This window comes from Cervus canadensis, chromosome 7 (genome assembly GCF_019320065.1).
Source record: "Cervus canadensis isolate Bull #8, Minnesota chromosome 7, ASM1932006v1, whole genome shotgun sequence".
Classification (NCBI taxonomy): Eukaryota; Metazoa; Chordata; class Mammalia; order Artiodactyla; family Cervidae; genus Cervus; species Cervus canadensis.
In genome coordinates this window covers 5,387,797-5,531,564 of record NC_057392.1, presented here as the reverse complement: position 1 = coordinate 5,531,564, position 143,768 = coordinate 5,387,797, and the positions used below count along the sequence as shown (strand labels likewise).

The 143,768-nt window shown below is 46.2% G+C and overlaps 1 protein-coding gene across 3 annotated transcripts; it reads left to right on the top strand.

Moving 5' to 3' along the window:
* The first annotated feature begins 40,092 nt into the window (after positions 1–40,092).
* Positions 40,093–118,054, top strand: PXYLP1 (2-phosphoxylose phosphatase 1). 3 transcript variants are annotated; one of them, XM_043474255.1, is made up of 7 exons: positions 40,093–40,233; positions 40,635–40,786; positions 76,552–76,683; positions 100,744–100,902; positions 101,724–101,850; positions 110,775–110,914; positions 115,703–118,054. In XM_043474255.1, exons 3-7 carry the CDS (start codon positions 76,605–76,607, stop codon positions 116,638–116,640), a joined length of 1,443 nt encoding a protein of 480 aa, XP_043330190.1. In that variant the 5' UTR covers positions 40,093–40,233; positions 40,635–40,786; positions 76,552–76,604; the 3' UTR covers positions 116,641–118,054. The 3 variants fall into 3 exon arrangements, with proteins under 3 accessions (XP_043330190.1, XP_043330191.1, XP_043330192.1); XM_043474256.1 differs by lacking the exon at positions 40,635–40,786 and having other exon boundaries at positions 40,102–40,233; XM_043474257.1 differs by lacking the exons at positions 40,093–40,233; positions 40,635–40,786; positions 76,552–76,683 and adding an exon at positions 79,263–79,412.
* The last annotated feature ends 25,714 nt before the right edge of the window (positions 118,055–143,768 follow it).

The following is a 143,768-nucleotide window of genomic DNA, read 5'->3' as shown; positions in this document are numbered from 1 at the left end:
CAACCACTGGGTCATCAGGGAAGTCCCTTTTTAGTGTCTTATTAAAGAAATTTTTGCTTTACCCCAGCTCACAAGATTTTCTCCTTTGTTTTCTTCAAGAAGTTTTGTAGTTTTAGGTTTTGTGTTTAGATTTTGGTTCACCTTGAGTTAATTTTTGTGTATTCTGTAAGATGTTGATCAAAGTTTTCCTGTATAGCGCTTGGTGCTTAGTTGCTCAGGCATGTCTGACCCTTTGCAACCTGTTGGACTGTAGCCTGCCAGGCTCTTCTGTCCATGGGATTTTTCAGGCAAAAATACTGGAGTGGGTTACCATTTCCTGCTCCAGGGGATCTTCCTGACCCAGGGATTGAATCTGCTTCTCCTGTGTCTCCTGCATTGCAGGAGAATTCTTTACCCACTGAGCCACTGGGGAAACCTAAAGGTCCCAGCACCATTTGTTAAAAAGGCTACTCTTCACCTAATTGCCTTTGCATGTTCGTAAAAATTTAGTTGTTTCTATATGTGTGAACTTTTTCTGTTCTACTGATCTACCTATTTTGATGCCAATACTACACTGTCTTGACTACTGCAGCTTTATAATGTCATGAAACCAGTTAGTACTAGTCCTCCAACTTTGTCCTTTATGAAATTTATTTTGACTATCCTAGGTCTTCTGTATTTACACACAAGTTTTAGAATCAGCTTGTCAATTTCTCCCAAAAGGAAAATTTGCTTGGATTTCAATAGGGATTGCATTGAATCTATAGATCAATGTGGGAAGAATGGCTTTCTTAACAACATTGAGCTTTCCAATTCATGAAAAACATATATCTCTCTTTTCAAGTTTTCTTTAATTTCTCTCAAAAGTGATTAGTAGTTTTAGCAGATAAGTCTTGCATAGATTCTGTCAGACTCACCTCTTTTGTTGTTGTTCATTTGCTTAGTCGTGTCCAACTCAGAGATTCACCTCTAAGTATTTAATATGTATTTAATATTTGTTGATGCTGTTAATACATTTTTTAGAAGAGTGGATATATTCATAACAGGTTCACTTTGCTGTAACCTGAAACTAATACACACTGTAAATCAACTGTATTGCAATAAACATTTTTTTAAATATTTCCTACTTGGGTCATTGGTTGTTAGTATATAGCAATACAACTGGTTTGTGTTTGTTTGTGTTCTTGTATCCTGCAACACCGCTGCACTCACTTATTAGTTCCAGTGTCTTTTTTGTAAATTTCATCAGATTTTCTACATGCAGCCAGATATGTGGCCTGCAAATAAGGACAGCGCTACTTCATTATCAGTCTGAATGCCTTTATTTCTTTTCCTTGCCTATTTCATTGGCTAACCCACCAGCACAATGTTGAATAGAGATAGTGAGAGCAGACATTCTGGTTTTGTTCCTGATTTTATGTATTCAGTCTTCCTCTTTAGCTAAGATGTTATCTCTAGGCTTTTCATAAAAGTCCTTTAACAATTTGAAGACGTTTCCATTAGAAGAAACTGCTATTTGCTGTGAGTTTTTATCTGGAGTGGATGTTGGATTTTATCAAGTGTTTTTCTCCATATTTGAGATGATTATATGGGTTTTTTTTTAGTTCATTAATTTCATTGATCAGGTGACACACATTAAACTGACCTTGCTCCTGGGATAAACTCACAAGTGATGTATAACCCCTTTTACACATTATTGGATTTGATTTGCTAACATTTTATTTTAAATTTTTGCCTCAATTTAGTGACATAGTCGGTAGCTTTCTTTCCTTGTAATGTATTTTGTCTGTTTTTGGTGTCAGGGTAATACTGACTTCTTAGAATAAGTTAGAAAGGATTCTCTCATTTTCTAGAAAAATTTGTGTAAAGTTGATATAATTTCTTACTTAAATGTTACATAGAACTCATCAGTGAAGTCATGTATCCCAGGATTTTTCTACTTGGCTAAAAACTTTATACTGCCTAAAAGAAATACTTTTTTTTTTAATGGTAGCTCTTGTCCCATCTGTTCTGTGCTCCTTTTATTCATTTTCTGTCTCCTCTTGAATGACCCGAGTATTGTTTAGGGCTTCCCACATGGCTCAGTGGGTCAAGAATCCGCTACAGTGCGGGAGACACAGGAGATGTGAGTTTGATCCTTGGGTCAAGAAGATCCCCTGGAACAGTGCGTGGCAACCCACTCCATTATTCTTACATGGAGAATCCCATGGGTGGAGGAGCCTGGCGGGCTACAGCCCATGGGATCACAAAGAGTTGGACATGACAGAAGCAACTGAGCACACATGAGTATTATTTATGCTTCATTTTATCTCCTTTGTTGACTTATAAACTATAGCTCTTTGTTTTGTTAATGGTTGCTGCTTTACCTTCTCATGTTGTACCTTCAAGTGATGTTTTACCACTATTCATATTGTATAAGGACCTTACAGCCTATGCTTTCATATCACCCATCATAGCCTTTTGTTTTTGCTGTCATATATTTCACTTGTATGTATAACCCCTACAAGCCACTGTGGGTTGTTGCTGTTGTTATTGTTATTTAAACAGTCAATAATCCTTTCAATGAAATTTAAAGAAGTAGAAAAAACTCTTATATACTTACCCTTTTAGTTACCATTTCCAGTTTTCTTCATAAAGGTACATATCTGCATGTCTGAATTAGGATTGCAGATTTTCATACTGACCATCAGTAGCAATACCTCTTCTATCTTCCTTCTTTCCATTGTTCATTACTTTGGAAACTTTGACCTCTTGAGGCTTCTTTCATCTGTGGTGTGCCATATCTCTCTCTGATTGTTATAAGATCATCATCTTCCAACTATGCTTTGGAATGTTCCAGAAAGACAGCCCATTCTCCCCTCCGTATGAAGAAAACTGTCCCATGAGCCTGCTGGTGAAATAAATAAGTGGAGTTTAATAATTTGGTGCAAATGAATTGAAATCCAAACAGAAGTTCAAGGGAATCATGAATGCCAAGGAAACTTCTCTTTCTTGAAGATAGACCGTTCTGTGATTTCCGCAGGTCAGAGAGAAGTCAGAAGCCTAAAGAAACTTGCAGGGATATTTGCAACCTAGTTCCTGACAAAATGGAAAGATGAATACAGGATCCTTCCCCTTCATTGCTTCGCTCATAGTAGACACTCAGTAAATACTCACTCACTTCTTTAATTAGACAGAGGAACAAAAAATTATTATTGGCCCTCATACACTTGAGTTTATGTGTTCTTCCTTCCAGATTTCAGTTCTTTAAACCTTATTAGGGGACTTTCCTGGTGGTCTAGTTGTTAAGAATCCACCTGCCAATACAGGAGACAGGTTTGATCTCTGGTCCAGGAAGATCCCACATGCCTCAGAGCAACCACACTGCAGGCCACAACCACTGAGCTTGCGTGCTCTAGAGCCCACGCTCCACAACAAGAGAAACCACTGAAATGAGAAGCCCACAAACCGCAACAAGAAAGTAGCCCCTGCTTGCCGCAAGTAGAGAAAGCCGGCAAGATGCAACAAAGACAAGAGCAGCCAAAAATAAAAATAAATAATTTTTTTAAATAATAATTTTTTAAAAATCTCATTGGCTGTTGAGAGATTGTAGACTTTGATCATAAATGAGAGATGTAATGGACAGCAAACAATTTTCTGTCTGTTTAGCTTCCCAGGTGGTGCTAGTGGTAGAGAACCCACTTGCAATGCAGGAGACGGAGGAGATGAGGGTCAGCAAGCCCTGGAGGAGGGCATGGCAGCCCACTCCCGTGTTCGTGCCTGGAGAATCCCATGGACCGAGGAGCCTGGCGGGCTACAGTCCATGGGGTCACAAAGAGTCAGACATGACTGAAATGACTTAACACACACGCAACCCTTTGGAACTGAGTTTGGGGACCCCCTACGAGGAGGGTTAGGCAGGTTGGGCTAGGGGATTTTCCTTTCCCAGCTTCTTTTGAAGCCAGAGACCATCCTAAACCCCACTCTGTTGGTCAGACACCCCGGGCCATCCTGTAGTTCTGAAGTTCATGATGTGAAGAAACAGGTCCTCAGGGGATCAACTCAGCAAGGGTGGCAGTAGTGGGTGGGGAGGTGGGGGAGCTCAGCCCGCAGCACATAGGGCCCCACAGTTCTGCTTCTCACAGGGATCCAGGCATTATTCCTGCCCTGAAGCTGCCTTGACTTGTTTTCTGACTCACCTGGAAATCCTGTGAGTTATATAAATATATGTTTATTTATTTGACTATGTCGGATCTTAGTTACGGCACTCAGGATTAACTTTAGTTGCAGGATGCAAACTCTTAGTTGCAGCATGTGGGATCTATTTCCTTGACCAGGAATTAAACCCAGACCCCCTGTCTTGGGAGCTCAGAGTCTCAGCCACTGGACCACCTGCCAAGTCCCTTCTGTGAGCTATTTAATGTTCTCTAAACTTTGCTACATGGACAGCAGCACAGGTATCACCTGAGAAATTATCAAAAATGCAGACTCTCAGGCCCCACCGCAGACCTAACAAGATTCCCACTGGCCTGAATTTGCATTAAAGTTATGAAACTAACAAATCTCTCAACTCCTCCATTAAAGGTTTCCATGATTTGTGATTAAGAATCTGCTGATGGGGGTGCTCATTATTAGTGCCCTCCCCGCCCCGTGTCTTCATCCATATATTGAGAAGATTGGTCTAGATGATTCCTAAGGCTCTTTCCATCATGACCTTCTGGATTCCTTGAATTTTAAAAGCCTCTCCCTAAGGGGCTCACTCACTTTCAGCCCTGCCAATCCCTTTTCTACCTAAATCTCAATCTTGTTGCTTCCCAATAAGTACAGCTATTTATCTTGATATGTGTACAGTGGAGCAGGCATCCTTGCACCAGGCACCACAGTTGTGGTTCAGTCTTGTTTTTCCTGTTTGCTCTCAAAGTGCTTCATTTGGATCTAAGGCGACAAGTTCTTAGAATTGACACAAAAAGCATGATCCATAAAAGGAAAAAATGATAACTTGGATTTCCATAAAATTTAAAACCTTTGGAAGACTCTGTAGGGAAGATAAAAAGACAAGCTATAGGATGAGAGAAATATTTGCAAACTACATATTCAACAAGACTAGTAGTATTTATAATAGATTATATAAAGAACCCTCAAAGCTCAACAGTTAAAAGAAAAAAATATATAATTCAGTTAGAGAATGGGCAAAAGACATGAACAAACATTTCATTCATATACAAATGGCAAATAAGCATACGAAAAGGTGTTCAACATCACTAGCCACTAGGGAAGTACAAATGAAAATCAAAATAAAATATCACTGCACACCTATCAGAATGGGTAAAATAAAAATTAGGGGCAACACCACTGGTGAGGGTGTGGAGAAAAGGGAACCCTTGGGCACTGTTGCTTGCATGCTAAGTCGCTTCAGTAGAGTCCAACTCTTTGCAACACTATGGACTGTAGCCCGCCAGGCTCCTCTGTCCATGGGATTCTCCAGGCCAGAATACTGGAGTGGATTGCCATTTCCTTCTCCAGGGAATCTTCCCAGCCCAGAGATCAAACCTGTGTCTCTTAAATCTCCTGCGTTGGCAAGCAGGTTCTTTACCACTAGCAGCACCGCGTGCAGTTAGTAGAATGTAAATTGCTATAGCCATCGTGGAATACAGTGTGAAGGTTCCTCAAAAAATTAAAATCTGGAAACAATCCAGATGTCCTTCAACAAATGAGGGGTTAAACAATCCGTGTCACATCCACACCATGGAATACTACTCAGCCATAAAAAGGGATAACTATTGATCCATGTGACAACCTGGATGAATCTCCAGAGAATGTTGCTGAGTGAAAAAACCTATTCCAAAGGTAACACACTGTTTGATTTCACTTGTATAGCACTCTTGAGAGGACAAAATTATAGAAATAGAGAACAGATGAATGGTTTCTAGGATTAAAGAGACAGGTGGTGGAAGGGAATTAGTAGAGCTAAAAGTCACAGCCGCACAGGTCCTGGGAATGGTATTCGGTATCTTCTCTATAGCAATGTCAGTCTCCTGTTTGTGACCTTGTATTATCATTCTACAAAATATTACCACTGGGGGGAACTGGGTAAAGGGTACTCAGGACCCCTCTGTATTATTTCTTACAACTGCATGTGAATCTATAATTATCTCAAAATAAAGTGTTTCTTCAAAGTGTCCAATTTAAAGAGTAATATATGATCATAATACTTACAGGGAACCACAGTGACCCGACCTTTGTTTATGTCTCCAACTCCTGTCCTGAACCTTCCAACCTGCCCTTCCTGCTACACAGAAATGCTTGTGCTCCCTGCCCTCCCCAGCTGACTCTACTGTTTCACACTTCATCCCTGCAGCTGAGGCCCCACTTGCTTCTGGAAGTTTCCTCCATACCCCCCATGCTTCTGGTGGAATCATGGATGCATTTCAGACCCTGATTTCTTAAAGACACCTCCTCCATCACCCAAGGCTTAGAATTATTATCTTAGGGCTGGCCTGAGGCATGTGTGTGTAAATAAATGTGGGGGTTCCTTCGATAGTTTAACAATATCTGTTTCATGTGTTTTAGGTGGATGCACTCTGGATGTTCGGGGTTTTTTTTTTTTTAAGAATTTTTAAAAGATATTTTATTTGGCTATCTCTTTATTGGGCTGTGCCAGCCAGGTCTTAGTTGTGGCATGCAGGGTGTTTTAGTTGCAGTATGTGGGATCTAGTTCCCTGACCAGGGATGGAACCCAGGTGTCCTGCACTGGGAGCGTGGAGTCTTGGTCACTGGACCAGCAAGGAAGTCCCCACTCTGGGTGTTTTTAATTTTCCTTCCAGTTTGCCATGTGCCTCCATCTAAGTGAGATCACAGTGCATTCTGTCAGCTGTGGACATCTGAGTTACTGGTACCATGTTTTCAACATATTCACTGAGATCTTCATGGTAGATATAGATAGATAGCTCAGTGGCTTGCCACCCCACACACACACTGGCCTGCCCTTCCCAATGGCTTTGCCAGCTCTGGTGTTTGGGGGAAGGTCAGGAGACAACTTCCATCAGGCACAGTTGCCCCAAACTTTGAAATCCCCAAGTGCCACACCTGCTTGTGTCAGATGTGACTTCCTCCTGGCCTTTCTTGAACCTGTCTTCACTTGTGCTCTCTCTCAAAGCAACAGGCTGCCTTTGGGGAACAGGATGTCCTACTCAGTTTTAAAGTTCTCATGAGCATCTAGACTTTGTCATAAGATCCAAGTCCAGGGACTTCCCTGGTAGTCCAGTGGTTAAGAATCCACCATCCAGTATGGGGGATGAAGGTTCGATCCCTGGTCAGGGAACTAAGATCCCACATGCTGAAGACGCAACTAAGCCCATGCATCACAGCAAAAGAGCCCATATGCCCAATGAAGACCCAATGCAGCCAAAAATAAATATTAAAAAATCCAAGTCCTATTCTTCTTCTTCTCCATGACTTGACACACTTTGTTAGTCTTTAAAGATGAAGAGGCAGTTTGGGGGAGTCTCTGTCATTTAAAAATCACTCTCTGCTCTGTGTTCCAGCCTCTTGATGCTATTCACTTGCTGCAAAAAAGACTTTCCATTGTGTCCCTGCTGGACACACAGGATTTTAGTACAAGGGCTCACCCTTCAGGCTTCCCCTCCTTATTGATTTCAAAACTTTATTCACTCCAACCACTGAAATTTACATCTGTTCCACAACACTCAAGGGCAACAAAGCCTCCATGACAGCCCTTGATAGCATGGATCTGAAGATTCAACTGAGAATAGCAAACATTCAGGAAAAAATACATTCCAGAAAGTTTCTAAAGCAATACTTGGACTTGTCACATGCTAGCAACTATTTACATTCTATTTATAAGTATTTTCATAGCTTTTATATTGAACTTGAAACTATTTACATAGCATTTATGTTGTATTAGATAGTATAAGTAATCTAGAGATGAGTTATGTACACGGAAGAATGTGCAGTAGGTTATATGCAAATATTACACCGTTTTATCAATATATAAAGGACTTGAGCATCCCCAGATATTGGTATCTGTAGAGGGCCCTGGAAAAAATCACCTCTGCCACCCACTGCCTCAACTCGGACACTGAGAGACAACTGTACTTTCTTTTCTTTTAACTTAAGTTTAATCTGGCTTTCAGCCCCCACTTAGTAGGACAGTGAGATGCCCAACATAACTCATGTTTGGGGATACCCTCCCTTTTCCAGGGTCATGCAAGAAGCCAAGGGGATTTACACAGTCCTAAAAACTTGAGGAAACATCTCTGGTCTTCAGGTCATCACAGCCACCACTGAGATTCTCATGGTCTACGTTATCCGTTTAAAATGGGTGAGGTCAGCTCCTCCTGCCTGGCTTGGGCACAGCATTTGCTCACTGCTGCTCCCCAGAGTCACATATACTAAGGCCCCCTCCCTGACATCTGTGTGCCTTCCCTCGGGGCTGCTGACCTGAAAGTGAGGTGTCATCCTCACCTTGCATGCACTCACCACCACTGGCTTCCCCCCATCTCCTGAAGTCACCCACACCCAGACTCCAGCCTTTCCTCATGGACAGCCAAGCTTAACCTCCTCCACGTGGCTCTGTCCATCTGGTTCTGGGTCACTGGAGGTGTTCTGCTCCTCACCCTAGCACTCACCTTTCTGGGGAGGCCAAGAGCATCTTCTTACAAAGCCCCTGAGACTCTGCTCAAGGGCTTCTCAAGGTGCAGGCGAGTGTGGGGTGCAGGACAGTGTGGGGTGCAGGAGAGTGTGGGGTCCAGGGTGCAGGCCAGAAGTGCCCAGATGCTAAGGCCCTGGGAGCAACTTCAACCAATGACAAATATCCCTTGGTGGATAAAAGCCCACCAGCCCCTGGCGAAACAGTGCTGTATCTCCCACCATCTCCCAGGTGTCTGGGGGCGGGAGTAAGTGATTTCCCTCCAGCTCCTGCTTCACTCCCCAACCTGTGACTCTGGGGATTGCCTTCCAGACTGTCCCAAATCCTTATTCTTGGGACCTGCTTCTGGGGACCCCGACTGAAGACTCCTGGAAGTTTCTGTTCTGGGGTCTGAAACCCCAAAATATTGACATCTCCAGAGGTAAGAAGCCCTGGCCCTGTCTGCCGTTATCTGTTCAGAGAAGCAAGATAAGGGAGAAAAATGACCTTCTCCTTCAGAGGGTCTCCTGCTGCAGAAAGGATACGAGAAATGAACAACCAATCCATTTTCCTGCCGTAGAACACTCACTCACTGAACGTCCAGCCTGACCCCCCGCCACCACGGGGGGATAAAGAAGAAAAGTGAGACAATGTGGATAAGTCAGACCTCAGAAGAGTATTAACATGTGTGGGACGGGAATGGATACTCGGGGAGCACTTCATGTGCTATGTGTCATATACTCACCACCCCTGGTATTTATTGTGACTCACAGGAATGCCATGATGTGCTCAAGCTGAAGGACCCCCTGTCCCAATGCCTTGGGAGGATCAGGCATTGGCCAGCAGAGCCTACTGTGCCAATACAGGGTCTCTGGGCTGCTAGGAGGGGAGATTGACCACAGCGGGACTTAATTTGACAGGACCAAAGCTGGCTTCTCTGCCTTGGCTGAGTTTGTTTGTTTTTTTAATATTCATTTATTTATTTTTATTTGGCTGCACTGGATCTTAGTTGCTACAGGCCAGATCTTTGATCTTCCTTGTGGCATGCGGAATCTTTAGTTGCGGCATGTGAACTCTTAGTTGCAGCTTGTGGGATCTAGTTCCCTGATTGGGGATCAAACTTGGGCCCCCTGCACTGGAAGCGCAGAGTCTTAGCCACTAGACCACCACTGAAGTCCATTGGCTGAGCTTTATAAAACCATATACTCTAGCCCCACTTAGCCTTTCTAAGGAAGGTGTGGTTCAGAGAAGATAAAAATGACCACTCACAGGACGAGTCAATAACAGTGCAGGGAACATCTGATTCCCTGCCCACCTGAGTGACCTGGGAGTTATAGGGGTCACACACAGCAGAATTGGTAGATACCACTCTGTAATCTCTGGTGGCTCAGAAGATAAAGAATCCACCTGCAATGTGGGAGACCTGGGTTCCATCCCTGAGTTGGGAAGGTCCCCTGGAGGATGAAATGGCAACCCACTCCAGTATTCTTGCCTGGAGAATTCCATGGACAGAGGAGCCTGGTGGGCTACAGTCCATGGCGGGTCGCAAAGAGTCAGACATGACTGAATGACTTTCACTTTCATTCTGTAATCAGGTCAGCAAGGGTCAAAGTCACTGAGTTTGGGGACTCAGAGTCTTCTCAGTACCACTATTGGTGGCTGTCCCTTATCCTGGACTCCCCTCCTGTTTCTTGTATAAGAGAGCCTGGCAGGGCTGGCAGTCTCTGCTGAGACAAAGTGTAGGCTGTGTTTGGTTGAGCAACTTCTCAAACACACAGTCTGTGTGGAGTGTGCCTTCCCTGGCTTTCCCCTTCTAAGGACCAAGAGCTTGCAAATACTGCAATGTGAACCATGCATTAAAATTTTATACACCAATATATATTTTACTGAACTTTTTAATAACCCAGGGAGAAATGGTTTTAAATAATTCAATATGGTGTTGGCCCCCAGCTGAACTATGCTACAAGTAACCATGTATAAAATATGACACTCATATTGCATACCTTAATAGAATAAATGTTTATCTTGATAATAAGCCATTTGAATTCGAGTAATGTGGGAGTTATGGTTGCCATGGCAGGGGCTTGTTAAGGTTTTACACGAGACCTCAATGGCAACGGCAACATAAATGCATGCGTTCACCTTTTGCTGTTTATAAATGAACCGAGTGGACAGTGAATGGCTTATTCATCAATAAAAGTTTTAAATACCATTTATGAAGCAATTGAATGACTGAAGAAGTGTGTCGCCAGTGATGTATGTTCTTTCTTGGAGCCAGCTTCAGGATTTTACAGAAAGTGCAGTGTGAGGATGGAGGGTCCCCTCCCCACCCAACAGGAAGGCCATTGTCAGAAGAAGGTGACTCGGCACATAGTAGGTGCTCAGGAAATTCTCATCAGATGACTCTTTAAACAACTGCCTTAAGAAGAGGAATTTAAGAATCTGAGTGGTTTCCAAACCTGGCGACGTATCAGAACCACCTGGACTTTGCATTAGAAATACAGATTTCTAAGCCCCACCCAGACACCGAGTCAGACTCTCCAGATCTGCAGCCCAGAAATCCCATCCCAAGACCACGGTAAATTTGCCTTTCATTACATTTCTGTAAGATTTTTAGGCAGAAGATCTTAGAGTTGGAAGAAACCCTGGAGATGACCTAATCCAACCCTTAAAATCACAGAGCAAGTTTGTGGGAAAGCTGGGACCCAAATCCAGTCTTCTGGCTCCTATGCCAAAGTTCTGAAATTCTTTCCAGTCAGACTGGGCCTCCTAACTGGGGCATGTGTCCACGGGTTGAATTAGTTAGAGCTCTGTGGGTTACAAGTGAAAGAAACCTAATGCAAGCCAGTTTAACCCCCAGATTATACAGCTTCAGGTATAGCTAGATCCAGGGACTTACACGGCCCATTGGGACTTTTCCTCTTTCTGTTTGAATTCTGCTGTGCTTTGGATTGATTCATTCCCTAGTTTTTCTCTACTAGGCCCCAAGGTTTCCAGGCTGTCTCCCAGCAGTTTAGCCATTCTAGCATGAATAGGCCTTCTCATCCTAAGACAGGAGATAGATGAGTCTCATGTTGAACAATTTCAGAATTATTATGGACAGAAACTCCATAATAGCAGAAACACCATAAAAGCAGGATGATGGAGACTGGGTCCTGCTCAGATGAGATAAAAGACCACATATTCCTCATTCTCAAAGTCAAGGAGACTTCCTCATTACACATGCACAGAAAGGCTTCTTAGGGGTCAAAAAGGGAGCGGGCATCACCTCACAGTAAGTCAACTACCCCTAAGCCTCTTTGCTAGAATTCATCTTGGCTAAGAAATACACACACACACACACACACACGTGGTGGGAGGATCTTGAGATAAACCAAACACAGACTCAGAACCAGGCAAATCAAAATGACTGGCCAAAGGGGATCTGGAAGAAATGCCCCATTAAAGTGATTCAAGCTACCATGAGAATCGCACCCTCAGTCTGAGGGTGTCTAATCCCATGTACTGTATTTTTTCCTCCTAATAAACACATTACTTGTTTCTCTACTTTCTGTCTTTGTCAGAATTCTCTTCTGCAAACCCAAGAAGCCAGGGCCTTGTCACTGACCACTGGTCTAGTGGCTAGGCTTCAGTGTTCTCACTGCAACAACCCAACCTCAGTCTCTGGCCTGGTAGTAACATCATGCTTTACGCTGCTGCAGGCCGAGGCCACTAGACATCCACCCCAGTAGTGGAAGCAGAAGTCCTAAAACTGATGCAGATTGGCTCAGCATGGGTCATGTGTTCACTCCTGAGTAACCACTAGGCTCAGAGGAAGGACATTTGATTTAGGAGGTCTCGCCCCCAGGACAGAGGGCAGAGTCTGACTATGGACAGAGAATGGGGGAGGATGGTTCTCTCGGAGAGAAACTGAGTCATCAGCACCAGAAAGGGAGGGAGACAGAAAAATAGCAGAATGGTTGTCTCCACACGGAGACTGCGCTGGCAGGATGTGGAGTCATAGGGAAATTCAGGCCTCTCTGTGCAGCTTCTGTTTTACTCACGGAAAGAAGTTTAACACACAATGTTAGGTTACAACAAGCCCAGAAGTAGAGTGCAAAATTCTCATGAATTTTTAAGGCGTAACAGGTAATTTCAAAGAGCCCTGGAGCTGGTAGCAGGCAGTACAGGCTCACCCCAGACTCCCGGGAGCCCCAGGCAGGGCTCAGTGGATCCGCTCACTGGTGGAGTCTGGGTGGGGCGGGGGAGGCGGAACTACAGGGTTTGGTCCTGATATGTGACTTTGAATTATTCATTATTTGTTCTCATGATAAATCTAGTATCTCTGATTGCTATGGCCAAAACTTCCAACACTATGTTGAATAGTAGTGGTGAGAGTGGGCACCCTTGTCTTGTTCCTGATTTCAGGGGAAATGCTTTCAATTTTTCACCATTGAGGGTGATGCTTGCTGTGGGTTTGTCATATATAGCTTTTATTATGTTGAGGTATGTTCCTTCTATTCCTGCTTTCTGGAGAGTTTTAATCATAAATGAGTGTTGAATTTTGTCAAAGGCTTTCTCTGCATCTATTGAGATAATCATATGGTTTTTATCTTTCAATTTGTTAATGTGGTGTATTACATTGATTGATTTGTGGATATTAAAGAATCCTTGCATTCCTGGGATAAAGCCCACTTGGTCATGGTGTATGATTTTGCAAAACAGAAAAAGAGACACAGAAGTACAGAACAGACTTTTGAACTCTGTGGGAGAAGGTGAGGGTGGGATGCTTCAAAAGAACAGCATGTGTATTATCTATGGTGAAACAGATCACCAGCCCAGGTGGGATGCATGAGACAAGTGCTCGGGCCTGGTGCACTGGGAAGACCCAGAGGAATCGGGTGGAGAGGGAGGTGGGAGGGGGGATCGGGATGGGGAATACGTGTAAATCTATGGCTGATTCATATCAATGTATGACAAAACCCACTGAAATGTTGTGAAGTAATTAGCCTCCAACTAATAAAAAAAAAAAATCTAGTATCTCCCCATCCTGGTTATAACGACTCCATGGCGGTGCCTGTTCCTTCTCTCCCCTTGGCTGTGAGGAACAGATCTCCCTTTGGGTAAAAGAATTTCACAGGGACTTCCCTGGTTGTCCAGTGGTCAAGAATCTGCCTCCCAATGCAGGGGACACAAGTTCAACCCCTGGTTAGGGAACTAAGATCCTACATGCGTGGGGCAACGAAGACCCAACACAGCCAAATAAATAAATAATTAAAAAAGCAACATTTAGAAACCACTCCCACCTCTAGCTTCAGATACTTTGCCTAGACTGAGTCCCACAAGGGCAGAAATGGGGTGCCCCAAGCCTGAGCTGAGGAGAACTAGAGGTTGAAGGTGTAGCCCTGGCCCCACCAAGCAGGATGTGCAGTGCAGCTGTGCAATGAGGCTCCTGGCTTCCCTTGCTCTTATTTTGGCATCTGAGCTGGTGAACATGGATGTGAGGCCATCTACTCAAGCCACAAAGTGCCAGACCCTGTTCTTGGACACTGAGCTATTAAAGATGAATACAACAGTACCTTTGTTCTCAAGCTGACCCCTTCTAAACTCCCACTAGTCTGAGAGCTGTTTTGTTTCATTTTGTCAGAAAGCTGTGCAGGTTCTTAAGTGTCAGGCTCTCCATGTACAGTTGTGCAGGTTGAGCACTGCACCAAGGCCCCAACTGAAAGGCAGTGGGACTGAAGTCCAGTCAATACTCCTCTTGCTTATTTATGAATCCTGACCCAAGCAGTGTTTGCTTGGAGGAAAAGGCACAAAACCACCCCATGGGCTAGTGGCAGCCCTCAGGGGACCATGTTCCCAAGACCTGAGTCAGAGCTGAGGAGGAAGCTGGACAGCAGAACCATGGGGAGCCTTGAGATGCTAGCCCAAAAAACAGGATCTCCAAACCCAGCAGCAGGGAGAGGAGAGAGCAATTTTGTGTCGGCTAAAAAGGCAGAAGCCTTAGTCAGAAGCCAGAAAGAGCCTGGAAACCAAGACACATGAAGTCAAAGGAGGTGGGTGGGAGGGCAGGGCATGCGGCAATCTACCCAGGAGGGGCAGGGAAACTGCCCGCTGGCTCTCTGCCTGATCCTGGGCCCTCTCCTGCACTGCTCAGTCCTCCAAGGGCTGCCTTGCCAGCCCCTCCTGCCCTCTGGCTGCTGGGCAGTGCTCTGTGCAAACTCCAGCCCTGGCCGCATGCCCTTCCCTTCATCTCCACCAGCCCCACTGTTTCAGAACTCAATCCAGGGGGCATCTGGCCGAGGGCAGCGTTTTTAGCTCAGAGCAGATAGGACATCGCTCCCCTGGTCCCCATAGTCCCCCGTGCTTCCTATAGCAACAGACAGGCAGTGTTGTTGTAAATTGTAAACGGACTGATCTGTCAGTCCCCTCCCCACCACCCAGCAGGGAAGAGAGGCCCAGTTTCTTTGAGAAGAGTCTGAATGGCAAGATTTCTCAGCAAAGCTGTCTGTCAATAAATTTTAGATTTCAGAAACTGCCATGGAATGCAGAATTGTCACAGTCCCCACCTCAAACATTTTAATCACACAAAACCCTCCATTTACTGCTTTGGAGTTTTTAGCACATGCACCATCAAGAAGCACAGAGGAACTTGTAAGGAAAGATGCCAGCCATCCTCCCGGGCTCCTAATGGGGTCACTCTGAATTCTTCCAGCTGCTCTGCTGGTGGTTCACTCTATATCTTAAGACAGTATGACTTTAACATGCTTTCTAGAATGATCAATTTTAGGTATGGTCTATTAATCAGCTTCCTGATTAATCTGAGTTCAGATATTCATATGCATTCCTTGCTTGGATGACTATAAAAGTATAAATACTACCTTTATATTTCTACTTCTAAACCCATCATCCTTCTCCACTGCCTTTTGACTTTCCCTTGGTGAGATGAAAAATATTATTAATTTCCCTCTCTATTCCTTCCTCCCAGCCCTGCTAAGCTTTACTTTATTTTTTCAAGATTGATGTTCTGTTCCACAACTATAAATAACATTTCTGCTCTTTGTTTACAGGCCAAGTTTAAAAATTGAAAATGGAGGAGCAGTTTTTGCATGACTATGGTTAGGCCAATATTGATGGTGGTTCGGCCAGTCACTGTAACAACATACTATGAGCACATTGTCTTTCCTGTAAGCCTTTTGTTTGTCCTGGAATTTCTGCTTGCCTTTCTTTTCTTTGTACTATTGTCTATTTCATCGCCTCACTTTTATTTAAAAACTTTCATTTATAACAGATACTCTAATGAGCAGAGAATTATGCTGAAAAGATTTAATCACTAACCAACCCAATTTAATTCAGTATATGGGGATAATTCATAGCAGATAGTGACCAGAATGGACAAAGCGCTTGCCCCCAAAGCCAGGGGCAGATGGTAGAAGCCCCTCTGTTGTGCCAGGTATTAACTCCTGGAGTCTGGATCTGCATCATGGTAAGGTCCAGCTGCCAGGAAGAGGCTAGGCTGGGAAAGAGGGTGTCTCACATTAGCTGCTATTCAACAACCAATTCAGAAGTACTTAAACTGGCATATCCTGGCTAAACATCAGGCCTTCCAACGAGTCATTTTCCCCTAAGTCCTCCAGCATCAGCTCCATCTGCACTGGCTACCTTTTGGGCTTGCTGCCCAGCAGACATTCTGACATCCCCTGCCCAGCTGTGCTACAGGGAATCCCCTGTGACCCAAATCCCACGTCTCCTTTCTTGGTTGACCCCCATATTTTGCTAAATATAAAGCCCAGTGTTGTCATACAATACTCAGTTCAGGGGATGATATTAAACATATTTAACCACCAACTAATTCAGAAATTTTGGTTACTCAGTATCTTGTTACAAAGTCACACAAAGATTTTGCTGCTTGAAAATCTCACTTATATAAATTGACATCAGTGACAAACCACAGTTGAAGAATTACTGTATTTTCAATAGCTTGAAAGCCAGCAAACAAGAGAGGGGTTCTCAGGACTTCCCTGGGAAGTCCAGGGGTTAAGTCACCCCACTTCCACTGCAGGGGGCGCAGGTTTGATCCCTGATCAGGGAACTAACCAGGGATCTGCATGCTGTGTGGCATAGCCAAAAAAAAAAAAGAGAGAGAGAGAGAAAGGGTTCTCAGCAGTCTATCCATAGGTGAAGACTCTCATCCTTCTCTCAGGATGCCTCACCTACTAGGAGTGAGGCAGGACTATCCGTCAGCAATACCATTTTCAATCTGGATATCAAATACCAGGAGATGATTAACTATGTTCTTGCTATTGAACTAAAAACTAAAGTGCAAACAGAAGTTCTAAAGTGGTCTTTCTGCATTCCAGTGGATTGTCTTAGACCATCCCTGAATGCCCAGCTCCTATTTTAGGCACCAATGCTTTATTAACAAGCATTTACTGAATGTCTTACATGGTCCAATTTCCCATCCTCCAGGAACTCGCTATTTAGAAGAGAATATAGGCCAGCGAACAAACCATTATAACATAGCGATCAGTGAGGTGACAAAGGGAACACAAATGACTGTGGGAGCACTACAGAGGAACTTCACCCAAAAAACAAAAGCATAAACAGTTGTTTAGATGGATGTACAGATAAGTGGTTGGATGGGTAGATGGATGAATGGATGAACTGATAGACAGGTAGGTTGATAGTAGGCAAATAGGTGGATGGATGGAGGAGTGAGTAGATGAATGGGTTAATTGGTAGGTGGGTCTATGAATGCCAGCATGGGTGAGGTGACATCACAGAGTTGAGTGGGGGTGAAAATGCAGTCCTGCTTCTTCTCGAGTGTGAATACCTGAAAGTCAAGGCAGCACCTTCAACCTAGTCAGCTCTGTATTCCAGGGCCTAGCACAGGCCTGATACATGATAAGTATTCAAGAAACGTTTGGCAAGTACGTGACTCCATGAGAATTAACGAACACCAGCCAGTTCAAAGAGTTCAGCTAAATCTCATCCCCTTTTTGGCCTCAGTTTCTTGTGTAAATCAGATATGAAGAGACCTGCCACAGGAATTTCTATTGTTATTGGTGCTAGAGAAGGGAGAATAGGATTGGGGACCTGTTTTAGATTCACCATGTGACAGACCTCAGGCCACCAGCATCTTTTACATCACCCACTTTAATCCCCCACATCTTTGCCCTCTCTGAAGCATTTCACACATATTATCTTATTCGACACTGAGACAAGTGTTATTATAATTATGCCTCTTGAACAGATGAGGTGACTGAGGCTTCAAGAGGGTAAGAAACTTTGAAGTTGGATCCACTGGTGTTGAAATCCTGGCTCTACTATGTAAACTTAGGCAAGTCACTTCACCTCTTGGAACCCCTCAACAATGTAAAGATGAAATGGGATAAAGCATTTAAAGTGTTCAGTCTACACGAGATAATTAAAAGTCGTTTTCTTTGTTGGCCAAGCCAGGAAGGTGCAGAAATGAGATTCTGCTCTTTTTACCAACCATGCGGATAACCTGAAGTCAACAAGAAAGATTAAAGTTCTGCTTAGACTTTGGTGCCAACAAAGGTCCGTCTAGTCAAGGCCATGGTTTTTCCAGTGGTCATGTATGGATGTGAGTTGGACTCTGAAGAAAGCTGAGCGCTGAAGAATTGATGCTTTTGAATTGTGGTGTTGGAGAAGACTCTTGAGAGTCCCTTGGACTGCAAGGCGATCCAACCAGTCCATCCTAAAGGAGATCAGTCCTGGGTGTTCATTGGAAGGACTGGTGCTGAAGCTGAAACTCCAATACTTTGGCCACCTCATGTAAAGAGTTGACTCATTGGAAAAGACCCTGATGCTGGGAGCGATTGGGGGCAAGAGGAGAAGGGGACGACAAAGGATGAGATGGCTGGATGGCATTACCGACTTGATAGATGTGAGTTTGGGTAAACTGCGGGAGATGGTGATGGACAGGGAGGCCTGGCGTGCTGCGATTCATGGGGTCGCAAAGAGTCGGACACGACTGAGCGACTGAACTGATGGTGCTTCAATTATACGTGAGGAAGATTTCAGTAACACATTTCGAAACTTGTAATGTTTAGAATAACTAAAATAATCAATGAGCTTCTGTGCCTACCCCAGCCCTAAGGTAATGGGTTCACCAGTCATTTGAAAACAAGTTTCTCAAATCTAGTGGCTAAGCCACCTCTTAGGCGACCCTTTTGTGCTATTTCTTTCCGCCGCTTGCCCCCTGGTGGTGAATGTAGGCACAACAGGTTCAGTATGTCACCAGCGTTCCATTTAAGCCTGTCCCCGACTCGCGGCTGCTGCCAGACGCCGCCTAGCGGCTATTGTTAACACTGCAGCTCACTTCCGGATTTGGTCCCTCACTGGCTGCGGGACCTTGGGCATATGGTTTAACTTTCCCGAACGTTTCCACATCAACAGAATGGATACTACACCTACCTCAGGGAGTTTTCCTGATGAATAAGATAACGGAGGCACAACCCCTAACAAAAGGTAGATGTGCCATAAAATTTAGCTCTTCTTCTAATAAAATGAAAAAGTTAAATAGCATGATTGAATTATCACAAACTCGCTTACTGATTTCATGGCAGAATAATGGGTCACTGGGCAAGGCCGTTTTGAGAACAGGGGAAGGAGGGGAAAGGAAATTGTTAGGAAAATCCAGGGCTTCAAGCCCTAGGAAATGTAGGTGCAGAGTGGGGAAGACATTCAAGACCCAGCCAGTGACCTTGAGACATGACCTCTACTTGTGTTCTTAGAACACAGACATGTGAAAATCACAGGACACAGCAGAATCCAAGACATGAATGGCAGCGTGTTCTAAGAAGGAATATGGGCCAGGCCAATCATGGAGGGCTCCCTGGAGACGGGGATATTTAAGCTGGGATGGGATTTGGAGAATAAAGAAGGGCTCTAGGGGTATTCCAAATCAGGGAGGGGAGGAGGGATGAAACAGAGCAAAGCGTCCAGCATCTTCATGAAGGAGACCAGCAAGAGAGAAGGCAGGAGCAGGAGGTCAGATCAGACCACCTTGGGGCCAGGAGCTTCACCTGAGCCCTCTGGATGGGGAGAAGCCAGAGCAAATGTTCAAACAGGAGCTGACATTCGCCGACACTGTGCCCAGCTGCTTAACTTGGCATCTCTGTATGGGATGGATGGAAAGAAGAAAGACTAGATTCGGTCAAATGCACAAAGAATTCAATGTTACAATCCCTGAACCTGGTGTTAGGGAGGAAAAACAAAGGGACACAGCTGTCTCCTGGCACTTCCACTTTACAGCAGGCTCTCCTGGGCCTACTGCTGAGTGTAATTCTTTCATACTTGGCCAGACCCCTGTGCAAGGCTGCAGCTGCCTCATCAGGGGCAGGCAAGCAGCAACCCCTCCTTGCAGCCCTGAGGCAGCAGCTTCTATCACCTTGAGGCAGTGGGACCTGATGCAGGGCCAGTCCTAGCCCAGCTGAGCATCAGGGTCATCTGGGAGACCTGGGGCCCTCGTGGAAACAGACTCCCAGCTCCAGCTCCAAGCAACTGAAGCAGAATCTCTGGGGTTTGTCCCTAGACTCAGAATTCTGTCTCTTTTTTCGGCCCAGTCATGTGGCATGTGGGATTTTAGTTCCCAACCAGGAGTTGAACCCATGCCCCTTGCATTGAAAGCATGACTCTTAACCACTAGACTGCTAGGAAAGTCCCTGGACTTAGAATTCTCTTTAAGTATCCTGAAATACAAAGTTGGTGCTATTTTTTAAAACTTATTTTTGGCTATGCTGGGTCTTTGTTGCTGCATGGGCTACTCTCTGGTTGCAGTGTGAGGGCTTCTCATCATGGTGGTTTCTCTTGTTGATCACAGGTTCTAGGGCCCAAGGTCTTCAGCAGTTGTGATTCCCAGGCTCTAGAGCACAGGCTCAGTAGTTGTGGCACTCAGACTTACTCACTCTGTGGTATGTGAGATCTTCCCAGATCAGGGATCGAACCCATGTCTTCTGCATTGGCAAGCAGATTCTTTACCGCTGAGCCATGACAGAAGCCTGTAGACTCAGAATTCTTAATAGCTCTGCAGGTGATGGACATCCTTATCCAGGCTCAGGATACCTGGTGAGCAGGGAATGAGCAGTGATTTGGCGTCAGACAGACTCAGGTCAGTCCCAGGCCCATTCCTTTCAAGCTGCACTGCCCTGGTTGCTCTGGGCAAGTCATTTCACCACTCCAAGTGCCAGTGTCCCACCCACAAAATTGGCATGAAAAACTCTCCCAGAGGATGATGGAGGCTGTCAGCAGGGAGTCAGGCACACAGCAGGTAGTTAGTAGATGGAAGATTAAACCTGAGCATGCCCAGGGGCCCTGACTGTCCTTCCTTACTCTCCATACAGACAGCCTATGAATTGATAATTAAGTCTCCCCAAGAAGCAGTGGCTGGAAATGACTTTGGGGGGAAAGAGGGAAGTCCCGAGGAAAGGCCTGCTGCAGCAGATCTCAAAAGCAAATGTTGAGATCTGGCCTGGCTTTTCTATTGGGTGTGACACCATCCCATCTGGCTGGACCTGGAGGAAATGGTGGGGCAGCCAGGGCTTGTCCTTCGTCCTCACGTCCCTTCAGGGGCTCCTCTTCCCTTTGCTCAAGCAGGCTCCCAGGCTCCCTCACCAATGCAAGCATGTGCATTCATTCTTTTTTGGTTTTTTTAAATGTGGTTCAATTATCACTGCTGACACACCTCATTAGCATGAAATTCTTCACCATACATACTAATCGCAGTAAAGTTACCCCCTCCCTTCCTTGGGGGTGGGAAGAACAAGAACTACTCTGGAAGATAATTTTCACTGAAATCTAACCAAACTTTGTTAAAGGGACCGTGACAAGATTATAAATGGTATGAAAAATGACATTTTAACATTTAGCCATCAACTTAAGGAAATGATTTGCTTGTATAAATTTTTGTAGTTTTTGTTTCATTTTTGGCTGTACTGGGTCTTCATCGCTGTGCATGGACTTTCTTCAGTTGTGGAGACTGGGAGCTACTCATCCTTGCTTCTCCTTGCAGTGGCTCCTCTTGTTGTGGAGCAGAGGCTATAGGCACACAGTCTTCAGTGGTTGTGGTGCATGGGCTTAGTTGCTCCATGGTGTGTGGGATCTTCCCAGACCAGGGCTCAAACCCGTGTACCCTTCACTGGCAGGCAGATTCTTAACCACGGGACCACCAGGCAAGTCCCAATTTTTGTAATTTGTAATAATTCTACCATCACAGCTCCCGGTCACCTTCACCTCTCCGTCTCTCCTTTCACTTCAGGCCTAGCTCCCAGGATCACTGCCTGTATTCAGCAGTTTCCCAGCTCCCCAGGACCCCAAGAGCTATGGGTGGTTGTGGAGTGACAGTTTACAGTGGCCCGAACCAGGGGCTAGAGGCAGTGTGCATCCTGAGATACAGTGAGGACCTGATCACTGGCTAGGTGTAAGAAGACAGGAGGGAATTGAACACGATCAACCCTAAATATTCATTAGAAGGACTGATGCTGAAGCTGAAGCTCTAATACCTTGGCTACCTGATGCAAAGAACTGACTCATTAGATACTAACACATATATATGGAATTTAGAAAGATGGTAACGATAACCCTATATGCAAAACGGAAAAAGAGACACAGAAATACAGAACAGACTTTTGAACTCTGTGGGAGAATGTGAGGGTGGGATATTTCAAAAGAACAGCATGTATACTATTTATGGTGAAACAGATCACCAGCCCAGGTGGGATGCATGAGACAAGTGCTCGGGCCTGGTGCACTGGGAAGACCCAGAGGAATCGGGTGGAGAGGGAGGTGGGAGGGGGGATCAGGATGGGGAATACGTGTAAATCTATGGCTGATTCATATCAGTGTATGACCAAAAAAAATAAATTAAAAAAATAAATAAATAAATAAAAACCAAAAAAAAAAAGAAAAGACCCTGATGCTGGGAAAGATTGAAGGCAGGAGGAGAAGGGGACGACAGAGGATGATGTGGTTGAATGGCATCACCAGCTCGATGGACATGAGTTTGAGCAAGCTCCTGGGGATACTGAAGGACAGTGAAGGCTGGTGTGCTGCAGTCCATGGGTTGCAAAGAGTCAGACATGACAGAGCAGCTCAACAACTACCACTTCTGGTATGGACAAGGGGAAGGCCAAGAAGGGAATGGGGTGGGAGGGGGCGTTAAGACACACGGGAGAAGGACCAGGTTTGGGATGGGAGAAGATCATTAACTTCTCAATGGGCAAGAGGAGGAGAGATATATCAGGATTCTTGTTGACTCCCAAACTCAACAGATTCAACAGGGACTTAAACACACGGTGCAGTGTTCTGTACTGTATGTATGTCTTCTCCTCCCATAAGAGAAGTCCAAATGAGCATGCAGGGCAGGTGTTGAGGCGCTGCCAAGTTGTCCAGGATCCAGACCGCTCCCAACATTTGCGATCTACCACTCGGAACCTATCCCTGAAGTCAGCTCATGATCCAAGTTGGTAGTGGAGTAAAACATGACATCTCCCTCCAGTCAGTGAAAAGGAGGAAGGGGAAACGATAGACGGGAGGTGACCCCAAGTGAAGTCTTCCCCACCCCCAGCTCTGCCGCGTGACGAGTTCACCTCAGCTGGACCAAGTCATGGGGCCACAACCACAGGTAGGGGAGGCTGGGAAATACCATCTTTTTTTTTGTGAACAATAACGTAACCCGGTAATTATCAGTGATCCGTTACTAGGCAAAAAGAGGAGAGTAAATGCAACCCGCAGTCCCTGTTATAATCATCTTCCCCAAGATGCCAGAACTTTCCAAGGAGAGGCGTGGCGTCAGAAATGATGGTTATGACATCAGCGTTGCTCAACGAGAGCACCCAGAGTGGGAAGATGCCTGGAGAGTCCAGTAGAACTGCTCTTTCAGGGGCGGGCCGGGAGGAGCTGAGACGCGGGAGGAATGAGGTCATGAAGCCCTAGGACCCGGGTCTGGAGCGCAGGGCGAGTTTCCGGCTTGGACTCAGCGGAGAGGGGAGTGGCTGCGGGGTGGCCGCTAGATGTCGCCGCAGAGGGGTCGCCCGCGGTGTGAACGCAGCGGGTTTCGGTGGAGCGGAGACCGCGGCGGGGACCAGCTGGAAAGGCTGGGGATCTGGTGCCTGGACCATGAGCAGAGACGACTTTTCCAGATCTTGGCTGGGGACAAGAGGAGAAAGATAGGACAGCAGGTGGAAATGGATCACGAGATTTAAAGCGGGTTTGTGTTTGTTTTTGTTTTTCTTCCCCTCTCCCAAAGACTGAAAGAGAACTGAGTCTTTAAATCCAGATCCGAAGAAGTCAGTGGAGATAGCAGTTGAGACCCAGAGAAAGAGGAGAAAAGTAGAGGAGTGAGGAGACAGAAGAGGTGAGAATTGCAGACACGGGAGGTTTGATTCTAGGAAAAGGAGGCATCTCTTCCACTGAGGGAGACGGACTGCCGAAGGGGCTGGGCGTGGCGGAGGGGGCATGTGAGGCAGGTGTCCCAGGTTAAAGAGTGGTTTCTAAAATCAAAACGGGAACTTCAAGTGGCGGTCCAGTGGTTGGGATTCCGCGCTTCCAATGCCGAGGACGCGGGTTCCATCCCTGATAAGGGAACTAAAATCCCACATGCCGCACTACAATAAAAATCATATAAATAAGTAAAATCAAAACTGGCTGTAGTTCCTTCCCCACCACTACCGTCCCGCCTCATCCCAGAGGGTCAGAGGCGGGAGGAGTTTCCCTTCTTCCCCTCCTCCTGGCAGAGGCTGGGGCACCACAGGGACTCACAGGAGGTGCCCCGTTGCATAGCCGGAACATGTGGTCTTTGGCCACGAGGTAAAAGGAAGACTGGATGTGGGTGTAGAGTCTGGGGAGGGCTACGCTGCTCTGAAAACGAGGTGGGGAGGGGTGCTGCCACTGCTGGGCTGTGAACAAAAGCAAAGCAGAAGGGAAGGGGAGGACTTCCCTGGCGGTCCAGTGGTTAAGACCCTGCACTTCCAATGCAGGGGGCGCAGGTTCCATCCCTGGTTGGGAAACTAAAGATCCTGCATGCCCCGCAGTGCAGCCAAAACAAACAAATCCCCAAAAACAGAGGGCAGAGAAGAATGGTGCCCTGGAGAGGTGGTCTAACTGGCAAAAGTGGCTCAGGGGATTTTTTTTTTTTTTAGGAAAAGGTTTTTATTTTTTATTTTTATTTTTTTATTAGTTGGAGGCTAATTACTTCACAACATTTCAGTGGGTTTTGTCATACATTGACATGAATCAGCCATAGAGTTACACGTATTCCCCATCCCGATGCCCCCTCCCACCTCCCTCAGGGAATTTTATGAACAGGAAATTCTAAGGCTCCACTTTGGGTCAGACACTGCTGAAGTGACAGCACCGCACAATAGTTGATTTACAATGTTAGGTTAGTTTCAGGAGTACAGCAAAGTGATTCAGTTATGAAGTGTTAGTCATTCAGTTGTGTCTGACTCTCTGTGACCCCACAGACTGTAGCCCGCCATGCTCCTCCATCCATGGAATTCTCGGCAAGAATACTGGAGTGGGTAGCCATGCCCTTCTCCAGGAAATCTTCCCAACCCAAGGATCGAACCCACATCTCCTGCATTGCAGGCAGATTCTTTATCATCTGAACCACCAGGGAAGGCCCTGATTCAGTTGTACAGATACCTATATTCATTCTTTTGACAGACATAACTAATGGATCATTGCACTCTTCTCTGGTGAACCTTGAAGTTCTCAACCTTGAAGCAGTCTCAACCATTTTCCTGGGAAGTCACCAACAATGGATTAGATCAGAGGTCAAAAAGTATGGTCTGCAGGCAAATCTGATGCTCTGCCTGTTTCTCTAAGTAAAGTATTATTGGTGCACAAACACACCTGCTCATTTACTTACTGTCTGTGACTGTTCTCCTGCTACAAGGGCAGACGTGCATAATTGTGACAGAGCTGGTATAGCACAGAAAAATTTTTACTCAAATATTTACTCTCTACCTCTGAAGAAAAATGTAGCTTGGTCAGAGTCTGTATGAGAGATTAAATACAATTGATCTCCTTGGATTCAAGGAATACTCTGCTCAAGACCAACTGAATTTTTAAAAATTTTTCCAATTTTTGTTCTCTTTTTCAACATTGGAAAAGCGTGCCTGTGTGCTAAGTCACTTCAGTTGTGTCTGACTCTTTGCAGCCCTATGGACTACAGGCCACCAGGCTCCTCTGTCCATGGAATTCTCCATGCAAGAATACTGGAGTGGGTTGCCATGCCCTAATCCAGGGGATCTTCCCCACCCAGGGATTGAACCCACCTCTCTATGTCTCCTGAATTGGCAGGTGGGTTCTTTACCAGCTGAGTCACCTGGGAAGTCTGAAAAAGTGTGACAAAGTAAATTGTCAAAAGTGCACTGTTTTTCAATGTATAACCAATAAATTTTCACATATGAATATATTCACGTAGCCACCACCCAGGTCATGACAAATATTGAGTTGACCAAAAAGTTCTGTTGGGTTTTCTCGACAGAGGTTTTGAAAATCCTGAATGAACTTTTTAGCTAACTCAATACATGTCCAGCTCCCAAAAGTTTCCTTTCCACCCCGTCACAGTCAGTATTCCCCATCTGGAAGTCACCTCGACTCTGACCTCTATGACTTGTTATTTTGCCTCTTCTTGGACTTGATGTGGATGGAATGATACAGTATGAGCCTTTTGTGTCTCTTTTCATTCATTGTATGTCCATAAGATTCATCTGTGTTGCTGCATGTATCACTACTTGATTCTTCTTTCTTGCTATGTAATATTTTATTGTATGGATATCCACAGTGTTTTATCCATTGTTCTGTTGATGGACATTTGGGGTTTTGGCTATAATGGAAAGGGTTAGGATGAACATTCTTTTGTGCGATGTATGCATTCATTTCTCTTTATTATAGACCTAGAAATGGAATTTCTGGATCATGGGGTGTTTTTCTTTAGCAAATACTCCCCAAATTGAATCATTTTATTAAAGAAAGTGTTAGTCACTCAGTCGTGTTCGACTCTTTGTGACCCCCATGGGCCGTAGCCCGCCAGGTCCCTCCATCCATGGAATTCTCAATTTATGCTTATGTGCAAAACTGCACTTGAACAGCATGGAAACCTTAGTTGCTGGAGAGATGGCTCCTAAGGAAGAACACTCAGGTGTTTGAATAAATAAAGGAAATGGCAGAACCAGTGGTCCTGAGATCACAGCAAGAAGGTGGTCATGCTCCCTGGTGCAAATGTGGATCAACTGGATGTCATTAATGCAGTACAAAATAGACCATGCCTTCTTAGGCCACCGGAACCTGAGGAGTCCAGGTTCCAAGTGGTCTGGGATTCTCGGGCCACTCAGGATTGGCTCACATAACCATACTCACAGGAGACTGATGTACCCCTCTTCCCCTGGAAGGGAGTATATTCACAGAGTGGGCTTCTGATCTGGAGTCAGGAAGGTTCTGAAGGAGTCAGTGGGCTTAGAAGGTAACATTGTAATCATTCAGCTGCTTAGGAAGCATGAGCCCTTAACCAGAGAAATCTAAAATAACCTCCCACCCCATGGCTAAGTTTCCTCTCTATGGCAGGTCTGTCCAGGACCCTCTCTCCAGGTCTCCCTTCCTTGGATAATAGCATAGTTTTCTGCCTGAGGGCCTGATTTTCTCTGCCACTTAGAATCCCTCTGCTGCTCCTTCTTGAGCTGGGTTCATGTCCCTGAATTAGCTATAGTCTCTCTGTGCTACTCTGGAGAGCCCACAAGACATCCCCTGTGGATTTCATTCATCAGATCTTAGAGTTTGGGGACTTGATTTTGTACTTGCCATGAGCTTGGTTTAGGATGCACTGAATTTCTGTCCCTTTTGGGACATGGGAGTCCAGCAGGAAAATAGACACACAAGTCAAGGGCTTAAGAAGTCTAGTCGGACCAGGATTCAGATTTGGTAAAAGAAGCAGCTGAGATCACTCAGGGTACAGAATTTAACCTTGGGGAACACATCAGAATTTTAGGGCAGAACCAGAAGAGGAATAGAACCTAAAAAGAACCATACACTTTTAAAAAATAAGAACATACTCATCAATTTTGCCGATATGTCATAATTATTCAATGCACTTGAATATTTGCTCAGAAGGCTTTGTGTGTTATTAGTATTGGTACCTAGAAGAGTAGGTATTAGGCATCAGAAGGACTTTGGATCTGATGATCAGTCTGAGACCTCTGATGGTCCACTCTGACTACAACCATCTCCCAGAGTGATTTGAGGAAATCTCTTGGATTCTGGTCCCCAAGGCTGGAGAGCAAAGTTTACTTGGACATCCCCCAGCAAGGCTGAGATGTGTGATTGCATAAATGAGAGCTCCAGAGCAGTGAGGACTTGCTGCTTGAGGGAAAGTACCCTGCTTTGTGTGAAGAGCAAAGATTTACTATGTGAAGACGCACGCCATGTCTGCCTAATCTCCATGTTTCCATTACAACATCTGACTCTGGTGCTCCTTAAATACTTGTTGGATGGATGGATGAACAAACGAATGGATGGGTGGATAAGTGGATGGATGTTGGAGTGGATGGATGGATTGGGTGGACTAAGGGATGGATGAGGGGATAGATGGAGGGCAGGGTGAGGTTTTAGTCACCTGTTTTCCAATTTGGTTAGGTTTCCTGCCTTACTCCTCTCCCGTGGTCCAAACAAGCAGGACCCACCAAGAAAACATAGAGGCCCTTTACTTAATATGTTTAACTTCAGGGATGATACAGACTTTGTTTTCAAATTTGAGGTTTATGTTTACTCAACAAAAACAATGCATGTGTGGAACTCAAACCTTACAAAAAATAAGGTTGAGGGATTAATAATAAATGTGAGTATAAAAACTTTCTAATACATTTATTAATATATAACCTCTAAAAGAACAATAGAGTATCAATTAAAAAAAAACACCCAACATCTTAATAGCATTTGAAACATTTTAGGTTAGAAATAACCTAATATATAATTAATTCACAAGAAATGCTTTCAGAATCTAGTTCTCTGACATTTCAAAAAGATTCTTGTATATCTGCTTGCCTTACTGAAATTATTGTGCATGAAAAGCACTGTTTTTCATCCACATCATTCCCCATGCAAATAATCACATCTTTCTGACATTATAAGCAGGGTCCCCAAGTCATGTCTGGAATGACACACCATTTGTCCTGGCTCCATTCTAATGGGGCTCCTGAGTGTGGGGAGGGGACTCAGGAGTCCAGCCACATGGATAAGCCTTTTGAACTAGAGGGATGCAACTGGGGAAGAATTCCTGTACCTGTCACACCTATTCCACAGGGCTTCTGGGAAAAACAGATGAGAGACTCTTAGTCACTTTCCAGGCCCTATGTAGCTTCTGTGCAGTTCATGTTATGGGTATTAGAAGAGGATCATCCTTCCAGACTGACTCTTACTCTCAGGTCAGATGATGTCACTCACCTGCTCAAAGGGCTCAGGCCTGTCCGCTCACATGGCCAATGTAAAAAAGCCCTCCCCACAGTCTGCAGGGCGATCTGTGATCTGACCCCGCTAACTGTCTGAGCTCAGCTCTTATAATACTTCCTGTACTAACTGGGCTACAACCTGCCAAACTTGATCCCACCCCAGGACCTCTGGACTTGCGATTCCCTCTGCCTGGAATACTCCTCCTTCTAATACGCTCACTTCTTCAATTCTCTGCTCAAAGCTCCATCCTCACAGACAACCTCTCTTCGGTCCTATCTAAAATACCATCCACCTCCTTCTCTATTCTCTTGCCTTAATTTCTTTTTCTTCACAGCAATAATTTATTAATATTCTTATTTCTGTCTCCTCCACCAGAAAGGAATGTCCATGAAGGCAGCAAACTGTCCGTCTTGTGTCCATGGCACTAAGAACATGCAGAGGTGCTTGTAATAGTTTTCTATTGCTGTGCAACAACTCATCACAAAGCTAGTGGCTTAACATTTATTATCTCAGTGTTTGTGTGGGTCAAGAATCCAGGTGTGGTTTAGCTGAGTCTTCCTCTCCCGGATTTCTCATGAAGCTGCAGTCAAGGAGTTGGCCAGGGCTGGAGTCTCATCTGAAGATATGACTGGGGAAGAAGCTACTTCCAAGCTCACATGGTTGTTGGTAGGATTCAGTTCCTTGTGGATTGTTGGAATGAGACCCTCACTTCATTTCTAGCTGTTAGTGAAGTGTGCCCTCAGTTGTCAGAGGGTCTCTCCATAGTATAGTTCACTACATGGCATCTTGCTTCATCAAAATCATCAGTTAACAAGACAGAAGTTATATTTTATGTAAAATAATCACAAAAGTGTCACCTCCTTTGCCATTTTCTACTGGTTAGAAGCAAGCCACAGATCATACCCTTATTCATACAAGGGTGTGACTATCAGGAGGTGGGGATCACCGGGGGATATTTTAGAGTCTATCTGCCACATTACTTCAGTTCAGTGCAGTCGCTCAGTTGTGTCCAACTCTTGGCAACCCCATGGACTGCAGCATGCCAGGCTTCCCTGTCCATCACCAACTCCTGAAGCTTGCTCAAACTCATGTCCATTGAGTTGGTGATGCCATCCAACCATCTCATCCTCTGTCGTCCCCTTCTCCTCCTATCTTCAATCTTTTCCAGCATCAGGGTCTTTCCCAATGAGTCAGCTGTTTGCATCAGGTGGCCAAAGTATTGGCATTGCAGTTTCAACATCAGTCCTTCCAATGAATATTCAGGACTGATTACCTTTAGGATTTGCTGGTTTGATTTCCTTGCTATCCAAGGGACTCGCAGGAGTCTTCTCCAACACCACAGTTCAGAAGCAATCCATTCTTTGGCACTCACCTTCCTTATGATCCAGCTCTCATGTTGCTTCCTTAGTAAGTACCAAACATCACCAAATCCAGTGCTGAAAGGCTGTACTGGGCAGGTGAGCTGTGACATTGAAGCTTCTTGCAATCCCTCTTTTGTACAATATGGAACTTCTATGGAATTGAGTGGTTTGTTTTCTTTCCCCTCAGCCTCCTTCTAATGCTTTGTGATTAGCCTGGTCTGTTAGCTTGTGTGGACTGCCCCAGGTTTTGAGGACTCACTCAAAAGAAGTGACCCACACACACCCAGGCCCTTCAAGAACCTACAACCCGAAGATCACTATTCACAGAACTTGTTCTTTATCTGCCAGGATCTCTGGAATTAATGACTTGTATCTTATTTATTCCATGCTGGAAGTGGTGGTCTTCTTGAATGGGCACTTTGCATTTATGGGGTCTTGCAGCTAGCTAAGTTAATAATGCATCTAATGAAAAAGAAAGAAAGAAAGAAGCATGGTTCAGTTGGATAGATCTTATTAATATGATTCAATTTTAAAAGGGCCATTACTTCAGAGTCTTCATGTCTGGGATGCCATTAAAGAAATTTTTTTTTCAGAGTCACCATGACAACAGAGCGATCCACCCCCACCCCACCCCCCATCCCCCCCACACACGTACTCCCCTGAATCAATTACAGATTTGTCCATGTAAGGTACTGGAACACATCCAGCTTATTGGGAATTCTTTTTTGCCTCCTTTGGCAAAAGCTCCAACTTGTCCAAAGTGAGCAGGAGTCTCAAATCCATCAATATTTACTGATGAAGTCATCGCCATTCATTAACAGGGACTTGATTAGCAGACATTTATTGATTGCCAGGCATGTGCAAGGCACTCTGGGGAATTCAGAGCCATCACTATCCGAGAAGCTCACAGGCCCACTGCAGTGACAAGCCACAACCACATGAAGCAGCAGGAGCTGAGTGGGGTCCACCTCTGGGTGGTGCAGACCCTGCTCAGGCACTTGGGATCTGCACAAATGACCTTGCTGGAGAATCATGATGTCACAGTGTGCATGCTGAACACATCTGCCCTGCAAGAAGCGGGCGGGCGTCTTGATCTGGGAGGGAGGGCTGCCCTGACGCAAAGCATGAGACAGGGTCGCAGAAACCTGCCCTGGGCCTTGATTTTATACTAACTCAAGCACTAAGTTGCTGGGTCATCCAAGCATGTCATTTAATCTCTCTAGCTATTGCTTTTATCCCTTACATGAAATGGGATTATGTTTTTTCCTGCTGAGCCCACAGGGATCACTTGCTATCTGCTGCTTGTTTGGCCAGATATCCCCCCAGACAGGCCTAGCAGGCTGCTCAGGCAGCCACAATTCACTGCTGTCTTCAAGGCCCCCGTGTTACTGAGTCCAAGCCTGCTCTGCTGGCCGTGTGTGTGTTAGTCATTCAGTCTTCCTACTCTTTGCAACCCCATGGACTATAGCTTGCCAGGTTCCTCAGTCCATGGAATTCTCCAGGCAAGAATACCATAGTGAGTTGTCATTCCCTTCTCCAGCAGGCCTTCCTGACCCAGGGATCAAACGGGTCTCCTGCATTGCAGGCAGATGTTTTACTCTCTGAGCCACCAGGGAAGCCACATGAGAGGCCAAAAAGTTGGGTGACAAGGTGTTGAGGTAAGGAATAACAACTTTATTCAGAAAGCCAGCAGACCAAGAAGATGGCAGACTAGTGTCTCAAAATAACCATCTTACTGGAGGTCTGGCCAGTTTTATAGAACACAGATGGAGAAGAGGTGAGGGATTAAAGTAAAAAGCCAATTAATCTTGCAAATATTTCCTGGAATGACCATTCTCAGGACAAGGATGTGTTAATTTCCTTTTTCTTGCAGCCATTCACAAGTGGACAGGGTCAGGGTGTTTCCCTAAACAAAGGCACTTTGGTTTAACCCTCAAGCAGAGGGACAGAGTTCCCCACAGCAGGCTGTTATATATAGCATGATGAGTCTCTTAAGTCAGGTCCAACTCTTCGCAACCCCATGGACTATAGCCTGCCAGGCTCCTCTGCCCATGGGATTTTTTAGGCAAGAATACTGGAGTGGGTTGCCATGCTCTGCTCCAGGGGATCTTCCCAATCCAGAGATTGAACCCACATTTCTTAAATCTCCTGCATTGGCAGGCAGGTTCTTTACCACTAGCACCACCTGGGAAGCCCATTATATATAGACAGTATTCTTTTAGTGAACAAAGCAAACACACAAACAAAAAACCCCAATATGTAGTCAGACTTTATTCTTCCCAGTAACACCAACACAGTGCAGGCATGTCCTAGGTACTCAGTGGGGAGTGGAGGCTTTTTGCAAGCTCTCCATTCTCTACCTACTCCTCCATACTGCCCTTATGCTAGCCTGTCACTCTTTCAAAGGCACTTGGGTCCATCCTATCTTTGGTTCTCCAAGACAGCAGGAAGAACCCCAGTGTTCCCAGGCCTGCTTTCCACCCCACCCCAGACTATGGCTCAACGACCATTTTGTAACCCACAGAGGATCCAAGGGAGTAGGATAGGGTGTTGGAGCCAGGCATGATGGATAGAGAGAAGGGCGCAGAGGAGGAAGGGGTGAGGGATATTTAGCACTTTGGTCCCATAAGATGTGTGAGAATATACTGGGTGCTCTGGGCATTGAGGGAGCAGCTAGATCTAAATGCTTTAGTTTCTTGGGTGGAAGGACTCTTTTGAGCCCCTTCCCTCAAGGGGAAGTGAACAGGTTTCTCATTAAGCCTCAAGCAGAAGAAACAACAGGAAAATGACATCAAAGCAAATCATCATCTAATTACTTAAAACCATTGACAAGAGAAAATTATAACAGCAAGCAGGGGGGAAAAGACACATTATGTAAAGAGGAAGAAAGAGAAAAATAACAGCCAATTCCTTGTCAGAAACAATGGAAATCAGTGTTTGTGCATGCGTGCTCACTCAGTCATGTCTGACTATTCTGTAGCTCCAAGGACTATTGCCCACCAGGCTTCTCTGTCCATGGGATTTTCCAGGCAAGAATATTGGAGTGGGTTGCCGTTTTCTCCTCCAGGGCATCTTTCCAACCCAGGGATTGAACCCGTGTCTCCTGTGTCTCCTATATTGGCAAGTGGATTCTTTACCACTGAGCCACCTGGGAAGCCAGAAATCAGTGATGCAACATCTTTAAAGAACTGAAAGACATAGGCTATCAACCTAGGATTCTATACCCAGTGAAAATATCTTTCAGAAACAAAGGTGAAACCAAGATATTTTTCAGATATACAAAAGCTGGAAGAGTTTATCACCACAAGACATATAGGGTGAGAAATGTTAAAGAGAATCCTTTAGGCAAAAAGAAATGATACTAGATGGAAATATGAGTCCACACAAAGAAATGGAGAGCACCAGAAATGGTAAATATGTAATAATAAAATGACTCTTTCTTATTTTAAAAATCACCTTAAAAGAGAAGTTGATGGTTTAAAGCAAAAGTGATAACAATGTATCATGGAGTTTGTAACATTTGTAAATACAGGGACTTCTCTGGTAGGCCAGTGGCTAAGATTCTATGTGCTCCCAATCCAGGGGACCCAGGTTTGATCTGTGGTAAGGGAACTAGATCCTACATGCCACAACTATGAGTTCATATATCACAATCAAAAGATCCCGCATGCTGAAACTAAGACTCAGCACAGCCAAATAAATAAATAAAGCTTTAAAAATAAATAAAATGAGTTTTTAAAATGTAGCCATAAAGTGTATAAAAACATTTCAGTGGGTAGGAGGACTAATCAAAGTATATTTTAATATGTTTCTTATACTATTAATCAAGTGGTAAAATAAAATTAGCATGACTGTGATAAGCTAAAAAATGTATACTAGAACCCTAATACAACCACTGACAATAAAAAAAAAACAACAAAGAGACATAACAAATAAGCAAAGGAGTTAAAAAGAAAACATAAAAAATACTCAGCTAACAAAAAAGAAATAAAAAATGTGTAGAATGGGACAAATAGAAAATAGAAAAATGATACTATTAAACCCAATATTAATCTCATTAAATAAAAATAGTTGAAACACCTCAAATAAAAAGCAGAGATTGTCAGGTTGAATAAAAAAGCAACATACAACTTTTCTATACTCACCAAAAACCACTTTAAATATAAAGATAAATAGATTAAAGGAGAAGGGATGGAAAAGATTGTACCACATATCCTAAAGAAAACTGGACTGGCTATGTTAACATCAGATGAAGATTTCACATCAAAGATATTAAAAGAGATAAAGAGATAAAGGAGCAATTTATCAAGTGTACATAAAATCCCAATCATCTCTGTACCTAATAAAAACTTAAAAACACATGAAGCAAAAATTAGTAGGTCTGAAAGGAGAAATAAATTAATTATAATAATTATAGTAGATGTCAACCACTCATTCAATAATTGACAGAAAAGTAGAAAAAAATTTAGTAAGGATCTGAAAGAGTCGAAAAACACTATTGACTTAATTTGCATCTATATGAGACGCCACCCAATAATAGCAAAATGTCACATTCTTTTCCATTACTGTGATTAATTTGGGGCAGATTGATTACCCTTCTGTCCCTCATTTCTCTGAGCATAGACTTCTACATTGGCAATGGTGTCTTTCAGAATTCCAAGACTATTTCCTAGCTTCCATCTTTTCTATTTTCAGTCCTGACTGAAGTTTAGGGTGTTAGCTGGGCCCCACATCTCTCATGGGCACTAATCTCCCATTTTTTTCTTCCAAGGAGTCACAAGATTGCAGAAAGTTCCACCAGATCCCCACTCTCCTCCTGTCTCCTTTCTGCTTGACTTCTAATTGTAAAACAAAGGGGATGGGCTCCAGGTCCATTCATCCATTCATCCAACTTAAATACATATGTTCCTGGCACTGTTGTAGATGAAATAGACAGCTGAAATCCTTGTTGTCCTTTTGTGATTTCCAAATAAGATTTGTGTGAGTTCATCCAGTGCTTATCTGTTTCTTTTTTGCCTAGAAACATCTTTTGGTTGGGCTCAGAGTTTAGAGGACAAAATGAATATTTAGACTTATGATTCAGTAAATTACTTCAGTTCTCTGTGATTTTTTTTGGCTCAAGGTCAGGTTTGAAGCCATCTCTTATTTTTTATTTAACGTGGTTATTTTGTGTTCTGTTCTTCCAGATTTGCCTTTCTAATTAGATTTCACCCAGCTAGATGGTAAAATGAGTTTGCCCTCCCTGATTGCTCTTCGGAGGGGCAGGGACTTGTATAATAAGCCTGTTGGCTTGGGGAGATGAGGTCGCAGCTGGTATCGGGTATGATGAATCATGCATATACGTAAACAATGGAGCACGGACCACCCTGGATCGGGGAGGCCCTGACAACAGTTTTGAAAATTATACATATGTTAGGGAGAATGCAGGAGATTTGAAAGGACCTAAGAAATGACTTTTAACCTTTTGCAAGATATTTATCTCCCTGAGGTCCTGGGGTGGCCAGTGGTGGAATGGAAGCATGTATGGGTTAGTCATCCCACTTTAAATCTTGGTTGGATGTTTACCTTATTATTTGACATACACTTATCATGGGTCATTTAAATTTTCATCTTTGTGTGTACTTCATCTTTTCCCAAGTTTTTACAATGAGTGGGTACTTTTATACCAGGGAAACCCATGGTAAATGGAACTTTGAAAAAATATCAGTAATCTAGATATTGTGGTGGGCACAAAAGAAATGTTTTGCATTGATGTGTAATTCTGTCTTAAGGCAGGTTGTGGGCTGCACAGACCTTTGGAACTTAGAACCTGATGACAATCGACCACCTCACCCGGGTGCCTAGGGGCCTCCCTGGTATCGTTCTTATCTCATACCCTGTCTTAGACTTCTTGTTTTCCCCTAGTCAATCCTTTCAGGCTAGGGGCAGTAGCCCACTGTTTCTCTAAGTCTACAGAGCAGGACAAAGGAGGTTGTACAAATATTTGCTCAGCTTTTTTATGCTCAACGGATTGAAACTGAATTGAAGATGGGCACCTGCTCCCAGCTGCTCCAGGCGGGGGCTGCTTGCACAGAATGACAGTAAGTACTGCCTGGCAGAATATTCATGACTTGGCTGAGTCTGAGACTATTTTTATAAGATGGGAGGGTTCAACTTTCAATGAATTTTGAGTTTCCCTGGGGGCCAAAATGTGTATGTGGGAAGGACAAAGTCTGGGAATAGAAGGGGAAACCAAGGTTACGAGCAAATGGTCACTTGCGCTGTTTCCTTTCTCCTCTGTTTTACAGTCATTGATGGGCATGGTTTGTCCCCATCACATGAATGATGATGATGAAAGATTATTCTTTTTCAGGGGCCAATGTGCCAGGTGCTGTGCTGTGGGCTTGTGCTACTCAGAACTCTTTCAGTTGCACTTTATGAAAAAAACAATTCTAGCTTGCTTGGGGGAGAAGCAGAGATTCATTGGACATGTACTTGAAAAATCCAGGTCCTGGTTTTAGGCATGACAGGAAGCTGCCTCTCGACTGTTTTCCTCTGGGTGGTCAGCATTGGCACAGCCACCCCAGGTGCTGGCCAGGAGGTCACCAGCTGCTTCAGGCCACATCTTACCTCCTCACCAACCACAGAGGAAAGAGACTGAATGGCAGTAATGGTTTTGAGATGCTTCCTCACATATATTTCCCCTGTAGAAATTTTTTTTTCTCTTTGTAGCCCCTTCCTCCTTTAAATTTCAGCCAATGAGTGTTACTACGCCAGGGGCCAGGATGGGTGGGTACTACTCAGAACCCAAGTCCACAGGGAGGAGGGAGAGGACACCTCCTCCAAGAAAAAAGGGGGATTGAAGCCATCAGAGAATCGGGGAAGCGAGGAAAGAGACAGAAGGAGAATCTAGGGAGAATATGATGCCTGGTTCCCAGAGAGGCCTGAGACCACCTCTGTACCAAGTCTTGACTTAAGGAGGGCGTATGGTAGACAGGAAGCTGTAAGCAGAGGGTCTTGTTTCCCTCTCCCTTTTTGGAACTCTGCCCCTGTTTGGAACCCTTTTCTGTTTGGAAAATGCCCTGGGCCAACGCAGGCAGCTTGCAGCCAGGTGAACTGTAGTGAGGTGTGTTTTGTGGGGAAATGGTTAGCAGTGGTGCCCCTGGGTCCCCTTCGGTCCTGTTGTGACAGAGAAGGGATGCAGGGGCAGGCACTTGTTGGGGCTGAGCAGGTAGCAGGGAGAGACAGAACCACCATGGGGTCACAGTGGCTGGGAGGACAGGTTGGACAGGTGACCCAACCAGAGTCAGGCCCAAGGCTCGCAGGAATGGTGGGCAAGGAGAAGCACTTTTTCTGCTGGCCTTGTGGCTGTGACGTTGTGAGCCTGGATCTGCTGGGGTCTTGCAGAGAGCCTGAGAGTACAGCTCACATGGAAGGAAGCAAAGCTGGGAGGTGGAGCATCCCTGAAGGCTTTAGTTTCCGGAGCTAAATCCAGGCCTGAAGCAGATGTGCCCTGAGCTTTTAATTTACGTAAGTCAATCAGTTCCTTCTTGTTTAAGTAAGTGTGAATTGGGCTGTCTGTCATTTAGAGCAGCGGTCCTTAGCAGCCTTTTTAAAACTTAATTCAATTCATTTGGCTGTCCCAGGTCTTAGTTGCATCCAGGATCTTTGATCCTTGGTTGTGGCATGTGGGATCTAGTTCCCTGACCAGGGAATAAAACCCGGGCCCCCTGCATTGGGAGGTCAGAGTTTGAACCACTGGACCACCAGGGAAGTCCCCCTAGCAACCTTTTTGGCACCAGGAGCCAGTTTTGTGAAAGACAAGTTTTCCACAGAGTGGGGAGACGGGAGGGTTAGGATGGTTAAAGTGCATTACATTTATTGTGTGCTTTATTTCTATTATGATTACATTGTGATAATTTTCCTATGAGAATCTAATGCTGCAGGTGATCTGACAGGAGGCAGAGTTCAGGTAGTAATGTGAGCAATGCGGAGTGGCTGGTAAATACAGATGAAGCTTTGCTCATTTGCAGTGCTTCTCACCTCCTGCTGTGCTGCCCAGTTCCTACTCAGGTTTGGGGACCCCTGATTTAGAGCAGAAAGTGCCTTAACTTGTGCAAGGAAGAGGGAGGCAGCACCAGGGAAGGGGTAGAGCCTGGACTTAGTGAGAGGATAGTCAGTGGGATTGTGAAGGAAAGGAGGAGAGGTGTTGGATGGATAGGGTGGCCTGAGAGCCAGGTGGGAGAATATGGGTGATGCTAAAGGGGACAGTGAAACGATTTTGTCCTGGGAGGTGCAGTTCATGCCTGGGCAGCGTTGTGTCAGAGGTCGGGGCAGGAAGGATCTGAACACAGCCTGGCATCCCAGGAATAGGAAGAGAAAGGCAGGGAATCAGGGTTTAGAAGCTAAGGCTCCCTGGACCTTGAGCCTTCAGCTGAGGAAGGCAAAGCAGGAGACAGTGAACGTGATGAGACCATTGAGTAGATACTCTTGGGAGCTGGCAAGAGATAGAATTTGGTGCTGGGAGTGCTGAACTGAGATGGAAAGTTCTGACCAGAAAGCAAGAAAGTCAGTAGAAACGTGGGTTACATCTCTGTGCTGAGTGTGGATTTGGGAGCCACCAGTACGGGAATGAGAGAAGAGGCCATGTGAGAAACGCCTCCAGAAAGCGTGCTCAGAAGGTCAACAGTAAATACTTAGGAGCCCATTTTGCTCAAGACCAATTGCTCTAAGGTACGTAGGGGTCACTGTAGTCCTGGAACTGATACCGAAGGCCTCTCTGACAGTCACCGTGGGTCAGATTATCTTGCGCAGAGAAATCAAGTAGTAATCCCCACCAGCTAGAGCCCAACATTTGAGAGAAATGACCCCTCCCCCCCGCCCCCATAAAGTATCAAACCAAGTTCAACTGCAAGCCTCAAGTGTGTCTAACAGAGAGTTACTCAAATCAGACAAGTGCTCAATGGCTTCCCGGTAGCTCAGAGAAGGGGTGGGGATGGAGGCTGCCAGGATGGCGACTCGACTCCGCAGGGCACCTAGAGGCCACCCCGAGGGAGCAGCCTGGAGGTCTAGTTGACACACACGGCCGGATGTGGTTGGGGCCGGAAGGGAACCTGGAGTAGGCTGGGGGCGGGGGGAAGGGCAGTGGTGGGGAAGGCAAGGTGGCCAGAATTGTGACATTTTGGGTCTATGAGGCTGCAGTCACCCAGTAACGGTGGGTCCCCCAAAACGGGCGACCAGCTCAGCACCGGACCCCGGGTAGCGCCGGGTCAGGCCCACGGCCCACGGGCACCCCACACTAGGGCCCCGGGCCCGGGCCGTGTGTGCGCACCCGACCTAGGCGTGCGTCCACTCCTGATCCCGAGTCCGGCGTTGTTAGGCGCGCAGAGGCCCTGCGCTCAGGTGGCCGCGGTCCCCGCGCACTCAGCGTGCCCGTGACCGCGACTTTCGCCCGCGAGATCTCCGATGGTTGTCCCGTCCCTGGGGCCTGTGTTTGGCCTCCTCCAGTCAGTGTCCTCTCCGCCGCTCCCTTCTGGCTTGGCGGGCCGCACCGCAACACCGCCTCCGGGGCGGAGCTCGAGGGCGCCCAGCGCGGGGCGGGCCGGGCCCCGAGCGCCGCGAGGTCAGTAGGGGGCGCTGCTAGATGTCTCGCTGCCCGAAGTCGGTGCGCGCCGCCCTCGCCTCCCCCTGCGCCGGCCCGAGCAGGCGGCAAGCGCGGAACCGGGCGCGCTGCGGCGGAGCCGGCCCGGGCTGGGACCATGGGCGGTGAGCGCGGCGCGGGCCGCGGTCGAGGAGGTTGCCTTTGAGGCTGAGCGGAGCCTCCCACCGAGGCTCGAGGTGGGCGGGTGTCCCTGGGGTTCGGGCTTGGACACCGAGGGGGTCTTAGGGACGCGCCAAGGCCGGGACGACCAGGCAGAGACTCCGGTGGGAGAGGGGTGCGGGGGCGGGGGAGGTCAGGGGCGCGCGTGAGAGTACCCGGTCTGAACCCGGCTACCAAGCTCCCTCCTCCATCCCCGCCTCTTCCCCAGACCCCGGCCCCGGCCTCGCTCCTTCTCCCTAAGCCGTCCCCCCAGCCCCCGCGCCTGGATCCCAGTCCCCGCCTTCTGATCCGCCGCCCACTCTCCTAGCCCCAGCGCCCCCTAACCCGGCCTAGGATCCCGCCGCCCTTTTCCCAAGTCCTTGCCCCGCACCCCCCGGCGCGTGCCTCCTCTAAACCCCGCCGCCTCCCGCTTCTCCAGCTCCGCACCTCGTCTGCCTCGGTGCGCGCGGTCCCGCCCCTCCGGCCCGCGCCGGCCCGGCCCCCGCACTTCTGCTGCCTGATTGCAGCCGGAACTGGAGCTCCTCTGCAAGATCCCCCTTCCCCGGCCACCGCGAGCCCGCGGGTCTCCAGGTAAGCAGGCGGCAGCAAGTTCTCGGCGGCCTTCCTCGGCGGTGGGGCCGGCTGCTCCGGCCGCTACCTGCGCGCGGCGCCCCCGGGACTCCCGGGGCCCCGCGGAGCGGTAGCTCCACGCGCGGGTGAACGTTCCGGGATGCTCAGATCAGGACTGCGGGGTTTCCACCCCGCGCTGTTGCTCTTGCTCGCGAACTTGTCTAGGTTAAAGCAGCCGGCTTTGTCATACACGCGAAATTGGATGTGCTTCGAGCTGGCCGCGTTCTTGGTGGCTGCAGCGGTCTGTCTAATTCTACCTGTGGGTGGGTGTTTGAGGGTTTAGCGGTGCAGGAGGCGTTGGAGCCATATTTTACCCGCTTCGGCGGGGCGTCTCGGGGCGCGGGGGAGACATTCCCGCCCGGGTGGCTGGTGCCTTCGTGGGAAGACAGGGTGCTTTGTAAGCATTCGAAAAGTAAAATCACGAGAGTTGTGGGATCAGATCGCGTGAGAATGGGGAAGCGTGGGGTGGGCGACTAAGGGAGCCTCAAGAAGGCTTCACAAGTTGGGGACATTTGTTACTATTTGCAGAAGGCCCGCGGATGAACCCGAGTGTGGAACACGCTGTGCTCGGCCAGCCTCACAAACGTGAGGTGACTGCGGACCCGGCTCGGCTACAATTCCTTCTTGGAGGTGTCGGTGCGCTGTTCGGACATCTCTGGGAAGAGGGTTTAAAAAAACAGGTGGTTTGAAAAACCTCCAGTTTCCTAGAGAGAGGTGGAAATGTTGGGTGACAGTCAGAAAACCAGTGCATGAATCCGCCCCATCCATTCTCCTGGCTTTCATTAAATTTTGGATTGAATGAATTGCCTATTTTAGAGAGGGCTTCTCTGGTGGCTCAGTGGTAGAGAATCCGCCTGCCAATGCAGGAGACAGGACTTCAGTTCCTGTCTGGAGACGGAAATGGCAACCCACTCCAGTATTCTTGCCTGGGAAATCCCATGGACAGAGGAACCTGGCGGGCTACAGTCCGTGGGGTCGCAAAAGAGTAGGACACGACAAAAACAACGACTGTGTTTTAGAAAGGATGTGTAGGAGGCGTGTCTGTTTTACAGGTTAGCTCCTGGCCAGCCCCCCATCACTGATACCTGGGAGGCTACTTTCGGGCACCAGGGACTAAGTGGGCCCCCCGGCCTTTGCAGCAAGCACCGCACTTAGAGCGTTTGTGGAACTGCGGTATCTGCAACTCTTTTCTTTCCAGTGATTGGTTTGAAGAGTATTTAGCTCAGTAGTTTTCACCGTTGAATAGTGAATTAGTAAGTAATTAGCCCCCGGTCACACTGGGGCTCATAGGGTCCCTCTGAGTGCCCACAAATTCCTGTGGGTGTTTCCTCAGCCCTCCCTAGGCTGCTGTGTGATGAGTTATTGAATGTCAGATGCCCCACTGCCCATGAGGGTGAAACCATCGTTGAGCCCGCAGCACCCAGGCTTCCACTCTCTAAATGACAGGTGATCAGTGTTTGTTTAGGAAACAAGTGGGTGTCCCTTCCTGAATCCAGGCTGTCAGAGTCCATAACCCATGTTTCCCATTGTGCTGCCCTGTTTCCAAAATGTTATCCTTCATCAAATTTTAAAGAAATATCTGAGTGGAGACATTCATTTATGTGTGTATTGAGGGCAGAGAGCATAATTTATGGGTCCAACTTTGACAACTGGGTCTCTAACTCAGGGGGCAGTCCAGAGTTTCCAGGAAGAAAATAAGTTGTCTTCATGCCATGATTGGAGTGAGAAGGTGATGGCCACCATGGGGAGCTAAGACTCTCTGGTGAGGGGTGAGTCCTCGACGGCTTGACCTCTAGGGCTGTGGCCGCAGCCCCGTTCTGGGTCCCTCATCCCTGTGCATAATGAGGGGGAAGCCACTTGTGGAGTCCCGCTAGCTGCTTCAGATCACAGCATCTTCACTCCAGTGGGGGCTGCCCACCCTGGAGAGAGCTAAGAACACCCCTTCTTGCACTTTTCTGGCAATCTGATTTGCTGACCTGTTGAGGAGAGAGAGGCTGGTGTTTGGGGAAGGTGTTTCTGATTGTGGGGGGTGGCCATGACCCCCCGGCAGGTGGATCAAAGTCCAGTTCTGCCGCCTCTATCAAAGGCCAGCCCTGGAGAGAATGGCCAGAGGCAGCAGGGGTGGGAGTAGTCTGTGTCCCCTTTTTTCAGGAATCTGGGAAGGATTGGAATTTGGAATGTCACTTTGAAGTGGGAACCTGCACTACTTGTGGGTTCAAAACTGTTGTGGGCTTATCTTCCTCACCCGGACTGTCTCTGCCTCCAGGTCTGGCTCATACCCAGGATTCCTGCAGCTGTTTTCTAGAAGAGGCTTAATTAATGCCTGAGGTCTGTAAGTGAGAGAGAGAAAGGGAGGAAGGGAGAGAGGAAGAGAGTAAGCTTGCTATCTGGAGGAAGTAGGAAAAGGGATGACAGAATAGCCAAGGTTCTGAAAACTCCCAGGGGTAGGCTTTAGCCCTGGGACGAAGTTCTTGGTTGGTGGATGATGTGTCATGGGCCCACATTCTGGGGGAGGAGTTACCATTAGGAGCAAATTCGCTGAGATAGGGAAGGTGACCTCACAGTTACCTGAAATAAGGTGTGCCGGGCCCACCGTTCTGCTTCCTAGAAGGCCGTGAAAGCCAGGTGAGAGCTGGACCCGGGGAGGTGGGAGATCGGAGCCATCTGAAGTGGTGAATGAGGGATGTGCCCCTTTGGAAAAGGTGGCTTGAGCAACAACGATATTGCTTCAGGGTCCAGCCTGGAGGAGCCAGCTCACACCTGGGATGCTGAGGGGCGTGGCCAAAAGAGACAGCTGGGAGGATCTGAACCTGTGCTTGGGGCTTCCCCGGTGGCTCAGCAGTAAAGAATCCGCCTGCAGTGCAGGTGGCGCTGGAGACATGGGTTTGATCCCTGGGTGGGGAAGATCCCCTGGAGGAGGAAATGGCAACCCTTTCCAGTATTCTAGCCTGAGAATCCCGTGGACAGAGAAGCAACTTAAATATCTAGTGGTAGCAACTTAAGAATTTGAAAATTATGTGTTTGCGTAGTCACTCCCCCAACTTATGCATTCATGTTTTTGTATTATGAGGCATCCTTTTGTCATCTGCTTACCACTCTCTCTGCCTCTGTGTATAACCAACTTCCAGAGAGAGCCACAATCAATAGCATAGAAACCATAGCTTTAAAGAACAGATTAAGATGAAAATCATTGTACCTGGTTCTGATACTTCCTCCCCCTCCTCTCCTCTCCACTCCTGTCTGTGGTTAGCATCATCATTTACACCCAGTTTACAAATAGTTTGAATACTATATGTCCTACCCCTCAATTACATGGAGACATGTGTCTTTCCAGCTGACAGAAACCACGGCGTACTTTCCTAGACCCACCTCATTCTTGGATCCAACACCAAACTCCAGGCCTTCAGAGGCAGAGCAGTATCATTTTGAGCTTTTTAATTATAAAGTAAAATGAAGCTCTTGCTTGCTAATTGTGTCAGCTGCTAATATAGAAGAATCTGAAGTTAGAGTAAGATATTTACTGCCTCGTTAACTTTTTATGCATCTAAGATGAAAAATTAAGGTAAAATTATTAAAGTTATAGTAGAAATGTCTGAAAGCTCAGAAGTGATAATGGAAGGACCCAGGCTTACAGAAGTAAATTAAGCTTTAAACATTGTTACTGAAATGTGAAGAGATATAAATAGGACCTTCCGTAGAAGTATATACAACATAGAATTTAGACAAGTATAGATTGATAGGTATAGAAATTTTTATCTGTCCCTTTACTGAAATATATTAATCATTATGATCATATGTTTTGCTTATGTAGTAGCTTACCATTTAAATAGGGAGTTGTGTCCATGATCTTGTTCAATCCTTCTTTCAGGTCTGGGATCTTCTTAGGGATGGGGACATTGGACCACAGGGTGTTTAAAAGGCTTCCCCTAGAGTTCAGATCTCTTGAGTGGAGAAATACTATGTACCTAGATCTTCCTGCTACAGTGCTTGATAACTCAATGTGGTTACTTAGTTATGTAAAAATTACAGGTGGTCTCCTGCTTAGCGGTAAAAGTAGGTACTGCTTTTCTCTAAAATGTTCTGTAAGTCAACCAATGTTGACTTAGCATCATCAGAAACCATCTGGAAGGAATCCTCAGGGTGTGTGGGTGTCAGAGGTTCTCTGGTGACTTCCTGATACTAACATTCCTGTGGGTGTGTACTCCGCAGAGTGCAGTGGGTCAGAGTGTAGGCTCTGCAGCCAGCCTGGCTTTAAGTCCTGGATCTGTCCTTATTAGGTTTGTGCCCTTGGACAAGTTACCCAGCCTCTCTATGCCTCCGTTTTCTCTTTTGTAAAACCAAGGTGGTGATAATAATACCCACTTCATGGTATTACTGTGAAGCTGAGATGAGACAGTGCATGACAAGGACTTAGAACGCATAGTACATGCTTAAATGTTAGCCGTGGTTTTTCTTGGTCTTCATTTTTTTAACCATTCATTCCTTAACGCTCTTGCTGTTTAGTCACTTAGTCGTGTCCGATTCTTTGTGACCCCATGGACTGTAGCCTACCAGACTCCTGTCCATGGGATTTCCTAGGCAAGAATATTGGAGTGGGTTGCAAAACATTTTTCATACCAACCGACTGCACTGAGATGATGGAAGTAGGATGATAAGATACACATAGCCTCCTGCCCATAGAATGGAGGACATCATACACAAATTCACAGTGAAGGACAGGAACAATAGCAGAGGCATTTCCTGGGCACTCACCTGACTCCAGGCCACTTTTTACGGCCTCAAGAGGCCAGAGTATAGCCTGTGAAGGGTTGCCCAAGGCAGGAGGGGTGGGGCACAGTGCTATACTTCAGCTGCTATACTCTGATGACGTGGCCTTGCTCGCTGCTGAACATAGGCACTCATTTGGCTGGTCCATGTCTGACACATGCTGGTTGTTCATGTTTTAACTATCACTCTTGGCCTCAGGTTGTTAGCGGGAAGCATGATAAGAGACTGTGAACTCAGTGTTTACGCACCTGGCTTGCCAAGCATATTCCTGGTCCTGGTCGATGGCACCAGATGCCCTGACCACTGTTCTGGGCTGATTGTCCATCACCCCGGAAACCGATGATCCCACCGGAGACCCAGTTCTCTGAGTGACGAATGGCACAGCTGTTCCTGAGAGCAAGTCCAGGACTAGCCTGAGGCAGAAGGCCAGACTACTAGGGAAAAACAAAATTCAACCAAGCACATGTGAAAATCTCATTGGCTTTACTCAAGAGTCCTGAATGGGCAGCACCCCGTCTAGTAAACAGAAGGGCGCTCTGAGGGGCTGTGCAAAGAGACGGTTTTTATAAGGAGGAGGAGGGAGTGGCAAGGAGGCTATTAACAGAAGAAAATCCAGGGTTGTTTCAGGCCAAGTCGCGTTCTTCTGGGCGAGGGGCAAGGGTCTATCTTGTAGTTTATCTCTACTTTCTCTGGGTGGTAGAGAGGACTCATGCGACAGATCATCTCATTGGTGCTGGCCAGAAAACTCCAAACTGGCCCGTTAAGATGACGTATCTGGGGGAGGCTGAAATGGCAGTTGGGTCAAGTATTAAATCTAGGTTTGGCGTCATGGCTTTAGCACAGGTGATTCCATTTTGGGCCTGTGGTTTTGACACTGTCATGTGTCCTGTGCCTGCCATAGCTGGAACCTTCTGGATCTGAAAGTCTCTGGGACTGTTGACAGGCCTGAGTTTAATACTTGGTCCTTGAAAGGGCGGCCCCTCCTCCTCAGACCTCACCCTCAGTTGCTCTGTGTGTCCTACAGAGAAGCTCCAGTGTGGCAGCCTGCCCAGCTGGAGATGGCCTCCAGCGCTGGGGGTGGACTAGAGGAGCCTGTGATTGCAGCCTCAGGACCCGAGTGCCTCTCTGCTCTGTGTGATTAGCACACCCTCTGGTCTCCACTGGAGTTCTTTGTACTCATAAGTCGGCAGTCAGACTGGAAACCGGATAATCAACCCTCTTAATGAGGAACCTGCTTATTCTATTCATTAAAAAAAAAATTTTTTTTTTTTTTTCGTTGTGTTGGGTCTTCATTACAGCACACAGGCTTTCCTGTAGTTGTGATGAGCAGGGGGCTATTCTCCATTGCGGTGCACAGGCTTCTCATTGTAGTGACTTCACTTGTTGCAGAGCACGGGCTCTAGGCTCATGGGCTTCAGTGACTGCAGCACTCTGGCTCAGTAGTTGTGATGCCTGGGCTTAGTTGCTCATGGCATGTGGGGTCTTCTCACCCCAGGGATCAAACTTGTGTGCCCTGCACTGGCAGGGGGATTCTTATTCACTGTACCAGCGGGGAAGTCCTAGTTTATTTATTTTTAAACTTATGGAATCTGAGGTCAATGAGGCTTTGTCTTTTTTTCTTAAAATACTTTCCCCATACTTTGAAAGTAAAGAAATGACCAATAATACCATTCACTAAAAAAGAAAAATTATTTGTGTCTAGGCAGCATTGAGTTAAAAGGAGGAGAACCTTTACTTTCCAGTTGCTTCCCCGACTGCTCTGACTTCTCTGGTTTTGATTTCCCAGATGGGGTTGATTTTTGTTGCCAGTTTGTCTCTACTGCAGTTCTTAATGGAAACACAGACCTGAGAATCGAAGTTTGGGCATTTATGGTTGAAGGTCATGGCATAGACGTTTGATTTTTTGGGCTATCTTCAAGGTGAAAAATGACTGTGTCTTTGAGAAAGAGAGATCCTAATGTCAGCAGGCAGGAGGGTCTAAGGGTCCAAGCCAGCCTGTCTCATCCTCGGTTCACAGACTTTCCGGCATGTCTAAGTCAGCGGCAAGTGAGTTTTTATATTCTCCTCTTGCGCATCTTGCTCTAATGACTGCTGATTATCTTGAAACAGCTGCATTAATTGATGGTGTTTAGGGACTCAACATGCAGTAAGTAATTGCAATTGGCTCGGCCGAGCACAGCACGTTCCTGTTATTTGCTTTTCAGCTTGAGGGGTGTTTGCGCTGTGTGTTCAGTGCCAGAAAGGGAGTTGGGAGCTCCTTGCCTCCGTGCTCCCCCACCACCATCGCTCACACCCCCCAGACCATCTTGTGCCACCCTGGCATCTGTTCCCAATGCATTCAGATTGTCTGCCCGTGGGCCTGTCTCCGCAGCTTCACTGGGCGCTTCGGGAGAGCAGGGGCTACACCCAGCTCACCTCTGTATCTTCTTCCCTCAGCTTAAGAACTGGCATGAAATAGGCCTCAGTAAAGATTGGGGGAATAAATGAATGGATGAATGAATGAGTGGTTGTAAAGCAGGCTTGTGTTAGGCTGCAGAGTAACCTACCTTCCTGGCTTCAACAAATAATGGTTTGTTTTTCTCGGGTAACAAGATGTTTGAAGGTAGGGGTTATTCTGTCTGAACTGACACACTGTTCTTTTTCCTGGCCTTTTCTTCATGATGGCAGATTGGCTGCTGCAGGAAGGAAGTGCCAGCCACCTTGATACCTTTTATCAGGAAAACAAGACATGTCCCCCACAACATCCAGCAGACCTCCTCTAACGTGTCAGGGCCAGAACTGTGTCACATGGCCATTCCCAGTTAAAAGGGTCATATGAGTAGTTAACAGGGCACACTGCTGCTTAGAGGAGTTAGACAGGCTCACCGCTGAAACGAACAAACCAAATGCAGTTGACCCTTCAGCAACACAGAGGTTTGGGGCACTGACCTTCCCCCACCCCCAAGTAAAAAATCTGCATGTAACTAGAGTTGGCCCTCCGTATCCGCAGTTCCACATCTGTGGGTTCAACCAACCTCAGATTGTGTAGTAGTGTATTTACTGTTGAAAAAGATTTCTCTGTAAGTGGAGCCATGTTCAAGGCTCTGCTGTCCATTTAATGACTCAAATATGATGGACATTAACTGTTTGCTCACACAGAGTCCAAAATGGCTGTTCCTGATAAGGGAGGCAGGGGCTCTTTTCCGACAGGTGATTCAGGGATCCAAGCTCTTAAGGCTGTCATGCTCGTTTGCGTCAGTCAGCGAAAAAGGAAGGAACATGAAAGATGGAGGATGGAAAGATTTTATGGGCCAGACTTGATAGAGAATTACTCCCACTGACCTTGGCCAGGGGTCAGTCACATGACCATACCTCCTGGGAGGGAGGCTGGGAAATGTGGTCCAGCCCAGTGCCTAAGAGGAAGAGGAGATGGATTTTATGGTGAGCTGACAATGCCTGTGACACTTCCTCACCACCAGCCTCAAAGTGAAAGCGGAAGTCGCTCAGTCGTGTCCGACTCTTTGTGACCCCATGGAAGTCCATGGAATTCTCCAGGCCAGAATACTGGAATGGGTAGCCTTTCCCTTCTCCAGGGGATCTTCCCAATCCAGGGATCGAACCTAGGTCTCCTGCAGTGCAGGTAGATTCTTTACCAGCTGAGCCATAAGGGAAACCCAAGGATACTGGAGTGGGTATTCTATCCTTTCTCCAGCGGATCTTCCTGACCCAGGAATCGAACCAGGGTCTCCTGCATTGTAGGTGGATTCTTTACCAACTGAGCTACAAGGGAAGCCTGCTACTCCCCCCCACCCCCAAATCAGGATTCTGTTAGTAAGGAATAAATGAATATTGAGGGGCAACTGGAGGTGTCTGTCTTGGAAAGAAAAGCTGTGCTAAGAAAGCTCCAGCCAGAAATAGTCTTTCTTTCCAGATCATCTGTCTTAAATCCCAGCTTCTGTTCCTACCTTTGGGAACTGGGTCAGCAGAATAATGGAAGTTCCTCATTATCACTCTTTCTTGATTCAGGCCATGTTCTTAACAGCTTTGAGGGAGTGAGTCCTAGTTGGTTCCCTTCAGCAGTTGGAGGTTACTCCAGAAAGAATGGCCTTCAACTTCCTTGATACCAGAGGAACCTTCAAGAGCTTTGAGCCCATGAGAGCTGCTTGTGCCCTTTGAAGTGGCCTCACTCAGCCAGTCTCCCAACATATCTCTTCCCCTCCAGCCCCCACCCCCAGAGAGGAGGAGAGGCCACAGCAGAGTGGCCTCTGCTTCCCATTTGAACCCACTGAAAAGTATTTTCCCACCAGTTCCTGCAATTTTTTTTTTCAGTAAACTTGTTGGTGAATGGTTCATTGATCTGTTGGGTTCTGGTGTTTTGTTCTTACTCAATCTGTTGTAGGTTTCAGTGACAGGTGCTTCTCCACCCACAGGATCCTTGGTATCTTTCTTCCCTCCCTCCCTTCCTTCTTTCCACGGACACCTGTTGAATACCTGCTGCTTCCTCAGCTCTGCATCCACCCAGTCCTGGGGGAGGTAGGCAAGGAAGCCGACACAAGCCTGTGAGGTTGAGAAGTGTTGTGGGAGGGCTGAGGTTGCCCTGTGTGGGGGGACCTCACCCAGCCTTGGGATTAGGGAAGGCTTCCAGGGGAGGTAGGATTTGGGCTGAGTTCATGGATGAGTGAGAGTTCACAAGATCAAGAAGGCATCTGGGCCAGGAGAGTGAAATGGCAGGCACTGAGTTGGCAGAAGGGGAACCTAGGTTTTGGGGCAACAGCGAGGAGTCCATTGTGCTGAAGTTGGGGTGGGGCGGTGTGGTCATTCGTTCATTAAGCACTGCTCTGCTCCAGGTCCTGGGGTTAGAGCAGTGAACTAGGCAGATGAAGTCTCAGCCCCAAAGGGGCTCGAGGTCTGGGTTCTGAGAGGAGGGTGGGCTCGGCTGCTGTCCCAGACTCGACTCTCAAGGGTTTGCTTTTGGAGACTGAGTAGGATGTGGGCCCCAGTGCTTGTGCCATCACCTCTTGTGCCCTGTCCCTCTATCTCCAGCTCTTGTCTGGTCCTTTGCCTAAATAATCCTAGCATTATTCAGGCTATAAAAATAGAGGCTGGCACCAGAACACCAGCATGTAGTTGGTGAGAAAAGCTGGAAATTGTCATTCTGTGTCAAGATATGTGCCAGCTAAGCTTTTGGTGGAGCACATTCTTGGAGCCCCAAAGATAAGGTTCTAAAGTTTGCTTACATTTTTTTTTTTTCTCCTTTCAACTCATACCAAAACTTCTGGCCACTTGGCTCAGGATAAATATGTCCTGGTTGTGCCTGTTCCCCACCCTGTGAGCACATTGAAATGAACCTTTGATGCTGAAATCCATTAAGTGAAGATTGGTCTTGCCCTGGGCTGGCCTGATTGGAGGGGCTGAGTCATCTCCATGGGATGGTCCATTCAAGGTTCATGTCTAGGTGAGGACCATGGTTAGCACGACCTGAGAACGGACCAGCTGTCACCAGCCTATAAAGTTTTGTTCATCTCCCCATGGAAATGAGGGCTGAGCTAGGGTTTAGAAGAGCCTTCTCTGTGATGAATGGCCTCGAGGGTGGTTTCTTTCATTCTGCCTTCCCAGCCCTGTTTGTTAAGGTGGAATTGACAGTGCTGGGGGGCAGGGTGCAGAGAGAGGAACTTTCATGCTAGTCTAAGCCCAGGGCTAAATGTAGGGCACTTTGTTTCCAGGTAGAAGGATCTCAATCTGCAGATCAGTCCTGTGTGTTTCTGGGGTACCTTTTTGGTGCCAAATGCTATAGGGAACATGCATAATGATAAAATGAAGAGAAGGAGCATCATTACAACTTGGGATGTTCTGATTTGTAATAAGAAGTGTCTATTTGTTCTTTGTCACTGTTTCTGACACAGAGTTCCTCAAACCCTTGACATTTCCTAGAGGAGACTGGAAAGGTGTCTTTCATTATGTGAATGAGGTCAGTTAAGCCTCCAGGTAACCTAAGGTTTGAGGCTGGTTGCCAGGAGAACCAGCCTTGTGATGAGAGGATTAGAACTTTCAGTAGTACCACCTCTGATTTCTGGGGAAGAGTTGGGGGGGATGGAGGTTGACTCAGTTACCATTAGTCAGTGATTTAGTCAGTTATGCCTAGGTAATGATGATCTCAGTTTTTGTCTTTTTAAAACTTTTTAAACTTTGTCTTTTTTTATTTTATTTAGTTGGCTGCACTGGCATCTTTAGTCTTTGTTGTGGCATTCCGGATCTTTAGTTATAGCATATGAACTCTTAGCTGTTGCATGTGGGATCTAGTTCTCTGACCAGGGATTGAACCTGGGCCCCCTGCATTTGAAGCATGGGGTTTAAGCCACTGGACCACAAGGGAAGTCCCTCAGTTCTTGTCTTAATTTGAAAAAAAAAATTCAGTAAAGAGATGGAGATAGTAAAGTGGGTTAAGTGTTTATTAGAAGCAGACTCATGTGAAAAGGACACACAGGCGGGCTCAAGAGGGAGAGTTGCACTTTTGACTTAACTTGCTAATATAGGGATATTTTTTCAGGTTTTCTCTAGCCAATCATCTTGCTCATTGTGTATAGCTCTGTGACTCAGGACCCTCCCCAATGTGCACATACATCTTTTATTAACCAAGATGGATTTCAGCGTGAGAGTTTCTGGGAGGCTGGCAGGACATATTATTGGCTGGTACCCTCTCCCTTCCCTTATGCCCGAGGAACTTTTCTCTGCACATGTACTTTGGGAGGTCTCCTTGATCCCAGGAATGAGGAATATCTGGCCTACATATCTTTTTTTCCCAAGCAGGACTCAGCTCCACTCTGCTGTTTATCTTGAAGTATCTGTCCTCAGGAGACAGAGTCAGCTGCTCCGCCTGGGGCCCATCTATCTCCTGCCTCAGTGATGCCTCTATAACAACCCAAAGGATGCAGTTTGTAGAACTTCCAGGTTGGTGAACACATGGAGATGTAGGAAGAGTGGTACTCTGCGAGAGACCGTGAACGCTACAAGACCTTTTCCACATACCTTGCCATATGCTTCTCTTCCATCTGGCTGTTCCCGAGTCATATACTTTGTAATACACTGGTAGTCTAGTAAGTAAATTGTTTTCTCTGAATTCTGTGAGCCACTCTGCAAATCAATTGAACCCAAAGAGAGGGAGCTCATTGGAACTTCAATCTATAGCCAGTTAGAAGCACAGGTGACAACCTGGATGTGCAGTTGGCATCTGAAGTAGTGAGCGGACAGCCTTGTGGGATTAAGCCCTTAACTTGTGAGAGCTGAGGCTATTTCCAGGTAGATGGTGTCAGAGTTGAGTTTGTCAATGGAAGAAAGTGCACAACTTAAAAGTTGAGAATTATGTTTTATGTGGTAGACAAAACTGGGGACTTAAGCCAGGGACCCAGCATCTCAGATAGTTGTGAGAGACTGCTCCCAAGAGGTCAGGGAGGGGCCAGGGTATATAGGAGTTTTTGCTACAAAGATCAGGTAGTTGGAATATCAAAAGATCACTGTTAATTAAAGAAAACCAGATATCTCAATTTAAAGATCTTAACCCTCTTCTGGGAGTGGGAAGCTGTAAAAGCCAGGGCTCATTGAAATCATTCCTTCGATATGCACCTCAGCCAGTATCCTGTGCTTTCTCATCCTGAGTCTCCTCAGGGTACGCCTTGTGTGGTGGAGTGAACACCTAGCTGGTGTCAGATAGAAAATTGCTTTGTGCTGTGGGAAGAAAACCCCCTACACATTGGAATTAGGTGTAGAATCATTACTACCCTAAGTGCATCCCAGAAACATCTCATCCAGTCCTTTCCACAAACCCAGGAATGGGTAATTTCACATTCTACTAGAATCTAAGCTCCACGTGGGTGGAAATTTTAGGCTTATTTGGTCACTACTGATCCCATTTCTATGACTGTACTTGGCATATAGCAGATGCTCAGTAAAGAATTGTTAAATGAATATTTGAATCGCCATCTACAGGTGAGGAAACTACAGCTCAGAGAGGTAAAGCAACTTGCCTGAGGTGCCACAGCCTGGATCTCAATCCCAGGGAAGTATCACAAGCTGTGGCTTGGGGTTCCCAACCCCACTGGCCTTGGAATACCGGCTACTTATGAGATAGAACTGACCAAATGCAGCACAACCGTGACAAAACCTTCAGTTGAGTGACAGTGAAACTCAGGGCCCAGAAGGTTGTCTGTCTTCTTGCTGCCAGCGTCTTGCTACAACTCAAGGGTAGAATGAATATGCAGGGGTGTATCCATCTGTAGACAGTGATGTTTCTTTAATGCCGCCTTCATTCTGTCATGCATGCCATCCGGAACCTGCTGTGGCTCCCTGCTCCCACAGGAACCTAGTCTGGTCCCAATCATCCTCCACCTGTTCACTGATGAGTCAATGTGTAAAGCCTGCCAGCAGTCAACAGTTCAGAGGATTTGGCTGTGCTTCCGCCTCTGCACCACCACCCACATCACTTATCTACTTCCAAATGCCTCACATCAGGCATGCCCACAGATGTCCTTCCTGCCCTTTCAGTTTTAACACGGATTCTGCTGAGTCCCTGAAGCCCTCTCTGACCATCCCAGCACAAGCCACCGCCATCCCCCGCCCCGCCCCCTGAAGCCCAGCCTCTGTACGGTGCATTTCCCGATGGTGTTCCTAGAACCCTGATTTCTGCAGTGATGGGGCTTCTGCCTAGAGGTGCATGCAGCCCCTCCTAGCAAACTGCCTTTATCTCTCTTACACATCAAGTTCCATGTTGCATTGAGTTTTGAAAGGGCTACTGTTTCAAAACCACTAATCTCTTTATAATTTATCCTGTACCCACCTTGTGACTTCTTGCTTAACCACGTTAATAAATAAACTTTACAGCTTTCTTTTTTTTTCTGATTGTAACAGTAAGACATGTCTACTTAGGAAAATTTGGAAAATGCAGAAAATTACCAATGACAAATCTTCTAAGATGCCACCACCTGCTTAAAGAGTTTCCTGTCAGTCTTCTGTCTTGTGATTTGTTTTAAAGAAAATTAAGATTACCTGTAATCCCAGCTATAAGCACCCGTAACATTAAGGACATTTTTTCTCTTTCCTTTTTTTTAAAAAATTTGTTCCTTGTACTTTTTTAAAAAATAGTAATAGGTTCAAAGTTCTGAAGAGTAAACAGTAAAAAGCCCCACTCCCACTCCTGTTTAAAACCACTCAATCCAGTTTGGTAACGTATCTACTTTATAACAAAATTGAGTTCACACTATACAGGCTGTATTAGGGCTTGCTTTTTTTTTTTTTTTTTTGCAGCATTAACATTTTCTTCTGCCATTACTAAATCTTTTAAAATCTGTACACAACACGTTGTACAAAGAGAGCACTAAATATGTGAGTAGATATTGAAAAGTATACAGTCGAGGTTAAAAGTCCACCCCTGTTAATTTAGAGGGCTGTCTCCCTCCAGACCTTTTTCAGTAGGTTTGCATGTTGTCTTAAAATTTCCATAGATCCGTTGAGATATGCAAATGTATGTTTTACCTACATGAAATTTTCCTATATCTGCTATGCCAGCACTCTCTCTTCTATCTTTCACTGGGCAGTGTCTCCAGAGGTTTTTTTCCATGCCTCCACCTCTTCCTTTTAAGGCTGAGTCATATTCCATTGTGTGGACAAACTGTAATTTTCCAGCCATTTCTATACATAAGAACATGTCAGTTTTCAACTTTTTATAGTTATTCCTAGTGCTGCTTTGTACACATGAGTGAGCAGTCTTGGGAATTAGATACCCAGAATATGAATTCTTAGGGCAAAGGATATGTGTGTTTATTGTTTTAATAAGACCACTGGTTCTCTACAAATTCCATTCCAGTTAACCCTCTCACTAACAGTATGTGAATGAACTCATCCCTTTTGAGACTAGTGCGCAGCAGAAATGAATAGTCTTTCATTTTTTTGCCCATCCGAAGGATGAGAAATACCATGTCATTTTAAAATTTATATTTCTTTCCATCCTAGTTTTCCAAGCATATACATATATACCTTTAAAAAATTTAGCCATGCAGTACATGATTCTGTAGTTTTTTCTTTTTCACATCACATCCCATTAAAATTTTCACATTTTGTTTTCCCAGTCATTGCGTTGTCAAAGGCTTAGTTGTTCAAAGGTGTTGTCCTACTGAACTGTTGCAGATCACCTGGAATTTATTTCTGTCCTTAATCTCCAAAGACCCTGGGAGTGACAAGGAAGAGAAAAGAATCCCTCTGCAGAAAATTGACCCAAGGTCTGTCCAGGAAATAGGGGCCAAATTAAAATCTGAATTAAATGTTTGCTCAGGGTCTCACCCCATAGGTATTTGGCAGGGAGGTGCCTAAAGGATCACGTGAGCTCTTGTTCCGTATAGGTCTTGGATACCATGCGTTCAGTGTTAAGAAGCTTCACCCATTTCATATGTTCCATTATGAAAAGCACCCAGATTTGTTTGTTGTTCTTTGGTTGGAGGATTACGATGCCGCTAGAGCATTTAACATCCGTAAAAACATCCAGGAGGCAGTGTGGTGTAGTGGGAATGCACTGAACTGGCGAGGCAGAGAGCTGGCTCCAGGTTTCAGCTTTTCCCCCCGACTGTTGTGTAGACCTGAAGAAGACACTCAACCTCTTGGGTTCCCCAAGGTCTGTGTGGTTTGACCAAGGTGTGAGTGGATTTGGAAAGCCTGGTGGAAGATAGGCTAGTAGTTAACAGGCTAGTTCTAACTCAGTGAGAATTCTAATAATTTGAAGCTTCTAATAGTGAGGTTGGCTGTTGTGGTATCATAAAAAAATTAATATTCAGTCTTTGTCCCAGGTTCTGGCACACCGCTCTTAAAACCCCTGGAATCTCCAGAGTGCTAAGTGTCCAAAGTATTAGCCACTCAGTCATGTCTGACTCTTTGTGACCCCATGAACTGTAGCCCACCAGGCTCCTCTGTCCAATGGAATTCTCCAGGCATGAATACTGGAGTGGGTTGCCATTTCCTTCTCCAGGGATCTTCCTGATCCAGGGATTGAACCCAGGTCTCCTGAATTGCAGGCAGATGCTTTACCATCTGAGCCATCAGGGAGTGTCTTTTATATGCTGATGAGATGACATATAACTGAACAGAGGCTAGATAGCTTTAGGATGGGAGCCTTTGCCCAAAAGACCAAGGCAGGATTAAGGGGTTTTAATGATAAGTAGGGGAGAGAAGGGAGCCGGAGGTAGAGTTCAGTCATCAGTGCCATTGATTTAAGTACTCTTGCCTACATGGAGAAGGCAGTGGCAACCCACTCCAGTACTTTTGCCTGGAGAATCCCGTGGACAGAGGAGCCTGGTGGGCTACAGTCCATGGGGTCGCGAAGAGTTGGAAACAACTGAGTGACTTCACTTTCACTTTTCACTTTTCATGCATTGGAGAAGGAAATGGTAACCCACTCTAGTATTCTTGCCTGGAGAATCCCAGGGACGGAGGAGCCTGGTGAGCTGCCGTCTCTGGGGTCGCACAGAGTCGGACATGACTGATGCAACTTAGCAGCAGCAGCAGCAGCCTACGTAAAACCTCAACAGAAAACTCTCAACAGTGAGGTTTAGAGAAGTTCCAGGTTGACAGACACAGAGGGTGGTGGGAGGGTGGTGAGCCCAGAGAGATCGTGTAAGCTATGTGCTCTTGCCCCGTATCCTGCCCAGTGTGTTTCTTCCATTTGGCTGTTCCTGAGTATCTTTTGTGATAATCTACAGTAAATAATAGTTAGTTACTCTGCCTCCAGACTCATGAGCTCTCGTAACAAATGATCAAACCTGAAGTAGAGGGATTGCAGGAAGCCTCCTATCTTTGGAACCAAAGCAGGGCAGAAGTGGGCAGCCTAGGGGCGGAGACCTGTGACTGGCATCTGATGTGGGAGAGGTCTTGAGGACCAAGCCCTTAATCCTGTGGGGTCTGAAGCTGACTCTGGATGGTAAGCGTCAGAAGCAAACTGAATTGTGGGATGCCCAGCTGGTGTCCAGAAAACTGGAAAACTGGTGGGTATGAGAAAAAAAGCCCCATACATTTGGTATCACGAGTGTCGTGAGTAAAAACAGCTAAGCTGAATATCGTCCAGAACTGTTCTGACGTGCTTTCAGCGGACTCTGTGCCAGGTTTTGTTCAGCGCTGGAGACACATTGTGAACAGACAGAACCCATCCCTGCTGTGAGGTGGCTTACAGTCAAGCACAGGAGGCAGTGGGCCAGCCAGGAATTTCAGCAGCTTGGTTATGTAATGATAGTCCTGGGGAGTGTCATGAAGGAGAAACACAGGGTGATTCGAGGGTATCAGACAGGATGCTCATCTAGACAGGAGATGGGCAGTTACCCTGAGAAAGGAGAAAGTGATTCTGGAGCTGGGATCCAAGGGCTGATCGGGAGTCAGCAAGTTGGGAAAGGCAGCATGCTGGCCAGAAGAAGTACCGAGGGTGGGTTGCTGGTGGTTAGAATAAGCTGCTCCTTTGTTCATTCATTCATTCTTCCAACAAATATTGATCAAGCACCTGCTTTGGGCCAGGCACTGTTCCTGGCACTGGGGATACAAGATCAGGGAGCAAGACTCAAGTTCCTAGCCTTCGTGTCATTCAGTGTTGGTGCAAAACAAATCCTCAAGCTGGGTGCTTAAGATAATCATCCTTTTACTCTCATCCTCGTGGTCTGGAGGTGGACCAGGCTCAGCTTATGCTTCTGGCTCAGATCTCTCACATACTCATTCAGGGGATGGCTGATCTGGAATCGTTCAAAGAGTCCCTCACTCACAGGTCTACTGTTGGGCATCCCCATCCCCAGATGGCCTCTCGTGGGCTTTCTCCTGTGTTGTGGCCTTGGAGCTCTGAAGCATGTGGCCCAGGCAAGAGCAAACGAGACAAGCCAGGTGGAATCTGCATAGACTTTTTTGAGCTAATGTTGGAGCTCACACAGCATCATGTCTATGCCTTTCTACTCATCAAGGCAGTCCCAGTGCCTGTTCCCAGGACCTAGGACCACTTTCTGGTGGGAAATGGGACAGAAAATTTGTGGATGTGCATTAAAACTTCCATTGCTCTCATGCTCTGCCCTCCTGAGCATTTTAGCCTTGGCTTCAAACATAACCTGCCTGCCCTGCCCCTCTCACCAGAGTCCTCCCGGCAAGATAAACCTAATGGCCCCTTGCAGTCCCACCTCCCTACTCTGCGCAAGCAGCTCCAGAAATGTACAGTTTTCTCCACCTCAGGCCCTTTCCTGTGAGGGGCTGTGCCCCTTGTGAACTGGTACCCCCAGACATCTGCCTGGCTCCCCCATCTCCTAATTGGGTTGTCAGAGGACAGGCATGGATACAGGTCCCAAGTCCCCAAGGAGCACAGCTCTTTTGTGGGGCTAAGAGATGACCAGGATGGCTGGGGGGCTCTTGTGCATGGACTTGAGGTGAGGCTGGGTCTGTAGGCCATGGGCAGGGTTTGGTCATCATCCCAAGAGCATTATGGGAAACCACTAAAGGGTGAACGTTCAGATGACCACCTGCTGGAAAGATGCTAGATGACCATCCTTCTGGGGATGACAAGATTTTGCATTATAGTTTTAAATGAGTCTGTTAGAATGGTTTTATTTTTCTTACAAAAGAAGATACCAGAGACGTCCCAAATTCGAGAGGAGGCGATTTCTCCATCCTGATTCGATCAGTCATAACAAGACTAGTGATACGGCAGTCTGCAGTTAGTTATTCCTGGGTTGGTGGGCAAAGCCAGTCTTCCATAACCAACAGTTCACAGCAGTGTTACAGAACACAATCCACAGCACACATTCCCACCACTGTGATGTCCTGTAAATACACACAGTAGTGCCCAACTTATCATGCAGCAGACTTTGGAAGATGACTGTGAAAGCTGTAAATATTACAGGATAGCTCTTTGCCCTGTTTAGTAGACATATGTGGAAACTCAGTTGTAGGGTGAGAATACAGAATAAGTATTTGCTTATTTAGTCTTGTGGCTATCCCATTGTTTGGCATTCTCAAAAGCACTTGCGTCAATAGCTTCTTCCTTCATGTTTCTCATTAAGCACCTTTTGACTTTTTTTAGAACTGCTAGTAAAGTACAAGTATGACTCACTCTGGAAAACTGGAAAGGGCTCGCCATCTAGTGAGATCTCACCTTCTCTCAGTTTCAAGTTAAGTGTTCAAGGCAAGCCGCATATACCAGATCACAGAGTGATTTAAAGATGTAAATAAAACTCTTCAGAAAATGTCGCCTGATAATAAGTTTAGGGGTTAGCCCCAATCTATACATTTAAATATTCCTATAAAATGCTTGCTTCAAAGCAAAAAAAAAAAAAAAAGCAAGATTTTATTGGTGTATTTTCACGTAGGTGGCAGACCCATGAATATAAAGGAATTAACCATGACTGAGCTACTATGACTCAGGTGTTTCATGATATTTTGCTTAATCTTTATCAAAAGCCTATGTATATGGACACGTAATTGTTAGGAATTGTGTTAAGCTACTGTAACAAATAAACTTCCAGATTTCAGTGGCTTAACACAATAGATTACTTTTCGTTTCCAAAAACAGTCTGATTTGGTTCCAGGACAATGATATCAAGGATGGGGGTGTGTTAAAGAGGCAGGACCTGTGTTCCACACAGATTTGGGGTGCCAAGCTTGTGGAAGCTCTGTTTCTGTAGCTTGTGACTTTCAAGTTTGACTCTCTCTCTTTTCTTTTGGTCATTTTCTTATTTTTTAGCACTATACATTCATATATACTCAACACCAATTTATATCCTATCTTCTTTCTTCTTTCAGTTTGATTGATGCAGTTGACATGCAACATTGCTTTAGCTTAAGGTGTATAACATAAGGGTTTGGTATATGTGTGTATATTGCAAAATAATCACCACTGTGAGTCTAGTTAATATCATTTACCTCACAATGTTACAAAACATTTTTTTCTTACAGTGAGAACTTTGAAGATCTATTCTCTTAACAACTTTCAAATATAGGATAGAGTATTGTTAACCATAGTCATTATACTGTACCTAACATCCCAAGAATTTATTTATCTTATAGTTGGAACTTTGTACCTTTTGACTGCCTTCGCTCATTTCTCCTACTGCCCATGCCCTACCTTTGGCAACCACCAATCTGCTCTCTATTTCTATGAGTTCAGTTTTGTTTTTAAGATTATTCCACATATAAGTGAGATCATATGCTATTTGTCTTATTTTGTCTGACTTATTTCACTAACCATAATGACTTCAACGTCCATGCACGTTGTCACAAATGGTAGTATTTCCTTATTTTTCATGGCTGAATGATATCCGTTTCATGGCTGTGTGTGTGTGTATGTGCATGCATTTGTGTGTATAAACAACCTAAGTGTCCATCAACAGGTGAATGGATAAAGAAAATGTAATGTGTATAAAGATGTAATAGATACAGAGGTAGTCTTGGTTATTGTAAATAATGCTGCTGTGAATGTGGGGTGCAAATGTGTCTTCAAGAGTGAAATTTTGTTTCCTTGAGACATACATCCAGAAGTGGAATTACTGGATCATAGGGTAGTTCTATTTTTACTTTTTTAAAGATCCTCTATACTATTTTCTCTAGGGACTGCACTGAGTTACAGTCCAACCAGTGTACACAAAGGTTCTCTTTTCTCCATGTCCTAACACTTATTATCTTGTGTATTTTTTGAAAATAGCCAGTCTAATAGCTGTGAGGTGGTATCGCCTTGTGGTTTTGATTTGTGTTTTCCTGATGATTAGTGACATTGAACATATTTTCATTTTCTTGTTGGCCATTTATATGTTTTCTTTAGAAAAATGTCTATTCAGTTTCTCTTCTCTATTTAAATCAGATTGCTTGTTTTTTTGCTGTTGAGTTGTGTAAGTTCTTTATGTATAATTTGGATATTAACTCCTTATTTCACATATGATTTGCAGATGTTTTATCTCATTTGTTTTCATTTTGTTGGTGATTTCCTTTGCTGTGCAGAAGCTTCTGAGTTCGATATAGTCCCGCTTCTTTATTTTTGCTTTTGTTGCCTTTGCCTGTGGTGTCCAAATCCAAAAAAAAAAAAAAAATCACTGCTAAGTGATCTTGGAGCTTGCCCCCCCTATATTTTCTTCTACGAATTTTATAATTACAGGCCTTATATTCAAATCTTTCATCCATTTGAGTCAGTTTTTGTGTATGGTGTGAGATAGGGATCCGGCTTCATTCTTTTGCATGTGGCTGTCCAGTTTTCCAGTACCGTTTATCAAAGAGGCTATCCTTTCCCTATCCTTTGCTTCTTTGTTGTAAATCAATTAACCATATATGTGTGGGCTTATTTCTGGTTCTCTATTCTGTTCCATTGATCTGTGTGTCTGTTTTTGTGCTAATAGCATACTGTTTTAATTACTATAGTTTTATAATGTAGCTTGAAATCAGGAAGTGTGATGCCTCCAGCTTTGTTCTTTCTCAAGATTGCTTTGGCTAATTGTGTTCTTCAGTGTCCCTTACAAATTTTAATTGTTTTTCTATTTCTGTGAAAAATGACATTGGGATTTTGATAGAATATGTAGATTGCCTTGGGTAGTATGAACATTTTAACAATATTAATTCTTATAAACTATGAGCCTGGAATATCTTTCCATTTATTTTGTCTTCACTTTCTTTCATCAATATCTTATTGTTTTCAGTGTACAGATCTTTTACCTCCTTAGTTAAATTTATTCCTGGTATTATTCTTTTTGATTCAGTTGTAGATGGGATTGTTTTCTTAATTTCTTTTTCTGATAGCTTGTTTTTAATGTAGAAAAGAACTGATTTTTGTGTATTGGTTTTGTATCCTATGACTTTACTGAGATTGTTTATTAGTTCTAACAGTTTTTTGGTGGAATCTTTAGGGTTTTCTGCATATAATATTATGTCATCTGCAACTAGAGACAGTTTTACTTCTTCCATTCTGATTTAAATGCCTTTTAATTCTTTATCTTGCCTAATTGCTCTGGCTAGGACTTCTAGTACTGTGCTGAATAAAAGTGGCAAGAGTGAGCATCCTTGTCTTGTTTCCGATCTTAGAGAAAAAACTTTTAGCTTTTCACCATTATATATATATTAATACCGTTGACTTTGAGGCTTGTATTTCATTACAACTTTAAGAGGATTCAATCTAAATGGAACTTATTATAGTGTTATTCCCTACTTTATTGGAAGGGTCAGTCAGTTCAGTTGCTCAGTCATGTCTGACTCTTTGCGACCCCATGGACTGCAGCACACCAGGCTTCCCTGTCCATCACCAACTCCCGGAGCCTACTCAAACTCATGTCCATTGTGTCAGTGCTTCCATCCAACCATCTCATCCTCTGTCACCCCCTTCTCCTCCCACTTTCAATCTTTCGCAGCTTCGGGGTCTTTTCCAATGAGTCAGTTCTTGGCATCAGGTGGCCAAAGTATTGGAGTTTCAGCTTCAGCATCAGTCCTTCCAATGAATATTCAGGATTGATTTCCTTTAGGATGGACTGATTGGATCTCCTTGCAGTCCAAGGGACTCTCAAGAGTCTTCTCCAATACCACAGTTCAAAAGCATCAATTCTTCGGCACTCAGCTTTCTTTATAGTCCAACCCGCACATCCATACATGACTACTGGAAAAACCATAGCTTTGACTAGATGGACCTTTGTTGGTAAAGTGATGTCTCTGCTTTTTAATATGCTCTCTAGGTTGGTCATAGCTTTTCTTCCAAGGACAAAGCATCTTTTAATTTCATGGCTGCAGTCACCATCTGCAGTGATTTTGGAGCCCCCCCAAAATAAAGTCCCTTACCACTTCCATTGTTTTCCCATCTATTTGCCATGAAGTGATGAGACCGGATGGAAGGAAGTTGAGACTAAATAGCAATTCAGATTCCTTCCAAGATAAATGTCTGTGATTCTATGTGACCATGTTCTTAGCTCTGTTTTTGCTTTACCTGTATCTTCATACATGCAAAGGAGACAAAAAACCACACCAGTTTTGAGAGTTTCTCAGAACATCTGAATCAGAGAATTTTTGGATCTCAGCATATGGGTGCTGTTACAAGTCATCCCCGTCACCCCTCCACGGCACCTCCAGCAGGTAGCTGCCCATTTGACCACCTCCTTAGGTAGGAGGGCTAATTCCGTATCGATATTGATGCTGCCAGCCTCACACTGAGTCACCCAGCAGTTTTCTTTCTTACTTTAAATTTTTTATTTATTTCCTTGTGCCTAAGCTGGGTCTTTATTGCTGCGCTTGGGCTTTCTCTAGTTGTGGTGAGTGGGGCTACTCTTCCTTGTAGTGCATGGGCTTCTCATTGTGGTGGCTTCTCTTGTTACAAAGCACAGGCTCTGGGGCACGAGGGCTTCAGTAGTTGCAGCACACAGGCTCAGTAGTTGTGGCAGACAGGCTTAGTTACTCCCCACCCAGAAATTTTCTGAAAGGTATTTTAGAGGCATAGAGCTCCTGCCCACCAGCACCAGCAGTGATAGTGACCCGCAGAGGACCTGGGCCCCATGCCCGGTCACAGCTGAGTCGTGACGTGGGCCAGCGGTGGGCATGGGTTTGTCAGGGCTCTCTCAGTGAGAGTGCTCCCAGCCTGAGCAAGGCCTCCCTGGGAGAAATGCCTCGGTCTGTCGTGTGAACAAGTGCTCTGTTCGTGGATCTGTCCCTAGCAAAATTCTATTTCCCTGTAGTATTGTTAGCATAGAAAATACAGCTTTCAAAAAGCATAAGTGACCTTGGCAGCCTGTACTTTCAGGCATGTCTGATTCAACTGGCACAGTTGAGATTCCCAGGACATTGTAAGCCTTTTTTTTTGCCTTTAAAATTTTGACTTTATCACTGAAATCTTCAGTTGTACACCACTTACATTTCCAGTTTTGCAGCCCTGCCTATTCAGTCCTTTTGTGCTTTCCTTGACATTTTAAGAAACTTTTAATTGACACAGTTTGCTTGCAAAATAAAAAGAATCAGCTATATTTTTAAGTGGTTTTGTGGTGAGTAAGGCCTGCCAACTGCGTGTCCTCCTTTTTGTGCTGCGGTACTTACCATTGCTCTGACATCCTAAAATAAGAATGCTAGTTTCAGAGGCAGTGCCTCTAAAACTTAAGAAAGAGCAAAGCAGCCAAGTTGGATGGAACCCAGACATCTCCTCAAATGTCAGGGAAAAAAATCACTGAAGATAAAATAAAAGTGAAAATCCTGGCTTGCTGGGTTATTTATTTCAGTCTGTTCTGGTCCTGAGAAATGATCAGTAGTTTATCCTCACAAGTTTATCCTTTGTCAAGCTGGCAAAAATCTCAAAGGGGAAAGTGGTGGGTACCTGTAGCTCAAAAATGCAGGGGGGAAAAAAAAAGTCACTTTACTCATTCCGGGATTTAAAAATACTAATTCTGCAGATTATCTGTCTCAAAATCCTGTTTGGGAAGAAATGACAAATAATTCATGCTGCATATTTAAGCACATGTGAATATGGAATAAAAGGTCTTTTTAGTAGAGCCTGTAGTCAGTAGGCTGAGGGATGCTGCTCTGCTGGTTATAGCCAAGCAAACCAGCACTGATGCTCCTTAAACATATAATTATGACGACATGTGCTTTGATTGCTAGATCTGAAAAGGGCTGCTGCTGTCATCAGATGACTGGGTTTGAGAATAATTTTCTAGAATGACTGTGTGTGTTGTCAGATCTTCTCCAGCTGTGGGTTGGTACAGGCATCCCCTCCCTCCCTCTGCCCTGACAGAACTCCGATTCTGTTCATGTCTCCACCGTCTCCCTCCCTCTGTGGGTCTCATCCTGCCAGGAGATGAATCTTTATTGATTTTACCCAATCTCTGAGCTCCGTTCCTGGTGCCAGCGATCAGTCTGGAACATGGGCATGTGACACAGTTCTGGCCGTTAGACATTTGGGGAAGTCCACTGGAGAGTTTCCGGGAGGGCATCCTGGCTTCTAGTAGAAGTGTGCAGGATGGTCCCCTTCTGCTTCTGTGTAGTGCCAAGTGTGATACCTGGAAAGTGGTCACCATCTGTGACTCTCGAGGGGAGCCGTCCTAAGCACAGGGGATGGCAGAAAGCCCAGAGATGAAGAGATCCTGGCTTCCTGATGATGCCTTCAAGTTGCTGAATTCAGCCACTCTGGAGCAGCAGTTCCTAACATTGTGAGTCATTATGTAAGAATGTTGATGGGTCCTTTTGCATTAGCAGGGTTTTCTGTTACTTGCAGCCAAGCCATCTGGATAGCTGCATGAATAGTTTGAGATAAAACAAAACATACAACTCAAAAAGGACAAAGGTTACCCCAGCCATATCTCATTTATGTCACATCTAAGAGCGATGCTCAGCCTGGTCAGTGATGAACCTCATGCAGTTCACCATGAATATGTGTGTGCGTATTTATAACATCCCTCAGAGGGAGGCCCCATAGAGAGGACCAGTGTTCTTTAGAGCTAATGGTGAATTCTAGTTAAGGTACTTCTCTGGCTGCTTTAAAAGAATTGAGATAACAATGACTTACAAAGCTTGTGAGATACATTTTAGTGATGGATTTTATTTTCTTGGGCTCCAAAATCACTGCGGATGGTAACTGCAGCCACAAAATTAAAAGATGCTTTCTCCTTGGAAGAAAAGCTAGCCATCAGATTAAAAAACAGAAACATCACTTTGTTGACAAAGGTGCATATAGTCAAAGCTATGATTTTTCCAGTAGTCATGTACAGATGTAAGAGTTGGACCATAGACAAGGCTGAGCACTGAAGAATTGGTGATTTGAATTGTGGTGCTGGAGAAGACTCTTGAGAGTCCCTTGGACTGCAAGGAGATCAAACCAGTCAATCCTAAAGGAAATCAACCCTGAATATTCACTGGAAGGACTGATGCTGAAGCTGAAGCTCCAATACTTTGGCCACCTGATGTGAAGAGCTGACTCATTAGGAAAGACCCTGATGCCGGGAAAGATTGAAGTCAGGAGACGACGGTGACAGAGGATGAGATGGTTGGATGGCATCACCGACTCAATAAACATGAGTTTGAGCAAACTCCAGGAGATGGTGAGGGACAGGGAAGCCAGGCATGCTGCAGTCTATAGGGTTGCAAAGAATTGGATATGACTTAGCAACTAAACAGAAAAAGTATGAGCTGGTAGATGGTCAAGGAGTTGGGTGGACTCTCCCATAGGATCATCTAGGATTCTTCTCTGTCATTCACATGGATGTTGTCTCCATGGACATCAAGAAAGCTGGCTCACCACTACTCCAGTGTTTCCGAGTGTGGGGTGGGGAGGAAGGAAGGGCAGAGTGGGGCAGTGTAGGCAGCCTCCTTTTACCCAGAATTGCAGAGATTACTTACAGTCATAATTCTTCGGGTGGAACCTGGTCACATGATGACATGGTCACATGATGATGACTAGTTGCAAGGGAGTCTGGGAAGTAGCTGTCTCTAGCTGGGTGGCCATGTGTCCAGCTGAAACCTAGAGGATTCTGTTGGTAAGAAAGTAAGAGTAAACACTGGAGGAGTGTCTGCCACAGTGAAGAGGCAGATGTGAACGTGACCACAGCAGAGTGCTGGCTGCCACTCTCGGTTTGTGGAGCAGGCGTGTGAGCCAGGAGGGCCAGGCTCCCTGAGCAGCCTGGAGCCTTGTGCCAGCTCTCACCGGCCCTTGGCCTGTCTTCCCAGTCAGACAGGGGACTTGCACCAGGTGATGTTTAAGACCTCTTCAAACTCTGACTTGTTCTGGCGTGGCCCCCATGCACAGGCATTCTGCCTCTGGAGTGGGTGCAGAGACAGGCAGCAGCAGGCTGAGGTGTTAAAGGTGTTAAAGCCTTTACTGGGAGCCCGGAACTGGGCCGTGTCCCTTACGTGGACTGACCCTGTGAGCCCTTACCCGCCCCGTGAGACGGACTGTTCCATTTCATGGATGGGGCAGCTGTGGCTCATGAAGGCTTAGAGGAGGAGACCTGGCCATCTGACTCCAGGGCCCACAGACTTAACTCCATGTCATGGGTAGGACTGGGACTACAGTGGGATTTGTGAGGTGTGGCCAGGTCATGGTGAGCCCAGAAATCAGGGCCAACTTCGGGGGTGATCTGCTTTGATTCTCCCCCTCCTTGGTGACCCCATAGCCAGGAGGGGCTGTTGCCACATCTGGGCATGGCACTGTGGGTTACATTACCCCTCACCAGCACAGGCTGTTCTTCAGGAGGAGAGTATTGTGGGTGAGAGAGGCGTCTGGGGAGGGGTCAGTGTGGGGCACAGTGCAGAATGTTCCACGGGGGCTCATCACATGGCTCTCAAGCATCCTTTCAAGTGTCGCCCCTGCTGAGAGGGGCAGGGAGACCTTGGCCTGCTCTTGTCCTGTGTTCCCAGAGGAGGCTGTGCTGGGGAGAGGTGGAGCCCCAGCCCTAGAAAATGAGGGTCAGTGCATGAAGTAGGCCCGTCCCTCAAGCCGACACTGCTTGGCGGCCTGGCTCCTGACATCAGACGCTGCCTCTTGCTCCATGCTGGAGGGCAGTGGCTCTGTGCTCAGAGGGGACTCCAGGAAGGGAGGGGGCGCCAGTGGGTGTGCGGTATAGTCCTCTTAGTGGTGGGGTTCCTTGGTTTTGTGGGCAGGCTGGCCTAGGTGGGGGGAGTGAGGCTCTTGCGGCCACCCACCTGTCGGCACCAGACCACAGGCAAACTCCACAGGGAGGAGCAGATCCAGATGAGATCAGGGCTCCCTGACCCAGCCCCAGTGGGGTTTCTGGGCAGCCAGCGGTCTCCAGGCGCAGCAGACTCACTGAACGTGAAACTGTGGGCTGGTGCTTGGGCTAACCCACCTCCCTGTTCAGGGTCTCCTCACCCACAATGATGCAAGCCCTCCTCATGCTCTTCTCGAGTCAGGATGGTCTCATTTAGGGTTGTTTCTTTGGTTCATTCCTAAAATGCAATTACAAATGCCTCAGCTCCAGGCTGCTCTTGAAGACTGAACTTGGGCAGAGCCTCCTGCACAGGAAACCTGCCATCCTCTCTGGGCCTAGGTGGGTCAACCCCTCCCTCCCCAATTCTGTCTCTCCTTGATGGTTCTAGGGTCACAAGCCTAATGGTCCATTTACTCATTGCTGCACTGACCAGACTGTGAGCTGCTGCTTCTTTTTTTTTTTAAATGCTTAAAACCTCAAACATACACAGAAGCACAGAGGATTATATGATGTGCCCTCTAAGATTCATCACCCAGCTTCAGAAGTTGTCACAGTTTGCCAGTCTTATTTTGTTAATTCCTCTTTGACCTCTCCCCACCGACCTCACCCGCACTTCCAGAATATTTTAAAGCAATTCCTAGATCTCATATCCTTTCTCCCATAAGTACATTTCAGATATAAGCTTCAAAACGCAAGAAACTGTGTCCTGTATCCTGCATCCTCGGCACTTTGGAAGTTGTTATTGTTGAGTTGCTAAATTGTGTCTGCCTGTGTGCAACCCCGTGGGCTGTAACCTGTAACAGGTTAACCTGTAACCAGGCTCCTCTGTCCATGGGATTTCCCAGGCAAGAATACTGGAGTGGGTTGCCATTTCCTTCTCCAGGGATTATTCCTGGCTCAAGGATCAAACCCGTGTCTCCTGCATCGGCAGGTAGATGCTTCACCGCTGAGCCACCGGGGAAGCGCACTTTGGCTCCGGGGAAATAAATGTTGTTTTGAATCAGCTGATTGCCTGGATGAATGAATTGGTTTCAGCCTTCAGAGCCCAGCCTGCACACTAGCTGTCACTTGAGTAGCTGGAATGTGAGTGACATCTGGGAGCCCGCAGCCCCTGTGGCGCTTTCCAGGAGGCTCTGGAGTCTATCAGGCTCTCACTCATCAGACTTTAGGGTTGGTTTATTCTTAGCCGGGCATCTTTGATTTTGCAATTAAACCCCACTTTGAGGTCACCTTGGAGCTGGAGGACGATGAAGATGTAGCTTTTACCTTTGGTTCATATTTACTTCACAATTATAGACTTTAGGGTTTTCTTAATTATAATGCTGTATTTACTTGGGCCAAAATGATTAGGACTGAAAAAAAAAATCAAAGTATAGAATACATCTAAAGCATTTTCTTTAATACCATCTTTCTATTCCTGGTAATGGTATTTTAACTACACAAATGAGATAATTGAATGCATATTTTTCTTTCAAATGGTCTTGGTCATGTTTAAAACCCTAAATTCTGTACACTTTGAAGGGGACTCTGAGACTGGAGTCACTAAATGTGGCATTTCCAGCTTTTTACAAGGTGGCAGTCAGGCCAGGGCTTGCACTTTGGAAATCTCTGATGGTAGAATGGTAGCTTGTAAAAATGCCTTTGATATATTCCTTTTTTCCTCTTAATTCAGAAATGGTATTTACCATAATACTGTAATGACAGCTGCCTATTTTCCTAGTGCTTTTTTTCAAAATTACATTCTAAAGTATTTTCTTTCACTCTTCAAATCTATGGTAAAGTTGAATTAAGGTGACTGAGTTCTCTGTTCATCTGTTTTCTTTTTTGCTGCTTCATCAGGGATGCAGAGTAATAATTCTATTTCTGGATTTAAGGTATTTTTTACTTTGTGGGTTTAGCAGTGGGGACTAAAACTGTGCCCAGTAGACATTTGATGACTGGTGACTCTTAGATGTTCAGCCCACACCATGAAGCAGTTGTTTCCACTGAAGTATTTGTAGGGGTTGGATTTGGTCCTGATGCCATATTGAGTCAAGAGCATCTTCCATGGACAGTGATGTCTGAGGATTAGGAGATGTGGGAGCTATCCTGAAGCAGGTCGCAGTCCTACTCCCCCTACTGATGTGGCAGTGACTCTTCTGTCACTGTGGACTTTGCTTTCTGGGCTGTGAGTGAGCAGACTGTGGAGTCTCTGCTGAGGGCCAAGTCCCGGCTATCACTTGGGATGACTTGGACAAGTCCAGTGGGGTAACTAGAGGAGTTGCAGGAGACCCAGGGGTGTGCGTGCTCCAAGCTCCCGTGGAGGGAATATGCAGGATTATGACCAGAAGGGAACCCAAGGAGTGCCTGATTTCTTGAGTGCCAGAGAGCCTCCTCACCAGGGATGCAAAGGAGAAAGGGACTCTGGAGAATGGCGCTGGAGCTTGAGCCACAGAGACAGAGTCCGTTGGCTGGGAAGCCTGTCTTCTGACAGAAGCCGAGACACATGTTCCAGGCTGGAAAACCTGTGGCGAGGCGGGACACCACAGCTGAGTCAGCCCTGAGGAAGGCTGGCATGGTGGGGGCAGGGGCAGGAACAAGCTGCAAACGTGGCTCCCCGCTGATGGATGGGGCTGGGCCAGTGAATAGGAAGTGGCGGTGGCCAGGATTTGGAAGGGGAACCACAGCGTGCGGCAGAAGCAGCAGCTCAGGGAAAGGGCAAATCTTTGTGTTTAGATGGTGGAATTTCCCTGGTGGCTCAGATGGTAAAGAATCCGCCTGCAATGCAAGAGACCTGGGTTTGATCCCTGGGTTGGGAAGATCCCCTGGAGAAGGGAATGGCTACCCACTCCAGTGTTCTTGCCTGGAGAATTCCATGGACAGAGGAGCCTGGTGAACTACAGTCCATGGGGTCACAAAGAGTCGGACGACTGAATTACTAGCAGGGGGGTCTGTATGATTCCTCCAGAGCTGGGGAGCCCGACATAGCACATCCCTGCTTTGTGCCAAGTGCTCTGTGTATCGTGACATTTACTCCTCACTGCCCTTCTGCTCATTTATACTCTTATCCCCAGTCTTATTTAAAGATCAGTGTCCTGAAACTTGGCGAAGTCCAGTTGTCAGGAGGTCACAGAGAAGGCAGTGGTAGAGCGGAGAGCGGACACAGTTCTGCCAGCCTCTGAAGCCTCGTGCTTTCCGCGGTGTTGGGGCTCCTCTGGGTCTTTTTCCACTGAAGAAGCGAAGAAGCACGCACTGGAGCCAGGCACAGGCTTCTGACGTGGGCACACACCTGTGTACACACACTGCTTACACACAGCGCTTACACACACATTGGGATCCTAGCTCCAGCTGCAAACACAAACTTCAAAGCTGTGTGAATTTTGCATTATATCATTATTATTTAGCTGTTTAAAATGAAAAGAACAGAGCGTGACCTTCCTCTCCCGAGTTTTCTAGGAACACAAGTTCCAGGAGAATAGCACGGAGGTACTTACCTCAGGCCTCAGTGTCAATGTGCTGCTCCCTCCCCTGCCCCTGGGCTGTGTACACACCAGGCTGGTGCTAGCACAAGTGGAAGTGATGAGATTCTGATCATTATTTGCGATTTGGACTGCCAAGAGAGAGTCAGAAAGTAGGGGCACTGAAACCCAGAGCTTACTTATCGAGGGGCAATGTTCGGTGTTCCCATGTGGAGGCTTGTGTCATCAAGTGAAAAGCCTCAGGTACATGGAGATGTCAGTAGCTGGAAAACTAAAAGCAGTAAGGCAGTCACATGATCCCAGCCATCTGGTTAACCCAGCATATTCTCAGTATTTTCAATCTAGAACTAAATATATCCCCTTTCCCAAAAAGCCCTCAGCATATTGAAGAATGTGGATGAGATGGAGCTTTGGCATGTGGGTCCTGCAAAAAAAAGACGAGGATATGGAAATCTACACCCTGGCTTAGAATTTCCTGGTAAAGACCCAAAATGTTTTCTCTCTATGGGAATAGCTGGTTTTTGCTTTACATGTATCAAGCTTCCAAAGGATTGAAAATAGCAGCCTTAATATTTTGTGTGACCTGGGGGTTGGCCACACAGTTCTTTTAGTCTGGGTTGACTCTCCATCTACGGGTGGTGTGGCTGGACTAGAAGGTCTGGGATGGCTTTGCTCACATGTGTGGTGACTGGCAGGCAGCCTGGTTGGTTGAAGAGAGCCTCAGCCGGGAGTGCTTGCCTTGGCCCCATGTGGTCTCATCCTCCAGCAGCTCGCCTGGGTGTCTTCACACGGTGGTCTCGGTACTCTAAAAGCAGCCAGGGAAGACAAGCCCTAATGCGTAAGTGCTATTCATGCCTTTGTTTGCAGCTTGTCTGCAAAGCGTAGAGAGCTTTTGGCTTGTGCCCAAAGCATAGACCTTGTCCAAGCTTAGAGTCGGTCTGGGAGACTTCCCAAAGCCAAGAATATAGAAAAGCATGAACAAACAAAGTGGGGGCCATCACTGCAACAAATCAAACCTGTCTGTAAGTCTGAGGTTTAATTTAGCAAAAGCAGTTGTTTCTACCTGATGCTCATCTGAAGATGACCCTGAACCACATTGTGATTTGTCCTCGTGTAAAATGGCAGTGTCGGGAAAACAATAGATGGCCTCCTTAGCGGCTCTAGCAGCCTCATCTGCCAATGAGGGTGGTGAAAAGTCTCCCAAGAGGCTGGAGGCAGGAAGTGGTTGAAAGACCAGACCTGGCCTAGTACCAGAATAAAGTTCTCACCTCGCACACCCAAGTGCAGAGCAACCAAGAAGCAAGTCTGGTCTTCCAGCTGCAGAGGCAAGAGACACCACCAGGCTCAGAAATTGGGGGTGGGTGGTTTCCCCAGGCAGCAAGGTTTGCTTTGCACAGTGAGATGCTGAGTGACAGAGCGATGGATGGGGACAAGAACATGTGACCATTTCAGTACTCATGTAGCTGGAGGAACCAACAAACCGGTTTAAAAACTATTCCTATTTCTCAAGAGGAGGGAGGAAGCAGTAGAGTGAACTGACAGAGGTGAGCAGGGGGGACTTCCCTCGTGGTCCGGTGGTTAAGAATCTGCCTTACAATGCAGGAGGCACAGGGGGACATGGGTTCAATCCCTGGTGGGGGAGCTAAGATTCCCACATACTGAGAAGCAACCAAGCCCATGCTCCTCGGACCACATGCCACTACCAGAGAGCCCGTGTACCGCAATGAAAGACCTCATGTGCTGCAACTAAGAGCTGATGCAGCCAAATTAAAACCGAAGAAGAAAATGAGTAGGTAGCAAAGCTACTGACATCATTTTCTTTTGAATACCTACTGTACACTGAGGTTTACACTTACTTACCTTTCATTCGGTTCTCCCAACATAATTAGTCCCAAATTACAGATGAGGAAACTGAGTCTCAGAGAGGTTAAGTAACTTGGCCCATGGTCACTAAGCTTGGGGTTCTGACCCAGGTCTGTCCACCTCCAGAGTGCTGTGCCCTTCACCTGCACGTGCTGCAGAGGTGGTCCCCACACGAAAAGCAGAGCTGCAGGACCCTCCTAGAGGCCATTTGCCAAGCAGGAACACTTGAAGATGTTTATGTAAAGTAAAAGGGGCCATTCCAAATGTGGTATTAGTCTCAGAAGAAGGCAATGACATGACAGAAGGGAGACAGACACGAGAGAGAGCTCTAGCATATTTACTGTCGGGGGTACAGGGACACCCACCCAAAGAAGGTATTTGAGCTGAACCTTCTCCCTGTTCTGTGATCTAATCTCTACGCACACTCCCCACTCACCTTCCCCAAATTAAAAGGATCCCCTTCTAAGAGGATCATTGTAAAGTAAACAAATCCAATTGGGAATGACTAGAGAGGGAGATGTTCTGAAATCCACAGGCTAGTGAACCAGAAGCAGCGAGCCGTCCTTGGGTAGCTAAGAAGCTGGCACGTGCCGAGAGCCAACCTCTTCTGTGTACCTACATGGGTGGCGACTAGAGTCAGTGTGCGGACGTGTGGGGGTGACACTGAAAGGCAGCAGAAAGAGCTTTAGAGGCACACCTCTCGTTTCATATCTGTCATCACCAATTAACCTCGTGCCCTTAAGGTTCGGTTTTCCACTGGCAGGTTTGAAATCACCAAGCCTGTCCATGGGGCATGTCATGGGAAACCCAAGGGAATGGATGGTTTTGGGCAGTTAGAAGCTCCTGGTTCCTGGAGCAGAGGTTGGAGGCTGCCCCGGGGAGGCTGCTCTGAGGGAATGCTGACGTTCCACCTAGTTAGAGTATGATTTGGAAATACTGCCCAGTGTTTGCAGCTGAGTGGCGGCGCCTTCCGTGCTCATCCCTGGAGAGCTTGGCCGGGCAGCCGAACCTGTCCCAGTGAGAGGTGGAGGGGCTGTGACTTGGATTTGACTTTGGTTGTTTTCTTTTGTGGCAGGGTGAGTGGGGGACAGTTACTGTTGAACCATCAGATGAGTATTGCCAAGGTCTCCCTCAAGGTCAAAGATACAAGAGAATGGATTGTGATGCGTCCCAGACACCCCAGGCAAGGAACTCTCCAGCCTGGATCAGGGGCCCAGAGCCACTCAGGCTTGATGCTTTACCTCTGGGAATGAGGTTTGTTTACAGGAGGGCTTCACCCTCTTTGTTGCCTCAGGAGGGCAAAACTACGGGCTGCACCTCAGTGGGCCCACATGCTGTCTCATTGTGATCTCAGCCGCCTCGGGGGTTCAGTGCAGAAGCCCTGGCCTTGGGCCCTTCACCAAATGCAGATTCCGGTGAGCTGCCTTCCGGGTCTGTGGGTGTTCTTGCAAACACACCCAGGTGGAGGCCACAGGGAGTTTCAGTTTTGGAAAGAGCAAACATTTATTTGGAGTCCTAAGTATGTTAAATCCTGATGGGATCAGCCAGGGTAATGTGTTGTTTTCGCCAGAGATGTTAGAGAGCTTCTGAGGCTGTTGAGTCCCTACCAGGACAAGGAGGTGGGTGTCCCCAGGAGGACAGATTATCTTGGGACATGAAGCTCTGGTCGCTGGAAAGGAGTGGTGACTAAAGGGAAAGAAGCAGAGCTCACTTGAAGGTGCAAATTGGGATTCGTTTGTTAACAGGGTTGCTGGATGCTGGACATACAGGCTCATTTGTGAGGTACAGTGTATTTTCATCAGTCTTTTAGCCAGTGTTGTCCAGTGGTAGAAGGTCTGACAGGTCCCTTAAAGGAGTGGTTCTTAAACTCCCCTGTAGGGCCTTGGGTGTGGTGGTAAGGTGGGTGGGTGGGGGGCAGCAAGAGACCCCAGGGCTCTGGCTTCTGCCTCATTCCCTGCATAAGTTCTTAAAAATACAGCCTTATTGAGATATAATTCACATACAACTCACCCAGAGTGTATAATTCAGTAGCTTTTGATATATTCATGGAGTTGTGCAACGCTTACCGTATTAGCAGGTGATCTTTTATCTGATTGCTTTTCTATTGTATTTGAAGGAGAAAAAGTTTCTGCTGCTAAAATCAGGTTTGAAATAATGGTATAATCTTGCTGTGGTTAAGAACCTGTTCTGAAGAGGCTGTGATTTTTCAAGTTCTGTTTTAAACCCCAATGAGAACCAGAAAATAAATTTGGTATCTAAGAGGTGGGCTAAATACCCATGGCAACCATTCCCTTTTTTTTTCCCCACAGAATGGACATTTAGAGCCACATTTGGCATTTTTGTGAAGTCCTTCTGCAGAGTCCTAACTTAGAGGAAATTAGAATGGTGGGTGGGGCTGTAAGATGACCCATGGATGCAGCTGAAATGGGCCCAGTGGTCCCAGGTTGGGGGGAGGTCTCTAATTAGCTTATGGGGCTGCTTGATGTAGGAATATATCTTAGACACAGCCCAGCCATCCCTAAAGGTGTTAAAGTGGAGCATGAGGCAGTGATTGACATTCAGCGTAATTACTGAGATCAAAGACGCGGGGTCATCATAGCAAAGTGTTCATCAGAAATGGTTGAAGAAGTTGGGGATCAGAATGGGGTGTTCATTTCCTGGTCCTTGTAAAGACTTCTTGGGTCTGGCATACTATAAGTGCTCAATAAACATCCTGTCCATTTTTCTTTGCAAAGGCCATGTCGTAAAATCTCCTTGCCTGTTGAGATCAGATAAACAAAGCCTTCCAGAACTGTTTCCGCTCATTAATTTGAAGGGTGCCTTCTTAGCCAGGCTGATTTGGGGGCAGAGACATCAGCAACAGTGCACAATTGTTCTCTGACTGGGATTCACGCTGCCCTGCTGGAGGATGGGGCTGATCAGATTCTTTGTCAGTTAACAAACTTGGTTTTCCGCCTCAGAAACATGTTTCTTGCCTCTCCTCTCTTCGCAGGACGTGTTCCTGATCCAAGGTGAAACCATGAAGAGAAGATAAAATAAACAATAATGCTTTTCCGCAATCGCTTCGTGCTGCTGCTGGCCCTAGCTGCACTGCTGGCCTTCGTGAGCCTCAGCCTGCAGTTCTGTGAGTGTGGTTACGGGCGCTGGGAGGGTAAGGGGGCTTCTCTCTGGAGTAGAAGCCCCCATGGGGAGGAAACACATAGGTCCCAAAGCCTTTGTTCTTTTTTTTCTTTCACTTTGTTTTTTATTGAAGTATAGTTGATTTACAATGTTGTTAATCCCTGTTATACAGCAAAGTGATTCAGTTACATGTATATATATGTGTGTGTGTGCTATATGCTTAGTCGCTCAGTCATGTCCGACTCTTTGCGACCCCATGAATCGTAGCCTACCAGGCTCCTCTATCCGTGAGGATTCTCCAGGCAAAAACACTGGAGTGGGTTGCCATGCCCTCCTCCAGGGAGTCTTCCCAACCCAGAGTTCAAACCCACATCTCCCGCATTGCAGGCAGACTCTTTACTGTCTGAGCCACCAGAAAAAGAATGTGTGTGTGTGTGTGTGTGTGTGTGTACACATCTTTTTTTAAAAATACTCTTTTCCATTATTGTTTATCATAGGATATTTTTTCAATTGGTGGATAATTGCTTTACAGTTAGTTTCTGCTGTACATCATGAATCAGCTGTAAGTATACATACATCCCCTCTCTCTTGCGCCTCCCTCCCACCTACCCCCCATCCCATGCTCTAGGTCATTACCTGTGTTCTTTAAATAAACAGGTTTCAAACAACCTAGTCTTCTTAATGTTGGTGCTAGTGGCGGGTGGATGTACATCTTTGCTTGTGAGGAACAAGAGCAATCACCTGGCCTCATGACATACTTTTGACTTCTCCCTGGGTGCCTCAACTGCCTGGTTATTCCTGGATCCTTAGTTCAGGTTCCCATGGTGAGGACAGTGAGTGGTCAGCTTGTGTCCGCATGCTGGGCCGCACAGCAGAGGTGCTTGGCTTGGGGGTTGAGTGTCCATTATCAGAGAGGGTGGAGGGATTAGGTCCCAGTACCAAACTGGGCAGCAGGGACTGTGCATGGGAAGCCCGGAGTGGCAAGGCAGCAGCATGGCTGAGGAGACCAGTCTACAGGCTTCACCACCTGCCCTTGGCCCATACCGGGGGGACTGTGCTCAGGCTGAGCCCCAAATCTATGCCCCCTACTCTCCCTAAGCGTGGTGGTCCTCAAACACAGATCCAACCAGGCACTTCCTTGGTTGTAACCCTTCAGCAGTGGGTCTCTGGGAGGCACTCTACACCACAGCATTGCTGAGTGGCTTGGCATTCTCTACACATCCAAGCTGTTCTCTATGCCTGGAGCCGGTCCGTCTGCCTGGACTGTTCTCCTCACCTCCCTTCTATTTGCCTCCCATCCCATCCTCTCCTCCACATGGTTCATTCACCCCTTTCTCCTTCAGGAAGCTTCCATCACTCCCCACCTGGTTATGGGCTTCTTGGTTGTACGTCTGGGGTGCTCTGAACCTGCCCCACTCCTTGCACCAGCCATGAAGTGAAGTGAAAGTCGCTCAGTTGTGTCCGAGTCTTTGAGAGCCCCCCTGTAGCCCGCCAGTCTGTTCTGTCCATGGTATTATCCAGGCAAGAACACTGGAGTGGGTTGCCATTCCCTTCTCCAGGGGATCTTCCCAAGCCAAGGATAGAACCCAAGTCTCATGCATTGCAGGTGGGTTCTTTACCATCTGAGCCACCAGGGAAGCCTTGCAATACCATAATTTTTCAGATATGTGTCTTTTCCTTCTACAAGACTGGCTGCTCTTTGAGAACAGGGCCCATTTCTGCTTCCCTCTTTATCCCAGGAACCAGCACTGCCAACCACATAGGAGGTGCCTCAGGAGTGTTTCAGTGAATGAATGAATCTACACCTGCTCTGGAAAGCAGAACCCTATTTCTCTATCCTTCTGGTGCTGTGTACTTGTAAGCCAAGAAAATATCTGTGCAATGCTGGTAATTGTATTTTTGCTGCTGCCTACCTGCCCTCCACTTTCCATCTCACCCCGGTGGGTGGGAGACAAGTGCTTGGCCCTCATCACAGCTTAGGACATCTCTGGGAGGAGGTAGCATTGCTGTCACAGTCAGCATGATGGGAGGAAGGGCAGGTGGCCAGAGAGGGAGGACGTTCTGAGTGTGCTGAGGGACATGGGAAAGGCTTGGCATTCAGAATGAGTGTTTTGAAGGGAGGAGGCTTTGAGCAAATTTCCCTGCCTCACCTCTGATTTGTGACATATTCTATGCACACATCTAATGCATATGACAGGCACTTCTAATAGTAAAGAGAAGTAAAAGCACTCACTTTATCCTTCCAGAATAGGAAAATAGATTAAGAGAAGGTGGGCATAAGAAGTTTAAAGATACTCTAGATGGTTAATGAACTGTAAAAAAAAAAAAAATCTTTTCTGGAAAGTGTGTTTGGAATCAGTCATTTAATTGTTTGTGGCTTTTCATTAAAAATTTTCCATCCTTTGCTTGGAGAGGTAGGATGTTACAATCAACCTTGGTTCTTCGTTTGCGACACTGACGGGTTCTGAGACATGAGTGTGGGTTACTTGGGTTGCTGCGTCTCTGTGGCGTGAGGTGGTTTCCACGTCAGTGAATTGGCCTGTGTGTTTTGCTTATATAACTCCTCTGAAAGTACCTTCTGTTTTAGGAGAGCCAATTTTCAGCCGTACTTATTTTAGGGAAAATTTTCAGGATAAATTGGCCAGCCTGGGTCTGAGGTCTTTATTCTTCAATGCTTTGGGAGTTTGGAAAGATATTAAGATATGGACCTTCTTACTGCTCTTCTGCTTCTAGGTAAACTGTAACTTTGGAATTTAACAATTTTGGTGAAAATTGAGTTAAATTGCTTTATTTATTTAATCACTTTATTGGTTGCTAATTATTATGCTGTAAGAAACTGGACTAATTCATAATACAAAGATGTCTGCTTAAGTAACACCTATATTTTCATTCTTACCCTAAAATATATGGACTTTTTTTCTTCTCTATTTCTTTTGATTAATTTTTGAATATCAGATTAGCACATATAATTGTTTCAGGTAATATATTTGAGACAGTCAAATGGAACTTGGTTTTCTTATGTTTTAAGTGAATAGTATAATTTTGTTTTCTGTGATTGTGTATTTTATTTCGACACTATGGTAGTTTTATTTTTCTGATGTTTTGAATATAAGAAAGTTATGACCCAGGTTACAATGAGAAAATCAGGTTGCTTAAATAGGTGTTTCATCCTCTCAGTACAGAAAGTGTGTATGTGTACTAACATATTTATTAAGGGCTTATGTATGCTGGAGATTTTTCTATGCTATTGGGGTGGAGGTGGTTGGGAGAGGATACAAAAAAGATTAAAATACAGTTTGTAGCTTCTCAAAATATGTTTATTTTAAATGGTAATAATGACTCACTTTATGCTAATAGACATTAATAAGAATCATCCATTTTGTATTTTCAAGTCCTTGATGTTTTTGAGTTTGGAAATAGAGTGATTCTGAAATTCCTGATGCTTGAAGAAGGAAACAAGTCAGGCATAAATATCCTCAGTTATTCTAGTTAAAATAAGTACAAGTGGGAAAATAACTTCTCAGATTGCGGCACTCCTTCAGTGTGACGGGAAAAGATGCTGGGTTATGAAGACTTGTGGATGGTCCTTATTTTGCTGCTCTTCCTGCTCGTTTGTAATCGTCCATTTTCCTGCTTCAGCCCTTCCCTTCATGCTCGTTTTGTCCTCATTTTACCATCTTCCAAGCAGTCCCAAAATGGCAGCATGGCGGGAGCCCAGCTCCCAGACCCTGAAACCACAGCCTTGGGTTTGAATGCTGCTCAGCCACTTAGCTGTGGTGTGCCTTCGGCAGGCGTGGCCTCCTGGAGCCTCTGTTTCTTATTTCATAAAATGAAGTTCATTGTTGCTGCTTTGAAACATTGGTGTGAGAAGGGAGATTTTGTGGGAAAACCTTTGGCTCGGGAAGCTCAGTCAGTGTAAACAGTACAGAGTCCTGTCACGATGCATCCTCAGAAGCCAGGGCTCTTGGTATCGCAAAGGCTGCTTCAGCCATTTGTGGAGAGAGCTTTTGAAACTGTGTATGTGTGTGTGTGTGTATGTGTTAGTCACTCAATTGTGTCCAACTCTTTGTGACCCCATGAACTATAGCCCACCAGGCTTCTGTCTCCATGGAATTCTCCAGGCAGGAATACTGGAGTGGGTAGCCATTCCCTTCTCCAGGGGATCTTCCCAACTCAGGGATCAAACTGGGGTCTCCTGCATTGCAGCAGATTCTTTACCATCTGAGCCGCCAAGGAAGCCCCTTTGAAATAGTATATCGTGCATTTCTTTCTTTTAAATCAGAGTTCATCAGCCATGATGGGGGGTCAGTCTACACTGGGCATTGGTATCTTGGGCAGGGCCCTGGTGGACGAGAGCAGGTTTCTAAGGGAAATGTCCACGGTGGACTGGAAACTCAACTTCCCAGGTAGAAGAGGGCGCTTAACCTACCAAAGTAAAGTTGTCTTCAGTATCTGAAGAGCTCTTGTCTCTATCCAGTATCTGTGAGAGGAGTCAGAGCAGCTCTGTGTGGCCTGGTGAGCATGGAGACATATTTCAGTTCAGCGGCAGGCGAAGCTTCCTGACTGTCACGTCATGTGGAGGTGGACTAGCAGAATGCACACCCTGGAGCATCGCTCTGTGAAGAATAGAATAGTAGGCAGGTCACTGGACCTGATCCCATTTAAAGCCTTCTCAGACTCTGAGGTTTGGGGAATTTTATCATTCCTTGTTGACCCAGTACTTCGAGTTGGCATAGCGCTGTCCTTCAGCAAACATTCCACTGTGTGCTGGGCCCTGGGGGTTTCATCTCTCCAGGGCCAAAGGAGCTATCTGTCTAGGGAAGGAGAATCCTGAGCAGATGCTTGGCACAAGGTACAGCGTGCTCAGACAGGAAAGAGGCGGCCCCCCAGGGAGCTGGGAAAGAACGTGGACTGCGGGGCCAGACTGCCTGGATCGAGTCCCTGCCCCGCCACTTAGCAGCTGTGTGAGCCCAGGCACGTTTGCTACCGTCCCCATGCCTCAGGTTCCGCATCTGTAAAATGGGGAGGGGGACAACGAGAGTTTGTTTCATCGGGTTGGTGAAGGATATTTTGTAATACACCTAGAACAGTTCCTGGCACATAGTGATCACTATATGCATGCTTGTTAAATAAAATGATTGAGATGAATTTTGGCAGGGTGACATGGGAGGATGGAGGACAAGAAGCCAGCCCACGTAGGAGGTCAGGGAAGACTCCCTCCCAGGGGAGGTGACATCCGAGCTCCAGCCTTGAGGGGTGAGTTAGAGTTGTCCGTGAGGAAGCTGGGAAGGGCGTTCCTGGCAGATGGAGGCAGGTGTGCCAAGGCAGAGCAAAAGACAGCAGGGCCAGGCTGGTTACCTGTGTGTAGCTGTGAAGGTGGACTGTGCCGGGGCCACCTACATCACCATGTTATACCTTGAAGATACTAGAGCCCTTGAAGCAGGAGGATAGCATGTCGTCAGATTCGTGTCTGGGAAAGGCTGCAGTCTGGTACAACGTTTGCCAAAGAGTGGTCTCCTGAGTCCCTTGATTAGAGTAGCCCTGGGAGTTTGTTAAAGTGCATGTTCCAAAAACAAAGAAGAGCAGATCTCTGCCTCTCCGCAGAGAGTCAGAACTGTGGTTTTCCCGGGGGGTTCTGAGATACACAGAAGTTGGGTGCTGCCCATTCAGAGGCTGGCAGGAAGGTAATGCTCAGAGACAACTCCGGGGCTACTTGCCCCCTCCAGTTGAAGGCTGAGGATGGCTCTGATGAAGGTGTCGGGCCCAAAAGGAAGGAACAGAGCTGAGAGCATCAGATGATGCTGCGGACTTGGAGCTGATCTGGCGGTGCAGTGCAACCAGGGTGGAGAGAGAGGGGAGTGTGACTCGGGGGTCTCGTAGGCTGCCCCCATTCATGTGTCCACGCTGTTACTCACACAGTCCCCTCTCCACCTGGGGTGAGCGTGCCAAAGGCTGAAGGAAGTACCCAGAACACAGTCTGGGAGGTCAGTCGTGTGGGGCCAATGGCCCCTGAGTCTGGGGCCTGAGTCTGAGACTGGGGGAGAGTGCTCTGAGCAAGGAGAAGCAGGCAGCTGGATGGGCTGGTGGGGAACAGGGGAAGAGCTGGGGAGTTGGTGAGGTGCGTCGGGGCCATTGGGGGTACCAACCGGCACAGTGGGTGCAGGTCCTGCCGGAGGTGATTCCAGGGCCTGAGACCAAGAGGAAGCCTGTCGGAGCCCCTGTTTGCAGACCTTGTGTCCAGCATTCCCTGATCTCCTTGGAGCCCATGGAGGCTACTCCAGTCCCACAGCCTGTGGGCTTGTATTTTTTGGCCCAAGCAATGTTTTCACTTCGGAAAATTTATTTACCAGTGTTTTTAAACTAGGCAATTTCACATAAACTTCTAGCCCCTCTTTTAAGAACCAGACTGTCCACAAGCCACGGCCCACAGTCCTTTGCAGGGACCTCGGTTGCAACTAGCTGCAATCTGAGTTGGGTGGGGGGGCAAGAGCTCAGTGCTGAGCCCTGTCAGCTCCAGAGTTTGTACTCCATGTGCCTGCAGAGGGGAAGGACAGGGTGAAGGTAAAATGTGGGCAGACAGAGGAGGAGAGGCCATGAAGGAGACAGGGCAGCAGCAGGGAGGTGGGGCCCCGAAGCCAAGGGGGCAGGTGACCTGCCTCCGGTTCTCAGGTGGGCAGCTGAGGAACCCCAGCCTAGCCAGCTTTTCTGCATGTATGATGTGTGTGCAAGTGGTGTGTGTGTGTCAGTGGTGTGTTTATATGATGTGTGTAAGAAGTATGTGTGTCAGTGGTATGTATATGTGATGTGTATGGTGTTTGTGAATGTGTAAGTGATGTGTGTTTGATATGCATGCAAGTGGTGCGTGTATGTGATGTGTGTGGTATGTTTAGGTGGTGTGTGTATGTATAAGTAGGCTTCCAAGGTGGCTCAATGGGTAAAGAATCCACCTGCAATGCAGAAGATGCAGGAGATGCAGGTTCAATTCCTGGGTCAAGAAGATCCTCTGGAGAAGGAAAATAGCAACCCATTTCAGTATTATTGCCTGGAGAATCCCATGGACAGAGGAGCCTGGTGGGCTACAGTCCACGGTGTCAGAAAGAGTCGGCCACGACTGAAGCAAATGAACACAAGTATGTATAAGTGGTGTGGGGTGTGTATGTGTGGGGTGTGTGTATGTGTGGGGTGTGTATGTGTGGGGTGTGTGTATGTGTGGGGTGTGTGTATGTGGGTGTGTGTATGTGGGGGTGTGTGTATGTGTGGGTGTGTGTATGTGGGGGGTGTGTATGTATGGTGTGTGGTATGTGTGGGGTGTGTGTATGTGTGGGGTTGTGTATGTGGGGGTGTGTTATGTGTGGGGTGTGTGTATGTGTGGGGTGTGTGTATGTGTGGGTATGTGTGTGTGTGTATGTGTGGGGTGTGTATAAGTGGTGTGTGTGTGTGGGATGTGTATAAGTGGTGTGTGTATGTTTGGAGTGTGTATAAATGGTGTGTGTATGTTTGAAGTGTGTATAAGTGGGGTGTGTGTGGGGGGGTGTGTATAAGTGGTGTGTGTATGTTTGAAGTGTGTATAAGTGGGGTGTGTGTGGGGGGGTGTGTATAAGTGGTGTGTGTGTGTGGGGTGTGTATAAGTGGTGTGTGTGTGTGGGGTGTGTATAAGTGGTGTGTGTATGTTTGGAGTGTGTATTAGTGGGGTGTGTATGTGTGCAGTGTGTATAAGTGGTGTGTGGGGGGGGGGTGTGTATAAGTGGTGTGTGTATGTTTGGAGTGTGTGTAAGTGGTGTGTGTGTGTTTGAAGTGTGTATTAGTGGGGTGTGTATGTGTGCAGTGTGTATAAGTGGTGTGTGTGTGTGGAGTGTGTATAAGTGGTGTGTGTGTGTTTGGAGTGTGTGTAAGTGGTGTGTGTGTGTTTGAAGTGTGTATTAGTGGGGTGTGTATGTGTGGGGTGTGTATAAGTGGTGTGTGTGTGTGGAGTGTGTATAAGTGGTGTGTGTGTGTGGGGTGTGTATAAGTGGTGTGTGTGTGTTTGGAGTGTGTGTAAGTGGTGTGTGTGTGTTTGAAGTGTGTATTAGTGGGGTGTGTATGTGTGCAGTGTGTATAAGTGGTGTGTGTGTGTGGGGTGTTGTAAAGTGTGTGGTGTGGTGGTAAAGTGGGTGTGTGTGTGGGGTGTGTAATAAGTGGGGTGTTGGTTTGACGTGTGTAGTAGTGGGAGTGTGTATGTGTGAGTGTGTATAAGTGGTGTGTGGGGGGTGTGTATAAGTGTGTGTGTGGTGTGGGTGTGTATAAGTGGTGTGTGTATGTTTGGAGTGTGTAAGTGGTGTGGTGTGTTTGAAAAGTGTTATTAGTGGGGGTGTATGTGTGCAGTGTGTTAAGTGGCTGTGTGCTGTGGGGTGTGTTATAAGTGGTGTGTATGTGTGCATGGGATAATGGTGTGTGGTGTGGGGTGTGTATAAGTGGGTGTGTGTTGGGGTTGTGTAGTAAGTGGTGTGTGTATGTTGGAGCTGTGTGAATGGTGTGTGTGTGTTGAAGAGTGTGTATTCAGTGGGGGTGTAATGTGTGCAGTGTGTAATAATGGTGTGTGTGTGGGGCGTGGTAAAGTGGTGTGGGTTGGGGGGGGTGGTATTAAAGTGGTGTGTGTATGTTTGGAGTGTGTGTAAGTGTGTGTGTGTGTTTGAAGTGTATAGTGGGGTTGATTGTGCAGTGGTGTAAATATGGTTGTGGTTTGGGGTGTGAATTAATGGTGTGTGTATTCAAGTGGTGTGTGTGTGTTTGAAGTGTGTATTAGTGGGGTGTGTATGTGTGCAGTGTGTATAAGTGGTGTGTATGTGTGGGGTGTGTATAAGTGGTGTGTATGTGTGCAGTGTGTATAAGTGGTGTGTGTGTGTGGGGTGTGTATGAGTGGTGTGTGTATGTTTGGAGTGTGTGTAAGTGGTGTGTGTGTGTTTGAAGTGTGTATTAGTGGGGTGTGTATGTGTGGGGTGTGTATAAGTGGTGTGTGTGTGTGGGGTGTGTATGAGTGGTGTGTGTATGTTTGGAGTGTGTGTAAGTGGTGTGTGTGTGTTTGAAGTGTGTATTAGTGGGGTGTGTATGTGTGGGGTGTGTATAAGTGGTGTGTGTGTGTGGGGTGTGTATTAAGTGGTGTGTGTGGGGGGTGTGTATAAGTGGTGTGTGTGTGTGGGGTGTGTATTAAGTGGTGTGTGTATGTTTGGAGTGTGTGTAAGTGGTGTGTGTGTGTTTGAAGTGTGTATTAGTGGGGTGTGTATGTGTGCAGTGTGTATAAGTGGTGTGTGTGTGTGGTGTGTATAAGTGGTGTGTATGTGTGCAGTGTGTATAAGTGGTGTGTGTGTGTGGGGTGTGTATGAGTGGTGTGTGTATGTTTGGAGTGTGTGTAAGTGGTGTGTGTGTGTTTGAAGTGTGTATTAGTGGGGTGTGTATGTGTGGGGTGTGTATAAGTGGTGTGTGTGTGTGGGGTGTGTATAAGTGGTGTGTATGTGTGCAGTGTGTATAAGTGGTGTGTGTGTGTGGGGTGTGTATGAGTGGTGTGTGTATGTTTGGAGTGTGTATAAGTGGTGTGTGTGTGTGGGGTGTGTATTAAGTGGTGTGTGTATGTTTGGAGTGTGTGTAAGTGGTGTGTGTGTGTTTGAAGTGTGTATTAGTGGGGTGTGTATGTGTGCAGTGTGTATAAGTGGTGTGTGTGTGGGGGGTGTGTATAAGTGGTGTGTGTGTGTGGGGTGTGTATGTGTGGCATGTTTATGTGGGTGTGTGTATAAGTGGGATGTGCGCACATGTGTGTATGGTGCTGTGTGTGTGCGTGCACATGTCCGGTAGCTTCCCTGGCACCTTCCTTCCCTGCATAGCCATCATTTTCCTGTGTCTTCCAGCCCCCATGTCCCCTCCCTCATGCTGCTTTGGGTCTGTTGTCTTCTAGCAAAGGGCAGAGCCAGGCTTGGTAGAACAGTGTGTAAATTAAAAGAAAATTGCCTCTTGAGCAGGAGGCGAGGAACCCCTGCAAGGTGCCAGGTGTTGTGACACTCACCTTGGTCCACCCACCCGGTTTTCGCCTCAGCCCACTCTTCGAGGGTGGCACTTGGCATTTGCAGCTCCTGCTCTTCATGGGCCCTTCTGCAGGGCCTTGGCATGTGGTGGCGGGATTTTGCTGAGGCCCAAATACACATAATCATAACTGCAAGCAGGCTCCTGGTCCTAGTCCTATGTCCTGCCCTCAAGTTGGGGGGCTTTGTCACTCTCTTTTCTCTGTCTGGTATGCATTTTATGGAGAAAAGCAAATGTCTGAGTGATGTGCATCGATTTGGGGATTCATGAGGTCTTAATGTGTTTTAGTGGCAAAAGTTTAGGGGAGGCAACCCTTAGAATGCTATGGCTCTAATGTACTGTATAGTTTAAAATCACAATAAGTTTCCTCCAGGGTTTTTATTTTGGTGAGTTGAAGTCAAAAAGAATGAGAAATTTAAAATGAGGGCTTGCATTTTTAACCTATGGGTTCTTGTTTCTAAGTACAACTTTTATTTAATATTTCTTAAATTAATCATGATCCTTTTCTTGGAGATTTATATTGTTTGACTTTTAAATTTTTATTTATTTATTTTTGGCTGTGTTGTGTCTTTGTTGTTGTGCCGACTTTTCTCTGGTTGCAGCGAGTAGGAGCTATTCCTTGATGCAGCATGCGGGCTTCTCATTGCGGTGGCTTCCCTTGTTGCGGAGCACAGGCTCTAGGGTGTGTGGGCTCTAGTTGTACTTCATGGGCTCTAGGGCACAGGCTCAGTAGTTGTGCATGGGCTTAGTTGCTCCGGGGCATGTGGGATCTTCCAGGATCAGGGGTCAAGCCCGTGTCTCCTATATTGCCAGGCAGATTCTTTACCACTGAGCCACCAGGAAAACTGCTTGTTTGATTTCTGAGAATTTTCAACTTAGTTTTTCTTTGAATGTTTTGTGTGTAGCTACCACATAGAGTTCAATATCTTTGGGTAGAAAAAAAGTTCTGTAGATAAGTGACACAGTTAAGCTAGACAAATCAGTGACTTAAGTTCATGTCATACTTATCTTGGAGGAGGTAGGTACCAGGTGGGCCCTTCCATGAACTAAAAATGGGACACATTTATGTCTGTGGATCATTTCTGGTTTTCTCCCAGGGTGGAGACCTTGTTTCTCTCTCTCTCTCCCTCTTTCTTCCTTATTTCTTTCCCTCTTTCCTTGTTTCTGATCGTAGAGAGGTTCTCTTAAGAGTAAACTGAAGGATAGAGATGTATGCTCAAAGATGTTAATTGCAGCCCTGCTTGTAGTAGGAAAAGGGGGTCAAGAACCAAAATGTCCAATAGGAAAAACTCCTACATCCGTTACACCATATTTACATAGACATCTCAGTATTACTTAATACTAAGTAATATTGACTCCGTAATATGTTTGCTAAAAAGACATGTGGTACCTTTATGTGGGAGAGTGTGTGTGTGTAGTCAGCAGTATTGATTAAGAAGGTGAATCTCCTATTTTAGAAGAGAGCAAGTTATCAGGACTCGTTAGTGCAACTAGAAAGTGTTAGTTAAATGAGTCTGTGAATTCAGGAGAGCATGTGGGGATTGCCAGGATTGTACGAAGAGAGACAAACAGGAGAGGAAGCTGCAGGACGTTGACACGGGAGGAACAACTGAACAGAGGTGAGCCAGGGACCCGGTGGGAGCCTGCCTGGGCGGAGTTTGCACTGATCAGCTTGGGCCTCATTTCTCGTTGTCTTGGCAACAGGGCTCCAAGCTGACGACATTAAAAAAAAAAAAAAAAAACTTGAAGTGAGATAAGTGGTAATCAGATGCACAGCCCTGTGATATTGGTAGCACCCTGCCTTGGGGGAAGGGGTTGGAGGGGGAGGTTTTTGAGACTGATCAGAAATGAGGTCTTGAGGGGACAGAATCTGAATCCTGAATAAAAAGGTACAGTCAGGAATGCCCACAGAGACATTGGAACCATCTCACTGTGCTTCCTGCCAGTGTGGCCCCAGCACTGGATGCCTCACTGGGGCTCAGCAGAGCTGGCCGCCCAGGGTGAGAGAAGCAGGGACTCAGCCACAATGCAGGGCCCTCTCTGATTTATCTGGTTCTGGCTCCAGCATCGTCTGTTGCCCTCCCTGCCTCCTTCCTTCTTTTTCCTGTGTTGTCTGAGGGGCTGGACCACACTGCCCTGGGGTCTGCTTTATGGGAAACTCAGAACCTAGCTCTGCCTCGCCCCAGCCCCAGGTATCTACCAGAGGGTGAGACGACCAGTCTTCACAGTATCCAAATACCTGCAGGCACGTCCCCACCCCTGCAGCACATGGTCTCTCACTCAGGTCGCCTCCCCATGACTCACCCATCCACCTGACCGCTCTTCTTTTTTGACTGTTTTTGTAGAAGCAAATGACCTACCTTGACCCACTTTCCTGGGCTGTTGGTTTGCTGGCCTCAGTGGGATACAGACCTTTGAGCAAAAAACTTTTTGCTCCTGGGGAAGGGGCAACAATGTTCTTGAGCCATAGTGACCCTGTCACCATTGGCACCGGAGCAGGGACTGGAGCACCGTTCATCTCTGGCAGGACTTCGAGCCACACACACTGCAGCATTCATTCACTGTGGGTTCTCTGGGTGGTGGGACTATGCATGACTCACTTCTTTTTATACCTTAGTATTGGTGCCTATTTTAGGATGAACACATGTTTATATGAATTGTAACAACCCTTTTTCATTTTGTAAAATGAAAAAATCTCTACTCGAGGGTGTTGAAATTGGAAACCTGTTTCCAGATGCATTGCATTCCTAACCTGAGTCCATGGACATCTGCATTGTCTCACATGGTTTCAGAGGCGTTATGAACCCCCAGAAACCAAATGTAAAAGAGTGTACACAGGCCTTTTTCAGGGCTGAGGATCAATAGCTCTTTCCAGATTCTCAAAGGTAAGGTAGAGAGGCTCCAGGCCCTGAGGTGGTTGAGGATGGCTGGGGCTCTTTTCATAGTTCTATTGGGGGATCTGTCTTGGATGTCTGACTGATTTCTAGTTTCTGTCATGATTCAGAGTCTTTGGCACTTGCAGCATCTAACCTGAGGGACCCTGTTTGGTCAAGGCCAGTTTGCAGTGGCCCCAGAGGAAGGTGAGGTTTCCTGGCCCCTCCAGGAGGCTGCAGCTGGGCTTGGGTTCAGGTCACAGTGGGACCCCTGCCCCTTGCACTCTGGCCACCCTGTGGGGTTAGGTGTCAGATGTCAGAAGAGTGTCAGGCAGGGAGGAGATAAGAACTTGGAACAGCCTAGGGCAGCAGCTGAGTCCTCAACCCTGTGAGTACCTCCACTCCCACTGTGGGGCTCTGGTGGTCTGGCTCTGGTTTTTATTTGAGAATCACACACATTTTTATATTCAGTGCAGGCTAGAGAAAGAAAGAACATTAAAGACACTTTAGTGGATTGAGGAAGTCTAAGGGAATTATGGGAGTTGTCTGTCAGAGCAACTCAATAAAGAGAATTCAGGGCAACTAGTTGTTGAATAACCTACAACAGGAGGATGCTGAATCCACCAAAAGAAGATACCCCACATCCAAAGAAAAAGGAGAAGCCTCAACAAGACAGTTGGAGGGGTGCAATCATGATAAAATCAAATCCCACACCCACTGGGTCGGCAGCTCACAGACTGGAGAATGATAATACCAAAGAAGTTCTCCCACTGCTGTGAAAGCTCTGAGCCCCCACATCAGGCTTCCCAGCCTGCGGATCTGGCAAAGGGACTGGGAATCCTCAGGGAATCAGACTTTGAAGGCCAGTGGGATTTGACTGCAGGACTCCCACAGGACTGGGGGAAACAGATTCCACTCTGGGTGGGATAGGAGCAGTGACCCCACAGGAGACTGAACCAGACCTACCCGCTAGTGTTGGAGGGTCTCCTGGGGGGGCGTGGGCTGGCAGTGGCTTGCTGTGGGGACAGGGACACTGGCAACAGCAGTCCTGGAGGGTGGCCCTTGGTGTGAGCCCTCTTGGAGTTCACCATTAGCCCTACCGTAGAGCCCGTAGACTCCACAGCTGGGTCGCCTCAGGCCAAACAACTAACAGGGAGAATGCCGCCCCACCCATGAGCAGACAACTGGATTAAAGTTTTACTGAGCATGGTCCTGCCCACCAGAGCAAGACCCAGTTTGTTTCACCGCCAGTCTTTCTCATCAGGAAGCTTGCACAAGCCTCTTATAGCCTCATTCACCAGAGGGAAGACAGAATAAGCAAGAAGAACTTCAGTCCCACAGCCTGCAGAACAGAAACCACACAATCCAGGAAGTTAATCAAAATGAAAAGGCACAGGGTTATCTCCCAGATGAAGGAACAGGGTAAACCCCAGAAGAACAACTAAGTGAAGTGGAGATAGGCAGTCTTCCAGAAAAAGAATTCAGAATAATGATGGTGAAGTTAATCCAGAATCTCAGAAAAAGAATGGAGAAGATGCAAGAAATGTTTACCAATGACCTAGAACTAAAGATCAAACAGAGATGAATACTACACTAGAAGGAATCAATAGCAAAGGAGCTGAGACAGAATTTCCAGAATTTCTGGAAGACAGAATGGTGGAAATCAGTGCCACAAAATAGAATATAGAAAAAATAATGAAAAGAAACAAAGACAGCCTCTGGGACAACGTAAAAACACCACCAACATTTGTATTATAGGGGTCCCAGAAGGAGAAGAGAGAAAGGACCCGAGAAAATATTTAAAGAGTCAATAGCTGAAAACTTAACTAAGATGTGAAAAGAAATAGTCCAGGAAGCACACAGTGTCCCAGCCATGATAAACCCAAGGAGGAACACACCTAGACACATAGTAATCAAATCGACACAAATGAAATCAAAGATAAAGAGAATTCAAGAACCTTTTGATCTTTTGGGAGGAAGAAATCACAGAAATCAGGTGACAGGACTAGGGGTGTTTGACTTATAAGAAGGTGCCTTGAATAGTTGGGTGAGCTGAACTATTTAAGGGAATTATGGCTGCAGGGCTGACTCAGGACAGACCTGAGTGATGCAAGGGGGAAGTGACTACAGTCCCTTAGGAAGGTGACCAGCCCAGGGCTGAGGTCCCAACAAGGGTGAAGCAGACTCTGGAGCTAGGAGGGTGAAAAGCAGGTGGTGGGGCCACACCTTGGTCGCACCAGGTTCTTTGCTGGTCCAGTCAGTGGTGAGGCCTGTGGGGCAGCTGAACCCAGAGTGTCAGAACCTAGAGGCCAGCCAACACTTGCCCACCTGCCCTGGGACACCTGTGGATCCTAGATGCCTGACTTAAACCTGCCAGGGTGTCTGTATAATCAGAGGAAGAGTTGATAACTAAACAACAGCAGGATAACTAAATGACTAGGGCAGGGTTGGCAGGAGGCAGGGGTTCTGAGGTCACCTGATTCTTCCATGTGGGAAAGCTGTCTTTCCTGGAAAAGGCCTTTATTGACCCAGTTGGCTAGTGCCAGGTCGCATCCCTGGGGACCATCAGCATGGCAAGGACAGGGTCATGACCACCCCCACCACAGCATGGGGTTGACCTGGGAGAGGAGCCATCTGCAGAAGGGAAGGGAGAGGTGGTGCTCTGACCCAGGGATGAGCCCACAGTGTTCCATCAGAATCTCCTGATTCATACAGTGGGTTCTGAATGCTAGAGCAGGTGGGAAGAGGCCTGGAAGCAGGTAAATTCTTGTCCCCTGCCCTGGGCCAGAGCCCCCATATGGAGTGAGGAGCTGGAGGTGGTGGGCGTGGGCCTGGTGTCCTGGAAGAGAGGCACTGACCTGTCTTCGTGAAGTCACAGTGATTCCCAGGTGATGAGCTGGCTGTATACACATGACCTGCTGAGCATGTGGACTAACTAAGGGGCCTGAAACCAAGGCCAGATAAGAAGGCGCTTGCAGCCTAGGGGCTAGGGTCATGATCTGACCCTGACTCTGGACTCGCTTTCTCTCCTTTCCTCTCTCCCATGGGAGTCGTCAATAGAATAAATAAAAGAAGCAGTTCATTGTTGGATGAGACATCTTTCTTCAGACATGTTCATCAAGTTGGCTGCTGAGCTGAGACTTGTTGATAGATGGTATTTCTTCCGAGCCTCTTCTTGATCATTCTTGTGGTGACTTCCCAGTATCTCCTCTATATCCGGTTTGTTTCTGCATTATTCCTACCCCCATACCCCCAAACCAACCACCAGGGTGTGCAGAGGCACTGTGACTGAGAAGGGCATTTCCCCATATGCTTTCTGCTTGCTTTTTCTTATTTAATGTCTTACCACCCTCCTCAGCTGGATTGTAAGCTCTGGCAAAAGGGCAGCAACTGTAATCTTTTATTCTCTGAAGAATTCCCAGTAGATGCTCAATAAATGTTGGATAGCTGGATGGGAGATGCCTAAATACCAGGTCTGGCAGGTCAGCAGGGCTGGGCTTACAGGGCAAGTGACCCCAGACAAGTCCCTTGACCTGCTCCTGCCTGAGGTTCACGCCTGACTGATGGTTGCTCTTCCTAGGATGAGGTGAGGTGTAAGGCTGGAAAAAGCAGCACCAGCCAGTTTGGCTTGAATTTTAGTCACAGCTACAGGGATGTTTGGTAATGAGGCACATGGATCCTTCTGTGCATTGAGGGATGGGGGGTGAGACAGGGGAGGGACCTACATGAAACAGCATCTGATTGTCTTACTCTGGTTCTAAGAAGTTTGCTAGTTGCTTTTGCGTGTGAGGGGGCCCAAGGGGCTGCTTTAGAGGTCATGTTCTCTGCCATTCTTTGACCTTGAGATGTCACTGGCATCTTTTTATACAAGAAGGTTTATGGATGTGATGACGGGATGAAAGTGATTATAGATGCGATGGGCAGGTACAACAGGCATAAATGGGAGAGACTCGTATCCCCAGGTGGCGTGTGAAGTCTTCTATTGGGAAATCACACCACAAAGAAAACGTGCCCATTGATACCGAGTTAATTATTAATAAAAGGTGTCTCCTATTGGGTTATTTGTGTTGGCCACAGTGATACAGTGGCCCCAGGGCACTCATGTCTGTTCGTGGAGCTTTTTACCCCTGCATGACACCTCGTTACACCTCATTATTCTTCCATCTGTGTGACTGCCCACTGTTCCTTCTGATGCGCCTACAGTTCCTTTTTCTTGCCCAGTGACATATGAGCTGCATGGGATCAGCAGAGCTCCTATGTGTCCTCAGGGCTGGGGAGGTCTGCCAGAAGAAGCAGCATTCTTCAGCCCCAGGATGCTCCCTTACACCTGAGTCTGCCCGTAGCCCCCTTTTTGCTGTAACCTCACATCACAGAAATGGGGGTGGCACCTCTCTGGGATCTCTCTTATAATGGCACTAATCCCATTCATGAGGACTCCACCCTCTTGACTGAATTACTCCCCAAGGCCTCACCTCCAAATACCATCACATTGGCAGTTAGGATTTTAACGTGAATTTGGGGGAGCATGAACACTCAGCTTGGGCTTCCCAAATGGTGCAATGGTAAAGAATCTGCCTGCCAGCACAGGAGACCCAGGAGATGCAGGTCGATCCCTGGGCCCAGAAGATCCGTGCAGTAGGTAATGGCAACCTGCTCCAGTATTCTTACCAGGAACATGCCATGGACAGAGAAGCCTGGCAGGCTACAGTCCATAGGGTTGCAAAGAGTTGGACATGACTGGGCACGTCTGAGCACAGCACAGCAAACACTCAGCTTATAGCAGTTCCAACAGGCCTCACCACATGTGCCCTCAAATAAACCAGCAAACTGTGAGGACTCTGGGATGCTCAGGGACCCATGCCCCTCCGTCCCAGGGTCACTTGTATTATTATGTCTCCTCAGCTTCAGCTAAGTGGCCCAGATTCAAAGGGAGTGTGCCCACAGGCATGGCCAAGGGGCCGGCACCTGGTACCGCTTAATAAAAGAGCAGAGTCAAGGACTGAGGGGTGCCACGTGGCTGGAGGGGCTGGGTCATTAACATGCTGCCTTAGGACATGTACTTGTTTTTTTCGCCTTCTTTATTTTGCTTTTAAATTAATTTATTTATTTTAATTGGAGGCTAATTATGACATGTACTTTAATTATTACATGTCCGACTCTTTGTGACTGCATGGCCTGTAACCTGTACCAGGCTCCTCCGTCCACAGGATTCTCCAGGCAAGAATACTGGAGTGGGTTGCTATTTCCTTCTCCAGGGGATCTTCCCGACCCAGGGATTGAACCCAGGTCTCTCTGAGCCACCACGGAAGCCCCTTTCTTTATTTTTAAATTAACTTACTTATTTTAATTGGAGGCTAATTATGACATATACTTTTTATTGTCCTCTTGCTCTGGCACAAATCCTCCCCACCATGGTAAATGACCTTCGGACACTTGAGCTATGTGTTAGCAGTTCCAGACCTTCCTAACTGTTAGGAAGGACGTGGGTTTAGGACAAACTGAAGGGCTCCTTTAGTTGGTGAAGGGCCAACTCTAGCTCTGTGATTGTTGTTTCATCATAAGTAATGGATGAAAATATGCTTATTGGAAAAAAAGTATCAGTATACCTGGACATGCTAGAATATGCATGTATTTGTATACATATAGAATGTAGGTAATATATAACATGTGCTTATTGTGAATACATATCAGTATCTACATATGTATGTGTGTGGATTTATAAAACAATGTAGACAGTCACAGAAAAACAAGTGAAAATACTTCTTTACACCCCATTCTACCCATTCCCCAAAGGCACTTTTGGGGAATGTCCTTGTAGACATTTTTCTGTTCATTTGCATAATAAAAATGCCTATATATTCATAAACTTATGGTTAATTTTTTCTTTCCATAAAAAGGATTATGTAAATATCCAGTGACTTGGTTTATTCACAAAAATCAAAGAATCTTTTATTCTTTTTCATTCTTTTTAACCTTGGCAGAATATTCCACTGTGGGTGTTACATTCCGTTCTGCTGATAAAAGATATTTAGGTCATTTCCCTTTTTTGTGTTATTATATTATATACAGTGCTGCACCTACTCCAGCGCTCTTGCCTGGAAAATCCCATGGACGGAGGAGCCTGGTGAGCTGCAGTCCATGGGGTCGCTGAGAGTGGGACATGACTGAGCGACCTCACTTTCACCTTTCACTTTCCTGCATTGGAGAAGGAAATGGCAACCCACTCCAGTGTTCTTGCCTGGAGAATCCCAGGGACGGGGGAGCCTGGTGGGCTGCCGTCTATGGGGTCGCACAGAGTCGGACACGACTGAAGCGATGTAGCAGCAGCAGCAGCATACAGTGCTGCAGTGAATCTCTTTGGCCATGTGTCTTGGTGACGGGAATTGATATTTTTGTCGAATAGATTCCAAGAGATAGAAAAATAGGGTCATGAATAAAGTACGTGTAACATTTTGGTGGTGATTGGCAAATACTCCTTCCCAAAAGTCCTTTTAACTTCCTCTCTTACCTGAAATGTAGGGAAATGTAGGTTTCAAACCCTGGCCAATAATGATATTATTGTTAAAATGTGTATTTCTAATCTGGTAGGATGGAGGTAATCCTATCCTATTGTTTCATTTGTATTTTTTTTTTTAACTGAAAAAGAGTCAACTTTAATTGTAACTGACTAGCCTGTACCCAGGAATGTCTCTGAATAATCATTTGTATTTTTAAAGTATGTATAATATTGAACATTTTTTTGTATGTTTATTACCCTGGTTTTTATTTTTCTATAATTAGCCTGCTCATATCCTTTTTAATTTTTCAATTTTAGGAGATTTGTGCACTTTGAATATTAAATAGTTTGTTATATATGTTGTAAATATTTTCTTCTCAGTGGATTGCTTATCTTATACCTTTGTTTATAACATGTTTGCCAAAGGGAAGCTTTAACTATTAGGAAAATTTGTAGAAGTAGTTAGGGAATTTAAGTTGATTTAAACTGGCGATTGATCCCTGTTTTAGCTATTGTTCAAATATATGCATTTATATTATATGATGATTAATAAGAAGTTAAAGGATTCCTTGTTGTCGTTGTTCAGTTGCCAAGTCATGTTCAACTCTCTGCAACCCTATGAACTGCAGCACACCGGGCGTCCCTGTCCTTCACTATCTCCCTGAGCTTGCTCAGATTTATGTCCATTGGGTCAGTGATGCCATCCAGCCGTCTTATTGTCTGTCGTCCTCTTCTCCTCTTGCCCTCAATACCCAGCATCAGGATCTTTTCCAGTGTATCGGCTCTTCACATCAAGTGGCCAAAGTATTGGAGCTTCGGCTTCATCATCAGTCCTTCCAGTGAATATTCAGGGTTGATTTCCTTTAGGATTGACTGATTTGATCTCATTGCTGTACAAGGCACTCTCAAGAGTCTTCTCCAACACCACAGTTCAAAAAACATCAATCCTTCAGCGCTCAGCATTCTTTATGGTCCAACTCTCACATCCGTACATGACTACTGGAAAAACCATAGCTTTGACTATACAGACCTTTGTCGGTAAAGTGATGTCTCTGCTTTTTAATATGCTGTTTAGGTTGTGTCAGCTTTTCTTCTAAGGAGCAAGCATCTTTTAATTTCACGGCTGCAGTCACCATCCACAGTGATTTTGGAGCCCAAGAAAATAAAGTCTGTCACTGTCATTGTTTCCCCATCTATTTCCCATGAAGTGATGGGACCAGATGCCATGATCTTAGTTTTTGAATGTTGAGTTTTAAGCCAGCTTTTTCACTCTCCTCTTTCACCTTCCTCAAGAGGCTCTTTAGTTCCTGTTCACTTTCTGCCATTAAAGTGGTATCATTTGCATGTCTAAGGTTGGTGATATTTCCCCTGGCAATCTTGATTCCAGCCAGTGATTCATCCAGCCTGGCATTTCACATGATGTACTCAAAATATAAGTTCAATAATCAGGGTGACAATATGCAGCCTTGACGTACTCCTTTCCCAATTTGGAACCAGTCTGTTGTTCCATGTCCAGTACTAACTGTTGTTTCTTGACCTGCATACACATTTCTCAGGAGGCAGGTAAGGTGGTCGGGTGTTTCCATCTTTTTAAGAATTTTCCACAGTTTGTGGTGATACACCAAAGGTTTTAGCGTAGTCAATGAAGCAGAAGTAGATTTTTTTGGAATTCCCTTACTTTTTCTATGATCCAATGGATGTTGGCGATTTGATCTCTGGTTCTTCTGACTTCTCTAATTCCAACTTTTACATCTGGAAGTTCTCAGTTCACATACTGTTTGAAGCCTAGCTTGAAGGATTTTGAGCATAATCTTGCTAGCATGTGAAATGTGTGCAATTGTGTGGTAATTTGAACATTTTTGGGCATTGCCTTTCTTGGGATTGGAATGAAAACTGACCTTTTCCAGTCCTGTGGCCACTACTGATTTGCTGACATATTGAGTCAAGCACTTTAACAGCATCATCTTTTATAATTTCATATAGTTCAACTGGAATTCCATCACCTCTACTAACTTTATTGTAGTAATGGTTCCTAAGGCCCATTTGACTTCACACTGCAGGATGTCTGGCTGTAGGTGAGTACCAGAGTGATTATCTGGGTCATTAGGAACATTTTTTATACAGTTCTTCTGTGTATTCTTGCTGCCTCTTCTTCATCTCCTCTTAATGATTCATGGGCACACCTGTTTCCACATATTTGCTCAGTTGGTGATGCTAAAAATACAACAATTATTTTTTTTTTTTTTTTTTTTTTTTTTCAGTGCCCCACTGGCCCGATGGCTAGCATTTATTAAACACCTAGAAGGTTCAGCATGAAATATCACATTTAATCTCATTGTAGCTGCTAGAGGCAGGCTCGACTCTTAGCCCCATTTTGCAGATGAGGAAACTAAGTTTCAGAGAGGTGGTATAGTTTGCCTGAGGCGGCACAGCTCACAAGCAGCAGAACAGAAGTCTGAATGCAGAGATGCCCCACTCTGCACACACCCGAGGGCCGAAGCAGGGGTGGGATCGAGCATGCCGCGTGACTCCTCTGTGCCCAGGACCCCGAGTCAGCCCTGTGCCGACGTCCTCCCAGGAATTCCCTCTGCAGCTTCCCTGGGTGTCCAGCCCGCTCCTTGCGACAACAGTGACAGTGCGGGTGCCCAAGTGCACAGGCATCCCCGCCCGGCCTCCCTCGAGGCAGCACCAGACCAGAGCTTCTGTGCCCAGGTCATCAGCTGGGGGTGGGTGTCAAGGAGAGAGCAAGAGAGAGACAGGGGGTCAGGCCTTTCCCAAGAAAAGAAAGTGAAAGTGATAGTCGCTCAGTCGTGTCCGACTCTTTGCGACCCCATGGACTGTAGTCCATCAGACTCCTTTGTCCATGGAATTCTCCAGGCCAGATGCTGGAGTGGGTTGCCATTTCCTTCTCCTAAAAATACAACAATTATTATTGTAGGTAGTTCCAAATTGAGAACTCTTTGAAAGATTGAGTACTACTAACCTAAGAGATGGACTTACATCTGCTTATAAATAATTGATAAAATGTATAAACCAGCACTCACTTGGTTGAAAGGAACAGAAGCCCAGGTCAGACTAGCTTAAATAATAAGTAGACTTTCTCGACTTACAAAACTGGGACATCCAATGGGCACTTCAGCCACATCTGGACCCAGGGCCCAGAGGATGGATGTCCTCAGATCTTCCTTCCTCTTTGTCTCTGATAACTCTCCTCATTTGTTGCTCTGGCCACTGCAGGCAGAGGCTGTCCATGGAGGGACAAATGACTGGGACAGCTCTGGGTTTCTGTTCTTAGATATCAGTGTCCAGGAGAAAAGGAGTCCCCTCCTCTTGTCTGTATTATACTTGACATTGTGATTGGCAGTTCAGCTGAACCACATGGCAGGGAAGGAGTGGTTCCCCAACAGAAAGAGGGTTGCTGGCTGGACAAGCATAACAGACTGCAGTGTCCATCCGTGACAGCCAGCAGATGGGGGTGGGGGAGAAGCTGGCCTGAGGAAAGGTGGGTGAGCTTGAGATGTCTTCCCTCCAGCACACACACCTTGGGCAGTTGCCTCGGCCTTGCCTTGTGTCTGTGGTTCTCTTCACTGTAAAATAGTCTCTTGAGAATTAATGAGCAGATATCCATGCTTGGACTCAGAGGGCCCCAGAGTGCAAGGCAGATGGTATTAAATGAGATATGACAGACACATGTCTAGCACTTCATAGGCACTCGGTAGATAATGGCTTTCTGCCTTAGTATTTACCAGAATTCAAAGGGTGTTCAGAACAAAGTGATCAGATTGCATGAAGTTAATAAGTTCTTCCTTCACCACTGTGGGTGATGCCCCCTCTCTCTGGGTGACCCACCTGGTGTCGCATAGATAATTATTGACAAGGGGAGGGTGAGGGTGTTGAGAAAGAGGCAGGGCTTGGGGGGGACTCAAGGCTTCTCTGGTAGTCCAGTGGTTCAGAATCCATCTTCCAGTGCAGGAGACACGGGTTCGATCCCTTGTCAGGGAACTAAGATCCCATATGCCACAGAGCAACTAAGCCCATTTGCCAAAACTAGGGAGTCTGCACACTGCTATGAAGATCCCATGTGCTACAACTAAGACCCAATACAGCCAAATAAATAAGTATTTTTAAAAGATATTTATATATAATTATGGGCTTCCTAGGTGGCTCAGTGGGTAAAGAACCTGCTGGCAGTGCAGGAGACGCTGGAGATATGGGTTTGATTCCTGGGTCGGGAAGATCCCTTGGAGGAGGGCTCAGCAACCCACTCCAGTACTCTTGCCTGGAGAATCCCATGGACAGAGGAGCCTGGCTGGCTCCAGTCCCCAGGTTGCAAAGAGTTGGACATGACTGAAATGACCGAGCACAGCACACATACATAATTATGCCTGATTTGTGTTGTTGTACGGCAGAAAATGACACAACATTGTAAAGCAGTTTTCCTTCAATTAAAAAATAAATTAAAAAAACATTTTTAAAAGAGTTCTTGAATGGGAAGCTGACATTTTGCTATTGATGCATTGAAGTCCAGCCTAGTTCTGAGACAGAGGTGAATTCCAGTGAAAATCCAGCTGCCCTCTGGGGTCCTCTAGCTGGCATGTGCCCTCCATGATCACACGTTTCCTGACCTACTTTGCTTTCCCTGCAGTCCACCTGATCCCAGTGTCGGCAACCAAGAATGGAGTGACCAGCAAGAATCGAAAGAGAATCATGCCTGACCCTGCAACGGAGCCCCCCGTGATGGACCCGGTATATGAAGCCCTTTTGTACTGCAACATTCCAGGTGTGGCTGAGCGCAGCATGGAAGGTAGGCCAGCTGAGCAGCCCGACATGGTAGCATCTTCACACAGCATTTAAGGAGCTAGACAGCCGGGGCTCCAGTCCTGCAGTCGCCACTGGGCTGTGCCCTTGAATGAGTTCCCAGGTCTTAGTTTCCTCATCTGTAAAATGGGCATAACAAGCCATCCCTACTCACAGGGCTGCTGGGAGGAATAAGTAACTGCTTTGAGCAGCATGAGGTGCATGAGAAGGCCTCCACAGTTGTTTGCCGTCATCCTGATTTCCGGTGAGAATGAGCAGAGAGGTGGCCTTGAAGGGCTTTAGGGGGTCCCCCTCAGCTCAACCCTTTCCCAGGCGGGCTCTCTCAGGGCTTAGGACTCCCACATCATACCCCGCTGGTGTCTGGCATTAAAGGTGTAGGAAAATGTGATTTCTCTGTTGACTTTTGCTTTTCTGAAAGTATATCAAAGAAGATGTTGAGTAGTTATCTCTTTCTGCCCAGTCTTGTTTCACAAGAGAAAGACTTAAAGCAAGTCATGGTTTCCAGTACTTCCATGGGCCTCCCCCTAGTCTATGGATGTGAGTGAGGCTACCTGAGCAGTCTTGCCCCCACTTCACTGATCTCCAGCCCCCAGCCACACCCCAAAGCCTCCCTGTGAGTGCTGGGACTCTGGGGCATAAGCAGCCTTCTCATGTTCCTCTGCCCTTCCTTGTGAGTTAGTCAGAGGGCCCCCCTCACTCCATCCCAGCATGGCACCCTTCCACCATGGTCACCCCTCCTGGCCTCTGCGAGCTGAAAGTATAAACTGTTCCTGAGTGACAACCAGGCAACGTGCTTTTCTCACGCAGGCCATGCTCCACATCATTTTAAGCTGGTGTCTGTGCACGTGTTCATTCGACATGGGGACAGGTACCCCCTGTACGCCATTCCCAAAACGAAGCGCCCGGAAATTGACTGCACTCTGGTGGCTAACAGGTAAATCGCACTTTTCTTAAAAGTCATTGAGAAGAATCTCTTTTCAGATCAAAAGGGTGACTGGAAAACTATTCAAAACAGGAAGACAGGATGGGGGAGTGGCCTGTACACATCCAGTGAGTACTGTTTGCCAGGATTTGGATCTTCAGAACGATCCTGCGGGTTAATCCCATCTCACAGTTGAGAGGACAGAGGCCCAGAGAGCTGAGGACACCTGTCTGAGGCCACACAGCAGATAAACTGAGATTTGAGTCCTGGCCAGTCTGCTATCTACAGTCTCCCTCCCTGCTGTTGTTTAGTTTAAGAAACAGCTGAGACATGGTGCAGTGACCACTGGGCCAGGAGTCCTCAGACCCTGGCGTGGCTGTTCCATTCAGGGCTGCAGGTAAGTCCCTTAGTCTCTCTGGGTCTCAGCCTTCTGTTTCTGAAACGGGGATGACGCTGCTGACCATGCAGAGTTGGGGTGAGGAGTAAGTGGGATGAGAAGGCTGAACATCACCAGCTGCAGAGTCACTTACAGGGAAGGTGTTATGTCAGGCTTTTCATTCTTCACAGGAGGAGAGACAACCTGCTCTTGGGTGACAGCCTTTAGGATGAAAAATACTTGAAAAGAGAGTAGAAGTGTGCATGTGGAAATGGCATGGCTCTAAAGTGAGAGGCACGGTTAGCAGCAAAGTGATGGGCCGGGCCTCAACAGGTGTGTTGGGGGCTCATTATCTCCCAGGCAGAGCTTACTGAATGCGGGGAGGAGACGGGGAAGTACTCTGTGGGGAAGATGTTATGCTGATGGAATGCTGTGGGTGGAACCATTGCCTCCCAGCAGCCAGGGCTGTCCATTCACAGTGGACTGCAGTGTGAACCCGGGAGTTCCAGGTTAACCCTTTGCATCTCAGCCTTCTTATTGTCTAATATCATGGGGAAGATGAAGTGAACCATTTTTTTAAAACCATCATGGAATACCACTTGATTCTAGGCTTTCATTTCCTGCTGGAGATCACAAAGTTCGAAGCCTAGGAATCTGTGTCGTCTTTTCTGTGTTTAACAAGCGTGGATGCATGTCCTCATGTCCCACAGCCTGGAAAACCTCCTAGGTGGAGTCCAGCCCGCGTGCAGTCGTTGGCCTTCTTCCTCATCTCTAGCCCTCTGTGCAGCCTTTCTGCTGGGACCCTCTGCCCCTGCCCACCACTGCCCGCCGGCTCTTCACCCTTCAGGCCTTTGTACCTGTTGTTCGGCTTGCTGGTCCCCTCCTATCACTCCTCCAAGACCCTCTGAGATGGCACCCCTTCCAGGAAACCTCTCCCACTGCGTTAGGAGGGCTTCTGTTTGTATCAGGCACCACCACTGTCTCACTCAACCCAAAAAGGGGGATGTGCAGGAAGGCCCTCAGAACAAAATATTTAATGACCAGACCTTAACCAGCCTTATGATTAGGGCACGGATAGAGGCCACGTGCTGTGCTGGGAGTTAACCCTTTAGTTTCTGGGCTGGAGCATCCAGGGTGGCGGGAGGGCAGCTAGGGGAAGTGGCTTCTCTCCTTCTGCAGAGCAGAGGTTCAATGTGTTAACAGCTGACTCAGTCTTGTCATTGTACAGGACTTTGAACAACCCAGAGACAGATGGAGCACTGGGCCTCTGAGGTGGCTGGACCCAGATCAGCCTCAAAGGTTTTGTGGGAGGTACCCTGCTCCAGTGGGCAGCTCTTAGCTTCTGCTTGCCTTTCTCTGGGCTTCAAATTCTCAGGTGGGACAATGGGTCTGCCCCCAGGCCAATCAGCTGATGCTGAAAGGCCCCTGGGCACCCTGAAGGCTCTGGGGGTCACCTGGCTGTTCCCAGGGAAGGAGCCCACTTGGCGGGGCCGCTGGGCAGCAGGCTTGCTTCCTCCCTACCAGCAGGCTCTCCTCCCAGCATCCTTGTTTCGTTTCTGTCCTCCCACACCACTGACTCTGCAGGGCATTGGGTCTTACTCCTTCTATATCTCTGGTACCCAGCCCGAGCCTGGTTGTTGGACTGGGTTGGTTGCAGAATGAATTCAGAAGCCCAGTGAGAATCACAGGTCATCATTGCCTCTCATGAGTCTATCATAGTAGATTTGAGCCTCAGCTGTGAAATCCTGTGAGGTCTAACTGCGGTGATGGAGTAAAGCTCAGAACCTTGTCCCCGCTGAGAATTTGAGCAATGGTGTTTCATTCACTGCAGCAGCCTGGAGTCTCCCAGGCCTGGCCTTTTTTCCTCTCTGAGTGGTTGTGGTCACAAGACCAGGTCAGGTCCCAGGGCCCCTCATTCTGCCACAGCAACGGCAGGACCCCATGACGAGGCCACTTCTGCGGCTCCCACCTGAGAGGCGCAGTTCCCAGGAACCAGCTGCCCCAGCCACCCCTGCATCATTTCCTTTGGTCTTGACTTTTTGGCCTTGTTCTACTATTTTAGTCCACATCCTGTATTTTTAGGAGCTACTTTCAGTCTTTTCTAGAAAGTGGATAGAATGTATGCCGTGTGTATGCTTAGTCGCTTAGTCATGTCCGACTCTGGGTGACCCTATGAACTGTAGCCCACCAGGCTCCTCTGTCCATGGGGTTTCCCAGGCAAGAATACTGGAGTGGGTTGCCGTTTCCTTCTACAGGGGATCTTCCTGACCCAGGGATTGAACCTGCATCTCTTGTGTCTCGAACATTGCAGGCAGACTCTTTACCCACTGAGCCATCAGGGAAGGTCTATTTTAGTCCATATTCTGTATTTTTAGGAGCTACTTTCAATCTTTTCTAGAACGTGGGTTAGAATATACATGTTTAATTAATTAATGGCATTTAATGAATTCCATCTTTTATAACAATAAATGTTGACTTGTCATTAGAAACACACATTTCGCATAAGAGTGAGGAGGTCTTCCAGCAAAGGGAACCCAGTCTGGGTCTCTTTGTCCTCTGGGACTGTGGATCTGGGTCACCAGCTGGGCCTGTTGTGTTCCCAGGGGCCAGTTCATCTTCACGAGTTATTAATTTTATAGCCTCCTCTGAGGCAGAGCATTCTACATATACCTTTTTTTTAGATTTGAAAGTGAAAGTGAAGTCACTCAGTCCTGTCCGACTCTTTGCGACCCCATGGACTGTAGCCTACCAGGCTCCTCCCTCCATGGGATTCTCCAGGCAAGAATACTGGAGTGGGTTGCCATTTCCTTCTCCAGGGGATCTTCCCAACTCAGGGATCAAACCCGGGTCTCCTGCACTGCAGGCAGATGCTTTAACCTCTGAGCCACCAGGGAAGCCCGAGGCAGAGCATTCTAAAGTGCACCCATTACTCCCATCTGGTGAAGGAGACTTCTGGGCTGGCAGGTGGGGGTGCACCAAACTGACAGCAGCAGGAGCCAAACACCCCAATGTTTCCCTTTACAAGGACACCTCCCGTGACTCTCAGAGTCTTTATGGTGGAAGCTGCCTCTTCATGAGTAGTTGTGGGGCTCAGGAACATTGTCCTGCAGGGAGGTGGAGGTTGATTTGAGAGCTCAGCATGTAAACGGTAGCTGAAGCTGTGGGCTTGAATGGTGTCACACACAGAGCCTGTGGAGTGAGGAATGGGCCAAAAATAGAGTCCTGGGAGCACCAGCCAGTTATAGCACCAAGAGAAAGAAGCGTCCCTGAAGGAGATAGAGAAATTGCAAACAGGAAGAAGGCAAGAGAGCGATGTTATAAGAGCTGAGGAAGGAGAGTTTCAGGAAGGGGGAGTGGGGAGGTAATCACATCAGATAGAGCAAAAAAGCCCAGAAAACCAAAGACTGATAAAAGTATATTAAGTTTATCTTTTTTTAGCATTTTACCTTATTAATAACATAAAATAATAAATTCTTTAATTGGCATAAACTGTAAAAATCTGTGGCATGAACTTGTTCTGGTTTCCAGCCATGCAAGCTTTTTTGAATTGCTTTTTTGAATAACAGTGTCACTGGTCTTATACCTCTCTCAGCTTGTCTTACTAGTCTGTGCAGAACTCAATGATTGCTCAAATGATGGCTAAAGCACAATACATTTTCTTATATACGTGTGGATTAGCCTTAGGGCTTCTGTCTAGAGCTTTGTGTAATAAATAGCTGTGAAAATGTATATAAAATGTAAATAAGAACTCTGAAGCAAATAGTTTGAAGGCTTAAGATGGTAGCACTGCTGGCTCTTTCTATTTTCAATGTGAAAGTAGATTTCCAGTGAGAATACAATCACATGGGTATTTCCTGAAGAAAAATTCATCATCACAGATACAGTCATTTTTGTGCATGCTGTTATAATAAAGAGAACCAAGGAGAATTCTCTGATGGGCCAGTGGTTAGGACTCTGCTTGCACTGCCATGGGCCCAGGTTCAGTCCCTGGTCAGATAACTAAGATCCTGCAAGCTGGGTAGCATGGCCAAAAAATAAAACAGTAAGTCCTCTACATGTGAACCTTTAAGTTTCAAATGTTTGAAGACATGAGCATGTGTTCACATGTCCAGTCACGTAAGTTTGTTCACATGTCTGCCGTACACTGTCGTGTGTGTGCAGCGTGTATAGGTGGTGTGCCCTTGTGTACTTCACAGTACCGTATAGAGTACAGTGGTACAGTAGCTTTATTTCAAGCCCAGGATGTCTGGAAGCAAGAGTAAAAGCAGTGGTGATGTAGCTGGTACTATCTTACTTTTCAAGGTACTGTATGGTAAGGTGAAAAGTCTTTATTTTTTGCATTTGTTTTTCTGTATTATTTGTGTGAAAAGTATTATAAACCTATTGCAGTACACTACTATATAGCTGATTGTGTTAGCTGACTTCTTAAGCTAACTTTGTTGGGCTTATGAATGTGCTGTCAGAATAGAACTCATTCGTATGTAGGGGACTTGCTGTAGAAAATGAAAAGGGGAACCAAGAATGCTTTGCCTAAATAACAGAAGTTTCTCTCTTGCGTGAAGGTCTGAGATGAGTATTCCAGGTTGTATAATTTTACTTTACTTGATCATTCAGGGCCCCAGGTTCCTTCTAGGTTGTTGCTCCCACCATGCCCTAGGGATGTGTACTTGACTGAACCTGGGTTGCCAGGGTGCCTGAATCATGGCCAGAGGGAAGGAAGAGAGTGTGGAGGGGGCACACCCATGATCTGAAAGCCTAAACAGAGATTTGCATACATCCTTTCATTCCACTGGCAAATACTTAGTCATGTGACTCTATTTACTGCTGCTGCTGCTGCTAAGTCGCTTCAGTCGTGTCCGACTCTGTGCGACCCCATAGACCCCGACTCTGTGGGACCCCACCAGGCTCCCCCGTCCCTGGGATTCTCCAGACAAGAACACTGGAGTGGGTTGCCATTTCCTTCTCCAATGCATGAAGGTGAAAAGTGAAAGTGAAGTCACTCAGGCATGTCTGACTCTTAGCGACCCCATGGATGGCAGCCTACCAGGCTCCTCCGTCCATGAGATTTTCCAGGCAAGAGTACTGGAGTGGGGTGCCATTGCCTTCTCCGCTACTTACCGCTAGGATCTCAAAAATGGGATCTAACAAAGTTCCCAAGAAGCAGAGAATAGTTTTTAGTATCTAACTGTTAAAGAAAAACCAGAGCTGAAGAGCAGATAAAGCTGTAAAAACAGATATTATTGAGGAGTTAATACAGTAGGGACAGAACTGAGCTCAGTTCCAGATAGAGCATAGACAAGTGGGGCTTTTTAGCCAAGGAGCAGGGTGGGGGTCAGTCAAGGGAGAGTTACTATGAGGACACATCGGGGTGAGGGGATTCTAGTTAACTGATTCAACAGGATTCTTGGTGAAAGCAGACCAGGGTGATCAGATACCACTGGGGTTGAGGAATTTGATCAGGTAGCAAGGGTGATCAGATACCAAGAGTGGGAGATTCTGGGCTTCCCTAGTGGTCCAATGGTAAAGAATACAGGAGACGTGGGTTTGATCCCTGATCAGGGAACTAAGATCCTGCATGCCCTGGGGCAGCTAAGCCCATGCACCACAACTACTGGGCCTGTGTACCTGGAGCCTGTGCTCTGCAACAAGAGAAGTCACCTTAATGAGAAGTCCTCACACTGTAACTAGAGAAAAGCCTGCATCACAGCAAAGACCCAGCACAGCAAAGAAAAAAGAAAGAGTGAGAGATTCTGGCTACACTGACTGTAGCAGGATTTTTGCTAAAAATGGACAATGCAAAGACAGGTATAAATCCAAAGATCGAGGCCTGGTTGGGAAGAGGATTCAGAGGAGACTAAAATTTGACCAAAGAGAGTCTGTCATATAACTAAGGCTCACTTACAATTGCCTTTGTTTTTAATATTTCCATTGAAATCTGGATATATTAATAAACTATGGGAACTTTCTATATTCATTGCTACAGATTATAGAAGGCTTGGACTTTTCTTGAAGCATCTAAGTGTGGGGCACTTCCCAGTTGAATTCATTTACATGTGTTTTTGATTTATCTACTGTGTGCTAGGGACCCTCTCAACTCCAGGGATGGAGCAGTATGTGAGGTGGGAAGAACTGATCTTGGGAGGCTGTGGGGTGGCCTTGGCTGTGATGGCTTGAAGCAGGAATCTCAGTTCCCCTACCAGGGTTTGAATCTGGGCTGCCGTGCTCTCTGGTTCTTGTCTGCTTTGAAGAATTCAGCAAAGAGATGAAAAGTAGTGAGACAACTAAAATGTTTATTAAGAGAGAATATATGTGCAGAGGAAGCATGGGCTGGCTCAGAGAGAGAGAGAGAGTCCTGTGCTTTGGGAGGCAGTTCTGGGTTTCCTCCGGCCAGTCATCTTGCTGTGTCTGGCTTTAAATCCATAATTGATCTGGCTAAGGGCCCTCCGATGTGTGCGCGTGCATCTTTTAGCCAAGACAGATTCCAGCGCAGAGGTCTCAGGGAAGTTGACAGAACATATTATGGTCTAGCACCCCCTCTCCTAAGGGTCCTTTCTTTGCATGCATAGTTTGGGGGTCTCTGACCTCAAGAAAGAGTAATACGTGGTCTCTTTATCTTTAGTCCAAGCAGGACTCCGCTCCCTCTTGCTCCTGCCATTATCTTTATCTTGAAATATCTGTTCTCAGGAGACAGATGCCAGCTGCTCAGTCTGGGGCCTCAGGGCCTGATCATTCAGATCCAGGACAGGCCCAAGGACTCAGGTTACCTGGTCCTCTTCCTGGTTGAAAGACTCAGTCTTTTGTTATATTATCCGTAAGTGAAGTTTTTCTTTCATGAATTGTCACTTTTCCATATCAAAAACAGGTTTCCATGAATACACTTAGATATTAATGTATCATCAACCAATCAGATTCCCTGAAAACCTGGGACCTCCCAGCCAACACTTTCAGTGGGGAGATTTCATTTCTAAAATTGGTAGCAAAGCTTTCTTAGATCCTCAAACATCATCAACCTGAAATAATGGCCTGGAGCAGAATATTTGACTCCTATTGATAGATAGCCTTTGTTTATGTGGATTCGTTTCGGCAGCCTCATTATCAGTCTGGACATTTTATTTCCCAGTTTGCAAATATATATGTGTTTCAGCCTCAGGGAAAATAACATCCTCTGTTTTTATGGAAAGCCGTAATGTCTTGTAGCAATACGGGGTGATTTATTAGACTATATACTGTATGTCAGGATTAGCATTCCCTAAAACATATTTTTGTAATGGGTTTTTTTTTAGCTTTATGTTTTCAAAAGATAATAAACCCATTTTGGCAGCCATTGTAAAAGCATTGCCAAAGTTAATTAGGTTTTCAGACAGCAGGGGTCTGCCATTAAACAATTTATCTTTGCTTCTTTTCATGCTGCTTTAGCTTAGTTGGGAACTGCTCTATCTGTCCACCTTTGTTCAGCTGGACAATGTATAAACAGTCATAGGCCATTTCATTATTCAAGGGAAAGGTGTGTATATTCATAGGTCATCTCATTATTCAGAGAAAATGTTTGTATATATTCATAGGTCATTTCATTATTCAGGGAAATTGTGTATTTGTGATTAGACTGATAAATCTTGATTTACCACATGTGACTTCACGGCAGAAATATAAATAATATTATAAATTTCATAAGATCTCATAAATAACCTATTTTTTTCCACTCTTCATTATCACCCCACATGCAATGAGATACCATATGTGCAAAATGCATAGTGAGCTGTAGAGATATGGGTTATCCTAATCAGTTAATTTTCTTCACAAGAGATTTTCCAGAGGTCACCTAAGTTAAGGATTAAAGGTTACCCCAGTGAAAGTTGGGTTGCCTTTTCTAGGAGGAGGGGGCAGCATGTGGAAAGTCTTGGAACGGTGCAAGAACAAGTGTGGGGTATGGAAGGCAGATGCTACGTGTGGCCAGAGAACAGCATTGGGGAGCCCTGGGCCTCAGAGTGAGGCAGGGCCAGAGTAGACTAATGGCCACATGGGGCTCCTTGGAAAGGTGGCACGGAGCGGTGACATCTAGGGTTGCCTCCTGTGTTGACCTCACTGTCTGTGGAGAAGGCAAGATTAGGCTGCAGGGAGGTCGGGGAGGAGCCCACGCCATCTAGACAAAAGCTCTCTGAGCCAAAACCTACTCAGGGATGCAGGGATAGGAGAGAGGCGCAGAGCAGCCCAGGAGGGCACATGGGCAAGGGCAGGGGAGGGAGAAATCGAGGTCAACCACCAATCTAGGCTTGGCTGCCTGGTAAGGTCGGTGTGGGGAACAGAGTGCGTGAGGTCAGCACTAACCCCCACAGGGCTTGAGAATGATGGGCACTCTGGGAGATGGCAGGGGCTCAGGCTGGCCCTACAGAGTGGGCGCTTTATATGTAGGTGTCAGCAGGCGAGTAATCATGAGATTGGAATGTACTATTATTGCGGGTGAGAAAGGGCAGGGCTCACTTGGGCTACTGCTTGTTACAGCTGAAATCATTGTGGACTTTTTCAGAGCACATTGACCACTAACTCTGTGTTGTTTCTTTAGGAAGCCGTATCACTCTAAACTGGAGGCTTTTGTGAGTCACATGTCAAAAGGACCTGGAGCCTCTTTCGAAAGCCCCTTGCACTCGCTGCCTCTTTACTCCAGTCACCAGCTGTGTGAGATGGGAGAGCTCACGCAGACAGGTAAGTGCAATGACCATTCTTCCACTTACTCTTCCACCCACTCCCGCGTGTGGTGGACGCATGCAGCGGGGCCTCGGGTGAGACGCTGTGGGCATGGGGGTGAGTCAGCACTGTACCTCAAGCAGCTGTGAGCCCACCAAGGTATCTCATTAAACATTTCTTTTTTAAAATATATTTATTATTTTTGGTTGCACTGGGTCTTCATTGCTGTGTGCAGGCTTTCTCTAGTTGCAACAAGTGGGGGCTACTCTTCATTGCAGTGCACGGGCTTCTCATTTCAGTGACTGTTCTCATGTGTGGGCTCAGTAGTTGTGGAGCACAGGCTTAGTTGATCTGAGGCATGTGGGATCTTCCCAGATCAAACAAGGATCAAACCCGTGCCCCCTGCTTTGGCATGTGGATTCCTATCCACTGCTCCAACCAGGGAAGTCCCGTCTGATTTCTAAATATTAAAAATAGCCCTTTCTCCTATTATTAAAAATATATATATTCATGGAAGAAAAAGTAGGGATGACAATTAAGCAAAAGAAAGATAAATTTAAAGCACTCATAATCTCACCAAAGAAATTAATAACCTTTCTTCTTGTGTTAATATCTATGCAGTCGTAGGTATGCGCGCGCGCGCACACACACACACACTCATTCTCACAGGTTGTATCTTCCTGAGCACTATTTTGTAGCCCATTTTTTCACTTAATAATATATCGTGATAATCTTTCCCTACCAATAAATGTTCATCAACAACATAATTTCTGATAGCTGCATATTCTTCCACTGTGGATAGGCCATGATGTATGTAACCAGTCCCATGTTCTCAGATACTTCAGACAAAACAGCTAAAAGGTTTTCATGCCCCAGATCTGAGGGACATGCATATGGCAGAGCCCCACCATGCATGGAGTCCGCAAGTGTGTTCCTCACAAAAGCCATCTCTCCCTCTGCAGCCCTGTTCATACTGCTGTGCAGCCAGTTCACTGTCAGCATAGGTTGGTGAGTTAACTGTGGGCTGGGACGAGAAAGAACTGGTGTCCCCAAGAGGTTTCAGCTTTCTACTTCTTCAGTCTGAGACCTCAGAGGACCTTTGTGTGGTCACTGGTCTTCCTGGAGGAATCAGGATGACCTATAGGCCATATTCTGTTTCTTGATCCACCAGCATCTTAGGACCTCAGCTTTGACGGAAAGAAGGTCCATCAAACCCCAATGGTTTCCCAATGTTTTGAAAACTATTATTACTGGGGAGAAGATAGTAAGTGACCAAGTGGGGCAAGATGAAGGCTCTGGAGGACTAGCCTTGAATAAGGAGTTTTGTCAAAAGCTTTTGCTAATTAGTTCCACGTGCACAAGTTCTACATTAGTTTAAAACAGGAGTCCTGGGATTTCCCTTGTGGTCCATGGCTAAGACTCTGTGCTCCCAATGCAGGGGGCCCAGGTTCAGTCCCTGAACAGGGAATTCTATCCCATGTGCCACAACTGAAGATCTTGTATGCCGCAACTAAGACCTGGAGCAGCCAAATGAATAAATATTTAAAAAACAAATAAATAAAAATAGGAGTCCTCCTCCTACCAGAACCAGAGCCCCCTTTTATTAACAAGTATTTTGTGGTGCTCCCTGAACTATCCCAAAGTGAAATTCAAATATAACCATTCTATATACATAATTTTACAAAACAGTTATATCAGGTATCCTACCTATAATATGAAGTAGAAACAAAAGGAAATGATTTTATTATGTAATTCTGTATATCTCAGTATAAATGTTTGAGCACACCTTTGTTAGAAAAGAAAATGAAGTAATCAGTTGCTTGCACATAAATGTAGATGGGTGTGGTGACAGCTACAAATGCAGAATGATCAAAGGATGTGCATTGATGACTCTTAATACCCCATATATCAGGACATGATTTATTTGACAAATGTCATCAAAACAAAAGACAGATGCCCCTTAATTTATTTCTGGAAAATTCAGTAGATGTTATACAAAAATGGCTATATGTCTGTAGACACAAAAAAACAGTTTTGAAATTGAAGTATTAAAACTTCAAGGATTAAAGTATTAAAACTTGAAGGATTTTCACATATGGGAATGTCTTGTACTTCAAAAGTTATTCGGAATTAGAGAACAGTTCCTTGTGAAGACCGTCCAGTCCTTGGCCCCCACACGCAAGGAGTCAGCAGTGTTCCTCCCCGTGTTACTGTGACAACCCAAACCCTCCCTGAGGACAGAACTGTGCTTGCTGAGAACCACTGGTGGTGCGTAACAGAAACCAACTCAAGCCCCTCCCAAAAAGGACATTTATTATAAAGACTGAGGATGACTCACAGACTCTAAGGGCAAGAATATGACTAGGCCTCCAGAGACTGGTCCCAGCGATAAAAAAAAAAAGCTGTCTGTCCCTGCCGGTATGGTTTTGCTGTGTGTCTGTCAATGGAGACAGTCCTGGCCACATGTAGAGATGAACTTATACATTCACGTTCTTGAGAGAATCTGATGGTGTCCTTGAGGGTCAGTGTCCATCAACTGGCTGGGAGGTCAGGGTAATTGCATCAAATAGTTTATTCATCCCCATCTTTCTTTCCAATTGACCTATTATCATCATTGTTTTTAAAACTAGCCTTACCCTAGAAATCTTATCTGTGGTAGTTTGCTCCTATTCCCTGGTCTCTTTTAATGGTCACTTTTATCTCCTATTTGAAATCTTGCATCGCTGTTAGAATAATCACTTATGAGTGCACACTTTGGGGACCTCACAGGAACCACGTAAGATGCAGCTGATCGTTAGTGTCTACTCCATCCCAGGTGCTTTAGCAGCTGCCGTGTGTAGGGGAGGAGGGCAGCTGGATGGCACAGAGCATGGAAGCCTCCGAGGGTGCTGCTGCGAGCTGCAGGTTCTGACAATAACACAGGCTTTGGCGTAAACAGACCTGTGAAGTGGGGCGTGTGACATATTCCCGACAGAGCTGGTGACAAGTTGCATTGATACACACATTGATAGTGTGTGTAAAGTGCCGAGCACAGTTCTAGCACATGCCAGGCTCGGCAGATGCAGTGAATGCCTCAGAAGTCCAGCAGTCTGTGTGAACAGGAGGGAATGATTAATGCCACCTGGGGGAGAAAGAGAAGGCCAGAAAGGAATTATAGTATTGGAGTCAGGATGAGCATTTCACTGGGAGAGAAAGGGAAGGGCAGGAACCAGGTTGTGAAGATGCGAGTTGTGTTTGGAGAGGAGGAGACACCCTGAATTGGTAATATTTTGGCCTGAACATGTAGGGAGGAGGTGACGTGAGCCGGGACTAAGAGCACAGGTTGGGCCCAGATGGGAGCTGGAGTTCTGGCTCGGCCATATCTTAACTGTGAATGGCTTGGGCCTCAGTTTGCTTTTGCTTTCTTTGTTGGGTTTTTGTGAGGATTAAAGGAGAAAGGTCTGGTGCACAGTAAGCATAGGTGGCCTCAGAATGCTGGGTGGGCCCAGAAGGAACTGGGGGCCAGACACAGATTCTGGGTGTTGGCCCCTCTGTGCAAGTCATTTGGAAATGCTAAGACCTGTCCCAGCGCAGATCTCTGAGGGGACTCTGCTGTCAATACTCTTCATTCAGAGTAGGACCTAGATAGCCTTCATGATTTTTTTTCTGCCCCTGAGCTGTTCCCCTTCCTGGGCCAACACGGTTCCCTCTGTCCCACACATTTCAGCCTGAAGTTGTCTTGTCTTTGTGGTTGGGCTTTGCAGACCAGTCGGGCATCTGCATAAGTGGCATCACGGGTCACAGGGCCTGCCCGAGGTTTACACTCTCAGGGAACTCAGATCTCACACTTAAAGGCCATCCCAACGTCCTGTTGGCTGGAGGGTGAGCTTGCTCTTATCTTGGATTGCCTTCTCCTACTTGAAGATAAGGCTTTTTCAGTGTTTGTTTTTGTTTTGTTTTTAATTGTACTGTGGCATAGTTCCTGTGTGTAGTTCAAAACTGTAACTACTAAAGTGAAACTTAAAAATCATGCTGCTATCCCTGTTCTATCACCACCCCCCCATTTCTGTGCCCCTGTCACCCCCAGATAACCATGGTGCGCCCTTCCAAAGTTTCTTTATACAAAACACAGGCAGCTGCCTATACACGTTCTTATTTTTCCCCTCATTTTTATTTAAAAGGAGCATAGTAAACACACTGTTCTGCAATTTGCTTCCCCCCCCCCCCAATATTCCATCTAGGTACCTGGGAGATCATTCCATATCTGTGCAGGGAGAGTATCGTTGCTGATGGGCAGGTTAAAGGGCAGGACTGGGCAGAATGGACCCAGGAAGTGAGCAGAGAGCCTTGGGCTGGGGGAGTAGGGAGTGTGGCATGAAGGAGGGAACTGGGCAGCCAGGATATGACTTGTTCTCCTTGCCTGACTGATTTCTGTGAGCTCCCAGGCACTCTGAGGAACGATTTGTCCTGGGTAGGAGGGAAAAAGCTCTCCTTAGGCTCCATTACCTCCTGCACCTCCACCAGCAGGCTGGTTTTACCTCTGAGCCCCACCAGTCACAGCCCTCCTCCAGAGGAGGGATCGAGGCAGACAGATGGAAAGGTGTGGGTCCAGAGGACAGGGCCCCACTCTGCTCATCCCTTTGTGTGTAATCCCTTCACATGCTGGTGGGAGCCCCTTCTGGAGGGTCCCTCGCAGTGGGGGCCAGGCTCGAGGGTGTAACCATACAGTGTCTGAAGCCTTCCAGCACTGGGCGAGCCTCGACTCCCCTGGCTGGCCCTTCCACTGAGCTGGTGGTGAGGCAAGCGTGTGACGCTCTTGTGTTTCAGGGGTCGTGCAGCACCTGCAGAACGGCCAGCTGCTGAGGGACATCTACCTGAAGAAACACAAGCTCCTGCCGAGTGACTGGGCTGCAGAGCAGCTTCACTTAGAGACCACCGGCAAGAGCCGGACGCTGCAGAGTGGGCTGGCTCTGCTCTATGGCTTTCTGCCGGATTTTGACTGGAAGAAGGTTTATTTTAGGCACCAGCCCAGTGCTCTGTTCTGCTCTGGGAACTGCTACTGCCCACTGAGGAACCAGTACCTGGAGAAGGAGCAGCGTCGGCAGTACCTATTACGTTTGAATAACAGGCAGCTAGAAAGGACTTACGAGGAGATGGCCCGGATCGTGGACATCCCCACCAAGCAGCTCCGGGCTGCCAACCCCATAGACTCCCTGCTCTGCCTCTTCTGCCACAACGTCAGCTTCCCCTGCACCAAGAATGGCTGTATCACCATGGACCACTTCAAGGTGATCAAGACGCATCAGATAGAGGATGAGAGAGAGAGGCAGGAGAAGAAGCTGTACCTGGGGTACGCGCTGCTGGGCGCCCACCCTATCCTGAACCAAACCGTCGGCCGCATGCAGCACACAGCAGAGGGCAGGAAGGAGGGGCTTTTCACTCTCTACTCCGCTCACGACGTTACTCTGGCCCCGATTCTCAGTGCCTTGGGCCTTACGGGCGCCAGGTTCCCGCGGTTTGCGGCCAGGTTGGTCTTTGAGCTCTGGCAGGACAGGGAGAAGCCCCGTGAGCACTCCGTCCGGATCCTCTATGACGGTGTTGACATCACGTTCCACACTTCATTCTGCCAGGACCACCACAGGCGGTCTCCCAAGCCCATGTGTCCCCTCGAAAATTTAGTCCGCTTCATCAAAAAGGACATGTTTGTGGCCCTGGGTGGTGGTAGTACCAATTATTATGAAGCATGTCACAGGGAAGGATTCTAAAAGGTACACGATGCAGCGCCGAGAATCTACGCCAATTTGAAGGGATGGGGAAGGTCCGCTTCTAGGTCTGTCGGCTGCTAAAGGTACAAGGTAGTTTTTAAAGGCCGGAAATCATGCTTGGGGCCCACGTGAATTTGGGGTTGAACAGGGAGTATGTTGCTGTAATTGGGTACGTAAGTGACTTGGTACACAGTGGTCAGTTCACAGAGAAAGGAAGGTACTTTATCCCAGCTAGACTTTGCTTGGATGCCAGAATAATATTTCAGTGCCCAAAGTTGCCAATTCAAATGTGTATTCTTTTGATCTGCCTTGGTACTGTGTGATGGAACCAGCAAACCTCAGCCAAACCTCCTCTTCATCTGGGACAACCTCACCTTGTCCTTGTTCAGTGAATGGTTTCCTGAAGTGATTCATTTAAAACAGGGGTGGGCAAACTTTTTCCATAAAGGGCCAGATAGTAAATATAGACTCTGGACCAAAAGGCCACCTATAGCACCTGTCACAGCTGCCCGACTCTGCTCTTGTAACATGAAGGCAACCACAGATGACCCATGAATGAGTTCAGCGTGGCTGTCACACAAAAGAGGCAGTGGGCCAGCCGTAGTCTGAGGGCTGGAGTTTGCTGACCCCCATTCTAAGAAGCAGGCTGTTCTACAATTGCACTTTCAGCACTTTTTGAGAGAACCAGTTGAATACCCAGAATTATTCAGTGGTGCCTCCAGTAACTTCTGCTAGAAACACAGAATCTGGTCTGTGTCTGACATTATAACAAAACTTGAGGGGAAACAAACATTGAATCAGAATGAATCATAAAAAAATTATTAGAATAATACTTGATGTTCATGATGATTGTGGTATAAGATAGTTTCGAGTATGTCTTCAATATTTGTCTGCTGTAGTCTATTTGCTGTACATGCTGAAATTTTTGTATTCCATTTAGTATTTTTATAGTCTAGGAAAATATTTTCTAAGATCAGTTTTAGATGTGCTCTTATTCCTATGAAATATTCAATTTACTGTATCTGCTTGGTGGTTAGAAGGGAACCAGAAGCTGAATTCAGGCACTTTCTCCCAATAAAACTAATGATGGCTCATTCCCTTTGACAAGCAGTAGAATTGGATCAATTTTTAAACCATTTTCGTCAATTTCAAATGGTAAATTCAGATTGATTTTTAAATAAGTTTTTGGAAGAACTTTGTTACTAGATAGTTAAATAATCTTTATAAGGTATTTTATACATTAGAAGCAATTATAATTAAATCTGTGATTTCTGCCTAAAATGGTGCTAGTTCTGTGCAAAGAAATGTAAAGTGAGATTCTCCAATGTCGTTGCCATTCCAGCCTTTTTTGTCTGTTTTTGTCCAGTGTTTCATTTGAATACATCTGTTTCTATTAATAAATTTTTGAAGAATACTCATACATGTAACTCATGGTTTGTACCTATGTCACTCTGTTTCTTTTCAAGTGAGTTTTAATTGTTTTATCTTTTAATAAATAAAAGCATTTTAAATTAGAAAACTCTACAGTACACATGGGGAAGGGAGGCCCAGTGTGACTAGCAGTAGGCCAAGCGGGGCCTGCTAGGGTGACCGGGAGGGACGGAGTCCTACCCTGGGCCACAGAGGGGCTACAGCTTCCTTCTCTGACAGCAGCATCAGGACTTCGTGGTCAAGGGTGTGTCACAGCTGGTGGCCCTGGACTGGGTGATAGTTTATCTCAAAGTCTTCTTTTATTGCTGAAAATCATGTGTTGTTGTTGTTCAGTCAATAAGTCATGTCCAACTCTTTGTGACCCCCATGGACCGCAGCACACCAGGCTTCCCTGTCCTTCACTATCTCCCAGAGCTTGCTCAAACTCATGTCCCTGGAGTCAGTGATGCCATCCAACCATCTCATCCTCTATCGTCCCCTTCTCCTCCTGCCCTCAATCTATCCCAGTATCAGGGTCTTTTCCAATAAGTCGGCTCTTATCAGGTGGCCAAAGTACTGGAACTTCAGCTTCAGCATCAGTCCTTCCAATAAATACTCAGGGTTGATTTCCTTTAGGATTGACTGGTTTGATCTCCTTGCTGTGTGTTGTCTCTTGAATATTTAAAGCTTATGCAAGTTTTTTTTTTTTTTTTTTGCTCCCACTTGCAATCTATCTGAATCAGAACTGCTAAACACAGCTTGAAGATTTTAAAGTAAAGGTGAATCAGAAGATATTTTAAAAATCAATTTTGCAACATCTGTTTTGTTAAAGGTGGATATTTTGCATAAAAGCCAACATTAAAAGTGCAGAGGTTTTGCCTCCTAAGATACTGGGTATGCATGGCATTAAACTATCCTCCTCATTATCTAGTTCTGACCCATTTCCTTTCTATAAACAAACACTGCGCACCCAGCTGAGGGTGCTGGAGCTTGTCCTTGGTTTCAGGGCAATGGTCTCAATGACTTAGATTATGGCAAGTGTGGGTGTGCACACTGCATATTCAGCTTTGTTGTTTTCATGATTAAAATTAATACATGCACATTGGGAAACAGTCAAACAATACTGAAAACAACTTCAAAGGTGAAGTTCTCTAATCCTACCTCCAGAGAGAACACAATGAGCCGCTTGAAAAATCTTCTTCCAGGAATTTAACTTGCAGATACATACATATATATATATATGTTGGGGTCCTTTAATGGACCGGAACCTTGTGGTACGGAGTCGACGATAAGAAAGTGAAAGAGAGAAAGAGAGAGAGAGACAAAAAAGACCCGGGGACCTAAGCTCTGGTGGAGCAAAGGTGCTTTAATGATTTTTCTATGAGTATATATAGGCTGCAGTACAAGAAACTTCTTTCGGGAATGATAGAGATCAGAAAACCAAATGTACAGCAACCGTTACCAAGGGAACAAGGGGTAACGTTAGTCACAAGGTCAGGAGACAATCTATATCTCAAGTAAGGGGGAAGGAGATTAAGCTGTTTTGTCCTAAGGAGAATGTTTACTAAAGGAGACTCATGCTTGCCTCACACAGTGACCTCAGTCCCTGGGAGCAGCGTGCTGTTCCGCTTGAAGAGGGACAAAGGACTCATGAGAGACAGCACGTAGGAATCCTCCCGTCAAACATTCCCTGACATATATATACAAAATTTTTAAGTGGGAACAAGATTATTCAACCTATATTGTCCTGTGACTTCCTTCCCTCAAAATATATTTTGTTTCCTTTAACAGTATGTCTTAGACATATTTCTCATCAACTTGCTTCTCTTAACAGTATGTCTTAGGGATTTCCACGTTGAGAGGAAAGGTGGGGGAAAGGAAGAAAGAGAAAGAAGGAAAGATAACTCTTTTATAGCCATAGCATAATATTTCATGATTTCATGATATAGATGAGACATACTTTTTAATATTTTTAAAGTAATTCCCTTTTTTCTTTCGAGATTTTACTAAAAGAATATTTATATAGTATTCCTGACACAACAAACATTTTCGCACTTTGACAGCCAGGTAGCTTTATAAAATCATTAGTCAACTGACTGAGTTTATCAATTTAATCTTTCCACAACAAAACGACCAGCTTTGAAAGTAGCTGGCAGGATTGAATAGCAATTGTATCATTGTGTTGATTCAGGATGCATATCCAGCTTTTCCTGACTGTCCAAAGTGAACATTTTTAAAAACAATCTTATTTGCTTATGGCTGTGCTAGATCTTTGCTGCTGCGTGGGCCCCTCTCTCACTGCAGCGTGCAGGCTTCTCACTGCAGTGGCCTCTCTGGTCGCAGAGAGCGGGCTCTAGGGCACTTGGGCTTCAGTAGTTGTGGCACATGGACTCAGCATTTGCAGTTCGCAGGCTCTACAGCACAGGCTCAGCAGTTGTAGCACACGGGCTTGGCTGCCCCGTGGCATGTGGGATCTTCTCAGATCAGGGATCAAACCCACATCTCCTGCGCTGGCAGGCGGATTCTTTACCACTGAGCCACCAGGGAAACCCTAAAGTAAACATTTTAATCAAAGATACTGACCTTCAAATGGTGATGCTTAGAGCTGTGTGTTCACATAGTAGACACTGGCCATGGAAAGCTACCAGAAATGAGATGTGGTTCTTCTGAACTGGCATAAGACAACTGGTGAGACGTATTTTAATTTTTCATTAAAAATGAAATTAAAACATATGTCCAGAGCCCCCCTAGAAACTTCCTGGGGACCTAGCGACCTCCAGCCCTTCACCCTCCCTCTCCTGCCTGTGTCCCCTCACCTGCCTGCTCGGTTGCTCAGTCGTGTCCGACTCTTTGTGACTCCGTGGACTGTAGTCCATCAGACTCCTCTGTCCATGGGCTTTCCCAGGCAAGAATACTGGAGTGGGTTGCCGTTTCTTCCTCCAGGGGATCTTCTCGACCCAGGGAATGAACCCACATCTCCTGCACTGGCAGGTGGATTCTTTACCACTGAGCCACATAGAGTTCAAGACCAGTTCTGTATCACTTCCCAGGCATAAGGCCTCAGGCATTGGGTTCCTCATCTGAAAACCAGGATGCCACCTCCCACGAGAGAGTACAGGTAAAACCCTGGGCAGCGTGGGTCGTCCTCCCAATGAAGCCTCCATTACTGCCCCCCACTTACTCTTTCTTTTAACTGTGCTGAGTTACCAAAACCAGCCAGAACTAGGATATGTCCCTGCCCATTTTTTTAAGCCAGGAAGCCACCTGGAGGCACAGCATTATGCTCTAGGCATAACCGGGAGGCATAGCTCCCCAGGCTCATGCACTTCCCTTTGGGGAAAAAAAGAACTCAATTCTTCTCAGTCCTGCATTTGTGCTTTGATAAAAAGCACAAAGTGACACCTTATTATAAACATCTCAATGATTTCCCAAGGGAGATGAAGCTCATTGCTCATCCTTTCCTCGTTTCCTTCATCATCTCTGTCTAATCCCCAGCTTCCTGCTTGAGTTATGAGTTGCTGCCCACTGCAGAAGCAGCAGCTGACCAAAGTTCAGCAAAGGAATGGGAGTCTGGAGGCTGAGGCCATGGGTCTGGCCCCTCTGTGGCCCCAAGAGGCACTGGAGGAAAAGCAGCCCAGGAAGTGATGTGCATCTCAGCAGGGGACTTCTTGCTCTCCGTGCCTCTACTTTAGGGAGCTGCACCCCTCCCTGTTCCGGGGGCCCACCAGTGAGGCATTCACTCCTCCAACCTCCCTCCTCCCCAGGGCCCAGGAAAGGCAAGTCCTTCTGCTGGACAACCAGCTGCTTTCTTCCAGCATGGAGCCGAGTGTGTCTTAGTTAGGCACTCCCCAAATGATAAATCCTTTCAGGCCCTTTCTTCAGAAACTGGTCAGAGACTGGGGCTCGCACAAATGCAAAGCTGCTTGTGCCAGTGAAGGGGTGCCACACTGCCCTCTAGTGGCAACTCAGCCTGCCCCTTGTTCGGCAGTTTTTCCTCTTTTTCCCTGCAAATAGTCAACTGAGAAGCGAGTTAGCATGAACGCACGCACAGATGAGGCCTCTTTCCCAGCAAGCTGAAGCTCCCTCGTGGCCTAGGAGTCAACTCTTCTCTCCACCTGCCTACGCTGTCTTCAAGATGTAACAAGAGGCATTCTGTCTCCATATAGTCTCACCCCAACTGCCCTTTTATCTAACTGATGAACCAGCTCTTTGGCAGTCTCATAACTGGCTCCCTGATGGACAGACCATTAAACTGACCTTCTAAATGATGGATCCTGATGGACTACTGTCCATCTGAAAAATTAATCCTGAGTACAGGCTGGTTGGCTGATTAAGTTTCTAAGTCACAAATCATTTGATTGACCTACTGTCTTTTTTTTTTAATCTTTTTTTTTTTTTTTTTTACTGCTCTGGGTCTTTGTTGCTGCGCACAGGCTTTCTCTAGGGGCTACTCTTCGTTGTGGTACGTGGGCTTCTCATCGTGATGGCTTCTCGTTGCAGAGCAAAGGCTCTAGGCACACAGGCTTAGTTGCTCTGCAGCATGTGGGATCTCCCTGAACCGGGGATTGAGTTCCAGTTCCCTGCATTGGCAGGCAGATTCTTAACCTCTGGACCACAAGGGAAGTCCCAACCTACTGTCTTTCTAACTGAACTACTAAGCCTACATAATTAAACACCTGAAAGCTTAAACTGTTTGCATCAGGTGGCCAAAGTATTGGAGCTTTAGCTTCATACTTTGGCCACCTGATGCAAATAGCCAACTTATTGGAAAAGATCGTGATGCTAGGAAAGATTGAAGGCAAAAGGAGAAGGGGGCAACAGAGGATGAGATGGTTGGATAGCATCACTGATTCAATGGACATGAACTCAGGCAAACTTCAGGAGATAGCGAGGGACAGGGAGGCCTGGCATACTAGTCCATGGGGTCACAAAGAGTCAGACACGACTCAGCAACTGAACAACAACCACCAAGCTTGAACTACCTGCCTGGCTGACTCTCCCACTAACCATTTAGTGTTTATGACTGACTGCCCAGCTGGGGTCTGGCAAGACGGAGGGCCTGGCTCCATCACTAAAGTTACAGTTGGGTGGGAGGAGAGACTGCCCCTTCCTCATACTCTGATTCCTCTTCGAACTTGGGGGGCCTACTCTTCTCCCCTCTAGAGCCACCTGAAGACTCCAGAGGGGACAACCAGGAAACTGACCTTCTTATCTACCTCTACAGAGGTTCTTAACCAGGGCTCCATGGTGGGTTTCATTTACTAGGGTCTTTGCTGGGGTAGGGAGTATGGTGAGCATGTGGTTATGAGTAGCTATGTGTTTATTTACACACCTGTGTGCTCACAAGGGTGAGTATAACACAGCCGTGTGGTTCTTTGTGTCAGTATACATCTGAATAGTTTTGTCAATGTATTTGCACTTGTGTACTCACTCCTGGACCCCCTCAAGTCTTTGGCGAGGGTGGGTCGGCTGTATCCTTCCTCTCAGCTCAAAGAGCCCTCTGCCCAGAGCTGAGCGTGCCCTGCATGTTGGGCTCCATGTAACCTTGATATCCTTGGGCCTCTCTCTGGAAACTTCATACACAGCACTTATCCTTCCAGCCCACCACACCCATGCCCACTGTGAATGAATCGAAACAGATTCTGAGTAAGAATTTCACTAAGTGAGGTAATCTACAGACCCGCCAGAGGCCCACACGATAAGTCCCAGAATCCTCAACTCCTCTCTTTCCTTGAATCCCCCATCCTCCTCATCCCCTCAGTCCACGGCCATCATCGGATCCCATCGCCTCCCCCTGGACGGCGGATGCCCTCGGTCTTCAATGCCCTTCCCTCGAGACCCCTCCGGATAGCAGCCACACTGCCCTTATTTTTCTTAAGTTGGAATGCCTAGGCAGCGCGCCCCACCGAAACCCACAATTTTACCCTGTCAGGGGATAACGCCCACCTCCCTCCGTGTGACTCGGGGTCTTTTCACGACCGCGGCCCTCCTCGCTGGGCACTCTGCGCTCTCGAGGCCCTGTTCTTTAAATGCGTCGCCCTTGGGCCTGGTTCTATTCCGCACCCCCAAGCTTTGGCTCCGATGCCTTGTCCTCCCAGCCTTTACGCACTGCTCCTACACCTTGCATCTCGGCGATTATCACTTGCCGCTGTAATTGCCCGATTACAACTGGCAATTGTAATTGACAGAGGATCCAAGTCCGTCCGTCACGTTCCACTTGGGGACCCCTCCCCAGAGGACAAAGCCTGAGCCGCCGCAAGTTACAGGCCAGCCACACACGAGCTCACGTGTCTCTTTCCCGCCCGGCGAAGCATCTGAAGCCCAGGGAGGCGAAGACGAAAATGCGCGTGCGCATAAGGACCAGTAGGAACTACGACTCCCAGAATCCTCCTAACAAGACTCTATTTCCCACAAGGCCGCACGGGGACCCCACCCCGGAACTGCGCTCTTTTCATGAAAGCGGAAGTTAGGGTGAGCCTGGTGGTGGAGTCGGTGGCCCTGAGGGTGGAAGAGGTTTTACGGATTGTCTACCTCCAGGGGTCGTCAGTGAGTCAGAAACCGGGACGTCAGAGGGAAAGGACCTCGCAACAGCCTTTCAGTGCATTATTCCGCTTTCCCTCTGGCGCGCACGACCAGACCCAAAGCCGCCGTGCACTGCCACCGCTGCGTGCTCTGTCCCCACCTCTGGGCGACCCTGGGAACAGAGGCCGATGGCTCGATGGCCTTCAATTCAGTTCAGTTCAGTTCTGTCGCTCAGTCGTGTCCGACTCTTTGTGATCCCATGGACTGCAGCACGCCAGGCTTCCCTGTCCATCACCAACTCCCAGAGCTTGCTCAAACATGTCCATCGAGTAGATGATGCCATCCAACCATTTCATCCGCTGTCGTCCCCTTCTCCTCCTGCCTTCAATCTTTCCCAGCATCAGGGTCTTTTCCAAGGAGTCAGTTCTTCGCATCAGGTGGGCAAAGTATTGGAGTTTCAGCTTCAGCATCAGTCCTTCCAATGGTCTTGGTCTTGGGTAAAGCTTATTCCCAATGCTGCATTGCCTGTCTTGCACTGTGAAGAAGTGAGGACCTGGCCAAAAAGGGCATAACCCACAGGGCTCCCCGTGTTGATCTCATAACTTTGCTTTTTCTAGCAGTAACTGCAGGAATCGAAGCTGTGGGCTGTGGGGACAGGTGTGGACAGTAGCATGGAGGGGAGAAATTTGTGGATCCTGACCTGCTGTTGCGGTTCCCAAGATGTTTCCAGTGGCCCCAGCCCTATGTCTATATAGGACCGGTACAGCACATATCCTTAAATGCTTGGATTCTGTACAAAGTCAGCCCCCCCTTCCTCAGACCCTCCAGTCCCAGCTTCATTCCCCCAGACCCCAGCAACACCTTAACTGGGCCCTGCTGCCTATTTTCATCTTGCTACTTAGAAGCTACTTAGAGCATCCTGGCTAGAAATGGGAGCAATTGGTAGGACTGGAATGAGAAAGAGGGTCTGGACCATTTGGAGGAAAAGAAGAAAATAGAAGGAAAGGAGTGGACTAAGAAGGAACTGTGGACATTTAAGGGACTGACAGCTACTGAAGCAAAATGGGAGGGTTAGAGTATAGGTGAAAGCGGGTGAGAGGTCTTAAAAGACACCTATATGTATCCCTAAACAGGCAGATGAACACATTTTTCAGAGTTTCAAGCAAGATCATCTTCCTTTGGTGAAATACAGGGGTTTATCAGGATTACCTCATCATTGCTACTCAAAATTTTACACTGACTGGCTAAAGGTCACATTCCAGGGAGAGGCTGAAACTGCTGTTAGGTTAGGTATTAAGTCTTGGTTTGCTGACATGGGGATTAGCACAAGTGACTCCATTTGGGGCCTGTTGTTTCTTCTATTAACAGAATGTCCTTAATGAAGTTGTAAAAAGGTGTTCCTTTTACTCAATTCTGTGTCCTTTTGTTATTCTGTGTGACAGAATGGAAACTATAATAAAGCAAGTCTGCTGCATCTCAAGATAACTATGTTCATCTTGAAAAAGTGTTAGAAAAGGTAGATACATGCTCAGTCTTTCAACCCCTGTACTGTTGTTTAAGAATGTGCTGTGGGCCCAGAACATTTCCTTACAAAGATACAAAGAGCTCTTACAGTCTGGGCTCGGCATATCCCTTTGTTTGGGAATATCTTTCCCTGTTCTGGACTGGATGTGTACTTCTTTGTTCTGCTTAACTGTGTGCATCACGTGACACCCAGCTAACCCTACTCTTGTATCTGTTTGCAGCAGAGAGAGAATTGGGCCCTTTGCTTGCAGCACAAGAAGAGTGCATACAGATCTGCTGGCCATGGGGACTGTCATCAGTGAAACTGATCGTGCTCTTTCTCTTCACTGGTAAAGAGTAAAGCATTGTTCACACATTGTCCATGTGAATTGTGTCTTCTTGCAACACCAGCACCTGCAACCATGGAGCAGGTTGACACCCTGGGGCTGATACTCCGGTGGCAGATGCTGTTATACCAACTACTAGCCTCCATGCAGTGGGACTCCTCCCCTGGAAGTGGTAGTAAATGTCACTTGCTCAACTAAAAGCAATTCTGTGCTTGTTTGATTTGCTAGCTGAACTAGATTCTCTTTTAAAAATCATCTCTTGTATTTGAATGACTGGACAACAGTGATTTTTTTGGACTTGGGTATTTAGTAGAAATTTTCTAGAAAATAAAAGTCAACTTGTCACTTCAAGAGAAGCAACTGAGATTATTGTTGACAATGATAAAATGTGGCCTTTCAAGCAAAAATTAGAATTTGAAAACCATATCTGCTGTGTGAGTGTGTGTATGTATGTGTGCACGCACATGCTTAGTCAGTCATGTCTGACTCTGTGACCCCATGGACTGTAGCCTCTCCAGGCTTTCCTCTGGCCATGGAATTCTCTAAGCATGTATACTGAAGTGGGTAGCCGTTCCCTTGTTCAGGGGATCTTCCCCACCCAGGGATCAAGCTCAGGTCTCCTGCATTGTAGGTGGATTCTTTACCACCTGAGCCACCAGGGAAACCCATGCTGTGCTGTGCTTAATCACTCAGTTGTGTTTGACTCTTTGTGACCCCATGGACTATAGTCCCCCAGGTTCCTCTGTCCCAGGCTCCTGAGAATTCTCCAGGAAAGAATATTTGAGTGGGTTGCCATACCCTTCTCCAGGGGATCTTCCCAACCCAGGTCTCCCACATTGCAGGTAGGTTCTTTACCATCTGAACCACCAGGGAAGCCCAAGAATACTGGAGTGGATAGCCTATCCCTTCTGCAGGGGAACTTTCTGACCCAGGGATCGAACCAGGGTCTCCTGCATTGCAGGGGGATTCTTTACCAGCTGAGCTACCAGGGAAGCCCAGGGAAACCCAACCTACCATGTAAATATTTTGACAGCTTTACATGCTTAAAAGATTCTTCTGATGAGCTTGGTGGTGATGTTAGTGAATGTGATTTTAAAAATACGTCAAATAATAAAATGTGTGTCAACATTTGGAAGATCTGCAAAGCTCAGTATATTAGATATCTGTTGTTGAATAACAGATTACTCCAAAACATAGTGATTTAAAACAAGAAAACTTATTATCTTTTGATTTCTGTGGGTCAAAAATTTGGGAGTAACTTATGTAGGTGGTTCTAACTTTGGGTTTCACTCACCTACACGTTGCTGTCAAGATGTCTGTCTCTTGAGGCTGCAGTCGTCTGAAAGCCTGGCTGGAGCTACAGTATCTGCTTCCAGGATGGCACACTCACATGGCTGGCGGCGGGAGACTGGGTATCTCACCCCATGTACCTTTCCATAGGACTTTGAGTATCCTCACAACATGGCAACTAGCTTCCCCCAGAGCAAGTGACCCAAGATCAAGGGAGCAAGATAAAAGCATCAATGTCTTTTATGGTCTATCCTCGTAAGTCACATTCTATAATTTTACCACATTCTATTCTTTAGAAGTGTGTACAGTCCCTCTCAAGAAGGGGGAAATTTAAGTTCTACTTCCTAAAGGGAGGAGGACCTAATACATGGACATATTTTAATAGCACTACATTTAGTGACCCAATATTTTCCAAATGCCCAATGCATGATGTCACAAAACTACGATGCATGGGTTGAAAAAAAACAAAAAGCTATTCCAATTGCAAGATAGCCCGATGGATTTTTAATGTCACAGAGTATGAAGAGTTCATTGATGCAGTTTTAGATTCCACATTGCTACTAACCTTTAAGAAGCTGTCATATGTTGGGTTTTGGCATGATATCAAACAAAATGGGGCTTCCCAGGGGGCACTTGTGGTAAAGAACCCACCCACCTGCAATCCAGGAGATGTAGCGACGTTTTTGATCTCTGGATCAGGAAGATCCCTTGGAGGAGGGCATGACAACCCACTCCAGTATTCTTGCCTGGTAAATCCTGTGGACAGTGGAGTCTGGTGGGCTACAGTCTATAGGGTCAGAAAGAGTTGGACATGACTGAAGTGACTTAGCATGCAAATAAGAATATCCAAAATTACCTGAAAAGGCTATTAAAATTCTCCCCTCATTTCCAACTACTTATCTCTGTGAGGTCAAATTTTCTTCATATACTTCACCCAAAATAACATTAGAACCAACTGGAATGATGAAGCAAGTATGAGAATTCAGCTGTCTTCTATTAAGCCAGACAGAGTTGCAAAAATGTAAAGTACTGATCACTAGTAAAGTACTAATTACTTTTTGTTTTGGAAAGTATTTTTTTCTTAAAAAGTGTATGTGTGTTCATTAACAAGTATTGGATTTATTATTGTAATTTTAAATGAAATATTTTAAAAGTTTCTTAGTTTCAATTTCTGATATGGTCCTGACGGATAGATATAATCCACATTAACAAAAGCTCTTTGGTATCCTCAATAATTTTTAAGAATGGAAAGGGGTTCTGAGACAAAAAAGTTTGAAAACTACTGTCTAAGCAGTCACAAACATCCTGTCACCCTTGAAATGACATGTTTAGGTATGGGCTTGCAGTGCAGTTCTGGCCAGTGACATATGAAGTGAGGTGTAGGCATCATGTTCAGTTTTCAGTTCAGAGTATTAAACAGAAATGTGCATATGGTCTTCAAGGGGATTGGTAATGTTCTGTTTCTTATGCTAGCTGATTGATATGTGATGCTTATTCACCTTCTTTATCTCTTACATATTAAGTTTTTTGTATGTGGAATATTTTATTACAAAAATTGGACACATGGAAGAGAAGATTCCTCTTCCTCTATGTAAGCCTTTTTTCTGTTTTTCAGCATATTCATCTGGCGTGTTGGACCCAGGTGTGCACTGTTGGACTCTAAAGAATGTTATGCTCATGGCTCTCTGAGTCTGTGTCAACAACGTATTTGTGATACTTGACTTGTAACCTGAAAGTCCCCCGACCTCTCGCCACATGTGCAGTCTCTCCATTCACAAGGCTGTCAGTTCAAGTTGTACAAAGCCCCTCATGAAAAGACCTTCCCTTCTCTGGGTCAGTCCCTTCTCCCCTAAGATCAAGCAGGATAGCAGTGCCTGTCATGCATCACATCTTTGCTAAGTTCCCTCCCCTAAAGCCCATGCAAGAATAGATATCAACTAGGTTTGCTGGCTCACCAGTTCTGTAAACTGCCACACACTGAATCCACTTTAGACCCCTTTCAGAACTTGTATGACAACCTTCTAAATGGAACCCACAACAGGTACAAAGGCAGGCTCACTACACTGTCACTGAGTGAGTGGACCTGCTCCCATGTCACACTGAGGACCTGGGGCTATGAAGTCATGTTTCTGGGTTTCTCCTACCCCTCTTCTTAATGTTACTTTCTCAGAGATTCATAAACCAAGTAGAAAACTAAGGAATTATATAATCCAATTAACAGATTTGAGGGGATACCTGAACAAAATCTGGGCTTGGCTATCATGGGTGAGGGGGGAATGCCTGTTGGCAAGCACAAAAATGTTTGCTACAGTTGTGCACACACATATATGTATTTTAAGTCTTTCCACAATAAAATGAATTGCTGTGTAACTAAAAGAAATGAGTACAGGCAATGAATATGAAGAGGAAATAGACATATAAAACAAATAAATGCAGTCATATTTTGTGGTATTGAGATATATGTTGGTAGAAGAAGCAGACCCATTTGCTGAAACCCAATTTACTGATCCATACACCATATTTACTTGCTGTTTTTGCTGTTTATAAAGTTTACAACAATTCTTACTGGATGGAATTTTTAAAACAAACTTTGAACATTTCTGCAAAATCTTAGTTGTTCAGAATTCCATTATAATGGCATGACAGCATTTTAAGGGCTGTTCAGTCTATTGCAGCCCAGTTAGTTAGAAGAGAAGGACCATCTAAGAGAAAATATTCATGAGAATATATAAAAGATAAAAGACAGAGCACAAATATATAAATCAATAAGAAAAAGGCAACCAAATTGAAAAATGGACAAAGAATATGAACAGGCAGTTCGCGGATTCAGAAATACAGTTGGGGGCTTCCCTGGTGGCTCAGTGGTAAAGAATCTGCCTGCCAATTCAAGAGACAGGTTCAATCCCTGGTACAGGAAAGAGCCCACGTGCTTCAGAGCACCTAAGCACGTGTGCCACAACTACTGAGTTTGTGCTCTAGAGCTCGGGAACCACAACTACAGAGCCCACACATCCTAGAGCCTGTGCTCTGCAACAAGAGAAGTCAACAGCAATAAGACGCCTGTGCACCGCAACTAGAGAAAGCCCTTGTGCAGCAACAAAGACCCAGTACAGCCAAAAAAAAAAAAAAATCACCATTAAAAAGTCTATGTTGACTCAAAAAACAATCTTATGATTGCCAAGAGGAGGGATAGTTAGGGAGTTTGGGAAGGTCATGTACATATTGCTTTATTCAAAATGGATAACCAACAAGGACCTATTGTAGAGCACATGGAACTGTACTCAGTGTTATGTGCCAGCCTTGTTGGGAGTGGGAGTTTAGGGGAGAAGAGATATATGTATGTGTATGACTGGGTCCCTTTGCTGGTCACCTGAAACTACCACAACATTGTTATTTGGCTATACCCCAATAAAAAATAAAAAGTTTAAGCTTGGCCGGGAGGGTGGGGGGGGGAGTTTGTATTTCCTTTGGGGTGGTAGGGGGAGCTAGGATAGAGTGGGCGGGGCTAGGGAATGATGTAGGGGGAGTGGATCAAGGACTGGAGAGTAAGGTGAAGGATCTGTGGGACTGGGGGTGATTTGGCCAGGCTGGGATTGATGAGTGAAAGGGAAAGGGCAGAGGGTTTGGAGAAACCAAAAGGTACTTGAAAGGACTGAGGGAAGTGAGAACAAACGGCAGTGGGAGAACTGAGACAGATTAGAAACAAGTGAAGAAACTTGATAAGAGGGAGGAGAAGGGGGTGGACCTGTCAGCAACTAGGAAGGTAAAATGGAAACAACTGGCTTTCAGTGAACTGACCTAGAGCCACTGGCAAACAGGACCTGTTAACACTAAGCAAGGCCCGGTAGAAGAAGAAGGTTTGAAGCAAACAGGAAACACTAATTTTCAGAATGCTACTAACTGTGCCTTGCAGAGCTCTTTTACTTCCTCTTGTCTTGGCTCTATTATTACACTGTAGTTTGCCTCTAAAGCAATCGAGATTTTCGAAGACGCCTTTGTCTGACAGTCAAAGGTTTGACTCTTTCCCATGCGATCCTAAGGTAAAAAATAGGGTACAGCTGCCTCTAGTAGAAACTTCTTCTGTCACTCTTAAAGCTTGGGAAGTTGCTTCAGATCCTAGGACATGAACCATGTCTCTCTGCAACAAGGTGTAGGTATGCATAAGGGCGTGCAGACCCTAAGACTATTTCTCTTCTCTCTTGGTTTGAGGCAGGCATGGTTTTAGGAAGTGGAAGACCCTGTGGTCACTGGCTTTCTCTGTGGTTCATGCCGTTTTCCACACAGTGAATCGCAGGGCAACCAGAAAGCAAAAATCTTCCAGCAGTGGAGCAGTGGGGTTATGGGCTGAATCATAACCCCCTGATTTCATATGTTAAAGCCCTAACATCTGTTGCTTCATAATGTGACTGTACATTTGGAAATGGGACCTTGAAAAAGGTTATTAAGTTAAATGAGGTCATTAGAGTGGGTCCTAATCCAATCTGACTGGTTTTATAAAAAGAGTAAATTTGGGGACACATGAGACACACCAGGTTTGTGCACACACAGAGAAAAGGACACAGCAAGAAGATGGCCATCTGGAGGCCTGAGTAGAGACAGTCTTGAGCCTAAAGATGTGGATGGTGAACATGGCCTCGTTAGGCTGAGAGAATGAAAGAAGGAAGAGACAACCTCAGACGAGGGAAAGGATGAGGGAGTAGGTGACATCTTGTTCCACTGGAAGGCCTAGGGGCCTTGGTACTCTGCAGAAACCAGCCACACTCAGCAGATTTCAGTTTCTTGTTTATTTATTTTTTATTGAAGTAAAGTTGAATTAGAGTGTTGTTTTAATTACTGCTGTACCAGCAAAGTGACTCAGTTATACATACATGTACATTCTTTTTCATTTTCTTTTCCATTATGGTTTATCACAGGGTATTGAGTATAGATCCCTCTGCTATACAGTAGGACCTTGTTGTTTATCCACTCTATATATGCCAGTTTGCGTCTGCTAATCCCAGACTTTCCTGCTGTCTCCCATTCCCCCCTCCTTGGCAACCATCAGTCTATTGTCTCTGTCCCTCATTTTTTTTTCCTGTTTCATAGATAGGTTCATTTGTCTTATTTTAGATTCTGCATGTAAGTGATATCATATGGTATTTATCTTTCTCTTTCTGACTTACTTCACTTAGTGTGATAATCTCTTGTTGTATCCATGTTGCAGCAAATGGCATTGTTTTGTTCTTTTTATGGCTGAGTAGTATTCCACTGTATATATGTATCTCATCTTCTTTATCCTCTCATCTGTCAATGGATATTTAGATGGTTTCCATGTCTTGGCTAGTGTAAACAGTGCTGCTATAAACATAGGGGTGCATCTATCTTTTTGAACCATGTTTTTTCTGGATATATGCCCAAGAGAGGGATTGCTGGACCATAAGGTAATTCTATTTTTAATTTTCTGAGGAACCTCCATACTGTTTTCCACAGTGGCTGTATCAACTTACATTCCCACCAACAGTGTAGGAGGGTTCCCTTTTCTGCACACCCTCTCCAGCATTTATTATATGTAGGCTTTTTAATGATGGCCATTCTGACCATCATGAGATGGTACCTCATTATAGTTTTGATTTTAATTTCTCTAATAATTAGTGATGTTGAGCATCTTTTCATGTGCCTATTGGCCATCTGTATCTCTCCTTTGGACAAAAGTCTCTAGGTCTTCTGCTCATTTTTCAATTGAGTTGTTTGTTTTTTTGGTGTTTTGTTGTTTGGTTTTTTTTTTTTTTTGTCAAATTATATGAGCTGTTTGTGTATTTTGGAAATTAAGCCCTTGTCAGTCACATCATTTGCAAGTATTTTCTCCTTATCCTCGAGTCTCATCTTTGCCTTTTTCTTTGTATAATCCCTACCTAAATTCCAGCCAGTTGCTCATGGTGCCTCCAGCAGGCTCCTGAATGTCAGGGTTGGGCTCACTGCTGTGTCCTCAGCATCATCATCTAGAACAGTGGTACTCTAGAAGCATTTGCTGAATGGATCAATAGATTTATGTAGAGGTAGATGAGTGCATGTATGAACCTGTGTGAGTAACGATGCAGTGCCTTCTCCTACCACGCACAGTCATTTGTGAGTCTCTCTGTGGCGAGTCCATTTCCCCTTCCACCTGTCCCCTGATACCTCTAAAAGCCCTTAGTCATTTGGCTTCAGTGTCCTAGTTTTGGAGATCAGCTACTTATTAACTAAACCGTTGCACCACTCGCTCTTATAGCCTTAAATTAATTTGGGTTAATTCTTAACTGTTTCCTTTCTGTTCGTGTGTCATTTAATGGTTTGCCTTTATCTGATTTTCCCCAATTTCCTGTGCATTTGTGGTTTTCTACAGGAGCTCTGTACCAGAGGCCTCACTCGGCCACACCAAGCAAGTGTGGGTACCTAGGGTTTCTAGGAGGGCTCTCCGGCTGCTCTGGGTCTCATCCAACTGGTGTCCAACCAAACATTCCCAGCCAAGGTTGTTTATGCTAGAGGAGGAAGAATGCCTGCCCCAGAGCCAGCTCTTGGGGAAAAGAAGAATTGTTGATATAGGCCAAGCCCCCAGAGAAGAAAGATTTCACTGCAGCTGCTAAAGGTTGGTGATATACTTTTTCTCCAACTCAGTGAAAGTTGTCCATGTTTGCTTTTTTTCCCATGAATTTCATTAATGTGTTTTGTCCAAATGACCTTTGGAATAAACAGGAAGAAAAGAATTTTAAATCAATAGAATAAGCTTCTTGGCGGACTGAGAGTTTTATCCATCATTGATTCTCCACATCTAGTATAGTGCTGGACAGGCAAATGCCTAATAAATATTTGATGAAGGAAGGAGAGAAAGATAGAAGGAAAGGGGGTGGGGGAAGGAAAGGATTAGAGATTGCCATGGATGGAAAGAATGCTCATTTATTGCTCAAAAATAATATGATGATATCATAGTTATGTTTTCAAAGCTAATTAGTGGCATTAACACTGACACCTAGAATCAATAAAACAAATTAAGTCACTTTGCAAATTAAAGGATGTATTTATAAAGATAAAATAATAGTAGACAACCAGAATAACAAGAACAGTCAAAAAGTGTTTCTTGGAACTTAAGCATAAAGATAAACAGCAGTGCTCATATTTTAAGATAAATTAAAAACTCTGTAATGTAATTGCCATTTGTTCTGTCTATGCCCAATTCTCCAAAGCAAATTAAAACAACCAAGGACTTTAGGTATGGATAAATGCGAGATGATCATGGAAGTGATCGAATTGACTGCAGCTGGCCAGTTTGGCATTTAGAAAAGGCCAACCAATCTGAAATTGTGGATTAAATAAATCTACAAATATATAGACTTCCTACTGTGGAGAGGGATTAACAACTCAAAAATATTTTATTACATGTCAATGAAAAACATCTCAGGACAGAAAAAGATTAAGGAAATTAACACTTTTAAAATATCAATCTTTTATTTATTTGATACTATACAAGCTACACAGTTCCAGTCCAGCAAAATAATTCTATATGACACGTAAGTGGCAAAAGAACACACCACCGTGATGGATGTAGAAGGGGAATAATTAAGACATATCATTTTTATAAAGTCAAGATCTCAAAACTAAGATGTTGTTTCTTCAGCAATTCAGATAGTGACATATGTTAAGGTTCTTGGTGTTAGAAAAGCTCACTATAATTTTATATCATTTTAATTTGGGGAGAATAAAATATAACTTAGAAAAATCTAAAAACATCTCCAGAGCAAAATTCCGAGAAACCTCTGTTGTAACACCAGTCTTGCAAGGATTGTATTAATGAGGCGTGTAATTTGTTTTGAAGGATTTGCCAGCATGATTTAGACTCTCATGATCAGCACAACTATAAATTATAAAAGAAAACTGTTGGTTAACGTAGGTAGATGATGACTGGCGACTGCCAAAAAATAAAATTGTACTTTCTTAGTTGCTATGGGGTGTTCCCAAAGTTATGATTCAGGCTTTTTGTGTACGATAAATTTCACATGTGAAACTGATTAGTGCAAGAGTTCAATGGGTCCCAAACTTCAACCAGTGATGACTTTTGTCCTGTGTTTTGCCACTTGTACCCCCTTTTGTTTTTTTCCTTTAAATGAAAAATTTTTTTCTTTTTTCTTATTTTTTGTTGGAGGATAATTTCTTTACAGTGTCAGACTTTCTTTTTAACTTAAATATATTTTAAAAAGAAACTTGGTGGATATTACCACCTAACATCATCTCTGATGGGTATTCTTTGGAAAGCACTTTAGTAACAAAATAATAATAATAATGTTGATGTTGATGATAATTTAAGCCTCTTTCAAAACTAATTCTATGAGACAGAGACATCTTGGTGGAGAAGAAATTAGAATCCTTAGAGCTCAAGGGAAAGAGTTTGGGTAAATCATATGCTCAGGTTACAGTTTGCCTTCTGTGGCTCTATTTAAGAAGCAAGTTAATGTTTACATGACAATGAACTTCAAAGTCCAGGCAATAAGGAGGAAAATAGAGTGAGAGAGAAAAACAATTGGCTTGTCACTTTTCCTTACCCTGTGGGAAGGCCACAGGGGTCAGCAGCACACAGACACTGGAAGGAACCCAAGTTGTGGGGGTGGAGGGGGTCCTAACGTACCAGAGCACAATAATTCTTTATTAAATCATTGATATAAAAATGTATTATCCTAAGATACAAACACTATGTTTCCTGACTCACATGGCATTTACTCTTGTTGGAGTTTCACCAAGTCTTGAAATAATTCTTTCTACAGTCTTGGTGGAAAATTCTTTACCTTATCTCTTTTGTATGATGCCATCTCTGACCATGTTGTATGTCTTTACTGTGATACTCTTGGTTTATACAAGTGAATGCTGTTATTATAACAAAGTGGGACATTACATAATACAATGAAACAGCATTATTCTTTTCAAGCACTTCCTTTCTGACTCTTCCTCTTGTGGGGAATTTTCACTTATTCCTGACTTTTAAGTTAGGCCAACCTCATACATGACACCAGCAGTGTAGACAAGGGGCAAGGGCTTGCCAGACAGGCCCCTGGACAAGACATCTTCCAGGCTTGCTTCAAAGAGAAACTCTAGGCCTTGAGGCCCAGCGTAAACCAGTGCCTGCCTGGAGGGAAGTCACTACTTGCATTTTAAACATGGCATATAGTATTTTGAGGTGCACACAGATAACATTCAGAAATGTTAAGTCCTGGAAAAGGTCCCTTTAAAGTCATAATGCTGAAAGCTCAGCTTCTCTGTACACTGGTGCTGAATCGAATCTTGAAGATGGAGGTGTGTTTTTTTTTGTTTTTTGGTTTTTTTTTTGAAGATGGAGTTTTGGGTGAAGTAGAAAAGGATAGCTTTATTACTTTGTCAGGCGAAGGGGGCCACAGTGGGCTAATGCGCTCAAAACCGTGTGTCCCCACTTGGGGAAGATAGTGAGAAGTTTTATAGCCATTGTCGAAAGAAGGCGTGATCAGCTCGTGGACATTTCTTCTGATGGGCTGGTGGTGAGGTAAGTAGGAGTCAGCATCATCAACCTTCTCTTTTCATCTGGTCTGGGGTCTGCATGCTATGGGCAGGCTACCAGTTAATCGTTAACTTCTCCCACCTTGGGGCGGGGGTGGGGAGGAGAGGCGGTTTTAGTATCCACAAAATAGCTCAAAGATAATTCTTGTGTGTTTCCGTTGATGGGGAAACAGGACCTTGCCCCAAGGCTGCTCTTGACTGTTTGTTTCTCCTTGGTCTCACATCCCCTCCAGTCTCTAGTTCACAACTGCTTGAATCTGCCCATTGGAAACCAGGAAAGATCCTGGAGGCTGAATGAAGGCTGTTCCCTATAATCAAAGAAATGGGGGCACAGAAAGTCTCTGTGCTCAGGAGCCCCACAGGGCCCTGCACAGTATCAGTTGGGCTCCATAGCTGACAGGTCTGTGTGTTCCTAAAAGACTGTCTGAAAGGAGGAAAGGAGGCTGAAGAGATTTTCTTCAGATGAAAAGGCAGAGATTTGAGCTAACTACCTCCTCCCTCAAGGAGGGGAGAACATAACTCCGCACTCCTTAAGTGTGACTTCCTTCTGAAGGGCACAGTCTGGAGGGGGGCAGGGAGGGACTTTACAGTGGAGAAACCTGGCAGAGATGAACTCAGCCAGGTGACCAAGGTCAACATCAGCTGTGATGTTAACTTAAGTCAACAGTGTGCACCTTGACGATGAGAATGGCACTTTCCCTCTGTGGTCTTCCTCTCCAGTTTCTGTAACACCAGTGTAATAATGAGGAAAACAACAGACAAACCCACATTGAAGGAAATTCTATAAATACCTGAGTTGCCATTTCCTTCTCCAGGGGATCTTCCCGACCCAGGGATCGAAGCCGCGTCTCTTGTGTCTCCTGCATTGGCGGATGGGTTCTTTGCTGACTGAGCCACCAGGGAAGCCCCCTCAAAACAGTCAGAGTCATCAAAACCGAGGAAAGTGTGGGACTTCCCTGGAGGTCCAATGGTTGAGACTCCATGCTTCCACTGCAGGCCAGAGGTTTGATTTCTGGTCAGGGAACTCAGATCCTGCATGCCATGTGATATGGCCAAAACCAAACCAAAATCAAACAAACAAACAAACAAAAAAATCAAGGAAAGTGTAAGAAATTATCACAGCCTACAGCAGCCTAAGGAAGCTTGACAACTAAATGTAATACGGTACCATGAATGCTTTCCTAGAACAAAAAGAGTATATCACCTCCAAACTAAGGAAATCTGAACTAAGTATGGCCAGATGAGAGTCTTTCTGACTTTAAATATTTCCTGAAAATCCAAGAGACACTTTGTAGTCATATCAAGAATTCGGTGCTGCCTCTGGTGGCTGTTACCCCAAGATAAATGGGGACAGATTCTGGTCATATAGTCTAGTGCTTGAAGTTACTTCAAGAGGGAGGAGCCAGGAGGAATGGCAGGGATAAATCATTTAATGTACACATTCATTCATTCACACACACCAATCCAATGAAACAGTGATACTCTCTTTTCAAAACAGCTCTCCCAGTCTCCATGGACTTCTCTGTGTCTATCCATCTTTACAGGTGGTGTTTATCATGCACTTTCATGTGCCTACTAGCCTAAATCGCTGTCCTTGGCTTCATCTACAACTTACTTACCATAATCCTCTCATCAGTAAATAGATCCACCTGTCTAAAGACTTCAGTAAATAGATCCACCTGTCTAAAGACTTCCTTACATGCACAGCACACAGTGGTACTCAGAGCTCCTCAAAATTTGCTGATCCCACTGCTCTTTCAGTCTCTGTCTCGGTGGATGATGCCACCACCCACTGCTCAGCAACCCGGATCAGGAGCTCACGCTGTGCTGAGCTATTCCACAAAGACCCTGAGCTACAGAATCGTGCCACCTCCTGAATGTTTCCAAGAGCTGAGCCTTCTGTCCAAAGGCTCAGCTCCCAGAAAGAAGCCTGAGTTAAGAAGCTTCAGTTCAGCTTCTTAACACATCTCATCCCAGAGACAGCCTCGGTCCCCTAGTCGGATTCCCACCTCCAGCTCATCCACCCACCACCTGCCCATGCAGGGATGTCTCTAACTCATAGACCTGACCACACCACTCCCCTGGGCCAGCCCTCCAGGATTCTCCCTCATCCCTGGAATAGGCCAGGCTCGTCAGCCCAGCACACAAGTCCCCTTCATGAATTGCCTCCTCTTGTCATTGTCCCCTCATCTCCTGCCATGTTCCCAGCTTCACCTTCTGCTTCTACCAAACAACTGGAAATCCCCTTGTTCAACTTCCTCCCGTGTCCTCCTCCTTCTTGGGCTTCAAGCCTGAGGCAGGTGCCCTCAGGGCTCCTCCTTAGTGTTCTGATAGGTGCCGCCTTCCCCCTTCTCCCCCACCACCACTGTGCATAATTCAGTCATTGTGCTCAGTCATGAATGCAGTAATTGGCTAGTCTAAAAACTAAAAAAATACATCAATGAACAAAACAGAAAACCCTGCCTTCTTGGAGCATCCTGCCTTCGATTTTTCTTTGCACACTGCCTTCAATTTTCCTCCTCCCTGGGGAGATTTTGAAGGTGAGAACTGTTCTTCTATTCATCTTAAATACTTAACACAGTACACAGCACATAATTGGTGTGCAGAAAATACAGATGAATAGTCCGTGAATGAAGACTGCTGTTTGGCCCATCCTTCACACCAGCTCAAGTATGGGAGTTAGAGAAAATGCCTTCAACATGCTGAGCAAAAACAACTGGAAGGCCTCACTCCACACCCTCCCTAATCCTCCCAATTTAGTTAATTTCCTTTCCATTGAGCAGCAGAAGTTTAGTGCCACATCTGCATGTTCTTTTCCGAGGGTGTCCTCTTGTCTCTGGGGAGGACAGTTCTTGCACAACCAGAATATCGTAAATGTTGGTTGTTTTTAAGAATCAAGCTCCAGATGAAGCACAAACAATTCTATTTCTAGAACAGAGCAAGGACATTATAAACTTTGTTGCCACAGAACGGTAATAGTCCAGGGGCCAGAGCTTAGGGATGGGGTGGAGGAGAGTGGGAGTGGATGGACATGCAATGCAGGGTGATTTCCTCCGGGACCAAGGCAGAAGTGCCCCAAAACTTGCCTTGCACCAGTGTGTCAAGAACTAGAAAATTATCCCACACCTCTGTTGCTCCTTTTTATTGGACAGCCTTTAATCCTGTTTGAGATTTTTGTTAAATCAGATGCACACTATTATACTTGTAAATTTAGAAAACTAGTTGGATTAGCAAACGGGTGAAGAGGAGATGGAATGCGTATTGCGGAAGAGGGGGATCACTGTTACCAGGAGGCTGTCTGTGTTCCCTCCTTACCTGTGGGGACGGGAGCTGGGAGGTGAAAAAGCCCGGTGTTGACTGCAGTCAGTGACCTCAGGGAGGTCTGGCCTTCGCATCAGCGCTGAGTCACTGGCTGACGTGTTCTCCTGACTGTAAGGCGACCGCCGTGCCCTCCCCTGGGTCTCCGGAACAGAGAATTCTCCTGGGAATTCAGCAGAGGTGCTGGGGAGGCCTGCACAACCTCCCTCCAGGAAAGCTTTCCCCTCCTCCCATGATGGGGGGATGTGCGGCACCTTCCTCTTCCTCTTTGTCCCCTTTTCTGATGAAGTCATTTCTTGTCCATCCTGTGGAGCTGTTGGACAAAGCACAGCCTCTGTACTTTCAGGGCCAGGATGAGAGGGGGCCATCCACTGCCTTGTTGGGGAAGCTTGTGTAGGGTACTCGGACTCTATGCCTCACTTGCCTCCTATCCTCCCCACCTCCCTGGATTCTTCTTTTTTTAATGCAGTCTTTCTTTGTTTGTTGTTTTGCTGCGCTGGGTCTTCCTTGCTGCAAGCAGGTTTTTCTCTAGTTGAGGAGAGCAGGGGCTACTCTCCAGTTGTGGTGAGTGAGCTTCTCATCGCAGTGGCTCTCTGGTTCCAGAGCAGGGGCTCTAGGCACGTAGGCTTCAGTAGTTGCAGCACGCTGGCTCTAGAGGGCGCAGGCTTCAGTAGTTGTGGCTCAGCTTCTCTGCAGCATGTGGAATCATCCCAGACCAGGGATCAATCCCGTGTCCCCTGCATTGGCAGACGGACTACTATCCACAGCACCATATAAGGGACACAAAGGCAGAGAGAGTCAGCCAGCCCACATGTGTTGCCATCAAACCGTGTCCGATGAGGGAGCATCTTAAACCATCACCCCCAAAGAAGTTTGTAGCACTGAGGTCCTTCCCTCAGGGCAGGCCGAGTACAACCTCACCTTTCCAGGACCCATTCGTCACGGTTGCTCATGTCTGCTCCCAGAATGCCTGTGTATGCATGTCGTGTGTGGGTGTTTCACTGTGATGATCTCGAAGGGGTTTCAACAGAGGCCGTTCTCTGAATTCCTTTGGCTGTGCGTTATAAGCTGAGCCTGGGCTGGAACTGGGTGTTCCCCATTCCTGAATTCAGGCAGAAAGGGGAAGATCTGAGAAGCACAGAGCTAGAGGGGAGACCGTACTCTCTGGCAGCTACACAAGTGTTTGGAGATCACGTGTTCTTGACGGAGAGGCTTCTTCTGGGAAGGCATGTGAGTCAGGACCCCCGGAGTCCTCAGCTGGGTGACTTCGCATGAGTCACCTTGACGATAAATGTCTGATGAATAAGTGGTGATAGTGCATTTTGCCTTCTCTGGTCTCAGGGTGTGTGACCCTTTGGGGGGAGGGTCAGCAGTGGGGAAATGTGTCATCGATATCTTCCCTTTGCTCACCCCTCTCTTATCCTGCAGACGATGTCAGACAGCGCATCTCAGCAGCGTGCAGTGTCTGATTCTTGCTCTTATCTTGTTTTTCTTTGTCCTATTTTTTTTTCCTAAGTTGAATATTCAAGTCTTTTCATGGCCTCTGAAATGAGTTGAATTTTCCTAGCCTTCCATTCGAATTCTGGCTCCTTCCCATTTTCCCATTCCGAACGCCCTGTTCTCCAAACAAATTCATCAGCTAACCCTTCCCTGGACACCGCACAGACTTTTCCAACCTCGCCTGTGCTTCCCCTCTTGTCGGGCTGTACTCACCACACTCACCTTTCAGGTTTTACTGTCTTCTCATGTAAATCTACAGAAACCCTGCCCAAGTCTCACCTGGCCTTTCCACCCATCTCTGAGCCCCTGGCCTTAACTGTACTTGTAAACCCCCTTGGACTGGGCAGGGTTGATGGCTTCTGGCATCTTATCTTCCTGCCTCTCCTGTGTGTTGGGGACACATCTCTCACTTTGCTGTTTCCAGAGCATTCCCAGAGCTCAGGGCAGGCTGGAGTACATCTGTAATATTAACAGGTGCTCCTTGATGTTTGCCTGAGATAAGGATGAAACAAGCTGCCGCCCTGAACTGTGCACCGGATGTTTGTTCCCAGGGCCCTTGGGTTTTAGGAGTGTCTGTGGCTGAGAGTCGGGGGAGGGGCACAGAGAGAAGAAACCCAGAGCTAACTAGGCTTACATCTCTTCTGTATGGGGGCCTCAGGTCACATTAAAAAAAAAAGAGTATGTGCTGAAAATTTGAAAACCATTTGACTGCTTTCATGGCTCAAGTGATAAACAGTAGGAAAAACTCGTGCCCACTGTTGGCAAGTGGTGCCTGTAAAACTAAGAAACCATCAGAAAAGAAAGGGTTTGGCTCAGAGTGGGCACTTCACACAGAACTCAGTAAAAAGAGCTGACCTGTAAGAAAGGGACACACAAATTTGCCGAGACCGTCCAAATGCTTAGAAGTTTGCATTTTGGGTGACCAGAGGTCAAAAGCGCTGAAAACTCTGAAGTGAATCATTCAACAGTTAGACTGTCTCTTCTGTGCAGGCCTTGGATCCCCCAGGGGTCAGTGTGAAGCCAGGGCTGCTAAAGCCTTGTTTGGGTGCAGGAGATGGGATGGAGTGGACCAGCTCAGTGAGAGGGGATGGGCAGTGCAAGGCACAGGCGAGGAAGGCGGGGGCAGCTGCCAACCGCCTTGGTTGCTCACCCCAGACTTCCTCACCCCACTTCTCTCTGCCACCCTCTGCCTGTTGCCTCCCTTCCTGTGCTCAGGGTGGCCGCCAGCCCGGAGTCTATGGGTCTTCCTTGCACCAGGGCCCGCAGTCATCTGACTGGCTGCCCCTCACATTGTAAGAGGGAGAGCCTGGGTCCAGCCCGTGCCGAGTGGAGAGGAGGGGTCACCAGGGGGTCAGGCTGACTGTAGGAGGCTGGGTGTGGGATCCCACAGGGCAAGCCAGCTGACAGACCCTGCTGCAGGGGTTCTGAGCCCACGTGTCCATTGTGTGAGCAAAGGGACGTTGAAGCAGGATTTGCACCGTCAGAATCAGTCACTAACTGTGCGGCTCTTGCTTCCTCCGGAGCCTGCAGCCTTGTTTCCTCTCCCCCAGCATGGACTCTGCAGCGTAAGACCAGACCTGGTTAGCGGCTTCTCAGCTCTGGTGACAGAGGAAGTCAGAACACAAGAGACCTTCACACACACTGCGGTATCTTCCGTACAGGGCAGTGACTGAAACCAAAACGTAAAATGAAACTGCTGTTGCT

What these genes read in the sequence shown, in the direction of transcription:
- PXYLP1 (XM_043474255.1), top strand. Translation starts at nt 76,605, where the DNA reads ATGCTTTTCCGCAATCGCTTCGTGCTGCTGCTGGCCCTAGCTGCACTG. An exon ending in GAGCCTCAGCCTGCAGTTCT is followed by an intron (nt 76,684 to 100,743) that starts GTGAGTGTGGTT and finishes CTTTCCCTGCAG; the next exon opens with TCCACCTGATCCCAGTGTCG. An exon ending in GGCTGAGCGCAGCATGGAAG is followed by an intron (nt 100,903 to 101,723) that starts GTAGGCCAGCTG and finishes TTTCTCACGCAG; the next exon opens with GCCATGCTCCACATCATTTT.